Genomic DNA, 140,460 nt, shown 5'->3' with positions numbered 1-140,460 from the left:
ATTTCACAAATGCACTGCCTATTTTCATTAGGACTGTTTCCATAACTTATAGTAAACTCCCTACAGCAAAAAAAAAATTACATGAACATTAAACAAAATCAGTTGCTAAGTTTTATCTGATGTCAGATACTTTTCACAGTTTCTTTCCCTTATTTTGTTAATAAATTATTAAGTTGCATTGTCAGAAAAAAATGACTCTTGACAAAACATTACTATAAATACGAGCCCCTGCTCTAGGTGTGACAACTGTGTGATTTGTTCTACATTTTTGCTCAGTTTAGGTGAGCCTCACTGATAAGGAGCATCCATCCATTCTCCAAGTGCTTCTACAGGATTGAGGAGGAGCCAGAGCCTATCCCAGCAAACAACCGGGTAAAGAAAGTGCGCTCTGGACAGGCCATCATAGGGCAGACAGATGCACACACTCACACAAGAGCCAGTTTTCCAAGAATCCAATTAACCTACCAGAGAAAACTGGAGAACCTGGAGGAAACTCACATGAACATGGGGAGAACATACAAAGAGACAGCACTCCAGGAACTGAACCCAACATTCCAGCAATGCGAACCTCTTCACCAACACCCCCCCCCCCCCGGATAAGGACCACTCTCTCCTACTGTATATCCTACAACGGATTTTCACAGCACAAGGAGGTAAATGGGCCAGAGTTCAGATGATCAGATTTTTAAAACTGAAATGTCTTCCAGTTTTCAAATAACTACTGATCTCCCTAGCACAGTGTGGTATTCTAAGCTCATGTACAGTATGAAGACTAATAACCTGAAATTATGGGAGCACTTAATTACAAAATTGCACCAGCAACCTTTTATTAAACTGATATTTAAATTCAATACAAAATGGATCATACAGTACGTACTGTATAGTGACAAGTTGAATTTAATACATTTCAACAAGAACAGTTTTAAACTCCTGTCCTGACTCAGTGTCTCCAAGAAAAAGGATTCATAAATACTTGAGTTATACTGTTTACCTTCACTGTGTGAAATTTTAAGGCTAACCCTTTTTCTTAGGATAAATTCGTACAACAGAACCAAACTATGTTTCTGAAACATTTTATATTCATGTACTATTTTTGGAATATATTTTTAAGACTGGTTTTCCCACAACTAATAACAGTCATTATTCCTGGTTCACTACTTCATAGTGAATTAGTCTACGGACATATATTCCCCTGGTATGAAAAGATGATTCTTCAGTATAGATGGATCTTTTAAATCTGGACAATATGGCCTGAAAGGGAAGGCATTACTGATTTGACCCTGTGCTTTACCATTAGCTACAGTAACTGTGACTGGGTTTCCCAGACACAGCTCAGGGTTTTGTGTCCTTTAGTAAGTTTGAGATCACCTCGATTTGTCAAGAGATTGTAACTCCCTTGACTGTTTGGTTAACTATGAGCTTACAGTGACAGTAGCAAAAGGTTCACCACTCCTTCAGTCACACAGCACTGCACAGCTTGAGAATATCACGTTACATACTGTATCACTGGGCTAACATGTCAGTGGATTGCCTTGTAGTGTACCTCTACAGTACAGGGGAATGATCAGTCTGGGATTTCAAACTGGGTGGGGATAAGGGAATATACATTTCCAATTCCAATATTTAAACAAAAAGTTATTTAATGCTTTTTCAGTTGCCTGAAAATACGTACTCCTGGAATAGAGAATGTTTCTTCCAGACCTCCAAGATAAGCACAGGACCTTTAAAATAAAGTTTCCTGATCTGCATAAGGTTTACAATTGGTCTTTTCTTTCCCTTCACGAAGACATGATCCATCCATAGGACTCGGAATACCTGAAAAGCAGCATTGTTTCCAACATGAGTAATGCATACCTTTACCAACACCACACAAGCTCTGGCAAGATCAACATACTATAGACGGAAAGCAAGGAAAATTACAAGTTGTTTTGGCACAATGAAATGACATGAATTGTCAAAAAAACAGTTTCGACCAGGGTTGATCCTATTCTGATCCAGAAGGGCCGGCTTTCAAATGCACAGATGTCTGCTATGGCCAGGGTACTTTAAAGCACCTACTGTAGACTACCATTTGAACACCTTCAACAACCCTCTCCCTCCACACCTGTTTCAATAGATCTGACAAATAAGACACCAGTAGGTGGGGTTTGTCATGTTCTTCCTTTCCTCTTAACAAGGAAACAACTGGAAAATAAACAGCCACTGTATACCATGAAAACAGTGTGTTGTGCACAGTGCAAGCCCAGATCTCTTTGAGAATTGTCTTCCATGCTGATCTAAAAAAACTGAACTAAAAATAAAAAAGGCAGGTTTTTTTTAATCAACCACCTGCCCCTTTCCCCCCGCCAAAAGGAACAAAAGATTTATAGACATAGCAAAAAAACAAGCTGCAGGTGTGGTGTCTTCACTTTTTAATGTTAAAAGACAGTATAAATTCATCTAGATTTGTTTGCTAACCTTCTAAAGTTAGAAATAGTTGTCAATTTTTTTTTTACTCAAAGAAACCCTACTATACATTCCTGTGGTTACCATTTCTTATGTCCACCCAGTGTAAAAACAGTATCAGATATTTCAATATTTAACTAACATTTACTACCTTTTGCATACTGTATGAAGGTGCTAAAATGAGTACCATTGTTTTTATTTCTAAAGAAATCGAATCTCCCCCATGAGGGACACGTCTGGACTAATACTTACAGTACTAATAGTTTTTCATCTTGCACCAAATTGTTAACGTCTCAAACTTAATGCCACACCAAGTGACTCTTAAAATAACCCACACTAAAAATGATATTCACTTTGAACTGAAACACAGATGAATTTGCATGAGAAATATTAGACTTCACATTTTTTAGTAGAATTACAATGTGACATGCGAGTTTGTTTCAATTAACAGAAATGTTTTAAGGTCTGCTCCGGTGTTAGATTGATCTACACAAAGTTCCTGATCAACACGTTTTAAAAATGATCTTTTCAAATTAAGCTGCACTCCCCAGTCCAAAGGACAATTTGAAAACTACTGGTCTGGACTACAGGTTTAGGGAAGATGGAGACCAAGCCACTCGGCAGAGTGCAGAACAGGAGTAAAGTTCCATAATATTTGAGAAAAAAAACAATTCAGATAATGCACTACTGTAGTTAATAGTGTTACACTTAACAAGAGTACTGTATGTACAGTAGCAAGGGTCTAAACCCATTTTAAGGAGAGGCACTGTATACATCTAATTAAATATTTAGTGAGCCAATATTTTACAAGTTATATGCTGCTATCTCAAATGTATTAAAATGTATGAAAATGACACCAAGTTTTTTTTTATCCTAATGATTTCAGCCCTCGCCCATATTGAAACCAAATATCCTTTTCTGAAAGTTCGAAACCTTGGAGTTTTTTTTGAACCAAAAATATGTGAATGGTCAACTTGTGTAGGCGGGAGGGCAGTTTTTTTTATGAACGGTGTTACCCCATGTCATAGGATTGTGCGATAGAAAGAACATTGACGGAGTAGCTAACTTTCCCTCCACCAACCAGCACATCTGAACTCCATTTACTCTTTCCATCCATCCGTATTCTAAACACTTTATTCAGCACAGCCTATTCTGGCAAGCTTCACTATTTCCATAACTGCCAAACCTCTAATACTGTAATACACAGCCTTGTATAACACCATGGGTCTGTATAACAAAGTGGTCGATTAAACACGAGTATTCATTTTTCTTTACTTAGCACTCTAATCCCCTAATAATTTCCTGCGATTGTGGTATAAGTGGAATAAACCAGTACTGGCCTTGCAGTTCCCACAAAGTGCTGTACCACTGCCATGACTGTGGAAAACCCAGACTGCTGTACAACATATGATGGGAACAGTACGACCAGCAATGCTTTACACATACAGTATACAGGACATACTGTACAAACTGATAACGTTTCCTTTGCCTATTATTTATCACCGTACTAATATTTTAATTTTAAAGCGAGCAAGCCATCATAAATTGGAGAAAACGTCTACAACAATCGAGACATCGAGGGGGAAAAACCCCCAACTTAATGAATTTTGGTTTTATTGACTTTAAGGCAATTAACATAATTACATGGTATGAACAAGAACAAAGCAATAACGATATTAATACGGAACTTGCTATACAATTAAAACACAAAAAGGACTTACCCAAAATAGAAAATTGAACAGGAACAGAGAATACTTGATGAACTTGTTGACTGCCATTTTTTTATTTAAAGATATAACACCGTAAAACCTACAAACTTTTCAGACGCAGTTTGTTCGGCTGTCGGGTCACGTAAGAAAACCGTGTGATGCTGAGCACAACTGCTTTGTAGCTTGAATGCAAGAGGGTGTGGGGCAATGCGGAGTATTTAAACTACTTCCTGGAAAGGTGAAGCGCAGACAGGTGTTCCCGAGAGGTGCGCAGTAATGAAATAATGAAATAATGACAATAATCGAATGCTGCTTTTCGGAGACCATTTTAAAAATCCCTTTAACTTTGCTAACCATTCTTAAAAAAAAAGAATCTTTTAAATAAGGTGACATTTAATTGTAATCTAGGCGTGCAAATTCCAATTATTTTTAGCAAGTTGAAGAACATTTTAAAACAGGCATTAAATGCGATTGTACGACTCACAAGGTATAGTCATGAGAATCCGTAGACTTTTCAAATTAAAATAAATAAGCCCTTTTATTTTTTTAGTTCCAGGCATTTTTTGCTTGTAAAAATTACTTTTACTGACAATGTGCATCGTACATCTTGCTGTAGTTAGAATAGTAACATTTTAAGCAACTTACAGTAAAATAAATACAATAAAAAATACATACTATTTTAGCTATAATATATATTTCCTATAAATGGGAAAAGGGTCTTCAAGCCCTGGGTATTTCGCTTGTATAAAGCACTATCAATATAATCTCAGTAATTGTAGCATGCTTAATAATTGAACAGAAATATTTAATCAAACTTCTAATTCCGCATTAATTTTATCACCTCATTGTTATTTCGTTAAGTCTCCTAAAAAGGCTCCCGCAACAGAAGTGGTCGATTTTCTTTTTTCAACAACATGAGAATGTCTAGAAGCGAGAAGAGGCCATTCAGCATTGACGGAAGCGAACAGACTCAAAGATTCCATTGAAAAACAAAGCGGGATAGTAAGAAAATAATACAAACAGAATCTTAGGATACATTTAAAGATTGTAAATAGAATGATTTTAAGAATAAAAACAAAAAAAAATGTGGAACCAGCTATAGTTCTAGACTAAAAGGAATATCCAAGACCAACAGGTGAAAAGAACGTAATCTTTTTTAGTCTTTGAACGGAAATTGCTATAAGGCAAACTCATTCATTTATTCACAATAATCTCCTAAAAACCTGGCCTTCCTTTAAACCATCATATTAAGCGTTGTAGATTTTTTCAGTCTCCGTTTATTAAAAAAAAAACAATACAACAACACCGTGCACACCTTTTTATACCACACCAATTAGCCGTCATGTAAGTTTGCAATTTCCATTCAATCAGTCATCTAACGATACAATAACTGCCACCTTAGTGAGTCTGTTTATAGAAATCCGAGACCCTTAAGCACGCTCTAGTGGCAGTTAGGCTGTTATTGCAGTTCCTTCTTAGGGACAGTATACTCGTATCCTTTCGGTTTACAAAAGCAGGTAATGCGAAGTATAAACATTTCTCCAGAAATGCTGTGTGTAGTAACTTTACCATGGGGTGCATTCTTAAATGCACACTTTATTGTATCATTTTAATAGATGGAAGGTTGCCTGGGGTTAGAGCTTGATGACCAGGATGAGGAAACACTCCACCACCCTGCAGCCTGTATATACTGTACTATACACATCTGTAAGTGTTGAAGGGGTCCAGGGTAAAGAGCTCATCCAGGGTGCTTGCAACCAAGTGACCAAAATGCACTAAGTGGATCTCACTCCTGCAACCTGATGGATAGGATATTTACCTTTTTGTCACATGTATTATTATTATAATAATATATGTGGACTTCCCTATCTTTCTTACACCGGAAGAAGGCTCCACAGCTGAAACGTTGTGTTTTCTTTCTTCTCTTCTCAGCATGGAATAAACCTCTTGTTGTTGTTGTTGTTGTTGTTGTTGTTGTTGTTGTTGTTGTTGTTGTTGTTGTTGTTGTTGTTGTTGTTGTTAATAATAATAATAATAAATGCCTTTACAAAAACACAAAAATATGGTCCATCATTGACATTATTTACATGTACAGTATGTAACTAGACCTAGCCTCCCCAATAAAAGTATTGCAAAAGCAACTAAAAGAGACAAATTCAACATAAGGAAGGAAATGCAGTGCTTATACAATAAAACACACAATGCAGGACACAACTGCTCTCCATGCTGTTACTAAACTGGAGCAGCCCTACACTAAATGCATCAAAACACCACAGAATGGTTTCTTTTGCCTGGTGTATACCACAAAAAGGAAATAAGTATTTCCAAATTTAAACTCAGTCTCTATGGACATCAATTACTGGTGCATTTTTGTCTTTCAAGGAGACAAAACGTTGGTGGTCTGGCCTGAAAGAGCTAGCAGCCACACACTGAGATGCTGAGGTAGAAAAAGCTATGATGGCCAAATCTCTGATATACTGAGCTAGTCCCTGGCCTAGATCAATCATTTGCCTCTTAGACTGCAATTTCATTACTGTATGAGAGCATCTTTCATACAAGAATTTACTTATTTGTACCACCGACTCAAACAAGCACTTGGGTTTTGTTAATGTGGGTTACTACTGTATATCACCACATCACAGCTCTGCGCTGTATTAAACTGAATTGTGATCAGAAAGTTCAGAATCCATACAATAAACAAAATCTTCCTCAGTAACCCCCTGGCAGATGATCATTTTCAGTGCCTTACTTTGCATAATTTGTAAAGCACTTTGAATTTTAAAGTTGTAGATTATTTGCAGGCTGCAGTCATTTTAAGATGTTAAATGTTTTGTTAATGTTTACACTTAAGTAAAGAAGACAGAGGAACTGCCATATGGTACTACTATAATGTATAAAACACGCCTTCATGCAGAAATATGGTACAGTTCAGATGCATAACCTAGCTTTTGTGTATGTTTCAATTTGGAAAGACTATGGGTCTTTTCCTCTAAGATTAAAAATAATCTCAAAATGACTCAGTATGATCACACACTGTCACAACTTATATATCAATCAGGGCAACAGATGAATAAAAATGGAAATTCTCTTGTCTGATTTTCATACTACCACCAAGCACTCTGCAGGCTATTAAGCTATTATTTTACACCATAAGTGAATCAAGGTAGAGGGAAAAAGCAAACTACTGTAATACTTAGGAGCTGAAATAAACAGAAGGCTAAATTCAGCAACAAGGACAGTCCCATGCAGGTTCAGTAGACCAAATAAATCAATTATAAAGTTCTAAAATGGTTGAATTATTTTTTCTGCAGACAGAGTTCAATCTTTTAATGGTTTGCTGTTAGTATCATGACAATTTTTCCAGCAGAAAACACTAATACATCATAGCTACTGTAACTAATTGCTGTCAACATTATATGTATTTTTATGTATCACATCTCTTTTCTATTAAAAATATAAAGTGTTAAGGTTTGTCTACGCAATAAGCAAAGGAAACAACCACAGTTAGGGCCACTGATGTCTAGTGATTTGAACAGTCAAGGCATCAGGTAGGGTGGCACAATAGCACAGTAGTTAACATTGCTGTCCTGCAGTGCTGAGGCCATGGGCTCAGTTCCTGCTATCTGCATGGAGTTTATGTCTGCCCTTGATTGTGTGAGTTACCTCCAGGTGGTCCTGTTGCCTCCCACAGACCAAAGATGCACTGGTAGGTTAATTGGGTTGTCTTAACTGGCCCTGGTGTGAGTGTGTGTCTGTTTTTATGTGTGCCCTGTGAGGGATATAAAGTGTGTATCCCAACATGCACCCGTTGCATGCCAGGATGGGCTATGGCACACCCTGCTATCCTGTACTGGATAAAGCAGTAAGAAAATGGATGGATAGGAGGTACCAATTGGAACAAACGTCTCTCAAGTGCTTGAGGAAGAGCTGTCCAAAGGTGAAGCAAGGCCTACAAAAGCTCTGGTGTGTGCTTGAGCACACTGCTATCAAACATCATGACTCAACTTGTCCCACAACTTGTCTAGTTGCACTAACATGGGAAGAACAGGTTACAAGATGTTGTCCACATAGTGTTGAATGTCATTACCCTGCACATCAAGTTCTAAACAGCAATGAGCATTAATCTCACTTCTCCTCTAACAGTGCAATCAAGATTAACAACATTTTCAAAGCTTAATTTTCCATCATTTTCAATTAGTTAGTCTCTTTGGCACTGAAACATCAGAGAGAGTGTGAGGTTGTAGTCATGACAAGACCAACAACACTGTAAACATCAGTCCTGTTTCCAGTCCCAAAAATGGTTATGAAGCAACTGTCTTGTTTTGGTGACACGTACCAAGATGTGGACAATCAGTAGCACTGCCAGGTATCCTAACATGGCTCTAACTAAAGAGAAATTGTTGTTGGGTGATATTTAAAAAACATACAATCAGTTACTGTTGTGGCTTTCCAGCATTCAACATTAAAATGCCCTTTTTCTCTGAACAATTGTCTGTTGTGGCATCTTGCAGATGTGTGGTAGACGTCAATGGTGTATTGTTTTTATAAGGATGTGGAATGTACAGTCACAATTGTGATTATGTATTGTGACATCCTCTCACCAAATGACAGTTCATGCACTCTTGGCATTTGTTAAACACCTTGGAGAAGGGAGGGTGGAACAACGAAGAATTGGTCAACCAATGAAGAACTGACTTCACGGGGCGTGGTGTCAATGTGATGAAGGACAAAGAGCAGACTCAGTGGTCCCACAGCAGACCAGGGCCAACAAGCTCTCTTCTCCACACAAGGAGCAAAAAGTAAATTAATCCGCCCCTGGTTTGTCGTTATTCAGGCCGAAATAAGGAATCTACCAAGGAAAAAAACAGAAAAATTCCTTAATTCATCAAGAAGCACGGCTCTGGAGACCTCAAACCTCCTGTCTAGACGCAAGAATGTCATTTGGCAGTATGGCCTCCAGGAACTAGAAAATAGAAATAGAAAATAGTAGAAAAATTTGGATCTCGCAGATTTGAATGTACTGTAGATGACCTGAAACCTGTTTACACAACTCTGACAAAATCATTTTCCAAACACCAAAACATACTCTAAGCATTTTTTTGTCATTCAGACTGGCAACAAAAAAAAAACCTGAATGAAAGGCTTTTTTTGAATGACTTCCCTCAGGAAGATGTGATTGTTTTTTTTTCTTACTGTATACAGTATGTAGTAAAAGAGCTAATGTCTATTTTAGAGAAAACTGACATCGGTATCTATTCATGCAATCTAGTTTCACAGCATTTTCCAGTTTGCATTTTCCGATGCAAATCAGTTAGTCTCTTTGGCACTGATTCATCAGAGAAAATGTGAGGTTCAATTTTCTTATTGAACAAATATGTAGGTTCAATATTCTTCATTCTTCCTTTTGCTGAGAGAAAGTTAAAAATAGGAATGGGAAACATGTTGGCCCAATAACAAGGTTATTGCTGCTCTTGGGCATTAAACAAAAAACTGAATGCAGTAATGTTAGATCCCAGAAATCATCATGTTCTTCATGAGCCAGATTTTGTATGTGAACCTGGAAATCTGGAAGATATTGATATCCAAGATCTGCTGAGCTGACAATTGACCGAGAGCATGACTCAGTTGCTAATATCAGTGCTGGCTGAGCAAAGCATGTATTGTACAAGGGGTTCTTGTCACACTGTCAGACGCAGAAGGTGCCAGATTGCAATAAGATGACAACCCTGTCAAGCCAATGTGGAAAGTGCATATCCTGTGTGTGGTGCCGAAATTTCTGTGGAGTGAAATTTCTTTTCGCTTTTATCATTGAGCAATGTTGCTTGCAAAACTATCCTCTCCACTATAACATGGATTAAAACCAGATTGCGTTCCTTGTTGATGGATGACCATACTGAGCAAACTGAAAAAGAGTTTCAGATGTCATATGATGAAGTTATCAAACATCAGTGTGTTTCCACTCCCCCGCTCTGCCCTGTACTGAACTGAATGTCACTCAGCAATCTATAAATCTGCGTGGAAGAGGAAGCAGCTGCAAGTCAAATCCCAGACATTACATTGGCGGAAATCCTCAGGTGGGTAATTGTTACCGAAATTAATTTTTGGTTATTCACATTGTGCCCTGTTTCAAGACAATGTTTCCCTAAAGATTACAATCTTTAGCGTACTCTAGCATTTCCCCATAAACACTGTCCATTATGATTTAGTCCTATTATTTCTTATCTGTTCCCTGTATGGTGATTGGTGGAAGAGCCACGCTAAAATGAAAAGAAACTGGGATTCAGTGATTTTTTCATAATGCAGTCTTTCTGTCTTGTGGCTGTCCTTCACTTTCTGCCTGCAGTCTGACATGGGAATTCACACTCTGGCAGATGTCATAACAGATAAGTATTATTGCACATTCCAGGGTCTGCAACTACACTATGAATTACCACAAACTTCTCTCTTATTTTTAATTTACATTTCAGTTTCGACAATGGGGTTCCGATGGGGTTTCCTTAGGGCATAGGGCTTTTATTTTCTCCCTTGCAGAGAACATTGAATGGAAGGACCAGAACAGGAGGACAAACCTCTTCACTTTACATTACTTTCTGAGATTTTCATGCAAAGCACTGGGAATCAGTGCTCACTGGAATAGAGACATGCCTACAGTAAATAGGACACCTCCTGCGATGCTGTATACTCTGGAATAATCTGATTTGATTATATATTTTAATTTGGAACAACATCAAACTGATCTTCAAAAGCCTGCACCTCCAGTTGATGAAAATGAGGGTTAGCATTTGATGAGGGCTTTGGGGATTAGGGTACAGGGTCCTGGGAGAAAATGGGGTCACTTTTTATGTTGTTGTGTATTTGATTGCAAAATGATTCCTATATTTTCCCTGGGAAAATTCATGGGAAATGAAATGCTTACTTTTGCTTAGGTTTAGATTGTGCATCTGATGTGAAATTTAATGTCCATGAAATATTGCATGTTGATATTTCCACGTGTTTCATGTGTTACATCACAGGACTGCATTTCAATACCATACACTTACTGTATCACGTGGATCAGATGAAACCAGGAGGAAATTGTGTGGGTTCTCTTCCTAGCATTCAGCGGGTGAGGAGTACCAGGCAGTTAATTACAGTGAAACTTTTAAAACCATCAACTACTTTGATAAATAAGTACAAAGACAAATAATAATAACAATTCCTTACACTTATATAGAACTTTTCTGGACACTTAACACAGAGAGCTTTACAGATAATGGGGACTCCCCTCCACCACTTCCAATGTGTAGCCCCACCTGGATGATGTGACGGCAGCCATAGTGTGCCAGTATGCTCATTACACACCAGCTATCAGTGGGGAGGAGAACAGAGTGATTAAGCCAGTTGTTAGATGGAGATTTTTATGAGGTCATTAGTGGTAAAGGCCATGGAGAAATTTGGCCAGGGCAAAGGGTAACTCTCCTGCTCTTTGTGAGAAGTGGCCTGGGATTTTTAATGACCATGAAGAGTTAGAACCTCAGTTTTACATCTCATCAAAGGATGGCGCCAATATGCTGTATTTTTTTACAATATTGTGTTCCCCATCACTATACTGGGATTATTAGGACCCACACAGACCACAGGGTGAGCGCCCCCCTACTGGTCCCACTAACACCTCTTCCAGCATCAACCTTAGTTTTTCCAGGAGGTCTCAGATCCAGGTGCTGGACAGACTCATACCTGCTGAGGTTCAGTGGGTTGCCAGTTATGAGTTGCAGGGTTATATAGCTGCTGGTGATATGATCCAGTAGAATCAGGAAATATCAGGTCTGATGGTGATGGTAAAACTTTGCTCTTACCAGTAAGATGACAGTTCTATTGTCTACATCGCTCTGAATTTAAACTCAATGTATCTGTCTTTGTAAAGATTTTGGAAGACATCAATCCCAGCATCATGATTGAAAACAGGCAGCCCAGAATCAAAGTGGTTTCACATTTATTGCAGATTTCTAGATCACATGGTCTTACCCAGAGTACATTCCTGAGTACGTTTCCAGTCTGACTGTGTTTAAGTAGCCTTGCCAGCTGCACTGACTCTCACAGATTGTTCACACATTTGTAAGCTACTTTATAGCAATTGATTCCACATCTGGGTTTGGAATCAGGCCAGTTCAATTCTTTCCATATTTTTCAGTGTCACTTTGAAAAAACACATTTTTATTATGTTTTCTTTTGCCTTTCATTCCTGTGCATCACATACCAGCTGGAGAAATTACAGATGTAACATAATCATTCCCAAACGGGTTTTACAACTTGGTGGCAAAGCGGTTAGTATTAGGCTGGGGTCCCGGGTTCAATTCCAGAGCCTGGGTGCTATCTGTATGGAGTTTGTATGTTCGCTCTGTGTTCACATGGGCTCTCTCCTGGTGTTTCAGTTTCCTCCCACAGACAAGAGACATACTGGTACTTTAACTGGCCTCTGGGAAAACTGGTCCTGGTGTGAGTGTGTACGTGTCTGTAGTGGTGTCCATGTGTGCTGTGTGATGGATGTATCAGGATGTATCCTGTCTTGCGCTCATTACTTGCTGGGACAGGCCCTGGCTCTCCCATGACAGTGAATGGGATGAAGCAGTTAGAAAGTGGATGGATGGATGGATGCGTGGCTTTTCAGAAGAATACGTGTTGAAGCATGATTCATCCAGTCTGGGATCACTGGAGTAATAATACATGTATAGTAGTTGAGGGAGGTTTGTAAAAACACTCCATGCTGAATAGAAAAGTGAACACATCATGAAGAACTTTGAACAAGAAATTGCCACTGGCACTGCAGCAGACAGAATACAGTTAAATAGAAAGTGTGGATTTTAGGAAGTAAACACTGAATCAAAATCTATGGAAATAATACTGAGGTTTAGAAGGCTAGCCTAGACAGAGGCTTAGAAGTCTAGTGCAGGCACCTCCAGAACGTTCTACAGAAGCTGTTGTTTTCTCCTCCTAGTCTGCATGTCAGTGTCATTTGTCTTAATTGTCCACCACTGGAACAAGTCAACCTTTTGCTCTGAATCTTTTCTTAATGCAGGTCAGTTTCACAGTGACTCAACTGCAAATGAAACATGCAATGATTTCTCAACATCTGGAACAAATCGGTTCCCCTTTAAAGGCCTGTTTCCTTTGTGAAAGATAATATTGTGGAAGGGTTTATCTAAATAACATAAATATGTGCAACATGTTCCCAGATCAAAAAGACCATACTGACATGTATTTAATCTTGACAGACATTCTTCTCATTCAAGTTTCATTAAGCCAATAAAAAACAACACATTCAATCATCATTAGACATATATTTACGACAACCAGAGCAAATCCAAGATGGCTTATAGACATATTACTTTACATAGAAATTGCTGTTTCGAATAAGGGTTTCCTCTGGAAAGAAATGCAACTGTGCATGTAGTAGCGATTGTTGATGCCTGTGATTAGGTAAGCTTGTAAAATGTGGTTTTAGAGCTTACTGCATAGGCATACAAAGATGTTAACCTAATAGTTCCTCAGACTGGTTTATTACATAATAATAATTGCATACATTGGTATGCTGCTTTTCATTCTAAAGGACTTTAAATATAGTACAGGAAAGTATTGTACAGTATGTAAGTACAACACCTACAGTACCTGAGAGCTGTGCAGCAGCCCCTCTATGCAGAAGGTTAAGTAAAGAAGGGAAAAATTGCTTGTCATGGGATCTTTAATTAAATAGTCAGGAGTGTTCCAGGTCACTATACTGGGGTATTTGGTTGGAAATTGTGTCACCAGAGAAGAGGGAGCCTCCTACAGGTCCACCGGAATCTTTTCCAGCACAACCCTGTTTTCCTTGAAAATCTCCCATTCCAATACAAACCAGACCTGTTAAAGGGTAGAAGAGACTTTTGAGAACACCAAATTCCCAGACATAAATAAGAACTGTTAAAGACAAAAATCCCAAGTAGTTCATTTATTTTTTTGTACCTACACATCAAATAATCCATCATCATCATTTTACACTCCCTGTTTTGAAAGCATGGGATTTAGGATTAAAATTTGTTATCTTATTTAGGAATAAACTATTGTGTAAATATTCCCTGGTTCAACTTCTTTTAATTCAGCTCCAACTTTATATACTGTGTATTGTATTAAGTATTAAGATCATTTCTTTCCATTTTTGGAAATTACAAAATGAAAAAAATGTCTTCCTCTTTTCTAACTTAATATTGAAGACTACTAAGGATAATATCTGTTGCTGTAAATTCTACTACAAAACTAAAGACAAGTAAATGAAATATTTTGATTGTATAAGTGGAAGTACCCTTGGCAGCAATTACTGCCAAAAGTCTTTTGGGGTAAGTCTCCTTGCAACTTTGCACACCAGTTTGCCCATTATTTGGCAGATTAGCTCAAACTCTCACATGCTGTCTGGGGATCTCTTGTGGATGGCAGTTCTTAAGTCTTTCTAGGGATCCCTAATAGGATTCAAGTCAGTATATTGACAGGGTCACTCGGGGGCATTCATTTTCCTTTTCTTATGTCACTCCAGTGTAGCTTTGGCCTTGTGCTTTGGGTCACTGTGCTGAAGAAAGATGAATTTTTTATACGTTTTAAGTCTGAAGCAGGTTTCCTCTAATACTTGACAGTTCCTTGCTCCCTCAGTTCCCATCAGTTCCCATCAGTCTTGACAAGCTTCCCATTCCCTGTTGAGGAGAAGCAGAACTATGACATAATGCTGCCACCACCATGCTTGACAGTGGGGGCGGTTTTGATTGAGTGATGCCCTATGTTGTGTTTGTGTCGGATGTAATTAATTCTATTTAGACCACAGAGTTCCTCATTATTGTCTTGTCTGACCTCAAAACCCTTTTTACCATGTTTGCAGTATCACATACAGGTCGGTGCATGAGTTTGGATGATTTTTCAGTTCCATACAAGCCCCCAACGTGCAAAGTGACCTGGATGGACATTGTTGACCCATGGACATTTTGTCCCATCTCTGCCATTGAACTGTGGCATCCCTAACCAGTTTCCTCCTTGCCAGACTCAATGGGATGGAGTACACACCAAGAAATGATAATGTTGTGTTTAGTCACTCACGTAGAACGTCCAGATCTTTTTGGAGTATTTTTCACAACTTGAGGAATGACATTTTATCAAAGCTGTGGTCTGGATTTTTTCTCTTGAAAGTAATTAAGGTAATGTCCATTTTATGTAATGTCCAAGTAGTTAAAGTAATGTCCATTTTAAACATTTTTGGATGTTTTCTGTGTAAAAATATCTACTGTACATACAAAAGAAGGTATAAATGTCTGCTGCATGATATTGCATGATATTCTACATAAGAGGTTCAGCCAAAAGATAAACTCAGTCAGTTGTATACACATCCGTTTTGCAGGACTGCGGTAAACCCAAGTCTAAGCCACAGCAGTGAAAGACAGGATACATCCTGGACAGGGTGCCAGCTATTGCTGGGCAAATACAGTATGCACACAAATGACAACACCTTAGAGACACCAGTTAACCTAGGCAGCATGTCCTTGGGACTGTATAGGAGGAAACAGGAGCACCCCTGAGTGAAAATCGGTACTTCTGCTTGATAAATTTTCTAAATGAAATTCAGGTTCCCACTCCCAATTTTGGGGACCCATACTTTTCATTGCAGCTGAGGTCTTTACTGAAACTAATGCTTAACTTAACTAACAAGTTACCTGGTTAGAAGAACCCTCGCAATGTATTTTTTCTGTTGAAAGTTTAGAGGGGTCTTGATTAAGTAAGTCATACTTCAGAAACTCAGTTAGCCACAGTTAAAAGCCACCCTCTTATGTTTAGGAACTGAAAACAATTAAAGTGTCCAAACTAAACCAATTATTTTATCTACTGTACTAAAGGTTAACTTGTTTAACAGGGTGTTCAGGTGGAAAAATAACCAGCAGGTACTGTATGTGGGACACCTGGACGAGGATTGGGGACCCCTTATTTATTCCTTGATGAGGTTATATAAGGCATATTTTCCAGGTTTACATTTTCTTTGCTTCTTTTGGTAGTTTAACAGTTTTTGTCATGTTTCACATACATCCTGATTTATCTGTGTTATACTATCCTCTGTTTTTACCGTAGTATACCACATTGGAAAAGAGTGGTTTTGATGCATCTGGTTCTGCCTACACTGTGAACCATTTGCATGCTAGAGAGCCTGGTTTAGTTTATAAACAACAGACAGCTCTTTGGTTTGACAGCTTTAACAGTTCACGAAATATGAAAAGATCTTTGATCAGCCTCTGCAAAAAACTATTTTCAGAAGTTCAATGCTCTGGAAGGAAATACTGAAACATCATGGGAAATGTCCAAATCTGTTTTTAGGGCTGCAAGAGGGAGTGAAGAGGAGAGAATTTAAAAATAACTTCCACTGGAGCTGCACCTCTCTCTCACAGGGTAGATATACAGTATTTTGCGATCACCATGAAGAAACGTTCTGTGGCCATTCTGTCTTAACCAGATACTTCCTTTCACTCACATTGTTCCTGAGAATTTGCAATAAACTAGATTTTATGAATGAGTAGTAGAAGACATAATAACCTTAAAGCTGATTGGAAGACTTTCTAACTACTGTACCCTTTATTTAAAACTACCGTAGATAGTGTTGGCATTTCTGAGATGTACAGTATCAACGGTAAAAAGCACATAGCAACATTACACAATTACTGTATGAAACAGAAACTTTGGGGTTTGGATCAGTGATTTGTTCCAGCTAACTGTCACGGACGTCCAAAGAGACTAACCGTGGGGAGCAGGAGAGCGGAAAAAGACCCATATGCGTAGCGGCGAGATGGGAAAAAGGCCCGGGCTCATAGTGCAAAGAGTTCAGGAATGCCGTATAGAAACCTATGCCCTCAGGGAGCGGACGTGGGGCGCCCTGGTGGTAGGCGGGTCTCAGAACGTCCGAACCTCAATGCTGAGCCAGGACAGAGTGCAAGACCCGGAAATATATAGCCCAAGGGAAAGAGAGGGACAGGAAGGACAGCAGACCGGAAACTAGGGACAGGACAGAGAAGGAGCGCCCTCTGGCTGCCAAGGGCGTGACACTAACATATGTAAATGTCATCATTTAGAATTCTTGTTTTGACAGGAAGGAAGTCCTACTAACTTTTCTATGGCACCATGCCTCCCCTCAATATCTGAGATAACAGGAGATGACACTGTTATAATCTAAAGTTCTTCATTTAAATTCTTAGCAATTTAAACTTCTTTTCTTTGGATCGCCCCAGCTAAAGAAATTGTAAAACCCTCTTAAAGATTAAGCTAGTTTCACAATGTGAAACTGTGGTGTGCTTGCACAAATATGTACTGTATGAAATTAAATGTTTCTATTTAACTGCATCCTGCATAGATCAGTGCTAATCAGACAAATTATATAGATATTTCCCAGAACCAAACAAAGTTGCATTCCTCAGATTGTTTTCTGTTTGGAAATCATGTTGTTTGCTTGTTTTAAAAAGAACAGATTCCAGGATTTCCTCAGCCTTTGTTTTTAATCAGAATTCTAAATAATAAATGGAGGCCATTTTAAAACACTCTCTGAACATTAAAACACTATAATGTGATCACTGACTCATGAATTTAAAGTGTTAGAGATTACAATTTGCAATGTAAATGGAAACATAGACTAAACACATCTAACTAATACAGTCCCAGTATTATAATAGGGGTTTTACAGCATTGCAGGTTCTAATTGTTCGATTTGTTTGTAATTTATAATCTAATACTAAAAAAGAAATGTATGTCATGGTCACATACTGTATGAATCCTGTTTTGTGAGTTATCCACTGGAAACAAATGATAGCAGAGGTAGTTGCAAAACCTTGACATTGAGGTATGAAACATTTGAACAAAGCATGGTCTCTGTTACTGTCACAGTTTAAGCTTAATCACTGAATCACATTAAGCAAAAGATAATTACATCAGACCCTCAATTACAATAGACCTGGGGGAAAAAAATGTAAATCCAAAGGTCAACTCTCTGAAATGTATTAATTTGTTTCTGAAGTTGTGTATTAATCTTTTTTCGTGTTTCAAAATACTGTGCGTACATAATCTGATTTTGTCATATTTGTACCAGAAGGTGGCAGCACCTCACAACAAGCAGAAAGAAAATAGTGCACAGATGAATGATGATTTATTTAAAGTATATGAAGTGTTATATTATTGCATTCCCAAAGCTAGGATTTTGCATGCAAGATGTTAAAACCTATTAATTAAACAGGTCAATTATCTTTTTTAATTTTAAGACGAATCGGTACTGTAGTATATCACATGTACACAATAATAATAATTTCTTACACTTACTGTATATAGCACTTTTCTGGACACTCCACTCAATGTGCTTTACAGGTAATGGGGACTCCCCTCCACCACCACCAATGTGCAGCTCCACCTGGATGATGCAACGGTAGCCAAAGTGCGCTAGTACACTTATCACAATTTTGATTATGATATACTGTATTAAAGACGTTTGCCACATCCTTGTCATAACTGATTAAACTTTTATTACATGCAAGACATGCGTAAGACCTGATACATACCATGTACCAGCTAAAAAACAAGGTTTTCAGTCTTCTACTATATCATTTTGGATTTGTGCAAGCTGAGTTTTGCTTGCGAGAGAAGAAGCGTCTCAGCAGAAGCATCCAGGTCTTTTGGTTGCATCCAGTTAAAAGAAAAAAAAAACACATCTTAGAGGTCATCAATCAGCATCATTTATGATTCAGAATAAATGACCTGTTTTCCCAAAAACACAGTGCAAACAAACAAACCCTCTCTGTCCAGAGAACTGATCTTATCAAGATTCCTTTTTGAGATAATGCTAAACAGGGCACACATCCTGAATGAAAATCAGCAACCAGTGGAAGAGAGCTGTTAAATGCTTCCAGATTTTTTAGAAAAAAAAAAGCCTATTATAGGTTTATAGTATAGCGTGGGACTATTAATGATTCAACAAATACTAAATCTATTCACTAATTTCTTAAACACCAAAATCAATCAAAGATGTATCTTTAGCTGGCCAAGAATCTAACAGGAATTCCTGGAAGACAATTAGTTAAATAGAAGCAACATCTCTGAACAAGTCCCTAGAAAGAACTCAGCTGTCAGAAGCACCTTTTTATAAATATACTACATTGGCAGTGGTGGGATTCAAACCCACGCCTCCAAAGAGACTGGAGCCTAAATCAAGCGCTTTAGACCACTCGGCAAAACTACCTCTCAACTATACCTTTACTTGTTCCTTTGCAGCCTACACACGCTGACACAGCTACCTACTTGAACTTCTTTATAAAGGATGTAGGGACTGCTCAGAATGGCCAGTTGACTAATTCATTGGCCAATGAGAATGCAGTCTCCCAAGCAGATAGCTCAGACCACGCACTCATGTAAAGTATTAATGAGGTGGAGATTTACCCTGCAGTAAACTTCATTAACTTCTTCCATCCATCAATCCATTTTCTAACTACTTCTTTCAATCCAGGGTCACAGGGGAGCCAAAGTCTATCCCAGCAAGCAACAGGCACAAGGCAGGATAGACCCAGGACAGGGCACCAGCCCATCACAGGGCAGACAGACACAAACACATACACAGTCAAAGCAGGGCTAATTTCCCAGAAGCCACTTAACCTATAGCCATACTGTATGTGGAAACCTCCCCAAAAACGGGGAGAACTTACAAACTCCACACAGATAGCACCCCAAGAATCGAACCCTAGGCCGCACTACTGCAAGGCAGCAAGGCTAACCAGTTTGCCACTATGTCCTCTGTTTGTCTTTTTAATTTCTTAAGAATAGAAAATAATGAAATCATACCAGTAACAACACTTTTCTTTATTTAAATCAACCACTTTGTGTAGTAATTCAACACTTTAATTTTGCAGTTGTTTGGACTTGTTGTCTGAATGAGAATACTGATATACATAAATATCTGATAATCGCAATATACTGTAGTACCATCAACCAGTAATACAAGCTTCCATACAATGATTTCTATACTCTGTTGCACAAAACTATGACTAAAATATAAGACTTTACTGCAAATTAATCATTCAAAACTGCGCCCGAGGCCTTTTCCTCTCTTAAAACATCCATACATTTCCTGATGACTGTGGCCTGTCGGATCTTATTGTCATTTGACTCCGATTAGAGTAAAATCCCTCTAGCACTGCCCATGTGCTGTCAAGATTTATACTAAGCCTATCAGCATTAAACATCATTCTATATAGGCATCATTTAAGTTGTCAGGACATGAGTCATGTACTGTAACTAATATTAGCAGTGAACCCCTAAATGTCAAGATCAGCCAGATCATCATGAGGAAGGATCCAGAGTTTAAAATTTACTATTAAATCTCGGTCCAATAATTACTTTGGCTACTGAGAATCTAAAAAACCACCTGGAACGTTTTGCTGTTGAATCACACTTTTGTCATGGTTTGGTAATACAGTATGCTAATTTAATATTGCTTAATATGTTAATTAAATATGTGTATTTAATGTTATTTTTGGTTTGTTTGCCAGCCTAGGAATAAGAATTTGGAGCCCGATGCAAAAGAATATGAAGAACATCAATTAAAAGTATTTAAGCTAATATACAGTACTTTTTAAAATTATGATTATTATAATTATTTAAATATGTAAAGAGGAAACAAAAATATTATAAACACACACACAAGAAAATTAATTCACAAATATCATCTGCTATTTCCTGTTCACCAGGACTTCCAGAGATAACTTTGTCCGAGCAAGTCCTTAAAGTTCATAAGAAAAGTTTTATTCTGATTTAATTTAATATAACTTGTTATAATCTTTTGCTATTCATTCCACTTGGCCATGTTATAAATTGCAGCCTATTTTATGTAAAAGACAAATATCAAGTTTCCAGATCTTGACAGGAGGGATTGGCTTTTTATGCCATAGTTTCATAAGGTTGAAAAAGTTCATGAATAAATTACAGACAAGCTTCCCCAGCACTGCTGTACAACTTACAGTATATCATGTCATTTGAGAAAACACAAGCCTTTGACACAAAACATATAAACAAACCTTATCAGAAAGCTATTTACCCTGAACTTCCATTCGAATGAAACTTGCAAAGAAAGAATTATTATAAAATTAAATCCTTTTATCCATGTTCAGGATGATGGAAACTTAATACTTCACTTCTTTTTGAAGTGTGCAATACCTAAGGCTCTTTTAAACTTAAGGAGGGGTGATAATGATTAGTTTAAAACCTCAGATTGTAACAGTCATTACAATTAAACTGATTTAAAGAATAAGTAATAAATCAAGATAACTACCCTGGACTGATTATAAAATTAAACCCCAGATTATTAGTGAGAGACGCATTTTCCAGTTGTGTTGACAGATTTGTCAGGGGGATGAATCTAAAACTCCTGCTTACCTGTGAATGATCTGCAAGTATATCCTACTGCTTTTTTCTTTGTGCTTTAGAAACACTCAGCGGCTAATAAACTGAATCCATACACCAGCAATTATCTGCTCATTTTTGTGTAAGCATGTTGCTCTTCACATTTGGCAAATCCTGGCACCAAAAATAATTAACTGAAATAATAAGAGTTGTATGTGATTCTAAAACAAACAGGTGTTCTTTACATGTTATTTAAAATACTGTTGAGAGGCACTAAAAACAGATAGTATTGGAAGATTCCTCTCAGTATATTTACTTGAGTCTCTTCCTTTCAGAATATAAACATACAGTAGAAACAAAAGTACTGTAGCGTTTCATTTCTCACATGGTTTTGAGCACCATACATCAAATTTATTCTGAAAAACTTAAAGATACAGACACAGAGTATGTTTCTTTTAGTGCAAAAAGTGACAGACTGAAAAGATGAAAGGCATCTCCTGTTTTCACTGTCTGCTATACCTAAAGTTTGGATTGGCACAGCTCTTACACTCTCAAGGCAAATTAACCTTAACAATACAAGTGGTGGCTGGAGCCAGTAATGTCTGTTCTGATGGTTTCTGAGTCTCAACTCCCACCCATTCATTAAAAAGTTTCAGAAACTGGCTATCCTACAATTCACTTAACCCACTAGAGACTTTGTTTCATTTTAAATCAGGGGATTCCTTGAAGGGCCTAGTTTCTTGCTTATTGTTACAACTTGAGCAGTCGTTTCAAAACGGAACCTTAGTATTTCCTTAGTTCGACTTACAGTATTTACATTTTTTTTAACTTTATTTATATCTTCTGTTGTTGAATACTCAGAACAATTCACTTCATTAAACTTAGGTAGATAGAAAAAGGGAAAACACTAGACTCTCCAGAAATTCTGTTCGAGACCCTTGATTTAAATGTAGTTGATGTTTCAACTTAATATTATGTGAGAAAAGGAAGAAAAGCAACAGCTCAGTAATAAAAAAGAATTACAGCAAATAAGAGTGAGAAAGATGCCTTGGGACATATACTGCTAATGTTTCAAATGTATAAAGAGGCTAGTCAGATACAAGTAGACACAATGTCACTTACTGTAAGTTTTTAATTTTCTTGGTATTATCTGTAAAGTACTGTATCACGTTTCAGAGGAAACTTAAGCTTGGAGAAACGTTTGAGGGAATCTAGGTGTTAGTTTTTTTTGTTAGTCATGTCACAATCAGGCACAATGAAAAAAACATGGCAAACTTATTATTGTAAACTTGCTCAACGTTTGGCATTTCACCCAGTTTTTTCATCGTGTGCCTTCTTTTATTGCTCCCTGCTTGTCTCTTGATACTTTACCATCATTTCATTACCATTTTTTTCTATTGTTTTTCCAAGAAACCTGTTGTACCCACTTAAAGAAACTTTCTTAGGACAAGTAAATCAGCGATTTGGTGAATAGGAGTTTGGGGTCGCAGGGGGGGAGCCAGACCCCATCCCAGCAGACGGTAGACACACGGCGGGGTACTGTACATCCTAGATGGGAAGGGAAGATGTTCGTTGCAGGGCAGACACAGGCATGCACACATGCTCACAACTAGGCCAATTTTCCCAGAAGACAATTAACCTACCAGTATGTCTTTGAACTGCGGGAGGAAACCGGAGCACCCGGAGAAAACCCATAGGAACACAGGGAGAACATACAAACTCCACACAGATAGCACCCCAGGTCCAGATCTGAACTCGGGGCCCTGATGCTGCCAACCAGTGTGTCACCATGCCACCCTTTATATATACAGTATATTATAAATGCATATATGTGGATCAAGCAGAAGCTTCAAATCCTGGTCCCAGAGACTCCTGTGCCTTGCTGGCTTTCGTTGCAGCTGAACCAACAGGCTGTTTGATTAGGCCTTTTGCAAGTTTTGTTTGCCAATCAAAGGGTGGAGATTTTAAGTGACTTAAGAAAAGCATTTTAAATAGGCAACGTCCTATGTGTTAAGGGACTAAAAGCAATTATGGAGTCCAAATTAAGCCCATTATTATGTCTAATGAGATTTCAACTATGTAACCAAGTGCCAAAGTGGAATAAAACACAGCAGGTGTGGGTCCCTGGGTACAAGAGTAAGTACTGATCTAACGTATTCCCACAGTGTAAAAATGGGAAGATGTACATACTTAGACATTGTTATCTACAGCGAAGAAAAATGAGCAACAGCACTCTCTGCCATAAACATTCAGAAGAAGGTGTTTTTATATCTTTGAAAAAATATTAATGGCATTCTGATCCTGTGACATTTTCGTTTAAAAATAATTAGTAAATCATGAATAGATGATATTCTAAGAGTTTATAAAGTCAGTCGAAAGCAATAAATCTGTTGAAATGAAAAAAACTTACTAAGGATGATCTAATCATAATAAAAGTATGATGCTATTTTTAAAGGCAAGAAATTGTCCTTGACAATCATCAGCTATTCATCAGGTAAAAACCATACAGTACTAGACTAATTGTTGATAAAATGTGAAATATCTACAGTGAATTCTGATTTATACAGTTTTACACATTTAAACACATTTGAGTTTTGTGGGAAAAGCAATAAAGTTTTTTCTATCTTTTCAATGTTGGAAACCCAGTTTCCATTTACTTCAATGTCAATGCAATTCTGACATGACAACACAAGTTTCAAATAAAAGCAAGATTCCATTACTGCATGTCTTCTGTTTTTTCTCAGCAAACATAATCATAACCAGAGCAATTTCCACCTGTCCAGGTACCTGGTCATCAAGGATGGCTATGACGTTAGACAGTGTGAAACTGAGGTTTTCCAAATTTCTGAAAGAGCAGGTGCCAATTTATTCTCCTGTTTATATACAGTAACATATCTCCACCACACACAGTACACCTGAATCAACATTTGCTGCATTAGTTAGCATGTTAAAAAAGCTACAGTAACAATAATGTATGAAAGTATGTGCACTTTCATAATTTCAGCTGTATAATATTCTATTGTGCTTTTAATAGAATACTGCTGTGCACTTTTTGTATATTTTGTGATGGCTCCGGGTGGATATCTGATTGTTATCCTTATGTCTCTCTTCTGCTGAAATATGAGTATATCTGAGTCTTGTTTTAGGACTGTACAGCTATGCTGTCATACCACACTAGAAGTCTCACCAGGCCGAGCAGGAATAACTCAGAAAATAATACAATTTAGAGCTACATGTGTTGATCAGGTGTTGGTGTGTGGCACTGAAAGAATACAAAGTAATGTATAGAAGGGGTTAAAATAGATAAAACTTAATTAGTCAACCATTTACTTATTCATAGACAAGAGGCTTTGTCTGGTCAAATTTCATTGTTGTTAATTATAAACTAAGTGTGGATAAGAGAAATATTCAATCATACAACCATTTTTGGAGGGAATGCAAGCATGATGGTGACCAATACTGAGTTTTTTTATAATATATATTGTTCTGGTGTATTATACAATTGTAGTTACAGTTTATAAAACATGCCACTTCTAATTTACAAATAAGAAAGCAATGGTAATTAAATGTATAACTGGAAAGCATTGCAATAACTGAGAACATAATGAAATTATATGTCCTGGCACTACTCATTACTTTTAATGCATTAGGCATTTCCTGCATTATTCTTTTTAAATGAAATTAAGATCAGACAACATGAGACTTAAAACACCTTTTGTAACTGGCCATAAAAGAGTTTGTAAAGTGCCCATAACTGATAAGAATTGTTTAACTAGCTAAGTCTAACATTGCCTTCTACTGTTATCAATAGTGTCCTGTACAAATTAAAATAAAATGAGGACAGTCACACACGCTTTGTTGTTATGTAAAACACACAAAATAAAAACAACAGTGCACATTTGTCATACCTAAGAATATCTCAGTCAAACCTGCATACCTCAGACAAAACATTTAGTAAAGTAACCATTGCTTTAATTTGATTGTGAATTTCTTCAGATCATATCCTTATGTATAAAATATGATTAGTGAAGTGTGTGCTGACTGAGGGTTCTGCTGCTCCCAGTCTTATTGCATGGTGCATGGTGCTTCTGTCATAGATGTCTGATTCTTGTTCAAGGGCCCATTGGAAAGATTCTTGGTACCTCTGAAGGTAGAGAGTGGGAGAGTGGGGCAAAATGTTGTATTATACATTTCTGTTCTAGCAGTTTTGAGAATTCAAAACTACTAAAAACTTTTTTCACACAGTGCAATAACCAGACTTTAAGCTTCATTATTTCATCTTTACGTTTTTGAAATAAATGTCAAATATTTTCTAGTGACAGAAACAATTAATCACTTGACTGCTTTTTTGTTTTGTCTGTATTTACAGTATTTTCAAATCAAGCATGGTCGAATAATTGTGTCTTCGTCATTTGACGTTATCAATGCCTGAAACTGGCAGAGATACAGTATGACTAATGATGTGACTAATGGCTTTTACAGAGTTTTCAGATGAACTGAGTTTTACAGAGTTTTCAGTCAACGGTTCATTATTTTTAAATAACATTATTTAACTTGAGGGCAAGAGTGTTTAACAGAACCAATCAAAATGACAAAAGTGCGAGATGTACTCTTTTTTGATGTGACGTAGATGTTTTTCATAATTATAGCCTGAGGATGAGCCTCAATACTGAGACATAAGATAAACACCAACAGAGACTGAAGCGTTAAATATTTTTTGTTCACTGAATGGTGATATACCACAAACTGAAGTTAAATTGTACAGTTCAGTAGTTTCCATTGACAATCAAGCATTTTTAAATCTATCTCGCTTGCAACAAAGTGTAAACTATGGACTTGATTCCTATAAAAATGTTAAAAACTGTACGGTGACAAATGTGATAAATACTCTAGTCTCTTTCTCTCTTTTTCAATTTTAATAATAATACTAATAATAATAATAATTAATAATTGCTTATACTTATATAGCGCTTTTCTGGACACTCCACTCAAAGCGCTTTACAGGTAATGGGGACTCCCCTCCACCACCACCAATGTGCAGCATCCACCTGGATGATGTGACGGCAGCCATAGTGCACCAGAACGCTCACCACACATCAGCTATCAGTGGAGAGGAGAGCAGAGTAATGAAGCCAGTTCATATATGGGAATTATTAGGAGGCCATGATTGGTAAGGGCCAATGGGAAATTTGGCCAGGAATTGGCCAGAATTTTAATGTTTAAAGAATCCACCGAAACGTCTTACCATTATACTCTTTGTACTTTAGGCCCAGTGTCAAGGACTGAAATTACAATTAAATTTTCATAACATTTCTATAGTTAAGATCTTCTAAAGCATCATGACGAATACTAGTTCAATGTCTAAAAGCTACCTCATGGCCCATAAATACAATCCCAAAACAAATAGCTGCCAGTGTCATAAAAGCTGCTCTCCTTTACCTTTCCAACCTAATTGAATGCACTGTCTTAATGTAATTATTTCAGTGGGATAGTCACATGAAGGTTATTGAACACTGTCCCTACAAAAAGCATTGTGATGATACCAGAATTTCCAGTGGGTTTTCAGGATGGATTGAGCTAGCAGTGCCTTTGTGGGCTTTTGACACAGCGTGAAATAGAAATAAAACAAAGAAACTGAGGTAACAGTCAGAGCGAGAGAGCACTTCAACAGCAGAGCACAGCGACAAACTTCCACCATTTGCTCTGCCCTCAGCAACACTCCCTCAGTATTGTCTGAAATAGCAAGAGAATATGTCAGACAACTTCATAAGTAAATACAGTAAGTAAGCTTGCGTTATTAAGTAGGGCTAGGTTATTAACATAATGTGATTAGAAAAAGTAGAGGCTACGCAGCCCATTTAGATCATTTGGTTATTAGAAACTAAAGGATGTGAGATCATCTTCCAATCACTTCTTGACACATTACAGGTAAGTGAATTCACCAATATGTCTAGGTACCTTGATTCATAATCCTATAGCCTTGTATATAAAGTGCTTCCAGGTTTTAGCTTTGAATGCACATTACACACATTGTGTTCTTTAGCTTAAATTTTACTGTAGATTCTGAAAAGCCCTGGGTTGACTTTGTCAATGCTCTTGAGGATAGTAAACTGTTGAATAAGGTTCCCTCATACTCTCCTCCATTGAAGACTAAAAAGATTAAGTTTTTACTCTATCAGTGTAAGATTATTCCTGTGTGCTTGGGAATGTATCAGGTCACTCTACTCTGAACTAATTCTAGAGTAAAAATACCCTTTTTGTGAGGTGATGACTAAAATTGTGTACAGTATTCAAACTGAGGTCTTACTAGCTCATTATCCATCCATTTTCTCACCACTTTATCCTAAACAGGGACACCAGTCCATCACAGGGCAGACTGACACTTACACCAGGGCCAGCTTTTCCAGATGGCAATGAACCTACTGTACCAGGGAGGAAACTGGAACCCATATTGATAAAAACATAAGCTATGTTTTTATTGATATGTCCCAACATTATTTACTTTTTTTTTGCTTTCCCACATTGTCTAGGACAACTGGAAATGATATGTCAACATAACAGCTAAATCTTTCTCATAAGTATGTTTGTTTAATAAGAAAGATTATTTAAGCTGTTTATCTCCCATGTTATATTTAGTTTGCTTATATGAACTGTTTGCAAAACCCTTCACATTAAACTTCATCTGTTCTGACTAAATGTTGTACAATCCTTTTAATTTCCTTGATTGCTTTTATGTTTATGCTAATCTTTTTCTATGTTGCTACGTTCTACGAACACCTACTGTAACTTCCTTACTACCAGAAAATAGATCATTGACATAAATTAGAAAGAGTGGTGGTCATAATACAGATCTCTCTGGTACTCCACCATGCCTTCAGAATGTCCATCCATTTTCTAACTGCTTCATCCAATTGAGTGTCACAGGGGAGCCAGAGGCTATCCTGGCAAGCAACGGGCACAAGGCAGGATACACCCTGGATGGGATGACTTGACGTGACTAACAGTAGAAAGGCGTAACTGTTGTTAGTCAAGTTCCCTGAAGTTGTTCCCTCTGCAAACAGTACATACAATGAAACCCATCACATTTGTTTTTGCCAGTTTGTGCCATTGAAGTGAACATTTGTGTTGTGTTAATTTCTGAGATATACAGTAGCTGCTTCTTCTTTCCAGGGATTTACTTCAGCTCATTACATGGCTCAGGAGAATCAAACTGGACTAATTTGTTTGTGCTACATTTGTGCTATTGAAAGTAGTGTTTGTGCTACTTTCCGTCTCGAGTTATGGCACATTTTTTGGGGGGGTGACGGCCTTCCTACAATGGCCCTGGAGAACCAAAGAGGCATCCTTTGTTCTTGCAATGTTTGTGGTGTTAAAAATAGCATTTGTTCTGCTTTTATTTCCAGGGTACAAAAATACACATTTCATTAGTACACAGCAAAAATGATCAATTTCACTTTACTGTCCCAATACTAATACTTTTCATTGTACAGTATATCCATCAGTACTTGAAGCATCAATGCTATTGCGATCCTTCTGGTTTTTTCATGTTCTTCTCCTCATTCCACGTATTTGGGGAGTATGGAGCATCTCCATCTAGTTTTTTTTTCTTTGGTGTAGCAGGCAGAATTCCCCATTCCCCAGTCAGGATTGGTCATCATTTAGAGATGCATTATCTATTCCCTCTTCTTAAACACCTGGGGCAGTGCGGTGGCTCTGTGGCTAAGGATCTGCACCTGTGGCTAGAAGGTTGCTGGATAGTATCCCGTGGCCAGCAGAGGAATCCTACTCCATTGGGCCCCTGAGCAAGGCCCTTACCCCCACCCCCCCTTACTGCTCCAGGGGCACTGTATACAGTAAATGGCTGACCCTGCGTTTTGACCCCACGCCTCTCTCCCTGTCTGTGTGTATGTTGGGGTTGGGGTATGTGAAAACACAAATTCCTAATACAAGAAATTGTAAATTGCCAATAAAGTGATCTTATTTACTTCTTATTTAAACCCCTCTGTGGGGAAGATCCACACTCTTGTAAGTAGCTCTTAAGGATAACCTCAAAAGTGAATTTAAAGTAACCTGACTGGTTTAAGGAAGTTAGACCAATGTCAGTGCTGGCCAAATCAATGAATATGAATGTCTCTCTGAAGATGGTCAGTAGTTGCACATGCATAGGGAGCTGGCATGGCAAAACCCTACCAAATATCGAGGTTATTTCTGTCACTTAGGGTGATACAGCCCCCATATTGATGATGAGGAATCATAGCATGAAATTGTTACCATTTACTACACATCACCACACTTTACTGCAGGCATTTCAGCCATCTAGCATGAATCTGACTCAAGTGAGAGCATTTCATCTGACCAGATTCCATGTCATCAACAGCCATGTAACCATGCTAGGTGTTGCAAGGCAGTCACAGAGAGCACAGCAGCTGATCAAACAGAGCACCTGTTCTGGCAAAACTCCACCAGAACAACAGAATAACAAACACTACACATAAGGAGCCCCAGCCCCGCATTAAAACTCAGAAGCAACAAGCAGGGAGGCACCAACACACCACCGTGTCGATCATTGTGAAAAACACTACGCCATAATCACACATCCTCAAAGTAATGAGAGTCCCTTCTACTTTATTACCTTTAAATATCACAATTGCAATTTAGACTGCTGAACCATTAAAGATTTAGAAACAAGGAGAGGCAGGTGTTCAGTTACAAATAAACAGAAATATAATATACGTACAACCCTTTGAAAAATCATCTATTTTTCCACAAAAACTCTCCAATTATAATGCATCACCTTTGTGCCACAAGCAGTTTACAAGTGTACTTAACATGCACACAGAAAGATCTGTAAAGAAAAAATAGAAATGCCCTACTAATCAGAGATACACAGTTGATAATTTGAAAAAAAAACCAGCCATCAGATTAAAACGGAGACCAACACCTGTTGCTTTAGCTTCTATAATTATATACTGTCCAGCTCTAGTTTTTCACACTAAGGCTGGGAGTTGCCCATTACTGTCACCTGGAGTTCTGCTTAAATTACTCTAGTTAAATGATGAAAAGCACAAGACAAAAGAACGTCTGTATCCACTGAAAGGTTAAGCTTTTCTTAATCTGTGACAGCAGTCTTTTTTATGGATTTTGCTGCTTCATGTAGAGTGCAACAAATGATTTCCTTATAAACCCTCATAAAGGTGAGATAAAAATCTCACCTTAAAGTGATTTGATTTTACAATCAATACAGTTGTGTCACTTGTGTAGTATAATGATATACTGTATGCTACTGTTCAATGTACAATATACATACTGTATTATGCATAGCATTTCCTACAAACACTTGGAAAGGCACATCAATACCGTGACAAAAGACGTAAGGGAAAGAGAAGGGAGAGTGTGGGTGATACTACTGCATTGATGTCCTTCCAAATGCAGTTTAATTGACTATGAAAATACTTCCTGGGAGCCTAAACAGACAAACACGAAGCCTATAAAAACCTGGATTTCAAAAACAGTTGACAGTCGTCCAAAACTACGTTGATCAAATTTCTCTAGTGTATTAGTGCTAGGAATAATTTCGACCATATCCTATCACATGCCAAAATGTTTAGAATAATGCATTTATGTAATATTTGACTCCTATTAAGAAAACAGAACACCATACAAGATATTGTATATGTTTGTATGTTAGACACGTCTACCACACTGTGCATGTACAGTACAGTATACTATGCAGTACGTGTATACATTGAAAGGACGAATGAATCTCTTATAAGAATAAACGATGCGTTATTATTTCAAATGTTTTGACACGTGTTTCAAAACCTTAACACAGTTTGAGTCTTACAAGAACTGGGGAAAGCATTGCTCTCTGGTTCTCGTAAACCGTTTTAAAGGATTGAATCTTCCTGCTGTGTTCTTAAGACGATACAAACCTCTCGGTACATAGTGGGTGATTAATATATTTTCATAAATCAAAACCAGCCTTAGCTTTTGGGTTATCACTATTCAAGAAAAACCCATAATGAAGTTTAAAATGAAGTACAATCCAGTAAAATGAGAGCGCAGAAAACGGCGATGTACTAGTTTAAGGCAGAGCTACACAACAGAAGAGCTGACAGTTCTGAAATATTTGTAGTTCCAATATGCAAAAGACGTGTTGACGCTAAGTTAATATTTTCCGTACAGAGACAGCATTGGGAAGGGAGGTAAATCAGAACAGCTGTAACCCTTAGGTTCTCTCCAGCACATTGCACTGACTCAAACTTGCAACTGATCAGCGCGCTCTTTCTCCCCTAACACACAACTTGGATGGGTTTTGAATGGCAGTGAGTGACGTCACCAAGAGCGGTGTTCAGGCAAGACTGTTTAAAGCTGTGAGACTTGGAATTTTACACACATAGTCACAAGAGACACTGCCCTAGCTGCCCAGGTTTTCCGCAGGAATGACTGCTTCCAAATACTAAGATTTGCACGGTTGTACCGAGAACATTTAAAGAGACGCGCTAGCTTAGTCAGGTTGGTGGAGAGGATACTTGACAGTTCTCGAAAACTGCAGAGATGTTGCATCCTTGCACAGTTCTGGTCATTGTAAAGCTGCTGCTGTTGGTGGCAGATTGTGGAGGGACAGCGCAGACCGGGGCTCGACACAGCGACTGCCCGTCCCGTTGTCACTGCGAGGAGGATGGCATGCTACTGCGGGTCGACTGCTCGGACCTCGGGCTCACGGCTCTACCGGCTAACCTTAGCGTCTTCACTTCGTACCTGTAAGTTTGACTGAGTAATGCACATGGCGCTCTCCGAAAATCGTCTCCCTTTCTGCCTTGACCGAACTGTGTCTGTGCCGTGTGTCGGAATTCAGCAAGTCTTTTTCAAGTTCCTAAAAAGTTTTATTGCTCATTTAAAATCGCTTGATGATCAGCCTGTAAAAATCCATTTGACCGTAATTTTTGTACCTTCTATATTTTATTTCTTGTATTTTATAGTTCTTTAGTTATAGTTCTTATCAATTAGCAAATGACGGGCATTGATAAGACTTATAATTATTATTATTTATTTAATCATACGTTTTCTTAGTTTCCTTTAAGGGAACAAGAACAAGTGGCTCAAATGTCATGTAATTGCAGAAGATCACAATCCATGTTGCAATTGAATGTATTTTAGTATCTGTTGTTTTAACGTAAATATGTCATAATTCCACTGAAATAAGAGAATGCGGCAATGATTGATATGTTGCAGGTTAACAGCGAGCAGATCATATAATATCATAGTTTCAAGAAGAAAGCGCAGTCTGGTGTGAATTATGAAGACCAATTTATAAAGTATACAGATTTTCTTAATAGTTAAGTGCAGAGAGCTTAATTTCTGACTGAATTAGGGCGAATTAAAAACAACACAACTTTTGGCATTATTTCATAATAGTATTTGTTGTAGCAAATGTAGTCCATTCTAAAGCTTAAGTGAAAGAAATATTGTACAGTAATATACTGAATTACAGTATGTACAGTAGTATTGCAATAGGAAATGACTTGGTCATAGGAAATGTGCAGAAGTGCGTGTTTCCTATGTAATTTCCTATTGTGATTTTTAAAATAATCATAACTTTGATTTAGAGATCAAAAACTCCAAAATCCTGAGTACTGTGGGCTACTGCTGAAACTGTAAGGATTTATTTGCTGGTGAGATGGGTGAGAGGATATTGAGAACAATGCAGTAAAGCAGTGACAGTTGATCATTTTTCATAAGTAGCCTTGTTTTGAAAAAAAAAGGGAATAACTTTAATTTCTTATTTTTTTCTTTGTTGAATTAAACAAAGGAAAAAGCAGTGTTTTGAATCTCAATACAAACATTTACTACCAAAGTAGATACAGTGTAGAGTCAATAAACAAACACTTGGCTAAATACTGTACTACTCAGTTCACAGTATCACCCCTTTCATCTAGGGAAATTCAACACGGTGCATAAAAATTTAGCAACAAACCAAAAATAGAAAGGTTGATTGCTCCAGAAGCTAAACTTGGCAATAGATAAACCAGCTAGCACAAGAGTAACACAGTTTAACCCACTTTTAAATAGCCATATCCTTGGGATTTCTTATGAAACACTCACAGGATTAAATCCCTCACCCTCGTCCTTAATATTCAGTACAAGAGAAGCAAGGTACCAGTCTGAAAGACATATGTTTGTGCAGGGTGGAAGAACAACTTTTGGAAAGTGTTGAGACATGTGTCATCAGCTGCTTGAAGCGCTTAATGTGTAAGATGTTTTGGATAAATAAAATGTCTGTGAAATTAGCTAAGACAAAAGTCAATGGTGTACCATACTGTGCAATGCACTGTCTGGTTTCAGAGTGTTGAATTTTAGCTAATCATTGCACATGTGTGGATTTAAACGTGTGTGCATTTAAAGCAACCAGAAAAAATCAGAAAATGCTTAATAAAAGTGATTGCAGACTAATATAGTGCCATTGTTTCTAATGATTTATATATTTATATAAAGATAATCTGTCAATTATATTGGACTTTGTTTAAATCCATCAATGGATTTGTTCATTGTAATTTAATCCATACTGACGCAGGGCCAGCCACAGGTGCCGACTTTCAGAATTACAGTGCTGATAAGGAATGAATTGGGTGTTTTAGATAACTTCATATTTCTAGAATGTAATATGATCCTTAATGTTATTCTCAAAGTTCAATTAGAAACAGTGCTGTGAATAAAAAAATAGAGCCATTAAAATGAGTTTAAAAATAGGGTTTGCCATTATAGGACTGATCAGGGGTTTTAGGAGATGTCCAAGAATCTCCTTTGTTCCTTTATTCAGTGGTGTACAGCTAACTGTCGTTGTAGTCTGTTCTCTTCGTTTCTAACAGTGGAATACACGGGGGTCTCATCAATGCAGTTAACCTTTCCATTACGTTTTCGAGTAAACAATATATAAAGTGATCATCAAAAGCAAACAATCTGTCAAACATGATTATTTTGAGTGGACTGGAACTCTTGATGAAAACCGTGTTATATTTATGAGAAGCTCAATTTTCAGGCAGCGTGTGCAAACTGAGAGCAGAAATAAAATGTTTCTACTGTACATGTGGTTTAGTTGACAGAAAGATGTGAAACAGTGGTCTAATGTTTACCCTGTGTCATCTTTCCATAAAACACTGAAATATTTTAATATATTTTTTACAAAAGTATAACAATTCTTCCTTAGAAAGTTATCATAAATTTAAAATGTACAATGGCACACAGTCAAACAATTAAATTATAGACCAATTAACTCTTATTTTATTAGTTTTTGTTAATTTACATAGAATTATAATTTCTTTGTTGTTCCTTGAAAAAGAGTTTTTGACATACATACCTCCACTAGCAGCAATACCGTTTTAATCTTTACTGAAATACAATGTTAGAAATATAAAAAATAATGCAATAAAGCATAAGCTTTTAAATTTTCATATGCCATTTATAATCACTTTTAAAAAAGTGTTGTCTCTCAGATTGAGTCAAACTTCACAACCGGTAGGTTTCTTTGATGTTTTTAGTCACAAGGTTGTAAACAGAAAACTGCAGTTTTTTTTAAAATGTCATCTAGTCTTATTCATATTAGCTGTTTTTCATAAGAATGGACATTAATAAAATTAATATGGTAATTGATGTTTTGTACAAAGTTTCCTCTGTCTGTTTGACAGACAGATTGACAGTGAAACCATAAGGCCCATGTGTGGAGCCACTATAGAAAGAGATCGTAGGTCCAGGACATGTACAATCTGGCTCATTATTCGGCAAACGGAGGACAATTGCTTTGCCCAAATCAGTCAGCATCCAACAGAGAACGCGTGCATGAATTGAACAGAGAACTTTGGAAGCCAGCTGTGATCACTGGTTCAAAACTGTGTCTGCTTCATGTTTAGTCCCATTCATGTCACTTCTAGACTGGACTTAGTAAGCGGTAGTTTTTCTTGTAGTGCAAATTTTTCTTATTTCTTGTCACATGAGATTTTTAATTGGTACAGTATTTACCTGAATGTGATAAAGAATGTTAATGTTTCATCACAAACATTTCACATTTGCATCCCATACTTTGTTGTTTTTTTTTAACTTGTGTGATATGAAAAAATGTAGTTCAGCAGTCTTTATATTTTTCCCCATTGAAAAATTCAGTTTTTCAGCTATTAGGCGCTTGAATTCCTTTGCATTCTTTAAAAAGAGGGATAGAGGTAAGTAGTTTATAATTGGCAGAAAGCAAAGCAGACTGTTATTTTAGCGAGGTTTCATCTCAAATCAGCACTACTTGTTTGTTCTGATGTAGGGAGTGTCTTATGTTGTCAGGGAGGAAAAACAGTATTTTCACAATTCTGAGACAAAGAAAAAGGATACGTGTCTTAGCCCATCTGCCAACAAAGCAAACTGCCTTTGGCAAATGCAGGATTATTATCAAAGAAGTAAAAATATTTCATTATATGCACAGCATAAAAGATGTAATGACCAGAGGTATATGGATCCAGAGACAACTGAGTTGTGCTTCAGAATTACAAACTTCACAACTGAAAAGTGTGGCTTTTTTAGCTGTTTTCAAAAGAAAGAAAAGTGCAAATCAGTACCTTCACTGGTAGATGTGAACATATATTGGCTGGGGAGACTTAATTTTTGATTACTTTTTCTCACATGGCAGGGTACAACCTATACTGGAAGCCAATCCATTGCAACATATGGCAGTATTAAATATCAAATTCATTTGATGTTGTTGTGAAGCTCTAAGGTACCCTACACCTAATCAGAAACGTTATGGTAGAGTATGATGAGCACAGTGTATATGAAAATGAAAGAACTGTTATGTGGTTTGTCTGCAGACCTGACATCAACATCACTATAAAGCATTACTAAGATCACAAGAGTCAATAACAGTCAGGTCTTGAAGGTTTGGAGCCCATTTTATACAGCTTCCAGCTTGAAGTCCATTTTGAAGATTCTTGGTAATTTTTACAGCAGCATTAGCACCCTATAGTCCGATCTCATCAGATTTCTGAGGTTACGAAAGGCAGGGCCACATCAGAAATGTGTTGGAAGACCTCTAGGGAAAATCAAGTTGCTGTTGAAGTGGTGTTGGTAGACCAGTGATTCGATTAGATTAATTCAATTAATTTCCAAACTTGTCTTCTACTCCCAGAGAATATTAGAGTACTTCCAAGAATAGTTTTGAGCGATTTTGTTTCAGTTTAGGTAGAGAGATTTTCCTTTACTGTTGGATTGCAGTAGTTCCAGCTAGATTGTGTGAAAAACAGTACCAGGTAAGAAACTGGTGTTTACTTGTTAGTTTTTTGTTTACGCAATAGGAGAAAAAGACGGGAGAGTGATAATTAAAAAGAAAGCTCTTTAATACACATACTGTATCATGTGAACATGTGGATTTCCCAACTAAAGGATCAGCCTGACCCCTGTTTTATCATAGATAAAAATAAACTGAAGGATAGTAAGTAAGTTCTTTGTATTACTCTTATATCAGAATACACTTTATAACTAAATTATTTTAATTTATTTTTTTAATATATTCATTATATACTGTTACAGAACAAGTAAGGTTTATTCCATGCTGAAAAGAGAAAAAAGAAAACTTAACGTTTCAGCTGTGGAGCCCTCTTCAGGTGTGAGAAAGACCCTATGTTATACTACAGTATGTTAATAATAAAATTAGTAATGCTTTAACAGAGTTCACCTCGTGAGATGTCTCTTTTCCAAAGGTGACAATCTCTTTGGTCCTGAAGGCTGTATAAGCACCCACAATGTGCTGTAGGTGGCCAGTTTTTGGGGGGTCATAAAACTTGGTGTAACTTAAATTTATTTGCTGGCTAAACCTACAGTACAAAAGGCAGGTTTAAGCCAACCTGATGTAGCTGTCTGTGCCCTCTCAAACTGCCTCTCAGAAATCAACCAGAATTGTTTACATCTTAAATAACAATGATACAGGGCATCCTGCGTGGCTCAAAGCACTGGCCCAAGCGCATGATGAGGATGAGCTCAGTGGTAATGGGTTCGACCCTGTATCATATCACTAACCTCCTGTGACAGGGGTTCCCCGGCTGATGAAGCACAGCTGGCTGAGAGACATTCATGCAGGATGGGAGTAGCTGACCATCACTCTCTTGGCTCTTGGACTCCCAAGTGTTTGTAGGCACTCAGTCCTGTCCTGAGAAACTCAACACCCTTCCAATCAGTGCTGAAGCCCCAGTTTGCCGGTGTGCTGTCTGTGGGTGACTTGAAGATAAGTGGGTTGCAAGTCTGCACACAGGGCCTCATTCTCCCCCGTGTGCGGCCACAGGGTTTATAGCTGCAGGCTGTGAGATGAGTTGAAACTTCCAAAGTGAGTGGGTGTTTTAAAATGTATAAAAATTATTGGAGATCCAGATTTTAGGGAAAAAAAGATAATATAGAGGTGATTTTTGAAAAAACAAAGACATAATTATTGATGAGTTGCAGATTAGATCAATCTCTCAGTTGAAAAATCTTGGTGATTTCTTTAAAGTTAGTTTAGCTTTTCAAAGTTGCAGTATGTGCAATATAGACTTTGATCCATCCAATTCTTGTCTTATTTTTTATGTTTTTTAAGACTGATTGTTGTTGCGTTTTGGTTGCTGAGGTTTCTAAGTGTATTCTTGACAAAGGTCGGTATCATAGAAGCAGGGTATCTTGAATTTTAACCATATCTGAATCCTGTTTTGGAGCCTAGATTAGATTGTATTTTTTCTTTTAATTGGATCTCATTTTTCATTTTGCTTTATGTCATCTTGTTTGACATTTATTTTGGTGTGCAGCACTTTGCCATATTTCTGCCATGAAAGAAACTACAGTATATCATGTTATAACTGTACAGTATAATGTTACTGTTGTTGTTACTTCAGCTGTGTGAATTAGATATTTGGAGCCCTTGTAACGTCAGTGCAAGGGGCCCACCACCATATACTACATTATAAGTTATCAAAACAGAGATACTAACTTAAAAACATATTATTATGCTTAACATTTGGTTAAAGCTCCAACAAGCAATAAGCAGATTGCTTAGTTTCTGCTTATTGAGTGATGATGCTGAATTTTCTGCTATTCCATGGCTTGTTTTCTGCATTATAAACTGTAAATGAATTTTGACTGCAGTCTTATCACCTTATTTGGACTCAACTGTATATGTATGTTACTGGGGGTTTGTGTTATTCTGGTATATGGACTTGTAGAGTTCCTGACATTTTTTCCGACCATGAAATTCAGAGTTTGCCTGACAACATTGATGAAACTCTTTGTTCCCTTCCTCTTTCTGTCCCATAGTATCAGATGTCAATGTCTTGTTGATACAAGACTTTCTCACTTCCAAACTGAAGACAAACTGAACTGTGGTGACAAGTGCACGTAGTGATAAATGCACTGTATATCAGAAACACATTAGTCATCCCAGCAGCTGAAATTAACAAATCTGAGTGGGATGGTGATTTCTAAATGAAATTCCGGTGTTTTCTAATTCATTTGAAGTCTTGTATTCTGCTTCTCCCCCCTTCATGGGAAAAAAGCAAAATATTAATGGATTTCGCAACTTGTTACTGTCACTAATTTCAAAATCAAGAACACTTCCTGCAAGGTTAAGGGAACCCCAGGAGGAAAGAAGTAAAATTCAGAGTAGTTTAACTTGTTTTTTTAATCCCGTATAAATAACTAAAAGGCACCATCATTCATTTTTTCTGGATACTTATGGCATGATACTTATTTCCATGATTTCAGAGGCTTGATGCCTTTAAGAGCCATCCACCTGGGCTCTTCCTTGTCTTCTTTAAGTTGTCTTAGAAAGTAAACTTGAAAGATTGCAGGTGACTTTGTTCTTTCCACTAGCTGTCCTACCAAATCCATTAACAGTATTTACTTAATGGCTCTGAGCAGTAGAGAGAGTGACTTCATTTGTTTTACAGTTTTGAAGTCTCTGCGGGTTGTCTTAGAAGTCTATTCAATTAATTAACACTGAAGCAACAATCGGAGCTTCTTTCTGCCTTCCTTTGGCAGGATTAATGGATTCTGGCATGATTTGTACATCCAACAGCAAAACCTCTTGCTGGGAAAGCCGGCAACCTTGACTAATTCCCAGCAGTCCAAACTTCACGACTTTATTTTGAGCTTTTAAGTTTGACTGGAGATTAAAGGTAATGCCTTCGTGCAGCTGGCCTCTATAACTGTGACATTTTTTCCCTTTCACTCTTTTTCATCATTAGATAAAACCATTTTATTGAATCCGTGTCTATGAATCTTTACCAGCAGATAGCAAACAGTTTCAAACAAGTTCTAATTATATATGAAATGGCTCTTTAACAATCACATGTATTTCTTGATTTCCCCACAGTTCAAACTTCAGCGTTATTATATTTCTATTATAATTTGTTATGAACCTAATTTTCCCTAGATTTAAGACTTGCGCATAGTTTTTTGGCTTGGTTTTGGTATTCTTTCTTTTTTGATAAAACACAGTGGCGAAAATATTGGGGGTAATTTGGCAAATGTGTTGTACTGTATGTGTGCCCTCATTAGTCACCAATCTTCTGGAAAAACCTTGAAAAAAACAATTTTGGAAAACCTTTTAGCACACAGGATAAAATATTTTTGGGGAGGGCTTGTCGCACGTTGCCCTGTTACCACAGACTGGGGACATTTAGACTTCATGCATACATTGGCCCTGCTAAACAGCAGTGTGACAAACAAGATTTTTTTGTCTTTTTATTAGATTTATTTTGTTGTCGGAGCTTCAATGCATAATTAGTGAAAAGAAAGCTGGCAGGGTGGCGTTCACGAATGTCTAATTAACAGCTTAGGTCTTACAAGGAAGGCTTAGAGAAACGGCATGAAATGCTGCAGCTTCATTGTCATTCCACTCGATTGGTTTGTTAAAAGTCAGCTGGGCTTTGGCAGCGTTCATAAAGGGAGGGCTCAATAGATGTTTTGTATTGCCCACTAAAGTGAGAGAAGGCAACCATTTCATTTTCAAATGGGCAGCTGCAATTCAGTGCTTTAAAGAAAGCTATGCTTTCCTGGTAATATGTCATAATTGATTGTAAATAAAGGTAGTCCAAACCCAGTTTTCATTTTTATGGGGAACATTAAGGATTTTAAAATTTCTTCAGCGATTTTATAGATGTCTTCATCAATTGCTTGCTTCGATGTAACAATTCAGATCATTTAGCTGAGAATTTAAGTGACTTGGGAAGCCCTTCCTTTGAAATGCGTAATAACTAAGATCATAGGTGTAGAGTAAAGCATAGAGTCCATTTTTGAGGAATAAGGGAAAATGCAATAACAAGATCTGACTCAATCCTAATGTCAAGGAAATGACAGTATCATTAAAGGAAACCTCATCCACACCGATGAGACGGTGAGACGTTTGATAATGATATATCAAATGGTTAGTATTTGATACACATAATGGAGATATTTACTGTGGTAGAGTACCAGTAATTGTGAATGGATATGTTGCTCTGGCACTTTATATATGTAAATTGTTGTTTCTAGAAAATCCTACATTTATTTGATCAAATGCTGATATTTGTACCAAAGTACTATGCAGAATTTCATACACAGATAGTAATATCAACATTATAACTGGATTAAACTACGGCAACCAATAAGAATCGCTGGTTTACCCAAACATCGTTTGTAGGAACATCTTAAGTCACAGGCTTATAAAGCCCAAAACACAAAATTATTTTAACTCTTTACATTCAAACAGAAACCTGTCAAAGGTCACGTAGAGAATTAAATTGCCCTTTGTGGTCCGAAATGTCTAAACACGAAATTAATTAGGAGAGGGAATTGGCACATTAAAGCATGAACGACAGAGGTGACAAATCTGTGGCTCAGTAGCCCTTCTCACCCCCATCACCTTGGTAAATATTCCAGTGAGGCTGAGATGGTAATAAACTGGTCCCTGCAAGGGCTTTTTCCTTCTTTACAGCATCTTTCATCTGGTCGCTGTGGATCAGCCTGCTTGGCCCCTGGTGACAGAATAAAGGAGGCATTTAACTTTGGTCAGATAAAACTTGCTTGCATTCAAAAAATGCAATTAGGGAAATATGTAAATCTAGATGTTTCATCAAATGTTAGCTGAGAGGTTAGCAGTCCTTTTCGTGCACAATGGCTGAACTAAAGAACTTTGGTGGCTGTATAAGAACCATTGTCCTTGCGGCAGCGTCTGTTGGAAACAAAGTGTGGAGCCGCCGTGGGAAATACCTACATATTTGACACAGGCCCTATTTCTTACAGAAAAGGGGGCTGAATAGAAAGTATGGTGATTTTACTGTTGCATTCTAATCAGCCACGGCCTGCCTAATTTGCTTTGATGTGGAAGATAAACTAATTTTCCTATAGGCTGGACAAAAGTAATTAACAACCTCATGCTTTCATGTGGCCTAAATAGGCTATAGAAAAGGAACACAGGCATTACAAGTAAAAAGTGAACTTTGAAAAACTTTAGCGCAGTCGAACAATTGTTGGTTTCCATTCTGATCATGATGGGGGGGGGGGGGGGGGACACTTTCAAGATTTAAAGAAAAAAGATGAGGTTCTTTTCTCAGAACTGAAATTAGTGTTGTAAAGAGTTGTAACAGTGGCGCTGATTTCAAAGACCATCTGTGACTGCTATGACTGTAAAAATATTTAAAAACAGAAGGTGTTCCTGTTAGAGGCAATGTTTCATAAATAAAAAAAACAAGTTGTGCAACTACAGTATATAATATTATATGTATTTAGAGTATGTACTGTAACTGAATTATAATTTCACTCAAAAAATATTCAGTGACCTTTTAAATGACCCACAGTATTATACACGGAATACCAAAGGTAGTATTAATTAGCAGCTGTGGTTACTTTGTAGTTTGTCAAGCAGTGTATAATTTTAAGCAAAGACAAAAGGATACTTTGATAAGTTATTTTGGGGAAAATGGTGTACAGATGTATTGTAACTGATTAGGAACAATGTTTTGGTACTTTGTTTTGGTGGAATGTATCAGTGTCCTATGTTCTGAATATATACATACTGTATTTCCTATACATATCACTCACTGTATATGAAAAACTATAAAATAATGCTACAAACTTTAACCAGGTTATTGTATAACCTTGGCAAAGATGCAGATGCACATAACAAGCTGTTATACCCAGAGGATATGATTTTCTAGTGTACCACACAGCACTTTCAAAATAATCTAAATATTAATAAGCTTAATAGTAATCAACTAATGTGATTTAAGGTTTGAGTTCAGATTTATTGCCTTTCTTTAAGCAAGAGCTGCCACATGCCAAGAAGGAAGAACAAAACAGTCTGCAGGCAATAAAAATAAGTACAGGCCAATCGATAACTTGTCAGTAGTAAATAAGATTTTGCATTAATGCTTCTTTTTGCATACATAGCTTTATCATCCAGTTAATTAAATCCCAGTCTCTTTGATATTCTGGTCTTCATTATTCAACACATATGCGGTTTGTAAAATGTTATGACCCTATTTGGATATCTTAATAAATGACAGTGCAGTGGAGCAAAACGTTCAGGAAGAAAAGCTTTAACTCTTTTCCACCTCAGACCGTTGAGTAAAATCCGTAGGATTTCCAAAGGAAATAGTAGGGATTCCTGAAATTCATGCAAAGCAAATGGTTAAATAGTGAAGAGGTTTGAGGTCTGAAGCAAAGCGGATCTTTTGCGATGGCCAGTCAGATCCTCCCTGAACGATCCTTTGGAAACTCGACCGTGCAGATTCAGAAACAACAGGAACTAGGCCATATTTTCACAGCCTTATGGCTCCTGTTGCCTTCTGTCAATGAGAAAAATTATAGTTGCAGCAAAACTAAGCATTGTGTCAACAGTTAACCATCCAGTAAATGCCCCACTGCTTTAAACTGATAGTTATATATTAATGCATTTTTCCTATGTGTTAAGAGGCTTTATAAAAGGCATCCACTACATATTCATGTTCTAAGAAATGTTTCTTTGATGTCATTTGATGGTTACATTTCAGCATACTCCTTTGTAAAAAGAGATACAGTAAGTAAAAAAAAAGATGTGTAAATGTATAAAAGATTTTGCCAGACACGGGAGATTTTTGTATACTTATGGTCACCTTTTCTGAATAGCAAAGTAGGTTTCAATCAGCCAGAGCACACATCTTTTATGTTTTTGATTGAGATCAGTTATAATAATATGTATTTTATGTAGCCCATTTCATGATGCCTCATCACAAGGCGCTCCTTAAAAAACAAGAGTTATGTCTTTAATACCGCAAATTAATAAAGGAAGTTAAACAGAATTATATGCCAGAGCATAAATGTGAGTTTTAAAATAGAAATTATTACTGACTGACTTGTGAGGTTTGACACAGGCTGAGAGATTATTCCCAGCACTAGAGCAAAAATTTAAATGTAGAATGACTGGGTTTAGACTTTAAGCAGCAAGGTTTTTATTTGATTTTAAATCTAACCTATATTCTTATTGATACATTTCTGAATATATACTGAACATTTTCCATTTCAATACACAATGCTACAAGAACACTGTATATTCTCATTTGAAAGTGGATCTAATCCACAAACACAAGAGTGTATTTAATGTGTCTGCTGTATCTGTATTTTTATCACTTTCCACTTAAGTTCTCACAGTCATAAACTGATCTTATTATTTTTTTGATTGTCTAATTTTACTTGCTATTGTACTGTCATTCCCGAATCATCTAACACTTCCTTAAACTAAGATATGTCCTTTTTATTCCTTTTTTTAATCTCTTTTACTAGATTATATAAAGCTTTGCTTATTTTAACATGACACTTTTTGTATTAATGACTTGAACATTTTTGTGAATGATTTACATTTTGCAGTTTTTGCCTATGTCAACAATAAGTTACACCCTTAAATTCTCCTCTGGACCTTTGTTCATAGAATGCTGTAAGTCCAAATTCCTCATGTAAAAATCTAAAATACTATATAGAAAATACTGACTGACTTACAGTATAATAACAATATTTTCTTGACACGAAACCTTTAGAGTACCCCGATTAAGACTAGATCTCCACTCTCAGAAGTCGAAAACAAAGTAAAGGGTTTAGTTCCAGATTTTGACCTTTCTAATATTTACTTTTTTTTAGCTTCGTTACTCCAATCATGTTTTAAACATTAATGTCTTAGCCTACTTCCTGACTTCCATTTCAAATATTAATTTGAATACCGCATTCATGTCCGGAATAAATTAGGTTAATAAGAAGTCTTGCCAAGTTGCCAAAATAGGAAATCTGTTGTGTACATTATGTGTTAGTTTTCTCCTTTCATTCCTGGGTAGAAGCAATTAAAACATTTCTGCACTGATTCTTCCTTAACTTTACCCCTTAATTATAGAAAGCCATTCATCAGTTAACACAGTTAACTCTATGTGTTAAATTGCTACAGAACGTCAACATTGAAACTGTAACTATTTCTAATATAACCATTAATAGTAGTGATAATGGATGTGGCATTTTTTGTTTCGAAACACGCTCCTTTTTAATGGAAGTGCTTGTTTTTTTACTTCCACATTATACAGAGCTCGTAAACTGGGACTTATTACAAGGAGTGTGCACATGTCCCAGGTGTCACAATAGGTCCATTTCGATGTTTCACAGAATACTTTTGTTTCTAAGTTTCCTGTTTAACTGACGTTACAATGATCAACTCCAATAAAACATGCTGAGAGTGAACCAGAGTTGACTTTCAAGTGGTAATAGTTTTGTGCTTCAGGGCATTTTCAGTTGACCTTGGATAAGCATACAGTATCTGTTTTCCTGTTAAAAAATCAGGTAGAGGAGGTTGCTTTTTAAATGATAAAATATAGTTACCGTGCTCTTTTGTTTTGATCCCCATGTGTGTCTTTAACTATTACAATCTACAAAACAAGGTACACATCATCTGAGACTGACTGAACATCTCTTAAGAAACTCCAAAATACACCTGAACACCTATAAGGAATCATTTGTTTCTTGTCATAATTCACCAGTACACATTAACATTACACCATAGCAATATAGCAGTAAGGCACAGAAACTTTTGTGACTGTTGGGCTGTTGAAGTCATTGAGTCTCATGCGCGCCTCTAGTTATTACCAAAAAGTTTTATACAGTGCTTGTATAAGGAACAGACTGGTGAAAGGGAATCATGACTCATTTGAAAACATTGTGTTGCTCCCACTTTTGCGAATTACAGAGACTTTATTCAGAAAAAAGTAATAAACATGTTATTTTAGCATTTACTGGTAGTGCTCCTACACATGAATGTGTGATTTTGTTCGATAATGAATTAACCAATGTAAGACTGATGAAAGCCTGTTCTATTCACAAATTAATGATGCGGAATTCATTTGTCTCTCCAGTCCATTGCAAAACATTCTTCCTCCTAATGAAACCAGTTCCTACACAGGAAGGAACTGGAAGAGTCCCAAACCACTGCTTCAGCTCTTTGAAGGAAAAAAAAAACGGCATGCTTTTTAATCTTTTGTTTGACTTCAGGGACTTATTTGAGTGAGTGGTGTCAGAGATGGATTTCAGACACATCATTCCACCAGAAGACAAAATTGCCTTTTTATTCCTCATTCACTTCCCTCAAAAGGCTTACAATTTCATAGCCTGATGAAAACTTAACAATGAATCTTTGCAGAATGCAGAAAATAATTTCTTGAATTGATCAGTTCTGTTTCAAATCCTTTGAAAGACTGACGTTTGTTTAACTGGAAGTTTGAATCTTAGTAGAGCAAATCTCTTTGGCTTCCTTGTTTTAACATGATTTTCAAAGCATTGCGAAAACGTCCATAATGTTTTATACCTAGCTGCGTAATAAGAGTTTTGTGTGAATTTTCACATTTTGATTTGATTGTAGTTTTCTTTCACCTTGATCTTCCTACAGTTTGTCCATATATTACTCCTTTGGACTTAATATTTCTGTTCCTTAAAGTTTCACTGAAAACAAATAAAAAACAAAAAAACAAAAGCAAGGTAGTGTCTATTGCACTGAAAAAAACATTGTGTAAACAATACACTATCATTAAGTTCACATAAATAATTTTTATGCTTGCTCTCGCAGCAGGGTACATGAATCATCAATGCAATGACAAGAGGATAACATCCTTATAAGTATAGGTGGTTCGGTACTGTACAAAGCTAAAAACAAATGAGTGCGCGCCAGGCTATGTCAGGCTTAACTCCTAGCTTGGCTGTAGTCTGCGTAAATGACCTTTACCATGTCAAGACACCTCATATTTGCCAGTCTCCGCCAGTTCAGAGAGAGAACAGCAGCAGACTGTTGGTTAACAGGCTTTTTCATCATATCACAACACTTTCAATAACTGCTTATACAATTCAGGGTCAGGATGACCTGGAGCCTATCCCGGGAAACAATGGACACAAGGCGGAGTACCTTGTTGGAACCAAGTCATACCACAACAGCAAAAGGAAGGGAAACCATACTTTTTTTTTTCTTTTTGTGTATGTATGTTGAGGCTATTTTCCCAATCACTTCATATCCTTTTAATTGATTTTTTATTTTTTTAAATTAGACTGACATTCCTGTTTAGCAAAGAGCCCAAGACTTCAAAAACCCGTCCTAGTGATACAGTATTACATTTTGTCTTGTCTGAATGACGTACACTAGTAGATTTCAATAGTGTCTGCTAAACAAATCAACATTCAGGAAAGAGCTAAGCTCTGTGTGAATCTCATGCAACACATAGCTCCAGTGGAGATGCAAAATGCCCCAGATTTCTTTGGGACTCATCATGAATTCTTCGTGTAATTTGAGTGCTTTGTTTGGAATTTACTTAAATATGAGTACCATCTTGAAGTGTAATTTAAAAAGAAAATCAACTGTATTATAAACAAATGATGATGCTGGAAAGTGCAAAAAGAGGCTGGCTCATCATTTGTTGGCGGCAGTAGAAAACCTTGAAGTATATACTAATTTATAACACATAAATATTCTCTCATAAATGTTGAGATATTGCTCTTGTTACTTGTTTTAAAACTACAGACTATGCAAGTTAGATTGCAGAAAGTTCATACATCATATCAGATGTTTGTGAGACGTCTGTAAACATAAGAAGGGTTACAAAGGAGAGGAGGCCATTCAGTCCATATGGTTTGCTTGGTTGCTAGTAGCTAATTGATAAAAGGATCCTGCTCAACTATTTCTTAAAAGAAGTCAGGGTATTGGTTTTAACAACAAGGTTGTGTAACTTGTTCCACACCTCCACACCCCCATGTGTAAAGAAGTGCCCCCTCTTTGTACCCTTCTACATACTTCCTGCTTGGCGCACTTTGTTTCACTGCTGATTCTGAAGAAGCCCATGTACAGTAGTTACATTTGTTAGTGCTTTTGAGGATTGTGAATACTTGAAGACTATGATTTCCCCTTTTTGTATTCTATGCTAAAATGTTCTCTGTTCTTCTCTGTCTGGGAAACTTTAATTGAGGTGTGTTCTTTACAGTTTTCTGTGTAAAAGTTAATAATCTGCACTTCGAAACATTCTTCTGAAGTGGAGGAGATCAGTTATCAGCAACACAGTGAGGTTATGTAAGTGAAATAATCCATTTTAAAATGCAGGATTACATCACAATTTTAAGCTTTTAAAGGTATAAATGTAAAAAAACAAATTATATGACTGTGAATATCATATATCAATACAAAGTCTATAAAAAATAATCACCTTATACGGTAAGCTTAATTCTCCAGAGCTTTCTGATCAGGTGGTAGTTTCATAAAGCCACTGGAAAGGAGCTTCTGGAATTCACATCTTGAGTGCGTATTAAAGTAGGCCGCACACAGAGGAAGAGCAGGCAGGAACCATTTTTAATCATGGAGAAAGTCAGAATTGTCCAAAGATCTCAGCAAAGGGTTATCAACCTCCTCAACTAAAGTGACAGCAATGAAAAAAGGACAGTGAAAATCCTAACAGGGAGTACTCTTATGTTTCACATTCAAGGCTGCTCTGCTAGGATGAGGATGCAAGAAGATTTAATCCAGATGTGTGGTCAGGAAAGCACTGTACTACTGAGAATATTCTGGAAACTCGTCATAGCATCAGTTCTACACAAGACAACATGAAAGGAAGTAACGAAATGTATACCTGATAGCAACTAATTGACTCTCAGATTGAACTATGGGACTGGAAAGAGACTTTGGGACATAGCTGGATGAAACACAAACATAGCTTCTGGATATCGCCTCACCAGAGGTGTGTTGAACAAAGAAAGTTTCTGCTCGTATTGAGAAGAATGTCAGCCTCTTCCGAGAAGCAATGAGACAGATCTCTCCTGCTTTGGGGTTGTTTTGCATTCTCTGGTTCCAGTGCCCTTTTCAGATAATCCCAGAGGGATGGGTGGGTATTTCAGACAACACCCTGGTGCCTTTGTTTTCTCTTTACTTACAAGGGTTCCCCTTTGCTTTCAAATGTACCTTTTGATATATTGTATGATACCACTGTCAGGCTCACAGGATATTTCCTGTATTTTAATCAAGATGATGTATTACAATTAAACAATTTCTAAACAACAATTGCAATTGTCAAGCTGTCTTTGTTTTTGGCCATTTAAATACCACTTAAAGGTGGTATTCATATCTTAAGTATCAAATCTATCTCCCAGGAAAGTTCTACTCAGCATTTTTGTTCTGTCCTAAAGTGTTTTGGATCTTTTTTGTGACAGTGTCCCATTCAGGATCTGACCCCACAACCTTTCAGAATGTTATAAATGTAGAGTCCTAACCATTACTCCACAACGCTGCCTATTGGATGTCTCAAAATCTCAACACTTTCAGAACAGGGAGTCAGCTTTGGTGGCATTATTAGTACTAGAGTAATAGGTTTACTGTACATACAGTAGCAATTTGATATTATTAAAATCTGTGACTCACTTGGTATAATCCACAAATATGTGGTTACTTGTTATTAATACAGGTTATAAAAAGCTGCATTATGGTTCTTTTTTATATGGTTTTTATTTGTATAGTTTTTTTTTACTATCTTTTTATAGTCAGTGTCACAATATGCAAAACCAATCTTATTGTCAACTGAAGAGAAGTTTTACAAGCTGTCTCTAGAAAGCTGAAATGGAGGGACGTCTCTTTACTTCTTACTGATATACGGTATCATTTCTTAACATGATCCACAAAGTACAGGCATATTTTACTGCAGATCATTTCACTACACATTCTCACCAAGAGAGCCATGTACAGTATTGTACTCATCTTTCAACAGGCTATACAGAAACCTTGCAAAATAGATAAGAAGAAAGTACAACCTAGGGAAGAGAACATTTCAAAAATGTTTTATCCTAATACGTTATGGATAATGGTCTTTGGAGCTGTGTTCACTAGAAAGAGTCCAGCTTCTGGTATTGGCCTAAAGAAAGTCCTTGAGCACTTACCATGCATCTATAAAGCATAAAGTCAACAACAAAGCCTTCTGGATAATTCTTTACACAAATCTGGATCTCATCTGACTCTCCCAAACATAGGAGTGGAAGAAAAGGTTGAATCGCACTCCCTGATGGAAGATTATAGATACCCCAAACCAGAATCTTGTAGCCCATCATAAAGCTTTTGAGAGCATATTGAGGTTTGTGTGCTTGATGTTGTGAAAAAGTGATAGGAGAAAGGAGAGGCATTGCCACAGTTCATTGCTAATCATCACTGAATTAGTCATCACTGGATCTCTCCTAATGAGAGATTATTTTGAGGGTTTCAGTGTTTGTTATAATGGATCCCAGATCTTACTATGTGCTGAGGTATACAGGTATAAATGTAGAGAACATATACAGTAGTATAATGAATTGAGAACCTACAAACAGCTGACAGAGGTATTTGTGGAGGATGAGTTAAATAAAAAGATATAAGCCATTTTTATACATAAAAGAAATTTCATAAATTGCTATAGGTGAGTGGAGAGGACAGAAGATTATACGTGTGAAAAATTTAGAAATTATGCAGTACACTCTGACCACACCTGATTCTTGGCTTTGCTTTCCTCAGGCTACCACTTTGATTCTGAATCATGCTGCCATGTGTTTGCTGCTCCTGATGTCTGTCCTTTTCTTACCCAATTCTACACATTCTGGCAAGTGCCAGAACTACAAATGGCTCCATACAGCCCGTTTAAAAACTCCATTGGTTGTGGGTGCTGCCTGAAGCAAAGCATAGGCCATACAAGAATATATTTTTTGCCCTTCCAAATCACTGACAATAAATTTGTGTGACAAAAGCAGAGGAACATTTTGTTGTTGTTAGTGTCAAGTAATGTGGGGGCTCTGCCATTTCATTTTTCACATGCTACAGAAACAGGTTAATACTGTAGAAGCACAGAAAAGAAAATCTCAGTTTTCTACTGGCGCATTAAGCTGTTCAGTTTTTGAATCACAGATTTTGCAGCCATTACATGAAGTCCTGTATATGACATAATGAGATTTAAATTGACGCTGATTTTCAACTTCCACAGTGCAAAGTGACCCATAACAATGCCATTCAAACTTTCCCTGTAAGATCTATCCTATTAATTAGATGACAATTCTTTTTGAGGTACCACACCTCCTTCCAGACAAAGAGTTATGATAGTATTTGCTCCTTTCCTAAACACATTATGTTTTGAGGAGACATTTTCAGTAAATGCAATATGCACTTCTATTTTGTTGAAATTTATTTTATTAGATTTTTTTCACTGAGTTTATGTATGATACTAATTAAAAACATTCTTAATATTGTTTCATCTGTGCTGTACAAAGATTACATTGTGGAGACAAACAATATTATAGGTAAAGCAACATGAATAATGAAGTTTTTGTGTTTTCAGAATTAGGAAAATCAGAAAAGTATGTGGTGTGTTTCTTTACAACCTTTTAATGACCTCAGTTTAACCCCTTTATGAACCATCTGGGAATCCTGACCTGCTGCTTGGGAAACGTTTGTTTGATATACATCCTCCAAAAAGATAAGGATCTCAGTGGTCCTTCTTGCTGCATATTTCTGAAAAGTATTTAGAAATTCAAATCCACTGTCTTGAGAGGTAGTGTAGTTATTTTGAAGGTTAAGGTCCCATATGTCCAAATACATCAATATACAGAGCTTGAACCTTGTTAAACAAATCACATCACTAGTTTTACATACTGTTTATACTGTAGATTTGTATATACAGTGCAAATTAAGTTGTTCAGGGTTTTCTCTGAAAGGGTAAACAATTGGAACAAATCCCTAGTCATTCTGCACCTACAGGTATGTGCAGAATTTTCTAAATATTTATTGTTGTAGAGAGGGCCCAACAGAGGTATGAAGACATGTTTCTGAAAAGCTGTGGAAAGAGCTGTAACATCTGTTTTGATTAGAGGTATTATTATTTCTTAATAATAAACCTTGCTTCACTCTTCATGTCTTCTACTTTGTACTTATTGTCACCTGCGCAAACATTCTGGCTCTTTGCATTCTTCAGTGCATCTCACTTAAAATGGTGTTTTAAAATGACAACCTGTTGGAGATGAAAGAAATTTTATCCCCATTGAATCAGAAGTTAGGAACCTTGCCCAATTTTAAGCACTTCCACCATGGCAATGTAATGACAGGCCATTTGTAGGCATTAGGATCTGTATGTGAACCAAGCGATCATTTGACAGGCATCAGGATACACGATCAGTTGTCAGTGCAAACATTTGGAGCTTCCAGTCTCAGTTGTTTGTTCTTTCGCCAAGCCTTTAATTGGGAGAAGCAAAATGTACCTTTTTTGTTTTCTTTTGCCTTTTAAGTTGGTTACAGAAATTGTGAAGACGTCAATGCAAGCACCTCATTTAGAAGATTGCATTGGATGGAAACAGCAAGGCATGACAAATAGAGGGGCCAGGTTTCAGTAATTCACTGGAGAATGTCTCTGCCAAGTCTTTGTGGCAACTTGTCTTGTTTGGAGCACAAATGCAAGAGCTGAAATAACAGACCATGAATACTGCTGGTGAAATGGCTGTGTACACAAGGTGAATGCTAAAGCTTTCCCCACTGAATGGTCCTTTTAATCCAGTCATTATCTACAGTCTGAAGGAAAAAAAAAAACTTCAGCAGCCATACGTGCAGATTAATGGGAAACACCAAGGCTTGGACTCAGAGCTATTTGCTGAAACAGTTTTAAAGATTTACTGGTGGTTGACAAATGTCATTTAATCTTTCAAAAGGCTTCAATATGCCATTGAAAGGGATTTCAAGGGAAATCCTCTGCACAATGGCTGGAGAGAAGTTTGAAAGATCGCTGCGGTAGCCCCTGTTTTTCATTTTTTTTCTCCCCCTGTCTTTCGCTGGTCTCCTCAGAACGGGGAATTGTGAAGCGCGTGGCTATAGAAAAAGGCTGGGGAAGGCCCCCTCTTTTTTCTGGAAGCTTGGATGCTGCAGAATGTGCCAATCTGCTTTTGTTCCACAGCGATGAGAGCTGAATACAAGTGTTTCAAGAAGAAATGCTCTGCTCACAGGTAGCCTGTCTGTGGCTTTGTCCTAATAGATGTTAAATGTGTGAACTAGAAAAAGACGTGCTTTTTTGTGCGTGCTTTGTCCTTTTGTTAGTTGGAGTAAAATTGGTCCGAGAATTTTTATCTCGTTCCATTACCCCCGGACCTTTTAAGTGAATTCAAAAGAGGGTTAAAAAAAAATTAAGGGTATCCATTGTTAGAAAAACAAACCTCACTTTAATTACGAAATTCCTTAGGAAGAGTTAATTAAATTGTGTTTTTACAGCTGCTACAAAATTGTCAGCAGCTTTTTCTTCGGTAAAAAAAAAAATCTCTCAAAAGATTCGGTAGCGTAACCCTTTGAGGCCTTTGAATGGTGTGGGGCGGTGGGTTTATTGAACACGCGCATCCTCATTCGTTAAGGGTTCCTCAGGTAGCAGCTTTTGAATGGCAGATGCTAGACAGGCTCTACACAATCATGTCAGGAGGGCTTGGGTGATGGCACTGCAAGTAAGGACTCTGATGGAAAACTGTGTCCCCCTCCAGTAGCTAAGCCTTGCTTTCTTTATTTTTAGCTCATGTTTATTTAAAGAAAAGTTTCCAAATGCTTTTGTGCAAGGTTTTCTGGATTACACATTTCATGTTTGGGTAGGCTAAACTCACACACCTATTTTACAGCACACTTTATGTACAGTATATACTGTACAGTATATAAGTACTGTATACTGAGAGGAATTAAAAATGCTCCAAAGAGTATTTAGACCAATAGCATTTGCTGTATTTTCTAATGCCTCTCATTAATTGTTATCAATGCAATTCCCTGCCTTCTTTGTGGATGAGGAAGAACAAAGGAAAAATAATAAATAATTTCAAAAAGGCTGTGAAAATCCAACTCTGTGTTTTTTCTACACTGCAATTTCAGCACTGCAGGATTTCATCAGAGTGCTTTACAGTGATCTAAAGAGTTGTGACTCCCTTAAAAGAAGGTTTTGAACATGTTTATTGGATTATGTGGCTGTTATTTTATTGGGCTTTTTTCTAAAGTTTTGTTTTTCTGTGGTACCACTTTAAGGGTGTTTCTTTTTTTTATCTGCTCGCATGCTCAGCAAAGGGGAGTCTGTGCATTCCGTTCCCTTCTGTGTGTCATAGACTATTTTGGTGCAATCACAGTGGTTAACAAAAACTGTAAAATAAGCTTTGATCTAATTATCACTTATGCTGGAATGCAGGCAAGGGGGAGGGCCCTAACCAGTGACTCATTGGTGGTACATCTCTGTAGAAGGCTTGATAGCATCTTATCAGCCATCTGGTCTCAGTACCTTGATGCTTTCATAATTTCCTTGGTCCCTCACCTATAGAAATGTGCAGGAAATAAAAGACACAATGAATCTGCTTGAATCTTTAACTACAGAATCGTTGAGAGACTTCTGAAGTGGTATTTTGTCTTACATTCCATCATAAATTTAGTTCCATGAGCAGTTTTTGTTTAAATTCGAATGTCCCCCCGCCATTCTTAGACAAATTTACTTGTGACAATGGTCCTTTCAATCAGACCCGTTGGATCGAAGGAGGGAAGAGAGATGATGTGCCGCTGATCTGCACAGAAGCAGGAGTCAAGAGACAGACACTTTCACATTTATTTCTTAACAGATATTACATTTATTTCAGCATATAGCCCTGTCTGACAGGATGATCTAATTTCTCTCACATCATGAAAAGCATTTTACGTACTCCCAAGTCACTTCACATGGAGAACATATCCTGCTAATTCAATAAATCCCTAAGAAATAATTACAGTGGATATGTTGGAAAAATGTGAGAAAAAATTAAGATAATTCTGTATGTGGTCTTGATATTGGGTTATAGATGGGTTTTAAAGAGAGACAGCTTTCTGTTTGCAATTACTTAATTACTGTATTCAGAGGCTGTCTTTTTTATATATAAAATGAATTGTATATTGTGCAAAATGTGTTTCTTTTACATGGAACTTTTTACTTTTGAGGAAGTCCAGTATGATTCACACCGTATTAGCTTATTGAACTAGCTTTCATTTGAAATTATCTGTATACTGTTTCTAGACTGATAGTAGTTGGACACCAGCATAATCAAGACAGTAATTGTGCTCTGCTTTACCCCCCCTTTTTTAATTTTTTGAAACAGTTCTGATTGCTTTATATTTCATAGTTTTTTTAAATCATCGTGTTTTTCTTATTTTCTGTCAAGAATTCAGCAAATATAAGTATATCCTTCAGCAAGAATATAACAGCAAAAGACTTTATGTTCAAGCCCTGTGATAAATCCATAATCTCCACATTAGTAGACCAGTAGGTAGCTACTCTTCCATTCTAACTTGGTAAATTTCTTTGATAAAATCACATTCAACAGACTGATTAGTTGATTCAGCCATAACAAAACAGGACTATTTATGGAGCAAAAAATAACATTTTATGAAATGCGTCTTTAATGATTTTAAAGGAAAAAATAATAGATTTTGATATTTTGCCATAATTTTTATTATCTGTCTACAACATCTTGGATATAACAAGGTCCGTGGGTATGACATCTTGTTCAAGTTCTGTTACAGAAACTTTACTGTCTTTGTATTTTTGGCCCACTTTTTAAAAATAATATATGCGCATTGCCCTCTGCATTTCCCTTAGCCAAAGTACTCTACAGTATATCATTTGATCTAGTTTGCCCAACCATGTCTGATCAAAAATATTTTTTCTTCTCGAAACACTCTTATCTATAGAGACAAAAACAACAACAAATGCTCATCGAGAAGAATGTGCTTGGTAAAAATAGAACTCATACAGGAGGGGAAAAAAGCTTTATAACAGATTTATGTTAATGCTTTAATGTTGGCATTGAAAGATTAGTTGCCTCTGGGGCTTTCACATGCTGAAGATTTGGTTGGTGTTCATTTTTAAAGTAAAGACAGATGATCTTCAGAAATAAAGCAAGAAAGTTTGCGCATTTCTATATTATATCTATGCTTAAGATGAAGGGTGCAGAAAAAAAACAAGTAATGCTTCAAAATTGACAATTTCTAGTGTTTGATCTTTTATATAAGACAAGCATATGTTGATGCACGAGTTACTGTTTTGATTTTCATTTCAATATATGTTATGGCAGCAGTAATAATTGAATCAAAAGGCTTTTATTTCTAAAAAGACGGTGCTGCATGAACGTCTTTTAACAGTCCACGAATGGGATGCTAGAGGAGCCTTTTATTATGCCCTGGCTGAAACTATTTCATCCCATTCAATAAACTTTTATATATGTTTTCCTAATGTGCTCAGGCTTGAACATTATGTCCTGCCATCCAAAACATTTGTCTACTTAGTGTTCTTTTAGGAGTGTTTTTTTTCCTCCTTTTCGTAGTAATTGCTCATTTAATTTGCCTTTTTTAAAGCAAAATTTCAAGGAAAGCAAACAAAGAGAACAGGCCTGAAATGACAGGCCAAAAAATTATCTTTCCGAAAACTCTTTTGTAATCTCATTTTTACTAAATCTATTTGATGAGGATAAGAGGTTGCTGGATCCATAAATGTAGCAATACTAATGACAGTAGGTGTATTATGTCCTCTGGTATAGTATTATATATAGGATTCTCATACAATGTCTTCCAGCAAAACACTGATTTAATCTTGTAGTGTTCATTTTTAGAGAACATCACATTTATTTTTAACCAGTAGTGATTTTTTGATGAACTTTTCACAACATTATTGAAAAGTGAAGATAATTGTAAATGGGGCAGCACAGAGGTGAAGTAGTTGGCATTCCAGCCTTGCTGCACTGGGGCTCTGGGTTCTGTTCCTTCACTGCTCTCTGTGTGGAGTTTGTGTTTATCCCATGTTTGGGGTTTCCTCTGGGTGCTCCAGTTTCCTCCAACGGTCCAAAGACATACTACTGTGAGTGTGCGTGTTTGCCCTACGATGGACTGGCATCCCTTCCAGGGTGTATCCTGCCTTGCGCCTGTTGCTTGCTTAATGGGATAGACTCCCATGTGACCCTGTATTGGATAAAGTGTAAGGATGCGTTGGTCAGGACCCTATGCAGACGGTATAATCCGGAAGGGAGTGAAACGGACATGGGGAGGAGACGACAAGGAACTCAGCAGGTTAACCGGGGGGGTGGGGGGGGCGTGTTCCAGGCGAAGAAGTCCAAGGGGGTTCAAAGGGAAATCCAGGGTAACGTCCAAAATTCCAGAGCCGGCTAATCCAAACGAGACAAAGACAAAACAAGCTTTAAAAAACGGAATGGGGTCCAGTGTAGGGATGGGGAATAAAAGTGGGCTAACGAGGCCAGGTGCTCCAAGCCCCAGACTGAGATGGTCAGGACACTGTGCTGAAGCCTATGCTGTTGGGTCACTCCTGGACCCACTGGTAGGCGGGCTTCCAGGCATCCATCTTCCAAAGCTGAGCCCAGAATAGTGTGAGTGTCTGGCTTATATAAGGGGGGCTGGATAGGAGGCAGGTGCACAAAATCAACAACAAAGTGGAAAAGCCGGAGTGCCCTTAAGAGGGGGGTCTACGATCGTGACATAAAGCGGGTCAGAAAATTAATGATTGGTATGCTTAATGTAATCATACCACACTAGCATGAAGATGAATCTTTACTTATCACTAGCAACCAAATCACCCTAGAACTCACAGCTGGCAACCCACTGAAGCTCAGCAGGTGTAAGCCTGGTCAGTACCTGGATGGATGGGAGACCTCCTGGGAAACACTAAGGTTGCTGCTGGAAGAGGTGTTAGTGGGGCCAGCAGGGGGTGCTCACCCTGCGGTCTGTGTGGGTCTTAATGCCCCAGTATAGTGATGGAGACACTATACTGTAAAAAGGCCCTGTCCTTCAGATGAGACGTGAAACCAAGGTTGTGAAATTCTGTGGTCATTAAACACCCCAGGGCATCTCTCAAAAAGAGTAGGGGTGTTACTCCAGCGTCCTGGCCAAATTTCCCACTGGCTTTTACCAATCATGGCCTCCTAATAATCCCCATCTATGAATTGGCTTCATTGGCGTCATCACTCTGTTCTCCCCATTGATAGCTGATGTGTGGTGAGCGTTCTGGTGGACTATAGCTGCCATTGCATCATCAATGTGGGGCTGCACATTGGTGGTGGTGGAGGGGAGTCCCCATTACCTGTAAAGCACTTTTAGTGGAGTGTCCAGAAAAGTGCTGTATACGTGTAAGGAAATATTATTATTAGTAGTAGTATTCTGTGACCTACTAAAGGTTCTCTGTTTTGTGTTTTAGTAAGGTTTCAAAGGCTATTTTCTATATACAGTAATAGGACTGGACTATTGATTAACTGGGGGAAAGGTTGTTTGCTCTTTTGTTTCCTTGGCTTCCTCTTTATGTTATTGTTTATAATCTAGCTAGTGGTGATTATAAATATGTGTATTAATTTACCCAAAGTATTGGTGCATAAGAATAAGTTACTGATGGTTAACAAATCAAGGAATCAAGATTTCTTTAGCATTTTCCTTTGATGTTTTAAATTGTGATGAAATAAGAATGGCAGATTCTTGTGTGGTTCTGCATTCCTGTTATTTTATGTTCTGTTATTTCTGAGAATCTCTTATGATTCTGGAGCAATGGTTTAATAAAAAGGAAGCATTCTGAGAAAAACATGCAAAAGATTTTGATTCCTATACACAAGTGATTAAAGCAAGTATCTTTAATTGCCCTGACAGCCCTGGTTACAGTGTTATCGAGTGCGAGGAACTTTAAACATTCTGGCCCACCTATATAAACAATTCTTTCACATGTGACCTTAGCCAAGTTCAGAGGTGCGCTTTGCCACTGGGCAGCAATGCACAGGTAGCAGTACATGAGTCCATTTGTTATAGATTAATGTCAGCAGATCAACGGCTTGACACCTAAATGATTTGTTGTTTTTTCTTTGAACTTCAAAAAAATGAAGGAATTGAATTCATGTCTGTTACATCGGTCAACAGCCCCATTATTTTCAGGAGCGAAGAAATTTACAACCATCAGAATTTCAATGATTCTGCTGACAATAAAAAAAGATACAGATTTCTTTCTTGCTGGCCTGCTTTGGCACTATGCCTCCTCTTTGTGTTTCATCTGATCTTTGATCTTTTATTTCTCACCCCTAATTGTTTGTCCTACTCCCTCTGCTGGAGTCTGGACTAAACCGAATGCCAAAATTGTTTCCTGAAGAGATCAGCCATCCATGCACAGCTTACCAGCTCTGCAAGCTTCCTGTGATTGGATATACAATTTGCTTGGAATTTCTGCCCACACTTTCTGAATTACTAATGATCAGACATTATTGACAGGATATGAATAATTACATAAATACGTGCATTTGCGCACACTGTGTATAACACGATATAATATAAAGTTCATACCATCACGGTGCCCCAGTTCTATGCTCATATCTAGGCAACTAAGGGGAAAAAAAGTACATTTAATGTCTTATTTCCTCACAGTTCTCATGAATAAAACATTTATATTTAAAACTGTAGAAACATTTTCTTCACAGATATGTTTTCTGTTGTAAGAAGGAAGTGTGAAGAGCAATATAAAATGTTCTTATTGTATTTATTTCCTTATCTGCTGTACAAACATAAGTTTACAGCTCTTGAAAGAAATAAACTTAAGGTGCCCTTGGACAGTTAACTGATAAACTCTTTATAGTGGGGTTATTGATCTACTCCTTTCTGTGACTTTGTTAATGTACCAGATAATTAAGCGATTCTAAGTAAAGAATACAAACGTGTACAGCATACAGTATGTACTTTTATAAACATCGTCTACTAAAACATTCAAAATTAGAAAAATATTACTAAACTTTACGTATCCTTTTTTTCTTGGAAGTTGTTCATGATGTCAAAGGGAAATAGCTCACTGAACTAGTGACTTTGTTCTCAGTAAAGTTAATATTTTTAGCCCGTTTTAACCAGCTTTGTATAGTTGAAGTATGAACTAAAAATACCTTTGCAGTGTCTGCATCTTATAAGCATCTTCGTTTTCTCTGCTATCTTCTAAGTACAAGCATCCTTCCTCTCGTTTCATACATGGAATTTCAGAGTTGTGGCTTTTATTTTGTTTCATTTGCAAACAACTGTGGGGTTATAACATCAACTTGTACTCAAAGAGATTTCTTCGCTCATGAAATTATACTGCATTCATCCCAAAAAGCAATTTATTCTCCAAATCAACAAACTGAAGTTTTGGCCCAAGACAGCCTTATGACTTAACATCTTTTTTGATGTTATTCTGTCAGTCGAATCTTACATGGGTCACAGCGACCAACAAAACAGCTTTCAGGGCAAAGAGCTCAATCCCTTTAACGTTTGCAGGCTGTAGAAAACCCGAGCAAAATGTGTGCAAATCTGTTCAGAGCATTTCTAGAGTAAAAACAGCCGTTCAGATAAGGTCTTTTCAGATCTGAGGAACAAAGACCCGCAAGGCTTATCCATAGGGGTGAGTTTAAAATCTGGTCTTTCTGTCCCCTGGGAGTCTATTTGAAGTAGTTTGATATCTTTATTTCTGAGGTTTAAACATTTACTTTCTCTTTCTTGGTGCCCTCACACAAGGCTACCTGCAGCTTCTTAACCAAACATTTAACAAGATTCCCGTAAATGTAGCATATAAAGAAGACAGAACGCTTTTATGTTTCGTTGATCACGCATTCTTGGTTTTTTTTTTATCCCTTCTGTCAGTATTCAAGAGGTTTTAGCCATTATCATTTCTATTCCAGCTTTTAGGACAGAGCACAAAAGATGTGGGGAGCGCATGTTCTCTGGGGACACCATCAGCAGCGTCTTTCTCGAAGAAAGAAAAATCTTTTTGTTTTAGAAAATAACCAGAAAACACCATGAGTTATATTTAAAACTGCACCAGGATATTTTTAGGAATCCCCCCCATTTCTCGCCTGGTTGTCCAGAGTACTATTCATGGCACTTTTCTAAACTTTCCCTGTGATAAAAACAAGACTTGGGCCTATATTGGAAAGCAACTGTAGTTTACTCTTGTATCCAGAGAGCACTGTTAAGATGGTTTGGTTTGCATTGCCAGGATGGCTGTGTTTAATTGTACTAACGAATGAACAAGGGGAATGCTCTTAGTCTAATGACTGTTCCTGCCTAATGATACATAGTGATACTGTGTTTATATTCAATCTGTTATAGTCAGTCTTTGGCCCGAGGCCTACTTGAGTTGTAAAGGCTCTCATGAAAGCAGTCATTAACACATCCTCTGATTCTGAGCTCCAAGAAGCAAGCAAAATGTTTGAAAAATGGTTGGGCATCACAAAGGGAAAGAATGAGAGAAAGACTTCAGCTGCTGCTCACCGATTCACAAACAAACACACAAAAGGGAGTATTCTGCCAAATAAGAAAAGTAATGCTCATTTCCAGATTTCTGGGGCTTAACAAGCACTTCAGTCTTTGGAGTGACTTTATTATTTCTTTATATTTCATAGAGCTACAGAGGGGTTAAGCAATAATGGATATGACATTGCAGTTAAGAAAAAAATAATATTGATTAACACCCTGAAGAAGAGTTTTATTTTTGATTTTTCTCATAGTGTATCCATGAAAAGTAAGGAAGTTTGTTTAAATAAATCATGCATTTCTACAAGTATTGCTCCCTCTTTAGAGAGCACTGCTGTGAAAACAGTAAAATCCGTCAGCACGGTTGTAGTTGCAAAAGACAAATGACAGACTTGCTTCTATAGTTTAAGTCGAATAGAGAATGCTAAATGTTTTACCAGATGTGTACTGTTTTGGGGGCTTCTTTGGAGGTGACATAAAAACAAGAGCTTTGTTTTTAGTCTTGGATGGTTCTGCCTCAACAGAATCAGCAGTTTTAAACAAACACCCTTATACCTGAGTACTCTGTGGAAAAAATACTGAGTCTAGTGGATGTGAGAGTAATAATCTAAGGATCTGTTATACAGTAAATTAATAAAAACTGTCATCTGTAAACATTGTATTGATTGTGTGAAAATTATCTGATTAAACAAGAGATTTGCAAATATTTTCTTTTTCATTTAAAATTATGATTAATTTTCTATCATAGTAATGGTTATAGATTTGTAAGTAATTTGTAAGACATTTGTAAGTAATAAATAGAAAACTGCAGATGTGGGCCACTGATAGCTACTTTGATAAAAATGACACAAAGTCCCTGTGGATATTTCTTCTTCCAGAGAAACTGAAGAAAACTAGTTTAACATACTGTAGTTACAGCTTCACAGTGGGAAGGTACAGTATTTGCCTGATTCAGTTTAAATGGAAAGAAACAGAGTTCCATCATGCCCCCCAGCCCTTGGTGAAACCCAATATACTCTCAATGCCTACTAACAGTTTAATTTAAGCAAATAGAAACCAATTTAAAATGATTTGTTGCTTAAAGCGTCTTTTTAATGGACGTTTTTCTCAATCAAAATCCAATTACTTGCTGATCATTTTATTTATTGTTCTTGTGGTTACATAATATGGACTAGTAACACCCTTTCACATGTGAAAACCTAATGGTGATGTATACTTCTTTCTTAACAAAAGAGACCTTAGTATGTAAATATTTTAATTGACATGAATCACTTGTACAAAGCAAAATAAAATACATATTTGAGACTGAGTTTTTCTTAATGTGACAATTTAATACAGTTTTAATGAAAGAGAACGTCTTGTTCATCTGATTCTAGGATATAGATACAAGCAGCTGTATCACCCTGCATCTTACAACTGACAACCCACTGAAGCACAGCAAATGTGAGCCTGGCCAGTACCTCCTGGGAGACCTCCTGGGATGGGAGACCTCCTGGGAAAGCTAAGGTTTCTGCTGGAAGAGGTGTTAGTGGGACCAGTAGGGAGTGCTCACTGTCCTAATGACCCAGTATAGTGATATATGGAGGAGAAATAAAAGTCCCGTGGTGCATTAAAAATCCCAGGGTGTTTCTCAAAAAGAGTAGGGGTGTTACCCTGGTGTCCTGGCCAAATGTCTTTTTTACCTTCACCAATCATGGCCTCCTTATAATCCCCATCTCTGAATTGACATGATCACTCTGTTCTCCTGCTCACTGAGAGCTGATGAGTGTTGAGGGAGTGTACTGGTGCACCTTGGCTGCTGTTGCATCATCCACATGGAAGCTACACATTGGTGGGGGAGGGGTGTCCCCAAGCGCTTTGATTGGTGTGTCCAAAAAAACACTCTATAAGGTTTAAGGATTATTATTATTAGATAGGAACTACTAGGTCTCTGTTTCCCAGACTTCTTCTTGCTGACACCTCTTTGCAGTTTTCAGCTCAGTTACCAATACAGCAAACTCTTGCTTCAGGTCCTATCCTCCTTGTCCCAGACGTCTGTCCTACAAACTAAGCAAGTTAAAGCCAAAATATTAGGAAAGATTGTTCTTCAAATGCATTACTTGATTTTATCTGCGTCTTTTGAACCCTTTAAAAAATATATCTAAAAGCTATTACAGATGTGGTTAATCTTATAATTATAGAACATGTAATTATTGCTATGTATTTTACTAAGGCTGTGATAATTTTATATTCTTCTTTGAAACCACTCACTCAATGGAAACTTATTTTGCTTTCTTCTTTATCTCCCAAAGTTTGGTTTTACCCTTCTCTTATTATGTGTCTGGACACAAGCAGACAAAAATATAGATAATTTCTCAACGCGCAGCATAGCCTGTTATTTTCGTTATCAAAATAAGTGCAACGCATTGTTTACTGCAAGCAGTAAGAGCAGTGTTTTGTACAGTAATCATAGTGAAGTATACTTAACGGATGTGATAAAAAAGGAGTTACATCAACAGAAAAAAAATATTTTTCTTATAGCAGAAAAATCCATTTTTATTGAAGAGATATATGTTTAAATTCTTTTTATGAAGAATTTAAAAAAATGGTTGAAATTTGAGAGCCACGGTGGCACAGTGGTTACTATTTCTGCCTTGCAAGGCTGGAGTCTGGGTTAATTCCAGGGAAGCTATCCGCTTGGAGTTTGTATGTTCTCCCCATGAAGATACATTTGTATGTAAATCGCATGTACATGTGGATTTCTTCCCACAAGTCTAAACACCTACTGGTAGCTTACTGGTAGCTGCAATGAACTGGTGTCCCATTCAAGCTGTATTATGCTGTGTGTCTGTTGCTTTCTGGGATAGGATTTGGCTCTGCTGCGAGTCTGAAAATGGACAGATTTTTTTTTAGATTAAAAGATGTTTTATCCAATCTGTTTTGTTTACTCATTAAGAGTAAATTGGTGTAGAATGATGGCATGAGTGTCAGTGTTACACATAGCTCTTTAGTCCTGGCTTTGTGGCCTGAGGTGCCTTCTGTGTGGAGCTTGTGGAGTTTCTGTGTTTGTGTTGGGCTTTCTGTGTGAACTACAGTTTCCTCCTAGAATTCAAAGACATGCTGTATAGCAGTTACTCACCTCCCATGTGAGTGTGTGTACTGGGATGCACTGGTGTGCCACCCAGGGTGTACTCCTGTCTTGCACCCTGACCCTCCTGAGGTCTGGACCCCTGAAGATCAAGTCGTTTCTAAAAATGGATGTGGTATTCAGACAGAAGGAGCTCAAAAGAATAGAAGAAATGTAAATTGTAGTGCTACGTGAATCCCAGATTACCTTTTCCATATACCCTTCATATAGTAAGAAATTGACTATATGAAGGATCAAAACCCAAACCCTTCAGAATAAAAAAGAAATATGGGCCCTATTTGTGTTCTGTTAAATTGTCGAATTGTTTTTGATTCACTCTATTCTGTATTGTATGTCTCACAGTGCATTTTCATGCTGGTGTGGATTCCTCCTTTGATCTGATAAGAAGGCAGACTGTATCTTCAGAGAAGCAGCCTTGAGATCTTGGCTGAACTGCTACTTCTCAGCCAGGACCTGGGCATTTACATCAGATACCAAAAAAAAAAACGCTGTATGTTGCTCGAAAACAAAAACTCATGAGGCAGCTGTGTCCATAATGTTTAATGAATCAGCCTAACTACATTTGTAATTTGTAAAAATGTGTAATCACATTGATGAGCACTGTTTCAGTAATGGTGAAACAGTTTAGTAACTGCAAGTGCTGACTTTGTACAGTATGTGTAAAAGGTGGGTAAAAATGAAACAGTTTTGTCCTTCTCAAAATTGCACAACTGTATGTTAATTCTGAAAATCCATAGACTGCATGCTCTTGACACGATCAAACCTGAAAGGTGTTTGTTGTAAGATGCATACGGTATATTCACTGATCACAGTTAGCTACTGTATGTCATGCTGGTGAATCCTCATAAGAAATGTCTAACATAAGAAAAATCTATGACTGACAATTTTGACTTTATTTACAAAAAAGGTGGAATCAAATGTCCTGAGTGCTGTAAAATACCAAAGGGAATTATTAATATTCTTTTCTGTAATATATATATATTTAGAAACATTCTGTACATAATATTAAATTATTTAGATATTAAATTAAGTCTAACAAATGTTATACTGTGTATTGCATGTTTATTCCTTGATTAATCCTGAGATACATACAATATAAAGTGTATATACAGTATATGCAGTATATATGTTCTTACTCTGTGAAAAACTGCACTGACAAAATATTATTTAAGTAGATTATATGCGAAAGACCTCTATTTTTCCTTCTACTGCCTGCATTGTTCACTGTGTTATTTGCATAATTCCTGTTTATTTTCCTGTCCAGTAATTGAACACATAGATTTTGTCTCCATACAGCAATCTGGTGTAACACTACACTGTTATCTTTCACTGGCATGGAGCCAACAGTGGAGCCATTGAACTACATATCAGTCCAAAGCACCTTTCTCCCTCTTCCAGTTGGGTACAGCCATCAATATAAAATTATTCACCCATATATTACAGTATGTAGGATCTGCCAAAGTTTGCAAAGCTTTATCTAAGATTTTAGTTATTCAAAATACATAAAATACACAAAAAGAACAACGCTGTGTCTAGTGTTTTTTTCAAGCACTTTATTAAAAAATGGATTTGGGAGAGGAAATGTTGCCAAAACTACAATTTTCCAATTTTCCTAATGAGCCTTGATGCTGAATACCAGTAACTTCATCTACTTTTGTTTGATAGTTTTCTGCTTTGCCTTATCGGTGTTGTCATATGGACTGTGTGCTGTGTGCTCATGATACTTACTGTCTGATTAAAGTAAACTGAAGATGAGGAATAATGACATACTGTATTTAATACATGACACTGCCCAGATATTTGGAAAATGCTGTTGCAAATCATATCCTTTGTAGGTTTTATGAAAGTTTTGCACAACTTTGCCTCCCCACAAGTTTTCGCTGTGGATTCGTATGTTTGATTATCATAATGTAATGTTCTTTTTCCGTGGTAAACATCCAATACAAACATTTACTAAGGTCTATGGTAATTTGTGGAGCCACCAAAGTCTCTGTGTAACAAAGCTTGGGGACAGGACTGTAAAGCCAATGGAAAGAATTTTGAAAGTGTGGAAAGATTAATGTGAAATGTGGAGAAAATCTGTGGCAAGAGCAGAACAACCTTGTGGATCCACTGTGGTAAACTTCCACAGACTGCATTTAAATATTCATTCGTCTCTCTGCTACAGTTCCTCGACCAGAGGTTCTGTGTTGTGTCCTTAGAGCCTTAGAGCCACTGGAAGACTTTAAAACTAAAAAAACTTTTTTTTTTAACTATACTATCTATTGTGTCTTTTACAGACATTAAGGCTCCATCCACTCGTAAGCTATTCACAAGACCCCAAAGAAACTAGACAATATTGATACATATCAGTTAAACTTTATCCAGACAGAGAAACAAACCTTTCTTTGTTTTTTTTTTCCCCAAATGGTGGATGATATCTTTTTTAGTATGCCGCTTATGAGATGTGAATGTAGTGATGCCGGTTTCAGTAAAAGGTGTCCCTTTGAAGATATAACTCAGTGTGATGTCCTCTCCCTTCTTGTTACTTTTAATCCAGTTTCCAGAGGAGAAATAGCAGTGATACATTAGACCCTTGGGAACGATATGGAAAGGACTGTGAAATTGCTGCAAACTCCCATTAAATCTAATCACCTAAAATTAAGCCTCATGTAGCATTTGATTAAGTTCCGTCCCGGACAGGGCTTGCTAGCGGTTTCCTGTACGAGGAAATTCATTGGTACCCCACCAGACCATTTACTCTACAGTGGGATTGGGTTACACACTTGGTTTGTGGCTAATTTGTTATATTTAATGCAATTCAGGACACTGATTAGAAAACAAAAACTCCTTTTATTTTTTGGTTCATTCAAGTTCTGTAATGAGAAGGGTTTATCAGCATAATTCGATTATTGTGGACCACAGTATTTTTGGGGGTTTTATGTGCCTTACCTACACTACTGAAAAACTTGTTTCTATTTATTGGCGTTATCCTCTAAACCTGCACCAGCAGAAGAAAATAGGAGGTTCGCTACAGTAGTAGATGCTGTTATCACCCTGCCAGTTAGGAGGTGATTGGCATTTACTTGAGTTTATTATCTGTATATGGTTATTCATGTATATGATTAAGAACATTATGTTTACCTATAAATTTGTCCGCTTGTTATGACTTCCAAAAAATTAAGTACATTTTTTCTTCATAGTTCGATTCCTTAATACACCACTTTAAGTTTTTAAGGTCTTAGTTTTAGAGAAACATGAAAAGAAGCAGGTCAGAGTGACTTGAATTGTTAATAAAATTAATTCAGGAAGAAAAACAATTTAAAATTTAAAAGGAAGCTGCCTGCTTATGCTTTGTTCTTTGAACAAAAATATTTTAAGTACAGTATGTGGCTGAAAAGATCACAGAGAATGAAAGGAAAGTTTATTTTTTATTTTGAGAGCAACTGTAAATATTTTAGTTTGAGAGTCATCGTAACCTTTTTAGTTTGTACATATGGACATCTACTAACTCCGCTGCTTTCTTTATAGACATTTTGCAGCTCTTTTTCTGTGTAATTGTAACATCACTTAAAACCCCATTTCCACTTTCAAATAATTGTTTTTGACCATCTTGAAAACCGCATTTACTAAGGCTAGAAAGATGCTGATAAGGTTTAGACAACAATCCCAGCAGTGCCAGTTCCTATTTGATTAACCTAGCTAGATACTAATTAATCCGACAGAGAGACAAATGTATAAGCGGTTATTTGTTGTGAGAGAACAGCAACCTGACTGAAAGAATGAGTCTGACTAAACTCTGCCTAAACTTTTGCGTGGAATGAGCCAGGGAGCTGCTGCAAGGGTGTCGATGGGGTGGTGGAAATTTGCAGGAGATGTGTGCAAAGAGAAGTTCAGAAGGCAAGGTGTGTATATTAATATAGGAGAGCAGCAATAGCTGAGATTAGGTTCTAACCTTCCTCCCAAACTGTTACGTGCCATTGGAATTAAAGGTGGCCTATACAATAACTAATGGAAGAGAAACCAACAAATGTAATATGCAAGTATTCCATGAGGATATTATCAAGCAACACTTAGACCTTTCACAGTTACACATCTTGTCATTGATAAATTGGCCTACAAGGTATAACACAGGAAATGTTACAGCTACCTGCAGAGATTTGTGAATCTAGCAACTAGAGTGGTGTGAAGAAAACTGGATTAATGATAGAGTAGTGGTAAGGGCTTTTGACATGTAATTAGAAGGTTGTACTGTACTGTAGGTTTAAATCCTATGTGGGGCAGTGATACTTCATTCTCATTGTGCTCATTAATCTTTTCTATAAACTGGTACAAATGTAAGTTGTTTTGGATAAAACTGATAATTAATCAAAAGCACAATCTTTAGTCTTATTTTCATTACATACCCTAATGGTATGCAATTTGTTTTTTTTTAAATCCTTAGTGAAGCCAGAAACATCAACACATTTCTCCACAGCCCTGAACGGTCCTCCATGCTGCCGTCATGAAAGCTGCCCACTGTTCGTTACTGTTTGTTCACCTTCCCTCCGAACTATCCACTGTTATTTTGAATTTAAACACATTGCCTTCCCTTTTAAAGCACTGATGTTCAGTCTTGGTCCTGGAGGGCTGATGTGTCTGCAGGTTTTCTGAGTCTCTTCAAAGCCGCAACAGCACCTGAAGTTCTGGGAAGTTGTTAAATTGTTCCCATTAAGCCAATAATGAGCTGATCTAGGTCGTTAAGATCTGCGCTGAAATGAAAACCTGCTGACACGCTGTCCCTCCAGGACCAGGAGTGCCCATCCCTGCTCCACAATATGTGCCGTTATTTCAGACACATATGGTATCTTTGCCATTTTTAAAGGGTCTGATTTTTTTCTGCGAAATTTGTTCTGTGACTTTTGATGTTTTGTGTGTGTGCGTAATGGAAGAGAGATTTATTTCTCATGTGCAGATGGTTCCCCTACAAAAATAATGATTTTGCGATTCTTTTTTTTTACAGTACATCTATCCTCATCTAAGCTGCTAAATCCTCATAAGGGTTGTGATAACCTCGAGTGCTGCACAAGGCAGAACTGCACTCCATACAGGGCACGAGTCTATCACAGGGCACACAGGGACAACTTAGAGGCACCAGTGAAACTAAGCACCAACCCAACATGTCTTTGGGAGGTGGGAGGAAACTGAAGCACCCAGAGAAAACCCACACTGAACTTGCAGCTGCTTAGCTGAAGCCCTTCATGTGGAGGCCGAAACCTCCCGCTAACATCAGTACTGAAATTTTGTACATTATCTGCATTTAACACCTCCCCCACCACATACAAGCACACAACCCAACACCACCACCACTCCCCTGACCCACCTTCTTTACATGCGCACACTATGGAAATGTATGATTATGCCACATGATTTCTGTCATTCATAACCCCGGGCAAGGGAAAGCTGTTGTTCCTTTTTTTCCCCCTTTACCAGGAAGTATTACTTATCAATCTGTGGAATGAACAGCTGGAAAGCGCAGTTGTGGCATGTCATATTAACACTCTCTTTCTGTTCTCCCATAGCGATCTCAGCATGAACAACATCACCCAGCTCCCTGCTAGTGCCCTTTCAAACCTTCACTTCCTAGAAGAGCTGTAAGTATGACTGCCCTGGGGATGAGGGGGGAACTGGGCAAGAAAGTCAAGGCACATTCCTATTTTTATATCACATACTTGCTGTGGGAACCAGATAAAACAAAAGCAGAAGGCCGTCAGAGCTGGTACTCTTGGCACAAACAAAGCTAGTGACTGAGAATAAACAGTTGCCTTGGAATCCTGATGCAGAACTGAAACAGGGCCTAGGCAGCCTCACAAGATGGGAGTTACAGTATGCTGGACATTTTAAAATTAGACCCCTATTGCCGTTTTCTCTTTTTCTTTATAAAACGACAGGCTGTCATTTGTCTTGTGCTGTCTTTGTAGGAGCTGATCCAAAATGCAGTGGATGTCGAATTCTGAATTGCTAGCTCACATTCCGCTTCAAAGACAAAGTAGATTCAGTATTCAAAACCAAAAAAGTGCAAAAACTACAAGCAAAGAGGCTGCAGCACAGGCTCTCTATGTTATTCATTGAAGACTCCTCCTGTCCCAAAAAAACCCAAAACAAATTAAAATCCATTGTTTATTTCAAACTACTGAGGTCCTTTCAACCTCAGTGGCTTTGAACACACTGCACTTGCTTTGAATTACTGCAAAGCTTGAGCAAACCACGTGTCATCGCCTCAGTCACACCTCCAGCACTGTGCTCAGTGTTGCAGGGGTCAAACAACCACTCTGCTCTGCTGCGAAAGAGAGTTTGGAAGAAATCTGTAACGAACAGTTCTTTCCGGACCCTATGCGGACGACACAGTCCGACGGAGTGGGGAAACACTAGGGAAACGTCATGCAGGAAAACGGGGCTGAAGACAGGGGGGCGTGTCCAAGGTGCGCTGGTGCACGGGGGAGGTGTGGCCGAGGCGAACAATCCAAGAGTAATCCTTAGGGAAAATCCAAAACACACGAGTAAGTCCAAAACCAGGAGATCCATCAGAACAAGAATTAAAAACCACAAAGGCCGGGTCGGAACCGGCGGACGGGGAACAGGAACGGGAACCGAGGCTAAAACCTTAACGGGACCAGGCGCTTCCTGGTCCCGGACTCGCATGATACGGAAATCAGATGCAGAGCCCGGAAGAGCATCAGCGCCTGGCTTTTAAGGTGGGCAGGGAATGGGAAACAGGTGCAGAGAATGAAGTCTTTAGTGAAAGGGCTGGAGCACCCTTAAGGAGGGGGGGACTATAGTCGTGACAAAATCAAAGTAGACTTGGTGCTATAACTGCAGTCAGAGCATTTCAGATACTTTGCCGCCGGAGAATGTGTGCCCTTATCTGCGCTAAAACTGAGGCACTGCCAAACGTGCATACTTCAACACTTTGAAATTACTTCTTTTCAGTGGTTTTGCCACTTTGATGTGTGCATATTGTATCACAAGGTATGGGGAGACCGTGTCTTTTTCGACAGCCCTGTCCTCCCTCAGTGTGGGGTAGCAAGGCCAAGGCAGCCAACCCACCCCCGCCCTACCCCGACTGTGAAAAGGTGAGAATGCAGCTTAGTGAATCTTAGTGTTCAACCCTGCTGAAGCATAGGGCAGGCTCAGGGGCAATTGATGTGATCGATGGAAGAAGTTAGAACAGAATGAAAGAACAGATCTCAAAGCAGTGAATGAAATACATGTTCATTTTGGTTTATGAAATGTGACAGCCCCCGTGGATACCACAGAAAACGAAAAACCTCGGAAGCTCTTGTGTTTTCCTGATTGTGTTCTGCTGGAAACTTCTAGAACGTTTCCGTCCGTTTTTCACAGGCTTTGAGTGAAACAGGATCGATTGAAATAAACAACGTTGCAGAGTTGATGGTTGCCAAGCAGGTGTGAGGAGACAATGGAAAAGGCCTTCTCAGCTCTTCTGAGGTGTGGTGTGTTGTGTTTATTCCTCATACTGTGGAGAACACTGAGGAAAGATATGCTAGGCAGCGGTAGCACACTCTCCAGCTATGAATGGGATACCATGGATTTCCCCTTGCAGTGTGGTAAAGCACCACATAAATAAAATAAGGGACTACAAACAGTTGTAAATCTCCTAAGATTGGCAGTTGTAGATAGAAGAAGACAGTAAACTGCCAAGTCTCTTTTTTCAATTAATTTATATTTTTCTTCTGCTGTGTGTCATATCCGTTTTCCTTTCACCGGGGACAAGCACAGGTTAAAGCACAAAAGCTCAGTGTACTCCGAGCAGGTCTTTTTTAACTTTGTGTTCATTGCTGAGCAAGCAAAGGCAATTCCAATCTGGAATAAAACAGGATACCAACAGCTTTATTCAGCTCTTAATTAGAAGACCATATGAATCCCTTTTGAGACTGTTTCAGATAACACCTGTTCCTGAAAATGAGGTTTTGCAGAAAAAAAAAGAATAAATTCCACTAGTCCAGCTCATGCAGGTGCGACGTAACTGTTACCATTTTCCAAGAAAAAGTTAACCTTTTATAAAAAACAACAACAAATGAAACAAAAAAATATTAACAAGGCCCAGTTCTGGGATTAATTCCAAATATAATTTATGCACTTTTATGTTTATAGAAAAACCATGCTAACGAGAAACAAAAGAGGGGGCCGAATTGGTTGACAATAAATAATTGATCACAGAGATGCTCATTCTTGGTTAAACTTTGCCGAAAGAGCTCTCTATTTAACTGAAACAATATACATTAAATAACATTTTTATAAAAAAATAAGAGGGAGTAGATATGGGAGTAGTTTGCAAGATAACAAGATTTCTAAAATAAGACAATAAAGATATAATTAACATACTTAATGAATATTTCAAACAGGTGTTTACATTAAAAGATGTTTATAACATGCCCCAGGCCCCCATGTTATAGACCAAGCTCCAGGAGTACTGGGTAATTTTAGTCTTACTGAGGTTCTAAAGGGATAGGACAGTGAAAAATGAATAAATCACTGCAGCCTGGTCGTATTTTCCCAGTCCTAGTTAAGGAAACAAGAATGTTATTTGTAGATGCCTAGCCAGAATGTTTTTACCCTCACTTACTGTAGAATGGGAGTAGTACTCACGGGACTGGAAAATTGCAAAAGTAACACCAATCCCAAAACAGGAGGACAGAACTGAACCAGGAAACACCAGACCAGTCAGTTATTGATTGATTGATCAATTGGAAGAATACTTAGAAAACAAAGGAATTTTAAGAAACAGTCATCATGGATTTAGTAAGAAAAGGTCTTGTTTAACTTGCTAGAATTCTTTGAACATTAGATAGGTCTGCATTGTGTATTAGCATAGTCTTTCAGGTACTAGAATCACACAAGTTTAATGAATCCCCTGGGTCCAATTGTACCTTACTAACTGTATTTGAGGAAATGAGATGTGATTCAGCAGTCCTCCGACAGTCGCTCAGGACAAAGTAAGAACCCACAGAGCGGAAAACTGCTAATGTAGCACGCGTCCAGAAGAAGGGTATAACAATCGGACAAAGTCATTACAGACCGATAAGTTCGATTTCTGTTTTATGTAATGTAATGGAAACAATTTTTAGAACTAAGCTAGAGGGCCACGTACTGTATATAGAAAGAGGTGTCAGAATGGAAAGTGAAACACGAACCAGAGGGCACAAGTGGAAGCTAAGTGATAGGAGAACAGGAGACACTTCTTTGCCCAAAAGGTTGTGGTGGTGTAGAAGAAGCCAAGAAGCTTTGTTGTTAATGCAGTATTCAAGCTGAATGAGATCCTTGGATCAATTAGATGCTAACAACCAAATAGGGTCAATGGGGGAAATTAGCTTCTCTTATTTGTAACCTTTCTTGTAACGTGCTTACATATCAGTAGACTATAATGAATAATTTCTAACTTTTTGCCATGAGACCTTTTATATTGTAAAAGGTTTGCAAGTATTATTTCCTCTCATTCAAGTCATTTGTAGGATTTAAATCAGTGTTCTGTCATGATAAGATTCGTCTTAGATTTCTCTTGCACTCGGATGAAATAATCATTATTTTTTGTTTGGTCTCGTTCGATAAATAAGTGATTGCTTATACTAAATGTGAGATGTATCCTATTAATTAACCATTTGTTAATCATCCACACAGTTCTCATCCTCCTCCTCATAATTAGTTATCCGTTTGCATACACAAACTGTACCTCAAAATATATTGGGGTGAGGGACCAGAAAGTCCCGATTAGTTATTAGCTTGCATGTTCCCATTGTACAATTCAGACATGGGAATATACATTGAATGTAATTCTGAAAAAAAAACATTAGAAAACAATAAATAGAAATAGACAGTGTAGCATCACTGCTCCTTAAGAATTGTGGTCTCGTCGAAACCAACACAGCTGCTTCAGGGAAGATTATTTTTCCACACACTAATTACGCATTAAAAGTCAGTGATCAAACCTTGATCCATTGGTCGGATCAGTGACGTACTGTATTGCGTGGTGGTAAGGACTCAATGTTAATGTTGGGCCATAATGATTCATATTGTAAGTCATATGCAACAGCATTGTCTACAAGAAGAATTTTTAAATATTAGATTTTGCTTTTCATAATTTTGTTTTTCATTTCTGGTTCAATCCATGAACCACCTATGCTGCTGGCTTTCGGTGCCTTGAGAAAGGATGTTAATGCGGGGTAGTTGTACGTCATGTTCCTTGATTTATCAGTGTAAGAGCAAAAAGCAACATCCAGCTGGGCGTCCTGGGACCACCTGTATATTCCACACATCTGTTTGTGATGTAGATGTAGGTGCTTGTGTACAGATCTGACATCTCTTCTTTCTGGATACTAACCCCTTAATCTAAGGCCACACTCTGAATCTCTGTTTTATGTTTTGAAATTCAGATCTCATTGTCAGGAATGAAAAGAGAAAAAAAAACGGCTCCAAACTTTTTTTATTTACCACAGGTTTTGAATAATATTCTGGAAACTACAGCTGAAATGTGTGTTGTATTTTTAACTCTCGCTAGAAATATCAAAAGATAGACGTTTTTTGGTTTCAACTTTTTATTTGAATTTTCCTTCCTTAATCGTTGAGATTGAGTTAAAGGTTTCAATTTTGTTGTCTTTTGTTTTTCATAATTTGCATTAAACTGTTTTTTGGCCTTTTGCTTTGTGGGTCACACAGTCAGTGAAAGTCAGCTCTTTCTTTCCTTGTTCAGTAATGTATTGCACCATTCCTCAGGGTATTGCACACCAGGAGGTACCTCATGGTGACCTTGTAATGTGAAAGTATCACATTTTTGGATATCTCTCTTTGTCTTTACTTATTGTACTGATATTTGACACTTGTGTGTCACAGGTTTTCATCCCACTATAGAATATTAACTTGCAAGGTGGGATTTGGAGGCAACGTGGTCTCACTGTTTCTGAGCTCCTGACAATATGAGGAATCTAAATTGTGTGAGGCCCAGAAACCTCTCGTTTGGAAGATTCAAGTTGCATCTGCCTCGATCCTGGTAAACTACTGTACAAAGTAAATGTGGTGCTGAAAGATCTTGGAAGAAGAATGCATTTTTCTGTATTTCCCTTAAGTCCCTAAAGCAGAATATTAAAGTAAATTTAATCATTGTCAGATCTCTGTGATATTGCACTTTCTTCAGTGAGTCCTGTCCCTCATTTTCAGGAGCAAATGAAAGCCATAATGTATAGCAGGACAGAAATAAGTTAAAAAAACAACAAAAAATAAAAACATACTGAACCTTTGCTGTTTAACCTGTTGTGAAATATTTCTGAGATTTGTCAACGTAATGTGTTATGTTTGCATCAAAAACATGTGGCAACGGAAATCTGTTTTGCCTTGTGACAAAATTCGGGAATGTTTTTCTTTCCTGTGCATTCTTCCGTTCACCTCTTGGTTTTCTAACCGCTTGATGCAGTACAAGGTTGTGGTAGATGCCAAAGCTTAATCTGGCAAGCAAGGAGGGATACGCCCTGCATTGGACATCAGTCCATCTCAGAGCACACACTGACACACACACGCACACACCAGTGCGATTTCTTAACAGAAGCCAATTAACCTACCAGTATGTCTTTGGACTGTGGGAGAAAACCCACATGATCAACGGGTGAACATACAAACTCCACCCCAGGAATTGAGCCCCGGACCCAAAGGGCCCCAGTAATGCTAATCACAATACCACTTCACTGCCCTTTTCTGGTGCACAGGGTTCCCACGGTCATGGAGATCCTGGAAAAGTTATGGAAAATGAAATTTCATTTTCCAGACCTGGAAAAGTTTTGAAAAATGATCAAATATTCATTAAGTTTAGGAAAAGTGATGGATTTTTTTTTTGGTATTGACCCCAAATTATCATGGCTGTATCATGTAATTTTGTTCATAACTTAGCAAACTTTTAAAAAGAGGCTGCGGCGTTGCCGTTGCTACCATTACACATTATAGTGTCGCGTCTGACCCTCTCGCGGAAATTTTATAGTGAGCCGTAAGCTAGCCTAGCGTCCATGTCAAAATGCCGGGTATATGTGTTTTCACTGACCTCTGGTTAGCAGATGAAAAATAGAAGTTATGGCTCCAAAAAGATGAAGACCCAGGACGTTCGAGATGGAAATTATGCAGGAAAAGAAGTTATGAAAAAGTCATGGAAAAATTTTGGAATTATGTTGGTAAAAATGAGTATGAACCCTGGGTGCTGATAAACTTAATTTGCATTCTCTAATTCAAGGGTCCCTTGGTTCTGGAGAGCCTCAGTTCAGGTTTTGTAAGTCACCATTAAATCACCAATTATTAAAAGACTTATAACAATTTCTCTGTGATCAATTAAGCAGGTGATCTGTTAAATTCATTTAGGTTCCAACATTTAATTATTTGTCAGTGCTGAATGATCAGAGGTCTCTTAAATGAACACATTGCTCACAATCAATAATGTACAAGTGTTCCATTTAGAAACAGGATACAATAGTTCTAAATATACACAGATATAATAAGTATCTAAATGTCGAGTCACTGTTCTTAATCCACTCAGTCTGTTATCTGTTCTTCAACAGCTTCAAACAAAGTGTGGACACTCAGGGGCTTGAGCCTACAACCCTCTGATAAGGAGCTCCAAAGCATAGCCTGTGCTCCATGCATAAGTGATTCCAAGAAGGACAGAAAGACGTGTAGAGTCCAAAATGTGAAACCTTGGCTCCCTATAGAGGGTCAATAAAGAAAAATGTCTTGAATCTCTAATAATAAAGCAGTTCTATTTTAATAAGAAGGGTCAAGTGTCTTTAGACTACAGAGTCTGCTATAGATATGTTATAAATATAAAGTGAGTCTTTGAGTTGGAATGCAGCTGAATGACAATGAAATGTACAGTAATCAGCTGAAGTTTAAAATTAAATTTTAATTTAACAGGGAATCAATCTGGGGAAGCTTGAAATCAGGAGTTTTATACCTACAGGGATGACCTTTTGTCAATACTGAAGCAGCACAATCCTATATAAAGTGTGCTATATCTATTTATTGTTTTAAGATACAGTTTATTAAGGTGCCATACCATGCAAAAACTAATCAAACCGTTTCAACATTTTGTTTCTTAAAAAAAGTTTGCACTCATGATACTTTGAAGTGGCCAATTATGGTTTAATAATAAAAAACAAAAAGAAGTAAACTGATAATATGGAAGAGGAATGGAAACTTCATGATTGCGTAAGTTTTGAAACCGTTTGGTGTGGAAAATTTAAAGGAATTTCAGAGGACAAAATTACGAGCCACAGGATTAGTTGAGCAGCCTCAGCTGGTGTGCAGTAATAGGGCTTCACATCTGAGTTGCTTTGAAAGTGGTTTCTTTCAGAACAACTCAAGAATAAAGATGTATAACAGCGCAGACCAGGAAAGGGATATAAATATTTTTCAGAGACCTTTAATATCTCATATTAAAGTCATGGTGAAGTCAAACCTTAAGAAGTGGAAATCCCTCAGACACTGCGCAGATCAGGCTGTCCCTTCAAACTATAAAGCAGGGAGTAAACTGGTTAGAGATGCAACTGTGACGCCAATGGCGACTTTGAAAGAGTTAGTTCAGTGGCTAAAATGGCAGAAAATACTTAACAGTATCCCAGACACTTCACAGAGAGAAGTGAAAAAGAACATCTCAAATTCCCATAGGATTTGTAGCAAAGCACCTACAGTATATACTGTAATACTGCAAACGTGAAAAAAGATCTTATGCTCAAACGAGACAAAACTTTGAACTTTTTGGTCAAAATACAAAGCATTATTTGTGGTGCAAACACGACACAGAGCATCACTCACATCCTCTGTCAAGCATGGTGGTGGCAGCATTATGTCATAGTTCTGCTTCTCATCAACAGGGACTGGGAAGTTTGTCAAGACTGATGGGAACATAGATATAGCAAAGTACTGGCAAACCTTAAAGGAAACCCTGCTTCAGACCTTAAACTGGATCAAAAATCACCTCTCAACAGAACAATGATCCAATGGCCAAAGCTAAAGTAGAGTCGCTGAAGAATATGAAAGTGAAAGTCCTTGAGTAGGCCTGACTTAACTTGAATCCTAGAGGAAATCTGTGGAAAAAAATCCCAAGAAACTTGAGTAAATCAGAAAAATGGGCAGTCAGTGTGTGAAGTTGGTAGAGACTTACCGAAAAGGAACTGTGGCTCTAAGTGCTGCTAAAGATGCTTATACCGAATGTTGAGTTCACAAGCCTGAATACTGATTTCTCAACATACAGTATTTGTTTTTTTGCTAACACTTATTAATGTAACTTATCTTACCCATAGAAGTCTTCAGTTCGATCATTCATGTTTTGAATAAAATATTAAGATTAATGATATATGTATCATGCATATATGCATCATTTCACAAAATGGGCCAGGTTTAGGAAGTGTCTGAATTCTTTCAAAGATTTAATGTGGTGTGGTGTGTAGAATTTCAGCAAATACATTTAAATACAACAATAAATTACCTATGAGAACATTATATGCTTAATAACACAAGAACATTTGAGGTTATTCCTCTGTGTTATACATGATTTGGTTCTGAAATTGCATAACTATGACTGATTTCAACTCACAAAATATTCAGTTGTTGCTATTGCTGTCAGCCGGAATACATTATTAACTCCTACAGTAAGTACTATATCTGCAGCTTGGGACTGTGATGCTTAGGATTACTTATAAATGACATCTTTTTTCAGTGCAGGTGCAAATAATGATGTTGCTTTCACGATTTATGTTAAAGAATGAGGTAGTATAATAGATATAAATGCATCCAGAAGATGACACCAAATGTTGCTATTTTTTTATCTAAAATGTTGGTGCACTGGTCCATAGGCATAGGCAGATAGGACTGATCTGGCTTTAGAATGCAAATAACATTTTTAAAATGATGTTGGGATCACCGTGACCCTTTTGAATAATATTAGGGAGTAATTTTGCCTTAATTATTATTCATGCAAATCTAATATATATCATACTATATAACAGATTCAGAAAGCTTTCTGAATCTCCTTATTTCCAACTTACTTCTTACTTCCAAGTCTCCTGGATGGGAAAGTTCCTTAGTTGAACACAGGCTGCTTGCAATACTACACATAAACTGTGAAAGGGCTACTGATGATTTGTTTGTAAAAATGCAAGCAATCAAATCATCATCTTTGTTTTCCTGAAAAGAGAAAAAGATGGTTCATTTTATTCTGTGATTTGCCATGACATTACAGACAACAGTTTTTAACTAATGTATTTTTGCCAGGTGTAAAACCGCACTAAGAGATCTATTAAAAATCAGCAGCTGTCAAATGCTATTAGCAGAAGGTGTTAATAAGTCCATTCTGTTTGTTGACAAGCCACAATAAAAACAGCAAATCAGAAAGCTGCTTTTCTCATGTCAAATAAGTCAATAATTAATCTTGAACTGAAGAATCATAAAATATACTACATAAACACTTTTGAATGCTTCTTGTACTGTACTCAAAAAAGTATTTTGTATTTAACCAGTTTAAAGTCTTTTAACGTATTTATGTAAACAATTTGATTATTGTTTTAAATATTGTTTTCCATTTAATAAACACAAAAACGACAGCTATGCTAGTAAGTATTTTCCCCTTTTAAATTTCCCTTTCCCCCTTTAAAGTATATAGACTCTATAGTTGGTTTAATATGCTGGCACTGTTTTTCCTAAAGAAACTCTGAGAGAGAAAAAGGTTTCAGAGTCCTTACAGCTGTTGGCACCTATTGTTAACTGTATCTGTTTAGCTTTTCTTCTCAGTTAAATTAAATCCACATGACAAAAAATGTATTCCATTTTTTCTTCTTCCCCCTACAGGCGTCTTGCAGGAAATGACTTGATGCACATCCCTAAGGGGGCATTTTCTGGCCTTTTCAATCTTAAAGTGCTGTAAGTAAACCATGCATTGTTTAATACATACAGCATTTCCCATTTACATTGAGAGCCTCGTTGGGGGAAAGCAGGGACATTTCGACTGAGGGATTTTCACGATGAAAAGGTGTTCTTTGGGGGCTGTCAGCTGCCAGAAGCCTTGGACTAAAATCAAGACGTTGTTAAATTGTATCACCACAGCCATTTGTGATGTTATATGTATAGTAATGGCCAGATTTGTGAAAAATATCACTTTCCGAATGTTTTCAATTAGAAAACAAAACTAAACGAGCACCAAAAGGAATGTGCAAGAATATTTTAAATGTACAAATACAGTATACTGAAACTTACTAAAAGGGAGATTCAAAGTAAGCATTAAATGGTATAAAGTTAAGATTTGGTTTCGACATAATTTTGCCATGTGTGAAACAATGGCATTAAACACACCTTCAAATGTCGCATTCCTTACGTGTGCAGTCGAGTTAGACATGTTTGATTTATACGGTGTGCTCACTATCATTACTTTGAACATGAGTTAGAGAGACATTGCACTAAGGTCAAAGGGATGTTCCTGCATTTAACCTGTAAAGTATGTGCCAGGTTATCCATGCTGCCTTGGTGCTGCTCGATTTTGATGTTCTCATCTCTCCATTTCCTCACACAGGCCTCTCATGGGATTCACATGCTGCAGTACAGTAGACCACTCACGTTGATTTTAAGTTAAAGCAAGAAATCACCATTGACACGGACAGTATAGAGCAGATGTCTGCATCCCTGGTCTTGGAGAGCCACAGTCCCACAGCCTTAAGTGGGCAATGAGCATCTAGAAAGCATGCTAATCTCTCCTAATTAGGCAGTTGATTGAGTCATTCAGAGCTCAAGTAGAATGAACAGCAGAAGGCAATGTGGCTCTGCAGTACCAGTGGTACAGTTTCCTGGTTTAACAAGAGCTTATTTGTATTGAATGATTAAGGAGTCAACGCAATGCAATTGTAATGCTTAGCAAATCCCCCCTGAAAAGTCTCCACATATTGTTACTGTATGAGCTTGCAATCATGTCAATTTCAAATAGTATTTAGAATCTTTGTAATCTAAATTTACCACTAACTGATAAAGGCAAAAACACAGGTGTTATGTAAACAAACCAGACTTTCAAATTAATCATTAAAATATAATAAATATTCCACCCCTTTGCTATGAGATCATGTGCAAATTAATAGTTTTATTATTAAAGTTAGTGTAGGGCAGCATTGTGACGTAGTGATTAACACTAAAATTGCAGCACTGGAGCCCTGGGTTCCTGGGGTGGAGTTTACGTGTTTTCTCTCAGACCCCTCCAGGTACTCTGGTGTACTCCCACAGTTCAAAGACATACTGGTAGGTTGTTTGGCTTTTAGGAAAATTGGGCCTGGTGTGAGTGTGTGCCTGTCTGTGTGTATGTGTGCTTTGTGATGGACTGGTGTCCTGTACAGGGTGTATACTGCCTTGCTCCCATTGCTTGCTGGGATTGATTAAGTGGCTAGAAAATGGATGGAAGGAGTAAAAGCAGTTGTCTCTATGACTTCCTCAGATGAATATTGAATTTCAAGTCAACCAAGACCAAGGAGCATTCAAAATTATTTTGCTTTCATTAATGTTTCCCTATTTTATTTTCCTGCTGCCGCAAACACAATGACATCTCTTTGCTACAGAATGAGTTTTTTCAGATTTCTCCAGCATACACATGCTCTGATAAAATCAGATGAGACATTATAGAAGAACCAATCTTCATTATAAAAAACCTTTTACCAGTATCCAGGGAGTTGTGTTCCAAGCTGATGCACATTCAGTTGTTCAGCCTGGCAATGTTGAGTTATGATGTTAACTTTGCAGGCATGCTGGATACTGGCAGCTCTGAGTCATCCGATGACTGTAATCGGCCTTATGGGTCTTTTGTGAAGCAGGATTGTGTTAGCAGCTGTAGTTGTTTTTTTGTGGAAGTGATCCCTCAGGTGGTCTCTCCTAGGTGATTACACACAGTTCAACTAGTAGGGGTCAGTGAAGGGTGCTCCTGTCAGTCGCTTGCACTGCTGGAGTCTGGTGATGGGATATGAATGAACCCTGAATGTCCGAGCAACTTCATATTGTGATGTTCTTGCTCACAACATTCCCAGAGTGCACGTCTTGTTTCACTAAGCCTTGACAATGTTGCAGTGTCTTGCAACTGCTTGGCGTCAGTATTATAATCAAGACGAAACATAAAAAAAAATTTTTTATTGTGTTAGTATGCATGTGATTAACGCAGATTCTCTTGGTGGTTCAAGGCCCAATATAGGCTTTTTTAAATTAATTTGTTTATTTTTCTTTTAAAGCAAACATTTATACTTCTAAATCAGCTTGATCAGTTTGTTATTATAGTACCATAGTATTGTTTTGTATTAAACATAATGTAAAACAATCACTTTAGTGCACATATTTAACATATTTTGTAAATGCTGTAGATTGCAAAGTAAGTTTTCATTACGAAAGCTTTCTGCCCCGATTTCTGTTGCATGTTTGAGTTGAGTACTATTACCGGTATTTAACACTAAATATTTTGTGAAGCACTCCACAAACTTGATTGTTGAATGCCTCATGCAGTATTTATATTTGTCCTCTACTGGGCTTGTGTCAGGGTTTTCAGATCGTGACTAGGTTTCACTATACTTTATATTCTAAGCAAACTTAACTTTATGTTTTGAAGTGTTAATTGAGTTCCGAATAAATTAAGGAAATTGAAAGGAATCCAGTCTTATGCATAGACCTATACTGTCGTTACCCTCTCTCTGCTAAATGTCTTAGTTATAAATTAATCATGTTTACCTTGCAACTGCAGTTTATAGTAATTTATAATACCGAAGAAGATACATGTGTCTGTGTCTATAAGAGAAGATGATCTAAGACATTCTATACTTGATACGGAAGGCAGGACCTGAGAATGTGCAAACCCTTAACTGACTTAGTCTTAGGACCTTTCTGCACTGTTTGACTGTATTCAGCTCCTACTGTTGGAAACTGCCTTTTACCTATTGTGTAAGTAAAAACATCTTCTGAGTAAATTGCAAAAGTTCCTTTTAAGCAATTTGTCAGTTTAATCTTTAATGAAGCTTGAAATTCCTCGTGCAGTCAACCAACACTTGTTCATGAAGATTGCTTCTGGGGCTGCATCATTTGAATTGCCTGTGGTTCAATGTTCTCACACTTTAAAAATTTGAAGAAGGTATCATACTATTTAATATTTGGATGCCCTGTAGCTTATATGCAGTTAATGTTTTCATTGAGAATGTACTCATGGCATAGTCAGCTGGTGAGGCAGAGTCTCAGACTTCTCCAATAAGGGTGTGACTTCTCTCACAGTTAAGTCTACCTAAGGCGTTTTTATGTGAAAAAAATGAGTGTTTTTTTATAAATTACATGTGCTAAGAAAGGTGTCATAAGCTATAAAAATAATTTAGACCAACAGAAAATGTTAAATGTGTTGTATGAAAGACAAATTTACTACTAATAACCTAATTTTATTTTATTTATTTATTATTTTATTTTATTAAATAAGCAGGTGCTAAGTCTAGAGCTGTGTCCTAGGTGATGGAAATGAAGACAAATTGCGGTCTTAAAACAATAATAAAGTTAAACATTTGTTCCTGCCATAGAGAACGTCTCCTGAGAGATTCAGTACATTACTGCCAGAACTACAAATCTTCAATAATGCTTTTTTTCTTTTTCTTATTTTATGGGTGTACTGTAGCTAACAACATGAGTAAAAGTTTTATATTGCCTTTTAGAATTTATATTCCATTAAGCATGGAATAAAACACAAATGATTACAACTTGCTTAATTACAATAAATTTCCATTGTAAAGCAACAAGTAAAGGTTTATTCCATGCTGAAAAGAGAAGAAAGAAAACACAACGTTTCAGCACCCAAAGAAGGCTCCACAGCCGAAACGTTGTGTTTCTTTTCTTTTGAACATAGAATAAACCTTTACTTCCTTTTCAGCGTACGCATGCTGACGGAGCTACTTACTTGAACAATTTCCATCATAGTCTTCTGTTTCATATTTGAGCATCATACAGTCACTTTTCAAATTGAAGAACATCCATCACCAGCTTAATTAGATACATTAAATTTAAACACTTAAATTCGTGTCTAAATTCCTATAATGGAAATGCTTAATCTAGTGAAAGAATTTACTATCTAGTCAGTGTCATTCATTACTAAAGGCTACTGACATGACATTAATTTTAATCAGAGCTTAATTCTGCTTCGTTCAACAAACAGAAATGTGAACTCACGTTTGTTTTGGAATAATTCATGCATATCATGTTTGATTTTATGTGCCTCTTTGGTTTTCATAGCTTCAGTGGTAGAATTAGTTAACCATGGCTCTCCGTGTGTTTCTGCATTTTCCTTCTTGTTTGCTTGCTCATCATCTGACATTTTACCGTGTGTGCATTGCAGAATGCCGGCTCCTTTTCAGATGTTGTTTTGCTCCATCCCCCTACTTTTTCATCATCTTCTTATCTGATCTGGATTCCCTTTTCATTCTTCGCTAATGCAGTCCACATGTGATGCATGCTCCACTGAGGAAGAAGGGTCAGTCGTCAGTGAATTTCCTCTCTTCGTTTGGTTTTGTGACATTGTCTTTTTGTGCCTTTTCACCCCTTTAGACATGTCGCAGAAAGCACGCTTTCAGGCCGCTTAATGAAACAGAACAGGGCTCTGCCTGGCTCCTATCCAACTCGTGTCACTGGGCCTTACCTGACAGGGATCAGTAAGGCTCTGGTGGCCTGAGTTTTAAGATGACACATAGACAAAACTCCAGCGACTTCCTATAGGTCAAACATGTGCATCAGAATTAAAATCAAGCTCTAAATGCAATTTGTCGACAAAACTTCAGAAGCCCAATTTCCCCCATTAAAGAATAAAATCATTTGTATTTTTTTCAGAAAGATTTTAAAGCAATATTAAAGCCAGAGTAATTATTATTTATAACATTATATAAACTCTTTCGCAAAAACTCCATTGGCATCAATGTGAATTCAAAACAAATGTGGTCTTCCAGCTCCTTTGTCTTTGAAAGGCCACTTGAAGAATCATCATTACTATTTATTTTTCTTGTAAAACTTGCTTCAGAATTGATCTTATAAGTCTTGAGATACCGGCCAGTATTGCACTAATCATTTGTATACAGTATGGCTCTGTACTTCTACCTCCAACCTCTTGTACATATCTTCATTTCTACTGTATATGCATGAGACATTTGTCTTAGTATTTTAATTTTCTTTTAATTAGTGTGTGAATGGCTTTTCATATATTGACAAAACTTCCAATAACAGCAAAGCAAAGAATTCCAGCTGCCTTCAATTACCTTTTGCACACATGATATGGCAATTCAGTTACTTTACCAGTATCTGCATTACTTGTACAAATGTTTTAAGGATAAGGATAAAATCAGAACTGCAATCCACCAATCAGAATTCTCACCCAGAATAGTTTCCACTAGTAGAAAATAGAATCCTTAGGAAATAAAAAGTCACCATTAGTTACAGAACTTTATTTTCTTGTGAATGGTGAGCAGGTCAATATAATTGCGTAAGGTTTAGAATACATTTTAAAAGTCACCCAACAATCGTAACCTGTCAATAACATTTTGTTTGTCCTCTTGCTTCTTTCGGATGGGATCCTATCATCATGAACTAGTGGGATGATTACGTACATGTATGTCAACATGTTCACCAGCAACATTGAGACAGGATAGCATTTCTCATTGTATCCCTATGAAAACAGAGCCATATGGTCACCTTAAGAAGGGTGGTAATTTGCAGTTAGCTGGTGGGCTGATTATTTGATTTAATCCAGGTCTAAATCTGGTTGTCAATTTTAAATCATGTGTGTTTTGGATCAGCTCCCTGGGCTACCTTCAAATACAGCAGTGCTACACCACCTGTTTATTCAGGGCTGCATGAAAATCACACTACATTTCTAAACCAAACTTGCAGGAAGGTACTGTAGGGTAAACTAGAATCAGAGCAGAAACTTGGCACAAGTAAGGTTTTATTAAAGCCTCCTTCAGAATGACCTACTAACATTGTTGAGAACTTTGGTTATTTTAAAAAACTTCTTAAACGGTTTGTCAAGGCGCCTACATGTTTTAATGAAAGAAACCTCTTTCATATCAAGGCTGACATGTAATCAATTACAGTCCTACACTAATATAGTTCAATACGCAAATACACGTGATAAGACTAAAGGCTTGTTTTAATTTATCACCCCTTATAGTGAAACATCTGGAACTCTCATAAAAGTAAATAAAAACCTGTTTGTGACGTACAAAACAAATGTTAAAGAAAGTCTGCTTTATAAAAGTAAATTTCCTGTGAAAGTGGTCTTTTTTTATTGTGACTATGCAGCCACTGGAACGTTGAACAATATTTCAGCACCATGTAATTTTTCTTATGAAGAGAGAGTGTCTGTGGTGTGGTCTGGCACGGCTTCTGTCCACATCCAGGGTTTTTTTCATTACTTTTGACAACTGCAGAGGTCGCTTACCATGGATAAGCTAAAAAAGAACACAGGGGTTAAGCAAAACTTGTCCATTTTGTTCTGTGTGTGATAAAGGATGTGGGGTCTGCCTCATTCATTAATCATGCAACTGCTTTGAAACAAAGCTGTTTTTGAGCAAAACTGTCGTGTTATGTATCAGTAATGCTTTTTATTATTACAGAATGTATAACAAAAATAGCAGCTATTTTACTCCCTCAGAATCAGAAATGTGTTTTTTATAACAACATGGCATTTTTAAGGTCCTACCTGTCACTTCATTGAACTTTGTTTCCTGTCAAACACAATTGGCACCTGGATTGGTTTAGACCAGGAATCTCCAACCCACACAGTTGCAATCCAGTAAGTTTTATTGGGGCCTCTAAATCACTCATGGTTCATAATCAATTAAGCAAGTATGTTGTGCAATTAAGAGAACTCATGTCTGTGAGTGCTGGATATTCTTATTCCAAATGATCTATAATTTTATAACAAATGACAGGAAAGTTATCACAAGTAATATTTTTCCAATCCATTAGAAATGAGTGATATATTAGTTACCTATAAATCTCCACGATCAGTCTTGGGAAAGACTGGATGGATCACACTGATAAGTTCAAAACCTGATATTTTCAGCTCCGTCTGTCTATCAAATTGGGTTAATAAAATGATTGACTAAGTAGAATAGTAATGGCTGAAATAATACAGTTGATTAGAAAAAACTGACTGGGGGCTTGAATCTGTGGGCTGTCCCTGCTACAATGTGGAGTATGACCACATTGCACAACTAACCACCACTGTCACACTCAGGTTATACTGTGCCAGCTATCACAATTAGTTTCATTTGCCCTGTTTTGTTGAGTGTAGTATGCTTAAAGATTAAAATGACACACATCTGGCCGGTCCTGCTTGTACTGAATTTCCCTGTTAAGTGTCTGAAAGAGCAGTGGGTCATTGGCAAGTTGCGCATTTTGGGTACCTAAGCACAGCAGGTGGTCTGTCAATTCTCATTATGACCTCTACTGTAAGGAATGTAACTCTCTGACCTGTAGATTCTCAAGGCCTTACTGATAAACAGCTCATTGGTGTAAGAATGTAACTCAGAAAACTGGAAACATGGAGTATTAGACTCTAGAAAAGTAGCTTTAGTTTTACTAACACAAAGTTGTAGTTTTATATATCACAAATTATTTAAAGATTTTTGCTACACTGATGGTTTGTGTGTTGATGGAATGGCCATTATGACCACAAAAGTATTTTATCTTATTCAGTACAATTTATGTTTAGTAATGCATTTAAGGCACTTTATGAAGAAACATGACAGTTGAACAAAAATTGCTTTTCAGAGGTAACGCATTACTTAATGTATTATTACAAATCTAACTGTACATGCACTTCATAATTTATTTAACTGATGACTTTTGTATACATTTAATTTATTGTTTATGTTGTTTAAAAGCTATTTCTCCTCACTTGCTCCTTTATGGAAGTAATCCTTTACACAGAGATTCCCCAATTCTGATTAGTATATTTCTAATTGATTATTAAGTTTACATGCTATTAATTCTTTTTAACACCCAGTTCTGATTAAATATGAGTTTACGTTTTATTCACAACACTACAATTATCCTCCTTTCATTTATACAATGTTCTTATTTTGTGTCAAATCAGAAAAAAGGGTTAAGGTACTGAAATTGCTTAAAATGTCCTCTTTTGCTGAAAGAAGTATTTTAAAAATATACAGAAGGCATTCTCTTAGGGGGCATGAAATCTTAGCAATCTTTCTGTGTGTTTTTGAAACACCTTTTACTGTAATTCCCGTATAGCTAAATTAGTACCATGCACTTGTACTGAAAAACTGAATAGTTCTCAGGAGTCAATGATATTTTCTTGACTTGGTGTATCAGAAGCATAAAACATCTGGGTTTCCACAGCCAAAATATTTTAGTAACAAGTGGTAATTATTACTATATTACTATGATAAAACTATTCTTGGGATGTCATCGTGCATGGGTGTGGTACAAAAGATGAGGGACTAGAGTGGCATTAGCTCTTTTTAGTGAAGCCTTAAGTATAATGTGAAAAATGCAGAGTGATTAATGTTTTTGAACTCTGCTTAAGAGGAAAAGTTAAGACTTGTGCAGAATTTTTTAAGTACTATCATTTAAAGCAAAACATTTTTATAAGATGTACTTGTAACAATACTGCCAAGAAACTAAAACAGGGATGAGATGCAATGTTAAGGTCATGCTGAGAATGATGAGGTCATATTGAGACTGATGTGAATACATAGAATTCCACTTATATCTTCTTACTTCAATATTTAAGCCTATTTATGTTTAAGGACACCCTGAAATAACATCAACAAACTGACACTTTTGTCAGTTAATATGCTGTTCATACTGAAAAATGAAAAGAACCGAAGTGCTTGTTAGTGGTATCAAACATGCCCTACCTTGTCCTTCTGGCTTAATCTCAGACTTCAACTAGAGAGTCTTAAAACAATAATACTGAATAAACACTGACAGTGAGACAAAATCTTGTGCCAAAAGATCAACATATTCTGACAGGCTGCACACAGTGACAAGAGGAATGAAGTGAATATCTTTTACACAGAAACAAGCGATGGGTTCACTTGTTGCTTAACCCTAGTAATAAAACATTGAGATCTGCTTCTAGCTATACAGTTTTTTAAAGCTCATTATTTCAGGAAAAGTGTTTCGGCAACTTAGAGCCTAGAGTGGAAAGATAGATGCGGAAAAACAGCAAGACAGGCCTCCTCCCGTCCACCTCCAGGTAGGACCCCTGTCCTGTGTGCACACAAGCAATTAAATTAAAGACACCAGTTAAGCGACTGTAACCGACATGTCTTTGGAAGGAGGGAATAAACTGGAACATCTGGCAAAACCTGGAACAAATCCAGGAAGACGTACGCTCACCACACAGAAGGATCCCCATTCTGTAATCAAACCCAGGACCCAGGAGCTACAGGAATACAATGTAAATTAATTTATGTAGATGAAATAGACTAACAATTTTGAACTTAGCCGGAGATGTCTTTCAGGTTGTATATTTTATTTCTCTGAACATTAGGTACTTACATCAGATATTTCATTTATTAATAGTTATTCATTGAAACATTTTTAAAGCAAACAGCAGCATTTAAATACACAGGGCACTGGGACGCAGGTCATCACAATGGTGTTTGCTGTTTATTTAAGTACCTAGCTCCTTTGCGTTTAAAATGTTATGGTGGGAATGATGTCTTAATTTGCAGTTCATGTCTCATCATATTTAATACTCATGCAGGAATTAAAAGGCACAACAAATGCCATTAATTCCAGTGCTCATCTGTAGCGTTTCGGGCAGCACGGTGGCACAGTGGTAAGCAAGGGCCCTGGAGTCAGTTCCAAGGGTGGACTTTTGTATGTTCTCCTCACGTTTAGGTGAGTTTCCTCCAGGTGCTCAGGTTTCTTTCCACAATCCAAAATGATACTGGAAGGTTAACTGGCTTCTGGGGAAACCGGCCCTGGTGTGAGCATGTCCCATGTTTGTGTCTGTGTGCGCAATTCATGGTGTGCCGTCCGGGGTGTACCCAGCCTTGCACCCATTGCTTGCTGAGTGATGTTCAGTAGTATTGTGTCCCAGCAGCAGATCCCACTGCACAGCAGATCAGCAAGAAATTGCTTTACAAACTGAATTAAGGTACAATGTTGAGTAGGCTCTATTTTTCCAGCCCAAGTGGGAACATAGCCAAGGTGCAAACTATGTTCTTATCAAGAACTTATTCTGATTAATAGTGCTGTTGCAGTTTTAACAATCAAGCATTCAGATCACCATACTGGGGCTATTAGTTCAGAAATTTAGGTTCAGAGGGAAGAGTCTCACCTACTGATCCACCAACACCACCTATAGCAACAACAATGTTTCCCTGGAGCTCTTTTATTGCAGTACTGATCAGGCCTAGCCTTGCTTTGTCTTCTGAGACCTGAGAAGATCAGGCTATAAGGTGGTAAGCCTGCTGCCTTCATTTGCTAGAGTGCACATAATACAAAGTTTAAGATTTAAAGCAGTTGTTGGGATCTGAGCTTCAGTTCGGATGGGAGTTAGGGGAAGGCCATCAATTAGGGTAAAACTCTAGGATAAGGGTATAGGTTATTAATACTGATTGGTTATAAAAACATTTATGTTGTTAGAAAATGTTATGCCTCAAGAAGCCTAATTCAAAGGAAGATTTAACCAGTTTCCTTTTTCTCTTTTCATTCTGTGATATCTTAGTCTGGATAGTGAATTAAGAAATACATGGGAAGACAAATGTAGTGCCACCAGCTTTTTTTGTAAAAAAAACAACAATTTTTTTCAGTATTTGCAAAAAGATCCTGAGCATCTCTTTTTGGTCTCTTCTTTCCCCTTTTTGTAGAATGTTGCAGAACAACCAGCTGAGGCAGGTCCCCAGCGAAGCACTTCAGAACCTGCGAAACCTTCAGTCTCTGTGAGTATCGAAGCTGGCACCGTTGAAATCAAAGAAGTGGCCCTTTCAGCTCTCTTCACAATAGGAATGAACAGGCTGACTGTCAGTATCTCATCTTATAAAAGGAATCGCTGAGAACCAGGAGGCTATCAGTCTGGTTTCAGCGCCCATTCTTTGTCATTTACCGGTCGAACTCTGCTAAAAGTGGCTCTGCCTTTTAATTATCATATGAAACGGGGGATAGAGACTGGGGAAAGGGGGAGCTGGAAATGAGTCCAAATGAAGCTTTGCCCAAAAGAAAGCTTACCTTTGATCATTAGAGAAAAGAAGGAGGGAGAGATAAGGAAGCTCAATACAGATTGCCTTTCAGGGTAGTCAAGCTGGAATCCATCCTTTCTTTTTTTTAAACACATACAAAATATCTCAGTAAGATCACATTATTCCATAAGCATTCTGTCCTAAGACAGGTCAAGCAAACAGACTGGCCATTGTTGCGGCCTCAAATTTGGATGCATGTTGTACAGGGTTTCCTCAATAACATGACAGCTTCTCTTCTGGTGCCTTTGTTGCTTAAATGCTACCCTCTGAATAAGGCTGGAGCAGTACAAAGCCCCAGGGTTATGTTGTCAAAGTAAGTGAGTGGTGTTCAGTAACCATTAATATCCCGAGCAACACTGGTCAATAGAGAACTGGGAACAGCTGTACAATGGAAAGACAGGTACAGTGAGGGCTACTGTAAGGATACATAATAGGTGTTGTGAGTCTAAGAGATCCTGCTCATTGTGATCTTCCAAAAGTATTAGATTCCTCTCAAAACAAAATCAGAAGTAAATTTTTTTATAGTTCACTTCTGGTTCCTTTAGCACTGTGGCTCTCTTTGTTGTTTAAAATTATAAAAAACAGTTTGACACAATTACAAATTGCTCTGTTACTTTTTTTTTAAGTCTGCACATAGTGTTTTCCAAAGGAGGTAACAATTGCTGGCACTAACTGTACTGTATGGAGAGGAAAATATTTGTGAAGTTGAACAACATCAGCTGAATGCTAGACTGGAAGTACTATTTTGTAAAAGCTGGCTGGGAAAAATTTGAATGCACATGTAAAGAGATGAAAGCCTGACCAAAGTGACTAGCTGTATCAGCTAGCGCGTCATTGTGCTTTTTTGATGGGATTTCGAAATCATTAAGTTGGTAATAGAGAGTCTTAAATGGGTTTAAGGAATTCCTTTGAGTGAAAGTGGGAACAGTTTTTCAAGATGAGAATTCTTTAGGTGTTATTTTCCATCCCAGCTTTCTCACTGGGTGTGTCTCTGGCCACCAGGTAACTCTTTGTTAGTTAGTGCTGTCAACTGTAATGTGAGAGGAAAAACAATTAGAAAAAAAATGGTTACTAGATTGCTATCATATAGCCAGCAGAGACTGTATATTCTTCTAAAGTAGAGCTGGTTGTATTTACAAATTAGCATTTGATGAAGTATTGTCAAACCCAGAACCACTGATTCTTGACTGTGTATAATTCATCAATTTTTAAAAGGATAAAGTGATTTTTCCACCTAGTTATAATTTACTTAAGTGATTATTTTAAAAATAATTTTGCAGTGATATCACTTTTCATTTCCTTTCTCTGAAATGTGTTGTCAATTTGAAGTTCTTACAATTATTATTTCTAATTTTCTTTATTGTGTTATTTCCCTTTGCGGCTGTGTGAGAGCTTTGTAACATTTATAGGCATAACAAAAAACAAAAACTCTTACGATGTATAGATTTTCCAAAATAAGTCATAATTATTACAAACATGTCACCCAAATGTTCGTCTTAGTGTTAAAAAGACATCATAATCCCATGTCTGACTGTGGTTCATGACTGATAGGGTTGAGCTGACCTACCACACACAGGCAAACCACACACTCTGTCTTTGACTCTTTATTAGGGTCTCGTTGCTTAATTAAGCTTCCTGAAACAAACCCCCAACTCTCCATGTATTTTGTTCATAAATGCTATTTTCTTGTCAGAACTTCAGTCATGGAAATGTTTAATATGTCTGGTGAAGGCATGGCGAATCAATAGTTAGGATAAACAGTGATCATCAATGTTTATATATACCATGCAAAAGTTCACACGTTAGACCGGAGATTTGTGCTCACCAGCAAACAAACTAGATGTCTTTCTGCCAGAAACCTATGTCAGAAAACTATGTCCCTAAAGCAAATGTCAACACAAGAAATTAAGGAAATTACTACCATGCAGCTGAAGAATGCACAGACCTCCCTGCTAGAAGATGTCTCTTCTGGGAAAAAAGAAGGTAGAGAAAACTATATCTGTGCAAAGGAAAATGAGAACTCTCAGTTCAGCTTTTCGTTCTTTTACTCCCAATTGGCAGGTCATTTCAGTAAGCACAGTTCCCTGTTTACCAATTAGTACTGGGCCATATCATTTTCAGAATACAGTAGGTACACACAGTGTATTAAGTCCGCAACCTTACATTCCTCGGGGGAAAGTTTGTGGACAGTTTGTGTTGTGGAAGATAAACTGCTTTGTGAGATTGCAGGGGTCAAACAGTGTATATAGGAAAAGGGCTTACTGGGCCACTTTCAGAAAGATTGGTCAAGGTCAGACCACATGTGTTGAAAGTAGTGTTATGTTGTGTACTTGAACTGAAACTAAGAAAGTGCTAGCATTCTATAATGATGTTTATAAGTGAAACTTTAATAGATATTAAAAACAGTGAAATAAAATATTTGTAGATACTGTAAACAGTAATATTCATACTAACTAAAACTAAGAGTAGAGATGTTACCCCAGTGTCCTGGCCAAATTTCCCCCGGTCTTTACCAATCATGGCCTCCTAATAATCCCCATCTCTGAATTGGCTTCATCACTCTGTTCTCCTCCCCACTGATAGCTGATGTGTGGTGAGCATTCTGGTGCACTATGCCTGCTGTTGCATCATTCAGGTGGATGCTGCACATTGGTGTTGGTGGAGGGGAGTCCCCATTCCCTGTGCTTTGAATGGAATGTTCAGAAAAGCACCATATAAGTGCCAGGAATTATTATTAATTATTCATCCTAACCTAACCTCTTCAGTACTGTATATGTATGGATGCCTCATTGACATTGTATCGAACCTGAAATGGAGTTTGTAATGAACTTTCAGGAGGGATGACAATAACCAAGTTCACTCAGACTCAGCTGTCAGTAATTAGCAATCACTCCTGATGTCATTTCCTCTCCTAAAACACTATAAATACTGTACGTGATCCTCTTCTCTCCCTTGCATACATCTTTTGCATCCCACCTCCACCTGCAGCTGCCCCGTGGTCACTCCTCACTCTGCATGGGGGTCCTGTCCTACTCGTCTATGGTCAGGAGGTCAGCCCTCAGCCAAGAGGGTTAAACAAGATTTTCACTAAACACTCCATAATCCTTTCAGGACACTTTATTCTTGGGTGTTGTTATTCCTGATTAATTAAAAATTAAAAAAATTGGAGACCAATATCATATCTGTTAGACCTCCAGTTATACAACCTAGTATAAAGAGTGACCAAAATAATTGCAGTGAAAGAGGTTTCTGTGAATATCACAGTGCAAAACTGACCTATTTGCTGTACACACAAAAAAGATCAAAAGAGAATAATGCATATTGCAGTTTTAAACCTTGTAGGGAGGTACACTGATGTTGAATGGCCTAGAACTGTATGAGCTCTGGAGGAGTCATCTGTGATAACAGATGCAGAAAAGGGAAACTGAGCAATTCTGGGGTTATAATACAGCTGTGGTGAAAGGCATAGTTGTCCCATTTTTTTTAATATGGAAATATAAAATATATGGAATGCAGTCTGTTTTATTGCTTTATTCTGTCCTGATTTGGAACGGGGGTTATAAATCTTTCAAAGCAGTCCAGGTTATAAGGCAGGACCAATTGGTTAAGACAGTAATTTCAGAAGTTATGTCTCCCAAAGTCTTTCCTAGCTCTTTTTATAGGATCTTTTTATGAAGTGCCCTTTTCACTATATTCTTTGCAAATATTGGTTTTGCATTTCTGTCCACAGAAAAGATTTTATTTTGGCCTTATTCTCTATTATATTTGTTTCCCCCACTACATTCTGATAAGTCTTATCGGATAGTATGTTAATTTATGCATGAATTCCTGGAGATTTCTCTTTTTCGTTGCTTATTCATACCTGTCACATACATTTGCCTTTGTTACTTTCAGTGAAAGACAGATAAGTAATACTTAATCTCCTTATAAAGAGTTAAGCAATATTTTACTACTTTAATTAAAAATCTGTTGTTGCTCCTCTTGGTATCTTGATGTTTTGTTTATTGTGGTCCATGCTTAAGTTTAAAGCTACCTACAGTACACCTAAAGGAAATTTCAACTAATAAACATTATTTATTGAGCTGTCGTTTGGTATTGTTCATAATTTAAAAGCCCATACTGTATCGCTAAAACAAAAAAAACAGATATTAAAAAATGAATACAGCATTCCAGCTAATTAATTCATAGTTCACTTAAAACAACCAAAAACAGCAAATTCCATGAGGCAGGCTTGAAATAAAACTGCACTTTTTTCATTATTATGTTTAGCATGCATGTAACCTTGAGATAGTTTGTCTTAACCATATCCTGTTAAAATAGTTTGTTGAAAGAACCTTGTATTTTTGTGAAGGGAGCAAACAGTTTTAAATCCTTCTTTGTCAGTTCTCTCTTAGCTTGTCATCCTTGAAAGCAGATTAGACAGTGAATTTCAAAATCCTGTTTTTACATTCTAAATGAAGGCAGGTATTAAATCAAAGGGTAAATGGATTTTTGGAGAGAACAAAGCTTGCTGTATCCTACAGTACCATGTTGTTGTTCTGACATTTTATTCTTCCCCTTTATTCTGAGGAATAGTCCTCAGCATTTTATTTACTCATTTTTAAGTCAATGTAAAAAAAGAGTATTTCAGCCATGTGTGCCTTAGTATTATACAAGATTTATTTTGTTCCTGTGTTTCTAATTTAAATTGGAAACCCCAAAATCTTAGTTCGTTTGCATACACTGTATACATTTGCTGGTTATTTTCACCTTTGTGGAAGTATTTGGAAGTCATTCCAATAGTTGAACACTCCTATCAAACTATGAAGTAGAAGTTAAAATGATTAATTGAAGTAAGGTATCTCTGAAATAGGATGTTATTCCAAAATTAACCGAGCTAGTTAGTTAACCAAGCTATACTGTACATTTGTTCCTTCTTCCGTATATATGACTAACTGAAAAAAGGCTATTTGTATTATATTTCCATGTTCATTTCCCAGACGCTTGGACGCTAATCATATCTACAGTGTGCCACACAACTGCTTTGATGGCTTGGTGGGTCTGAGACACCTGTGGCTGGATGACAACTCCCTGACAGAGGTCCCCATAGAGGCTCTGAGCAGCTTATCGACGCTGCAGGCTATGACATTAGCCCTGAATGAAATCACACACATCCCCGACCTTGCATTTGCAAACCTTTCCAGCCTGGTTGTCTTGTAAGTATGAGATTGTTCGTTTTACGGCATTAGCGATTTGTCGTTCTTTAAGATAACTTTAAATGTGAATGGTGTTTAAAAGGTGAGCAAAAGAAAAATCCAAGGAGAAAAAAAACAATCAGATCCTGTTGCATAGCAGTCTTGGATCCATTCCAGGTTTGAAAAGCCATAGGCTTTTCTATAAAACAACTCCAGGTGCTGGATATTATACACTAAGATTGTTATCTCATTACTAGCAAGTTTAAACAGACAGATGCATACACTTAAATAATATTAAGCATATTGCTTTGTGGCTTTTTTTTTTGTACATTTTTTACAAGCACCTGCACCTAGTAAACACTAAAATGGATAAAACACCTAGGCAGTTGGAGCTGGCTTGATCCTGAAATTCAAATGATTCATTATTATTTAATCATCCCCATCTCTTCCATCAAACTATAGATCAGTGCTCCTCCGAAGCCTTGCGTATACCCAAATCTCATGCCCTGCAAACTCCTTCACTGAAGAACTTTGCAGTGGTGCTTTGGGATTCCTTAAATCTTTTTGGGGGGTCCTGTTGGTCTTGACCTCATGGGCAGGCTCATCCTGGTGCCAAATAAACTTTTAATACATTGCATTAATTAGCATTTTATCAATCTACTGAATATGTGTTACACTATGTGTGTTTTTTCCTGATATTTTTATTGTACATAGCAGCTAACAAGTCTGCTTTGGATCATATTTGTGTAGTGTCTACAAAAAAAGTGCATGTGTTTTTAGGCAAGACTCTTTTCATCTACAGTATAAAAGGCCTTAGGTATAAAAATATACTCCTTTAGTTTAACCAGCTTTTACCTAGACAAGATCAGGTAAATAAGTCACAGTTTTAATACAAGGTATGTTCTCCCCTTACAATGACCATCTCATTGATCTGACCAGAGTTCTGATGTAGAGGAATGTCGTGTTCTGATGAGTTTCCAATCAAACAGACAACAAATGGAGTCCTAGAGATGCACAATAGCCTTCAAACTCCTGTAGAAGGCAAACCACTAATCTGTATAATCAAGCTGACATTGTCAAACCTATAAATAATCACCTGAATGAATGTCTGGAGACTTCATCAAATTCTAAGGCAGAATATCCCTGCATTTAATGAACTTAATCAATGTTATCACTCAATCAATGCTTTTTCCACAAAACATTTTTTGTAACTTTGTATTTTTGTGCTTGTAATAACTAAACCATATTCATAACTGAATCACGAAGTTTGATTTAACAGTCACCGTGTAGTTAATTCTGTTCAAATCACAGAAACTGATTGTGAAATGAAACAGCTAATCGTCCTTGTTGGTCATGCACAGCGGTTAGTTATCAGTGTTTATCTTGGCAAATGTGTCATCATTTACACTTGTTACAAGCATGACTATACTCTGTCACAGATGTATGAAGCCTTTAAACATAAATTAGAAAGGATGTTTCTTTTGAATAAAGAGAAATTTTAAATGCCTGTCTCAAAGTGTCCCTGGGAATATGGAGCAATATGCATATCTGAGACAAACTAGCTGTATTTCTATGTTATGCTAGTATTTCAACACTTAGCTCTCGAGATGCTTAAAACACATCTTCAACAACTTCAAAGCAGTGAAAACAAAAAGAAAACAAAAACACTAACACTAGCTCTATATGGGCTACTTAGTGTGTATAGCAAGATGCAGAGGTGTGGTTTCAGTCCAGCACTGTTATGTGAAATCCAGTTTATACAGGTCAGTTTAGCAGGTCAGAGTTTCAGGACACAAACCTTCAACTCACATTGCCCATTGGGACAAGGAGTAAACATCTATGTGATGCTGGACCCATGTTGCTGGAGAAAAGAAGTTACGGGCCGCTGCATGACCTGGGGACTGACACTAGTCCTGCAATGCACATGGAACATTTCTGAGCACTTTATGTGTGGAGACACTTACTGTAGTTCTGACAAAACTGAAAACATCCAGGGTACTGTACGTGTGGTGCCACAACTCATGGCAGTCCCAGTCATTCTCCTAGATCTATATAAGGAGTTGCTCTCTTCACAATGAAAAGGCAAATCAAAGGGCAAAAATAGGCTCAGTGTTGTAAGCAACCCCAAATGACTGAAGAGTGCATAATTAGAAACGCTGAGGTTAGCAGAGAGAGTGATTCATGCTGTCTGAAAATGCTTTATCCAGTTATTCACAAGGCTTCTAACCTGCATATTGGAATTTCAGTACTGACGTGAAAAATACAGCATGCATGTCTTGCTGTTTGATTGCTTTTGCTGGAGATCATCATCTAGCTGTAAATGTATTCCCGTGATGATTTTCCAAGGTCTCGTGACCATGGAGCTGTCAGAGCTGTGCCTTGACCTCTGTTTCTGATTGTTACTTCTTTGTGAGGGAAGTCTGATCTCACCTTGTGTGTTTTGTTATGTAGGGAATTATCATGTCATGTCTGATCCACTGTATGTATAATGTGCGTATATGTATACATTTGTTTATTCATTCTTTTAACTAGAAGTTTATGAGCATATAATGCAGTTGCAAGCCTGTCTTTACTCTGACACAGATACACAGTATATACTGTAAGCCTTGTTCTTGAAAAATGATCCAGTGAGCATTCATTCTTTTGTATAATCATATAATGTAGTAATCCAAAAGTGCTTACTAAGATTTGAAAATAATTGTAAAAGTGGAGTGTACAGGTAGCATAACAAGGCATACAATATGTATATACAAAGAAACAGGTAAAGGTATATTCCATGGTGAAAGGAAAAGAAAAGAAACACTAAGTTTTGGCTGTGAAGATTTGTTCAGGTGTGCACAGAAGAAGGCTCAACAGCTGAAGCTTTGTGTTTCTTTTCTTTTCTGCATGGATTAAACCTTTAGCTGTGCATGTGCAGTCTAAGGATGCTGACGCGGCTACCTGCTTGAACATCTATATGTTATGTTATGTACAGGACTATACTTACATTTTCTTCAGAAAGTATTCATCCCTGATCCAATTTTTTTAGTGAACAAAGCATTCACCCCTGAGCAAATATTGTTGTATTCTGACCAGAATGTTTAATGCATTTGAATGTTTTTTCCCTTCATTTACACAACATAGCTATTAGAAACTGAGTGGCTCTGTATTATTTCCATTTCCTAATGATGACCCTGACTGGGCTCCAAAGAACTTTTAACACACTAGATATAACCTCCTCACAACTCCTATCAGAGTTGTACAGACAGCTCCTTGGTCTGCGTGATAGAATTTCTGCTATGATATGCACTGAGCGACTGAAGGATCTTGTATGAGGGACCTTATGTAGACAGGTGTATTTTTTTCTCAAGTCATTTCAAACAAATTGAACTGACTACAGATGGATTCTATTGAAGTTTAAAAGGTGATCTTACAAGGATATTATATAAGATAAGGATATTATCTTACAAAGATATTAGATGCATCTACTGTAGGCTTAAGTTGGATTGTCATGTCAAATCATTTCAGTTTTTTCAATTGCATTTAAAACATTTCCAAAACTTTCATTCCACTTTGACATTACAGAGTAATTGATGTTAATCACTGGCAAAAAAAATCTCATATAAACGTATTTCCATTTGAGTTTGTAACATAACAAATGGTGAAAAAATCTCAAAGGGGTGAATATTTTCTGAAGACACAGCAGAGTTGGCAAATAGCCTTGCATGCCTTGCATAACCTCTTTCTGTATTTTTCCTAGAAATAAGAAATATATTTTATTGGTATCATTAATTTAAGCAGCACAGTACAATATAAGCAGAAAAATACAATTTTTGTAAAAAATATTTTAAAAGACCTAGTAAAAAAATGTGTTGCATGTTTTTGTTCAAGTGTGTTTCAAAAAGAAAATGAGATTCAAATAAATGCCTTCTGTTAAAACCCTGGGGGATTAATGTACAAGTTTCAACACATATCACATTTAATGAGAGTACAGAATACAAAAATATAATTCCACAAGTTCCATGATAATTGCAGTGTAAGTTTCTGTCTATAAAATGTGTCACAAAGCCACTGAAAGCTTTATAAAAAAGTGAAATAGTGAAAACATGGCTGGTTTTGACAAAATAACGCATTCACCAGTTTAAAACCAAGGAGAAAGTTAGAAAAGTTCATGATAGAAAAGGAATAATTCTTTTTTTTTCTTTACGACAACATCGTATCAACAATGTAGGATAAAATACTGCCTCAGAGAAAATGGGAAACATTGAAGTTGATAAAAGAGAAATGACAGATGTAAAATGGATACTGTACTTCGCTCAGATGTTCAATGAACAAATCAATAACTTGTCTCAGGCTGAAGAAGTTCTCTATTAAATAATGTTAGCATAGAAGAGACAAATGTGTTTCATATGAAAGAAACACTTATAGATAAATACATCATCAAGGCCAGATGGTGTTTTATCAATTGTACTTAAAGAAACAAGAACTATTATTCATAGCCTGATAGCAAAGGTCTTCCTACAGTCTGACAAGTAACTAAAAATAGTCTTCAACAGAGAAGACTACAAGGAAACCTGATTGAAGTATTTAATGTTCTCAAAGGCAATGATAAACTAAACCAATTGAACCTTTTCATAGCGAGCGATAAAACACCAACCAGAAGACACTGGTGGAAACTGTGGGGAAGCACTTTTAAAACAGAACAATGAGAATGAGAATCAGTATCATTCTTTAGGAAACAGCTATATCACAGCTTCCAAGACAACTTGTCTGCTAAAAACCAAATGAGGAAGATGAGCCAAATGGCATCTTGTTTCCAGACTTTCTTATTTCTTATAGGGATTTATACACCTGTTTGAATTAAGATAATTTACCTGGAATCTTCACTGTTTCAAACTAGGATTATTATTTTTTTCAATAAACATTAAAAAGATATTGCTGAAAGATAAATACAACTTAATAAAATAATTGCTCAAGGTGTATAAATGTGTAGTGATTTTACTGTTAATTAAATATGTCACCTTCTTCTTATGTATGTGAATAAGCGATGTTGAAATAAAAAGGAAAGTAACTTTTAATTTGGAAAGTAACAGTTAATTATCAGGTAATTTCAGGAGTAGTGTAGGAGTGAAGCTACAACTTTAGATAGGTAACTTTTTATTGTCTACTGTGTATTTTTTAAGCTGCTAACAGGATGTTCTCATCTCTTAAAAGAGGGGTACTGCCAGAGACAAATGTCTGTTGTTTATTAGAAACATAAGAACACATCTTTCTCATTTGGTTGCTAGTAGAATTTTGATTCAAGGGTTTTGGTCAGAACCAATGATGGACAAGTTATTCCACACTTGCACAACACGAAACCAGAGGATGACAATGGAAAATGTGCAAGTGCATTTAAAGAAGAAGAGGCATTTCTTTTCCCAAGAGAGAGTGGGAATATGGAACAAGCTTTTTCAAGAAACTGGATTGTGTGCTTGGGTCAATTAGCTGCTAACTACTAAATGGGCTAATGGGGCCAAATGAGCTCTTCTTGTTTGTGACCCTTCTTGTGTTTTTATGTTCTAAACAAATTGTATTGAAACGTAAGAAAAGATTAAGTACCTAAATTAAGTCAATCCACTATCTGTAAATAAACATTTGCATTTGAAGAGTAATTATTAAGACAGTTATTGTTCCTGCCATTTTTCTGTTCTTTCTCAACCATATAGCAAGAATTAGACCGTGTGGCATCAGGTCAACAGCTAAACTTGTGCAGCCTGCTTTAGTACTGTTCTACGTGAAGTAACCTGTGGTGGTAATTATAATGTAACACTATAGTTATTTCTTGGGGTGCAGGAAGGAAGTAGCCCAGTTAATTCATCACTTTCAGGAAGATAGAAATGGTAAGTAGGGGAACCAGTTGTTTTAAACGGGCTTCCGCTGCTCTGATACCACAGCAGCCTGAGGGCATCCATTGAAACCTCAACCTCCGGTGGCTTACAGTGCTGGCAATGGCTTTCACCTCTTCAGAGAGAATTAAGAACCAGTTATAAAGAGATGCTCAAAACGAAATCCTCTCAATGCCTGGTTTTAGGACTCTTTATGACGAGCTTTACTATAGTTTCACAGCCCGAAGAGAAAACTTGGCCCAGAAACTTGCAAAGCTTCTGGGATGAATTTTATCTTTTAATGTGTCACTGGTGTGTGTACTGACGTGGCATTGTGAACATAATATAATATAAATGCCGAAAGACAACATGATGCGAAGTGTATTGTGTATGAGTTTAGTTTACATCTTATGTCAGGGAAAAGATAAAGAACCATGCATCTTCAAAATAAAATATTTTAATGCTTTGCTTTCTAAATTGTAAGTGAAACTGTTGATTTTTTTTTCTGAGTAATAAAAAAGTTTTTGTGATGTGGCTGTTGTGATCGCAAGAATGCTGTCAATTAGAAACAGAAGGACCTTGATCCATGGTTCATACAACCATGTAATATTAATTTTCTTGTTTGAGTCAATAATGGCTGAAGTCTGAACTCAAAATCTCTTGGTTCCATCAACGGATCTCCTGGATTCCTTTTGCCAGACTTGTTTATTAGCCTGGCTCAATGTTTGTGTTGAGAGAAGGAACAATCTTGTCCTTTGAAGTCCTGACTGTTGACGTTACATATACAGTTGGCATGACTTGCATGAAATGAGCGTGCCATATATAGTACAAGGCACTTCTTTTTATTATTTTCACACTCAGCCAATGGGAAAAGTTTGCTCAGGCCTGCTGGGTGCATTGTGCTTTTTCTGACTGTGCTTTTAATGTTCCCCTACAGACATCTCCATAACAATAGAATTCACTCCCTGGGAAAGAAATGCTTTGATGGGCTCCACAGCCTCGAGACTTTGTGAGTTGACCTCTGACTTGTTTAAATTTTAAATGTTTTCATTAAAATGCAGAAAGTATGAGCAAAATGGCATAAAATGCAGACAAACACATACAGCATGAGTTTTCTTACTTCCAATAAATCTCCATACAGGTGCCTTATTATTGGCCCACAAGGACCACTCATCTAAATATATTTAGCCAAGATTAACCGTTTTTGGTACAGGAAACCATTTAAGTGCAGATCAGACTTCATCTGATTTTATCTGCTCTGGAAAACTAGACCTATGGTTTATTTCCTTGTAGTCTGCTCAGTACTGTTTTCCATTATTGTAAATCTGTGACGTACTACTGTTGGGATTTTTCAAGCCATACAGTATGTGCAATTAGAGTTTTGAAAACAGATTGTAAAAAGATCAAGTTTAATATTCTAGATTTTGTGGTCCCTTAAACTACCTTGCAAGAACTGCTTGGCAAATCATGAAATTAAGTTTGTCCATCAAAAGGGATTTTGAAAAGCATCTTTTTTAAATAACTTGATGGATGGATAGAACCCTGTACAAATATTTTTGGTTTTCAATACCTGGTTGCATTATTTATTGGATGTGAATTTTCTCAATTGATATATAAAAACCTAATTCATTTAAGTTTATTTTTAATTGTTGGAGTAATACCATGGAGTATAATGCTTATTTTATTTAACTGCAACAAAATGCAACTTGACAAATTCATACACATAAGTGTTGCTGTTATAGCTTGATGCATGACATTTGCAAACCATTTACTACAGAAGTGTCATTGGCTGTTTTTTTATTTAAAGATTGTTTTTCTGTTTTTATTTTTTGATGATATAGTTTTAAATGAATAAAACTGACATCGAAAGCTCGTTTATATTTTAAATAGTGAGTAGATGCTGAGCTCACGTAGTCATGAAGTCAAGTGATTTGATAAAAACAACAACTTGTTTTGTACTTAGGTCGGGTTAAAATGTCCAGAATCAGTTGATTACATATCTGTGTAAATATCAATTCAATTTAATTGTAATTTTGAAAAACACAGGAATAGTATAATATTATAGTATAAGTCAATCCACTAGTATATAATAGTATAATATATGAATTTGAACAATGAAGATATGTCAGTTTCTATCAACATGATTGACTCTGTGGGAAAGAAGATAAGATGTTCTGCTTTGACAATCAGCATATGATTCCAGATAAACCAGGAAATAGATTCTGTGAGGGACAGTCCGCATTCTAGAAGGCAAAGAGTCACCACTTCCAACCAAGACCATCTGATCCATCCACATAATTGATTTTTTAGGGTAGTGGCTACAGCACAATACATTTCTCAGAGATTTAACCTGCACATCAAAAGTATGACTGGATCTCTCCATCTGCCTGCTGAGGCAGGCATCTGCTGAGATGCCGTTCAGTGGTAACATATTGACAGCAACCTAAAATTGCCATCTTCTCTGGACCAGAGAACATCAGAGGTATTAATACAGACTTAATGATCACTAATACAGTATATGTGGCAACATGATGATGATTGGTGACTTTTACTATTACATTAATAATTATAATAATTGCTTACAGCACTTTTCTGGACACTCCACTCAAAGCACTTTACAGGTAATGGGGATCCCCTCCACCACCACTAATGTGCAGCATCCACCTGGATGATGCGACAGCAGCCATAGTGCACCAGAACGCTCACCACACACCAGCTATCAGTGGGGTGGAGAACAGAGTGATGAAGCCAATTTATAGATGGGGATTATTAGGAGACCATGACTGGAAAGGGCCAATGGGAAATTTGGCCAGGACACTGGGGTGACACCCCTACTCTTTTTGAGAAACGCCCTGGGATTTTTAATGACCACAGAGAGTCAGGACCTCCTGAGTTTTACATCTCATCCAAAGGACGGCACCATTTTACAGTATAATGTCCCCGTCAATATACAGGGGCATTAGGATCCACATGGGCCGCAGGGTGAGCGCCCCCTGCTGGTCCCACTAACACCTCTTCCAGCAGCAACCTTAGTTTTTCCCAGGAGGTCTCCAATCCAGGTACTGACCAGGCTCACGCCTGCTTAGATTCAGTGGGTCACCAGTTGTCAGTTGGTCAAGCCAATGTACGATGTACAGTAGATATCGTGCAGATTGAGGACAAAATTACTGCTCATTATTACACTAGCAAAGTCCTTGATTTTTAGGTTCCTGTAAGCCAAGCTGAAAGGCATTGGTTTTCCAGCAGGACAATGTGAGATCGTTGAATTACAATGATGTGACTTCAACAACAAAATGTAAAGGTCATGCTGTGGACAGCTTTAGTTCCTGACCTGAGACCGACAGCAAATCTCTGGGACCAACTTGCCAGTATCATCAATAGGACATGATCATATGCAGCCAACCTGTTCCAGCTGGCTGTGTTTGTAGTGGCAGAAACCTCCACAGCAGTCTGTTCAGAGGCTGATGAGGTCTAACCATGAATGTATTTAAGAGTGTGTTAGTGCTCACGGAAGTCACAATGCATGAAACTTTTAATTCTTTTTCTTTTTGACTGTGTCTTATTTTACACTTGAAACTTAACATGTTTTTTTTAATCTATTTTAATCACATTTTCTGTGATTGTGATTGATAGTGGTACTAATAGGCCTAACTGAAAACGTACTGTAGATAAAATGATTGAGGTACATATTCATTGTATACTTAGAAAATGCTGGTCCTTCTGTTAAAAAACTAATTAACTGACCTCATACAGTATGTAACAATATCTACCCATATTTATTATGCAGTTTGCAATGAAAGTTCAAGATGGATAACAGCAGCCAAGCTTAATTGACCTCAGCTGTCCTAACTCATAATCATTCCTGACGTTACTTCCTCAATTAAAAAAATATAAATACTATATTTCTCTCCTTCGCATTCATTTTTTATATTTCTCCTCCAAACCATCTCTACCTTTGGAGTCCCACTTAGTCACTTCTCACTCTGCAAGCGGGTCCCAGCCTCCTTGTCCAAAGGCCAGAAGGAGGTCCCTCAGCCAAGCAAGTTGAGCCAAATTTACTCTGGAAAAACACTCAACAAATCATTTTTTTAATACACTTAATTATTGGGTGTTGTTATTCCTCATGAATAGTTATTTCATCAATAGTTACTGTATATGAAATTTTCAGCACTCTGAGTTTAAAAACAAAAAGTTCAGGAGACCCTAATCTCTCCCACTTCTCTGAGTATCACATTTCTTACTTTTTTCACATTTTTCTTACACCTCTCCTCCCACCCCATTTTGAAGCAGCTCCCTGGCATATCATTCATTAAACGGGGGGTGGCAATAGCCCAGGAACGTGTTGTCCTTGTCCTTAATCAGGCAATACAAAACAATAAAAGCTCATGAATTTACATCACTCCTCAGCGCCGTTTAAATTAGGGTTAGTATGTACTACTGAAATACTTGTTCAGCGTCAGAGCTGTTGCCTTGCGTTTCTTTAATCATGCCGTATCATGATTAATCATGCTGGGGGCCCTGGATTCAATTCCTGGAGTGCTGTCTGCATGGAGTTTGTATGTTCTCCCTGTGGATTTTCTCCAGGTCCTCCAGTTTCTCACACAGTCAAAAAAAAACATACTCTTTGTTCTACTGATACAAATATAGAGGTGGGTTAATTGACTTCTGGGAAATTTGGGCCTAGGTGTGAGTGTGTGTGTCTGTGTTTGTGTCTGTCTGCCCTGCTAGCATCCTGTCAATGGGTTGCTCTGCCTTGCACCTGTTGCTTACTGGAATAGGCTTCAGCTCCCCCTGCAAGCCTAAATTGGAAGAAGGGATTGGAAAATGGATGTGCTGTATGCCCACAACACCATCCGTTTGATAAAAAATATATTTTATTATGCGAATGATAACATTTACATGATAGAATAAAAAATAGCCCTGAAACAATCACACTGGCTACTGTTACTTAATGCTGAAAGCTAAATCCTTTGTTGTTATCTCTGAATGTGCAGTCACAGCTTTACAGTCATTACTGTCCATGCTAGTGTTAGTATGGTATGTATTTGGAGGCTGTTCTCTCTTCAATACAGGCTGCATGAGTAAGCTAATTTCCTGTGTACATTTAATGCTTATACAGTATTATGAGTGTCTAACCCAAACAGACCTAATAAAATTAATGTAGTATATTTGTTTCCGTATACTCAAATTAAATTTGTGGTTGAGCAAATAATACCTGTTAACGCCCTTTCCGGACAGCTTAATACCACATTGAAATCATTTTAATTTAATAGTATTTTTTATAAGTTCGTTCCACTGTGTTGACGTTGTGGAAGTTTGCATCTGGCCAAGTAGAGGAGTCACCCTAATGCAGTTGTAATGCAGGACCACCTGTGCCCTAGAAAAGGATCACTGCTAGTAATTGAAAGCATGTGAGGACCTAAAGAAAACTTTCTGTTGATGGGAGCAGGAAAAAGTCAATGGAAAGTGTTGCAAAAAATAGACTGCACTTACTCATCACTATACAGGATGTAGCAGGGATTACATAAGTGTATTACTGGAAACGTTTCAAGGAATAAACCACTGTCACAGCCTACATAGGATAACGAGATTGGCACAGCACGTACTACACATGCATACATTCGTGCTCAGAACCAGATAGTTAGCGGCTCAGAGGTGCAAAGATATTGGTACTCCTTGTGTTGTGTCTCCAAGGCTTTAGAAAGATTACAAGACAAAAGTTGGTTCAGAGAAACCAACAAATTTGATACCCTAATTACAGAGATGAAGAAAAACAATGCCGTTCTCTCCCACAGTGTCTCTATACATCTTGTTGTGTTTTTGAATGATATTGTGAATACACATTTAGAATCTTTTAAATACATGTTTTTCAGTTGTTTTCAACAGTAGGATTATGGTCCAGTCCCTTTTGTGGGAAACCAAATGTTTTTTTTTAATCGGTTCAACGGGGACATCAATTACTGGGGGTGTGATGTTCTCACATTTGCTGTTTCAAAGCAGGAAGTGAACCATGATGATCACGTCTGCTGTTAGTGTAATATAAATTGAGTTTGGAGATATCATAACAAAGCCGGAAAGGACATGTCTAGGATGTGAACTAAATCCATATCCTAGTTAATCAAAGGCAGGGAGTTAAGGCCCCTGCTACTTACAAACAGGAAGCCTTTTGTGAGAAACTGTGTTGTTTACCTAGTAGTGAAGGAAAAGTTAGGTAACGCTACAGGAGACTTTCTGCGTACCGCTTAGGTTTATTCCAAAAGTATTTAATAGGAAGCTCCTTTATAACTTCCATACTTTCAGGTGTCTTTCCACTATTTTCTGGACATTGGATGCTGAGAGATTTCTTTTAAATACGTAATGACAAAAGTAGACTTTCTGTGTGTTATTAGTCAAATGAGATTAGTTTTATCTGCTATAAGGTTTGTTGAGGACAAGGTGAAGGTCACATATGTCTAAATTTGTTAAACTATAAAATCCTAAGGGGGTGTACTTACCTTTTTGCCACACAGTACACAGCACAGGATATATACTCTTCTGTGCAGAAATTGAATAATTTCATGTTAATTTTTAACAATGGTTATGCCTTCAAAAGCAGCACTATGGCCATTTAAATTATTCTAGTTGTAATTTACTTTTTTTGAGTTCTTTTTGTTAATATGGGAAATAATCATGTTTTACATCCCCCACAGGGATTTAAATTACAACAATCTGGACGAGTTTCCCGTTGCCATCAAAGCTCTGACGAACCTTAAAGAACTGTAAGTAGATACTGTGTGTTTCTCTCGAATCCACCAATACAAACACTTTAAACCTTGTTTTGTTGACAACAAATAACATGTGTTCTGAAATCTAATTTACAGGGGTTTTCACAGCAACAACATCAGGTCCATTCCAGAGCATGCCTTCATTGGAAACCCTTCTCTCATCACAATGTAGGTTCCCTCAATTTAGACAGACAAACAGATAATTACATTGATTTAAAACTCCTGAGATAAAAGGGTCATTCCACTTTCTGTTTTTCTGGTCTTGTTTATGTGATGACTGTCTGGTATACATTAATTAATTCAAATGTATGATCTTTTTAATGACTAATGCAATCCATCTCTCGCATATTCAGTTTAAATGCATTTGTTTTTTGTTTCATTTGATGTACTTACATCAGCCCTGCTTATGTTTAGTTGGCTTTTATGCAGTCATAATTCAGATATGAAAGTTTTATAAATGCCAAGCTAATTTATGTAGGTAATAAAATGTGATATAAAATTTAACAACAGCCACAGTGTCAGCGGTACAGAACTATATTGTTCTCCAATGTAATTCTTAATTTGTAAAACTTTGTAGTGGAATGTTAGCTAAAAAAACATGATAGCAGTCTACGAAGTGTTCAGTACTCTAAGTACAGTGACTGTATTAGTAGTTGGTTAATTGTTAAATATTTACTTATACAACAAATAAATAAGACAGGCATTTCCTGATTCATCAATTAGTACAAAGCAATATTACTAATCTCATACATTTCCAGTAAATAAAATCTAAAAAATAACAATTCAGAATGTGATTGGATAGTTGTAATATTTTACTTTTTTTTTCTAACTTTTAGATATTTTGGCATCACTGTATTTCAAGGCAATAATACATCATCAGTCATGTCTTTTAAGCCAGCTTTGTTCTTTGCTGGTGGCTTAAGCCTTGCTCCCAACTCTTGCCACATGTTCGACAGTCTTCTCATATTCTGCTGAAGAAACTCCTACACAGCCTAGAACTGTCCTTATGGTCATTACTTTCTTGATTTTTTCAGCCAGTAGCATGCAGCTCCTTACCACACAGGATTCTGCAGTTTTTTTCAATTAACCCATCCCACACTATGTGATGTGTTACTGCCCATTACCAGATATAGCTTAAAGTTTGTGTTCCCATTAGTCATCACTCCACCACTAGACCTCCTTGACAGAGGGTACAGCAAACTGTAAATCCTGTGTTTTTTTACAGATTTTTCTATGACAATCCCATCCAGTTTGTAGGGAAGTCTGCTTTCCAGCACTTGCCTGAATTACGAACACTGTAAGTCAGTTTCTGCATTTACTTTAACAGATACTCTTCAAACATTTTGAGTCTAGTGCAATACATTGCATGCTTTTTTTTGTTTGTTAACAAGCTCTGTCTCTCTCCTGTCTTCTTACCTCCAGGTCACTTAATGGAGCCACAGAAATCACCGAATTTCCAGACCTTACTGGCACCAAAAGCCTGGAAAGTCTGTAAGTTCTTAATTCTGATTGAATAATTTGCATGTCTTATCAAATACAAGTATATGGACTTTTTTCATCAGGCAGTGTTGTACTGTGCCTTGTGTACTTAAACGGATGGATAGAATTAATTTTGAATTTTAATATGAATTAGCTCTCTTCCGATCACAACATTTGTGGATACCCTTTCACTGAACTTACAACCCTTATAATAAAACATTTGGGTGATGCTGACCCATGATTACCTGACATTGCTGGATTTAATATTATCAGTCTGGCTTATTTATGATGAGTAATGTGATGTTGATTTGTGGGTAGAAAGTTGGAAGCGAATGAAGTTCAAGAACCATCTCTAGTCTTAATTATCTTATTTGACTTTGAATTAGGACAATCACCGGAGCTCAGATTACCTCTCTTCCCAGTGCTGTGTGTGAGCAGTTACCAAACCTGCAAGTACTGTAAGTTGCTATGCTAAATAAGATTCTGCCTTAAAAGATCACCCTGGGCTAATACGTTAATGTATTTTTAATAGATCAGTTTGCCAAGAATCATGATTTTGGTTTTTGTTTTTGTGCTTTTTGTTTCTAAAAGGAAATGTTGGCTTTTCCTGCAAACTGGTATCTAGTTTGGAATTAACATTTTGTGTAATGTACAACATCAGCAGTATGTGTACTAATCAAAGTTTTGGTTTTGCCTTTTCAGGGATTTGTCCTACAATTTGATACAGCACTTACCAAGCTTTAATGGATGCAAAAAGATTCAAAGAATGTGAGTCTAAAAAATTACAAATGTTACCACAGCCTTTAAATTTCCAATACTGCAAAACATTATTTTTTTTCAAAAAAGAAGGCATAACTTTGAAATTCTTGCTGCTTTGTTTGTGTTTTCAGTGACCTCCATCACAATGAAATTCATGAGGTTAAAGCCAATACATTTCAGGAGCTCACAGCGCTGAGATCCCTGTGAGTAACTGACCGTTTCTTTTGGCAACAACCTTAAAAGGGTCAGATATTGATATTGGGCAAAAAAAATAATCATCACACAATAATTAAACTTGGCAGGCAGATGTCATGAGTTGATAGGTTGAAAATTGAGCAGTGAAAGATTAATCCCTTCTGCGGTGTTGTGGAGTCTGTTGGACCCCAGGGCTGTTTTTCACTGTGTAAAGTTTTTGTATCACTGAAGGTCATTTTACACTGAGCCCAATCTGTTATTTACTGTCTGTCATCTGAAAAGGCTTGTGTTTCAACTGTTGCACATTGGATGTATTACATTACATCATTATTAAACATAGTTGTTTGCTCCATTTGCAAAAGTATTGCCGAATGCATAATACTAAATGTTAAAAGCTCAAAACAATTTAACACTGAGTCCACTAAAGTCTTAAAATTGCAGCAGATTATCATCATGGGGTGTTACTACAAACCTCAAAATGAGTCATTCTAAATATATTAGGATGTCAGTGTTTCCCTTTATACAATTACTTACCTTCAAGCATTTTAAAGAATGTATCTGAAAGAAACAATCATGGTGGCAGCCTTTTAATAAATAAGATGGTAATTTTTTTTAATTTTATAAATAACTTTAAGTTTCTTGTACTTGTCCTACATCTAAAATACACATACTTTATAGGCATACAGTATACTTGGTAAGTGCAATATGAAATGCACTCACTTGTTAAATTATTAATTTCCAACCATTTCTACAATTGAATGTAGGGTCAGATTTAGTGGCTCTGAGACTTTAGACCGTCTTGTTTATAACCTCAGGTTTCTGAGCTGTCTTTAAATGTACACCACTCCCACCCCGTTTGCTGTCATTTGCATTCAGCATGTGGTAAAGCTACCCATGTAGAGCCCAGCTTCACCACTTCTCAAAAGTTTCCTGAGAAGCTGTAGAACTTTGATATGTGAACTACAGTTGGACTCCTCTGTTATCGTGCTTCTGATCTGAGTACTGCTGTGCCTTCCAGAGTCCTGTAGAATAAAACATCATCCACTTCTCAGTGTGTTTGACAGCTCTGGGGCATCCCCCTGGGTGTTGCTAGCCCCTTCTTTTGCCCTTCATTTACTCCTTGAGGAATGAATGTTTTCAATAATGTGCATTTTGTGTACCTGATAAATTTGTCCTAACAGGAGGTTATTGTCTTTCTGTAGCTCTAGGCTGCTTATCATAGAGCAGGATATCATTTTAAGAAAAATATCAGGGCTTTAAATTATTATTGCTAGAAAAGTACTATTAAATACTTTATTTAGCATTACTTCAATGTGCTCTAAAAAGAAAGTAATTTCAGATTTTGATTCACATGCTCCTTCTACACAAGGATCGAGAGCCAAATAAAGTAATTGTGTTTTGTAAATAAAAGAGTCCTCTAGAAAACTTATAGACACGGATAAATGGCAGACTGAGACAAAGATCAAATTCATACTAGTCCATTACTTTCTGTGAAGTAGTCTTAAGTACTTTGATGAAACTTCTGTTTTGTACACAGAGTGTTAGAAAGAGACTAAATAAGTGCTTTGTGCCGAAAGGAAAACACACCCAAGGTTGCGTAATGGCCCATTCATTATCCCTGATATCCTATATAAGTTTATATAAACATTTAATAGCACTTTGTCTTCCCATCGACTGTCTTGTTCTCATTTAGCACAAGGAAGATTAAAACAGACTCTCTCCTGTTAAAGATTAATGTGTGCTTACTCCACCAACAGCTGCGACATTAAAAACATCAAATAATTTGTTCAGCAGTAAGGAACTTAAATGAATGAAACAGTCTGATATCAGAAGCAGACTCAGGGGAATCTTAAATTCCCCTTTCAGAAGTCTTTTTGTTTAATTCTTTAAAAAAATCCCTGTGCAGAAAAGTAACTTTTCTGAATAAACTTTTCACATCTGAAACAATAGAGTGCTCACAGTCTGCACTTAGAGCTGCAGTGTTTTCTTTTGCCCTTTGTGAATGTGTTCCCCCAAGCCTTGAGCAGCTAATCGTTACAATACACAGGAAGGTAAAACAACTCTTCCCAAGCAAGGCAGCCTACCTCCTCCTGCACACGAATACAAAGCCAACCTCCTCTTTCGATTGAACACCCTTCACCACCTTTATGGAGGTGCTTTTTCTCAAGGGACCCCTGACCTTGCTGGTGGTGTCTGGGGATCTTGCATTCTGCCCAGTGTCAATGCTCCAGGCGTGCGAGCAAATCCGAATCTGTAGAAAAACTGAAAGTCGCTATCTTTTCACAGAAACGCACTTTTTTCATGTTTGACCTGTCTGTCATCTTCATTGTTGGAGAACTCATTACTCAAGGTGTTGGCTACAAAGCTGTTTTTTTATAGTTTTCACACACAAAAAAAACAGGTGACAATGTCAGTCCTTGTCATGTATACTGTAATAGAAGAGTATTCAAACATGCACACATTAGCTATGACTACCAGCCTGAGAGGGAATTCTTTGGAAGAAGTATTTTTTCTGCTATGTCGGGCAAATGTATCACATGTAGGAGAGGCTCACATTCAAAAATACTGTTGGCGCATTCAGCTGCATTGTAAGGTTCCTACTCATTACCTCAAACAAAAATAGACTAAATACTACATACTTGCATACATGTACTGTATACTATTCTTTACCATTGCCCTAATTCTTGCCTAGTATAATATAATTAAGATGTTCAAGTATATTTAATTAACAGGGAAAAAAGGCATATAAGAACAAATAAGTAAAAGTGTGTTGTTAACAATAATTTCACAAGGAATTCACCCAAGAATTACATTTGCATTTAAGGATATTTATTGAGAACTTATGTATAATCAAATTTGGCTCAATGCCCTGGCCATAGGCTAGAAGGTTAGGACGCTCATGCAGACTGACAAGTTAGCCCAGTGGTAGCTACAAAGGTATAGATGGGAAGAGCCAAGAAATTAAAAGTTTCTGAAAATTTAAAGGGATTTGAGTAGTGCATAATATAGCTTTGAGAAATGACATCAGGAATGATTATGATTTAGAACAACAGTGGAATAAAGCTTGGTTGTCATCATCCCTCCTGAATGTCAGTTAAGAACTTCAATTTGAAGATAGAATGAATATATCATAAACAGTATAATGGTCTGAATTCCTTGTTGACAAATTGGGAAAATTGTTTACAAACTTTACATTCAAAGGGGAGAGGCGTTTTTCTCTTTTTTTCTCTTCAGTTGTTTTTACACTCTTTGAAAGTGTTTTTTTTTTTAGTCCTTGTAAAGAATGACTAAGGATAAGTAAAAACCCTGTGTCTTCACCTAATGAAAATGAGAAATTAGCAGAAAGAAAAGAACAGGAATGGGAATATTACCTTACATTGCCACACAAAGTATGAAAACATAAATGTTTGATTTAAAAATGACAGGTATTTAATATAATAGTATAGTATAATAGTTTTTCTAAATGCCTTCAAAAGAATGTTCAGTGAACACATTTGTTCTCTGTCATTATGAAGCGTATACATTTTGTTATACAGTACAATGCAATTCTACATGTACACTGTGAACACAATCATTTTTAGTTTTTTTGCTCCTAAAAATATTCTGCCTATTTTATTTAATCTTTGCAATGTGTTTAATAATTTTACCATCATCCTGTTTGTGGAGTTAGGCTCCAACTTTACTGGACTGCAAGATAATTGCAGATGGATGGAAGAATGGATTTTCCTGTTTCTTTGAGCTTCATGGTCATTGCTCCATGTATCAGTTCTTTCTGTCATGGCCATCAAAGAAAAACAATAGCAGCCAAACTTTCATTCAGCTAAGTAATATGATATTCCCCCGGCTGGTGATGTGGCTTAGAGATGAACTTTAGAACATTTTTTAATTATTTGTTATTAATGAATCTTTGTCTCTTAAAACTTTTGCAGTGTTCTAAAAGTTCATTTGTTATTGTAGTAGAAGAAAAAAAGAGTCACCACAAATTTAGATGTGTATAGATTAGCTGGGTAGGCTGTTGAACAGAAAGGCTGGCAGAGAGAGACTACAGCTCAATGTTTGATTTTTAGTTGCGCAAGGAATGTATTGGTGGATCCTGTGATATGACATTCTGTTCACAACATTTTCCTTTTGACAGCTGCAGGGTACACTTCTCTCAAACAGCGTGCCTACTATAAACAAATATCTCAACTATAAATACAGCTCCGAATAATCCCACTCAGCTCTTGCCTTGGCAGTAAGTGAAGAATGACTGCAATGTGTTCTCACTATGCCAGAATCCGGTTGGGCTGATGTTCACTTAGTGAGCACTCCTGTATAATTTAAGGAGTTACTCAAGCATGCTCCTGTTCTTGGCGGTTTTTCTTAGCTTATTCTCTGGTACGAGAATGTTTTATGATGCCATCAAATGTCTTTCAGATATGTCTTGATGCTGTCTTATGAAAATGAGTTTTCATGGATCAGCAGGAAGAATCAATTTCCTGGAGATAAATGACAATGGTCATCATCATACAGTACATGCTTGATGGATTGTGTCATAAAAGCAGACTTGAAATGATTACTTGTGGCTCCAGTTTGGTATCCAGACGTGCTGAGCTGTTTGACTTTCAATGTGTTGGATCCAATGTGCTATCTTTCAAAACTTCCCACAGTGCCAGTCCTCTGATTCCTTATGATATCTCAGCTTAATGACAATAAAGAGACTGTTAAATGCTAAGAATAACAAGGACCTTTCTCTGGGATAAATAACTGGTTAGGATCCTTCCTTATGTAATTTGACAGCTTTCTTAATAGACTGTGCTGTGTAACTTTGCACATGTCTGCATATTATATCAATAAAAAATTAAAACCATAGTAACAATTTGCTATTTGTCATTTTTACACAATCCTGAACCACTTTTGTTATCACTAATCTAAATCTATTCCTATATATTAATAATTATATGAGTCCATATACAGTATAATTTCAAGATAAATCATATATTTATTGAATTCGTTGAGACCTTTATTTGCTTTGTGAAGCAATAATTTGTAAGCAATATATTCCTCAAATCCTTTATTTTTGCTTAAAATGTCAGATTTTACATTACCATCAAGTAGTCATACATTTTCAGTGCAATTATTCCCTGTTTTACACAGAGAACATGGTGGAGTTTTGTACTTTTATTATTGAAGCTGCAAATGAATAGTTCACCACAGACTTTCAAACACTATTACTGAAAGCCTTAATCATATGTACATTTCAGGAAAAAAAATCTTGACTCGACAGACAATAGCAATATTGTTTGAATCATCAGAAAATGGTTTTTTAATGTTTCATACAGAGAAACAGGCCAGCATATTTAAAACAATTTTCCTCTATTCTGCAGTGACCTTGCCTGGAATAAGTTACATGCAGTTGATCCCAATGCATTCTCCAACCTGCCTTCATTAATTAAACTGTAAGTATTGCAATTTTTTGTAGATGGTCTGGAGAGAACTCAGATTGCGGAATGACTCCTCCCTGGATTCTGCTCATGGTCAGTTCTTGACCACAGTTTTCTTCCTACAGGGATCTGACTTCAAATCTTCTGTCTTCCCTGCCTCTGACTGGGTTGCACAGTCTAACCCATCTGAAACTAGCTGGCAACGAAGGCCTACAGGAGCTGTTATCTGCAGACAACTTTCCAAAACTGAGGTAAAGACATAAGTACTATTCTGCGGGTCACAGTAAAGCTATACCCAAGTGTTTTCATGTCCCCTCCTAATTGAAAGCCCTTGCTCCTGGAGCACATCTGGGGCATACTGTATATGATAATCATACTTTGAGACCTTAAAAAGGTCACTAGGAATAACAACACTCAAGAATTAAATTGCTGAAAGTATTATGGAGTGTTTTAGTCCAAATTTAGATTATCCCACTTGGCTAAGGGCTAACTGCCTGGCCACAGAGCGAGGAGGCTGGGACCCCCATGCACAGTGAGAAGAGACCAAGGGGCAGCTGCAAAGGTGGAGATGAGGTGCAGGTGTGATGCGAAAAGATATGTGTGAAGGAGAAAAGGGGATAACATATAGTATGTATGAATGGTTTTACAGTAGGTGAGGAAATGCCATCAGCAATGTTTACGAATTGCTGACAGCTGCGTCTGATTGAACTTGGCTGTTGTCATCCCTCCCGAACTTTTTGTTAGAAACTTCATAAAAACACAAACAATAAAAATATGAAACTCTAGGGTACTTGTTCTGAGCCAATGACCGCAGTGTAAAAACAGACAAATGAGTCAAATGAAGCACACTCTTTCTATTAAAACTGATGCATTTTTCTGGAAAAAACTGAACAAGTGAAGTAGGATTGGAGCCAATGTTGCGTGCTGTTCTGTGAGATAAATGCAGTACCTGGTAAAGATCAATAGATTTTTGAGTGCAGCATTAAACACATTTTTTCTTTTATTATTGCGTGCGTGTGTCCATGTCGGGTGGCATATTGTCTCAGTGGTTAGCATTGCTGCCTTACAGCGCAGGGACCCTGGGTTCCATTCCAGACCCGAGGTGTGCTGATCTTGGAATTTGTATATTCTGCCAATGTTTGCATAAGTTTCCTTCTAGTGATCCGCAGTCCGAAGACATACTGGTAGATGAAACGGTTTCCCAGAAGCTTGGCCCCTAGGTGCGAGTGTGTGCATGTCTGTGTCTGTGCGTCTGCCCCGCAATGGAGTGGCGTCCTGTCCAGGGGTTACCCCACCTTCTGCACGTGCCCTTAGCCTGCTGGGATAGGCGCTAGCTCCTCCGCAACCGGGAACAGGCTGAGGCAGTTGGGGAATGGATGGGTGGGTGGATGTACTGTATGCAAAGTCTGTTAGACTTGAATTCAAAGGCTAACACAGGTGAATTCTTCTAAAAGAGGGTGGTACATTAAGAATGGAAAAAAGTGTTAGCTGAAGTCTAATCTGAGAAAACAGGCTTTGTCAATTTAACATTGACTTATTATTGCTTCTTTGAGTTGTTTTGCTTTTTTACTGATGAAAAGGATTGTTTCCTGATTGTATGTTCTACAATATTTTTCTTCATTTTTTTCAAGACACTGAAACTGGTACTGAATGTTGTTTTTTTTAAAGATAGTGATAATTTATAGTATCTTACATAATGTCTGCTTCCTACAGAAATGGGTGAAAAGTTCAGACATGTTGCAATTGTGCCTGATACAAACAATAGTTTGCACTATTAAATACTAATTAAGTACTTGTTATTAAATATAGTGTGACAAAATACTTTTTTAGGTGTTATAATATACTCTTCCTGTGTTTTTTTTCCAGAGTCATGGAAATGCCTTATGCTTTCCAGTGCTGTGCCTTTGTGTCCTGCGAAAATCACAATAAGCCTACTAACCTCTGGGACAAGGAGGAGAACAGCAGCAGAGATGAGTTAGGCAAGAAAGAGACAAGCATTATGGGCCACCAAGGTCTGACATTACAAACTCTTGTCAAACATGTTGTGGTACAAAGTGTCTTGCAGTATGAAACTACCGATTCGTATAATAGTCTTCGTGTGCAACAAAAAGCCAAGATGTCAAGATGCGTTCTAAGCTAGTGGGGCAGCCACATGAGCAAAACATACAGACTGCTTACACTGAAAGGATGCTGAGACTAGCTGTCAGTGTCTCCTCAGATCCTTCACACATTCTGCATGAGGAATATAAACCCATGCTTACAAAAAGACATTTCAGAGAGGCACATATAACAAAATTAGGAATTTCTTTATCCCACGTATAATCAAACTACTCAATAAATGAGTTCAAAATAAAGGAGTATTGGTTTGTGGCCAAGTGCAATTTGTGGTTGTGTGCTGCACAAATGAGGGGGTAATCGTATGATGTGTCCAAGATCAGAACCTCTAACTCATGGACCAAAGTTGATTAGCCAAGCTACTGTATATCATTCAATTCAGTGTTTAAAGGACAAGATCAATAGTCATAGAGAACATGCACAATCCCATTCTAAAATCCCCAAACCGTAATTCTGTAGAAAAAGTCACGCTAAGCATCACCATTGTTATATACAGCACACAACACATATAAGGAAAGACAGAAAAGGCCATTGATTCCAATACCGGTTTGTTGTGTTTTAATGCCTTTTATTTTAGACTATAATCAACCTTAGTTTAGATCAATACAGTATATCCCTTCCTTTAAGGGGATATTTTATGGACAAATGGTATCCTACCTCTGTGTGCTAATAGACAATTTTTACTGACCTGCTGGCTGTAAGAGTTACTACTGTACGTACAGAGCCGTTGTTGTAGCTGAGTGGTTAAGGTGATGGACTAGAAATCCCCTGGGGTCTCCCCGCGCAGGTTTGAATCCTACTGACTACGGTGTCCTCCTCACGTCGTTGTGTGCTGGCACAAAAGATTTCAGATTTCATTCTCATGTTCTTTTGTAATAATTAAATCCAATTTTTTACTGTGTTGCCTGTACATTTCAATTATTTTAATGGGGTATGTGTTAGCATGAGTGTCTTTTTGGAACAGATTTTAGCACTGCCTCATTGAAAATTCAGTTAATGCAGTGAAAAACCATGTACAGCACAGATATTCTCTCTGCTTGTGGACAGACAGTGAAAGCACTACTAATTTACATGTTCTATTTCCAGAGGACCAAGACCTGGAGGACTTTCTGCTTGACCTTGAGGAGGACCCAAAAGCTCAACATTCAGTCCAGTGTTCTCCAGCCCCAGGTGAGTGGATCTCTCTATAGATAGAAAACTGGAGAGAACAGGGGACAAACAAATTTGAATGTTCTTTATTACCATGTGTCCATAGAATCGCAAAAGCACAAACAGAAGTTAAAGTACTTTTGTTTAATTGCATAACATGGTCCCTCCTTGCTTGCTGAGATTTAAAGACATCTGTGTATCGCCATGTTTAGTGGATGGTCCTCATCTTGTTCAGTAAAACAATCAAGCAGGCATTCAATGTTCCTCCTCACAAATTATTTCACATTCCACTTTAATTTGGAACATGTTTCAATTTTTTTATTACAATGTGAATTTATATTTTTCTAAAACAAGGAGGAAAGAGGTAGCAGATGGAAAGGAGGAAAACTACAGCAAAACTTGACATTTTGTTTGCTTTATAAGATTGGAAAACGTCTGCCTTCAAAAGAGGTTCTGAGAACAAACATGGTAAAAGATTTTATTGTTTCGTTCTAGGACCCTTTCGGCCTTGTGATCATCTGTTCGGGAGCTGGCTCATTCGTAGTGGCGTTTGGATTATAGTGGTGTTGTCTCTTGTCTGTAATGGACTGGTAGCAGTCATTATATTCTTCTCACCGACCTATGTGTCACCAGCCAAGCATCTGATAGGACTCCTGGCTGTGGTCAATAGCCTAATGGGACTTTCCAGTGGCATCCTTGCAGTGGTTGATGCCTTGACATTTGGCAGATTCGCCAAATACGGGGCATGGTGGGAGAGTGGCATAGGCTGCAAGATTACAGGTTTCATGTCAGTCTTTGCCTCCGAGACATGTATCTTCCTGCTGACCACTGCCGCCCTGGAGCGGGGCGTGTCCATCAAGTGTTCCAAAAGAGTAGAGATAAAGTCCTCCACCAATAACGTCAGGATTGTGTCTGCCTTCTGCTTTGTCCTGGCACTGGCCATTACTGTCCTGCCTCTCCTGCACGTGGGTGAGTATGGCATCTCCTCTCTGTGTCTTCCCCTGCCCTTTGGAGAACCGTCCAGCCTAGGGTTCATGGTGGCCTTAGTGCTGCTGAACTCCCTGTGCTTTTTCGTAATGACCGTCACCTACACTAGACTGTACTGCAACCTGGAGAAGGGAGAACTGGACAACTTCTGGGACTGCTCCATGATTAAACATGTTGCCTGGCTTCTTTTTACCAACTGCATACTCTATTTCCCCGTGGCCTTCCTCTCCTTCTCCTCCTTGCTCAACCTGTCCTTCATCAGCCCAGAAGTGATCAAGTCCATTCTCCTGGTCATCGTCCCACTGCCCGCTTGCTTGAATCCCCTCCTCTACATGCTCTTTAACCCGCATTTTAAAGAAGATCTCAGCCTCCTTTTGAAGAAGACACGATTGTTAAAGAGGTCCAAGCAGGCCAGCTTGGTTTCCCTGAACTCTGAGGATGCTGAGAAACAATCATGTGACTCTACTCAAGCTCTGGTCACCTTCATTAGCTCTGAGAAGCCGGGCAACATATCGGAGAGCAAGTCAATTTCGCCTTCTCACCAGAAAGTTGAAGGTTACCACTCACAGTCTGTGACATTCGTTCCATGCCATTAGGAACAAACAGGAAATGGACTGCATTCTTGGATCATAGACTCCTTGTAGAACCATACAAGACTCAAAGCAGTCTTTATGTACAGTTAGCACACAATGTCACTAGATTAAAAACAGATACTTTTTCTTTATTTGCAGCTGCTCAAGGAAAGTGACACATTTTCTCGGCACATACATCAGCATTAATTAGACCATTGCTTGTTCAGTCAACAGTATGACAAGTAGAAAAGGTTGGGACCAGAGTTATATTTCCTGATATAAATATGCAGTGCATTCCAGAGCACTGGCATTTTTCTGTTTTTTTGACAGATGTCCAGTGCACCTAATGTATCATTATGCCATGTTGTATGATTTATAGCTGAAATGATAATATGATCATATGAGTTCAGAATGAATTAAAAATTAATGTAACTCCCTGGGATGCTAATATACTGCAAAGCTTTGTTATTTCTAGACCTCAAATATTGTGGAATACAGTCTTATGTCTAAAGTTGTTTTTCTTGATCGATGCAAAAGTGAAAACAACCCTCCTGAATGGCATGTTTAAATTTAAACTCACAATGAAAACAGACAGTGTTTTGATATTCATGAAAAGTTAATCTAGTCATTACAATAAATCACGAACATCATATACATTTATTTATTATTGGCTTCCTCAAGCATTTCATGATTTGAAAAAAACTTTTTGCATGGAACCTGATTTATTTATAAGGTGACTCCAGAATTCAGGGTATTTCAGTGAGATAACTACAGTGTATATTACTTCTGTATGCCATTATGATGGTTAGCAAAGACAGGACCGCTTTACATCGTATTATTTAATAATGGTAAATATATATCAGTATTACAGTACTGTTCAATGTCTTGAAACACCATATACAGAGAGGCTGAGTGAGATGAAAATATCATACTTCACTGCAGTCCTTAGATTCACTAATATCTTTGCATCCTGACCAATTAGATCCACTTTAGAATTTACAGTCCAATTTGCAATCCCTTCATAAGGAAAGATTCTGGCTATCTTTGAAGAAGTGTTTGTTGCCTCATATATCAGCATATTAAGACAAGTTAAATATGGTGGGGTTTTTTTTAACGTGCCTTATTTTTTGTAGTTATTTTCCTATTTTTCTTGACCCTTTAAAAAAAAACGCCTAACAAAGGCTTTTTTAAGAGCTAAAATAAAAATCTGGAAGAACAAATAGATTCCCCAGAACAGATTCACATATTTGGGAGTAACTACTATATTTTTTCAGACTGTCTGAAAGCTGGGATCCTACCCAGCTGCTGGGAATAGCACAGGCAGTGTCCAGGAACTAAAGCTCATCAGCCATCATATCAAATAATCTTTTTAAAAGCCATTTGGCTTTGTGTAACTAATTCTCATCCAGTCATTTTTTGAAAGAACAGAGGGTATTGTCTTCAACAGCATGGCTGAGTAGCTTGTTTCATAATGTATGTTAATCCTTTTTCATTATTGGTAGATTTCAAAATCACTTTGTGACAAACAGAGTGGTCTCCTTTTCATTGGCTACTGTTGAGAGAGAGCAACAAAGAGTGGCCACCCCATGATGTCACATCTTGGTGGAGGATGTAGGTACTACCTTCGTGATGTCACATGTGATGTCACATCTTGGTGGAGGATGTAGGCACTACCTTCGTGACATGTGATGTCACATCTTGGTGGAGGATGTAGGCACTACCCCCGTGATGTCACATGTGATGTCACATATTGGTGGAGGATGTGGACACAATAAACAACCCTGGTCTCTCACTACAATAGACTGCCACCACTTTAAATATTTTGGCTCATCTGACTACTGCACACAGATAGGCTCCAATTGCTCACAGACACAGTCCCCTCTGGGACTGCCATTCTTCCCGGTCCCTTTTAATGCTCCCAGTTCCTTCTGGGAGTGTTGCTCACTCTCTGCCCCTTATCGGGATTTATCTGCCAAAACTAGTGTGCCTTCTCTCATGCACTTGTAAGGCAGACACAATCTGCTAGCAGGGCCCACACCAGCAGGGCCTCACACCCCTGCTGTCCTGCTTCAGCCCTGCTCTCTTACAGCCCGAGCCTCTGCTTACAGGAGACCCGTCCTTTCTTTTGTCTGCAGCTAACACAAGACTAAAGGTCTTGTCAGCGTTCCCACAACTGAGACTCATTAGTTCTTAAACTCTGCTCAGTTGTGTTTACCGACGTAACACATTGCTCTCTGTTGAGAGCTACGCCTCCCCATTGAACACAGCCCGTATCTCCACACTGCCGATCACTGAACCAACCTTACTAATATTTCGTCTCATTCCTCTACTGATGGCATCACTGCTTTTCACTGCCACAGACATGCACAGAAGACACTTGGCAAAATATGAACCAATAATACTGACAACTATTTACAAGTCCTTTTGAAAGCTTCGGGGACTCATAACCATTACAAAATTCTGTAGTGGTCTATACTCAGGCAACATTTAAACCTTCCATAATTTCTCCAGCTTTCCTAGAATAGGGAGGGTAAATCTGGGTGTCATTACACTGCCAGCCAACAGTATAGTATAAAGAGACACTTTATCAATTCAGCGATGCAAACATATTAGTTTGCAAACATACATGTAATAAACAATTACAAATTTATAATTGCAATAAAGAAAAGTAAATAATATGGTTCCCCTGTACTTTACAAACATTGTGTTTCCAAACGTTTGAATGGTAGTGTGTATATATGGATATATACAGTATGTGTACTGTGACAATCTCATTTTCCTACAGTATATAGGCTATGCCAGTAATCTATGGAATTGTTTTCTTTCTATCTGTAGATTGTATATTGTCAGTTGATGTGTTTTGTATATGCTTGTTCTGAAGTACCCAATCTTCATTGACCTCCATATTGTTCTCTTATTGTCAAGTCCTGAATACTGTGGTTTCAAATGCTTACGCCAATGTTGATAGTACAACACTTTAATCTCTTAAATTGCTGGAATTCAGTTTTGTTTCTGTTTCTCTATTGCTGAATGTGATTGTGTTCTTATGAAAATGCTTTGTTTTTGGTGTGTATTTTCTTGAATATCAAAATTTGAAATTAGTAGAAACATGAAACTTAAATGATCAGTCTAACAAATGTTTATTTAAGGAACTCAATTTTTGAGAATCATAATTTGATAGGTATTATTCTGGACTTTGATGAAATATCTCTGAGCTGCAAAGAACTTAAAGAACTTCACGCTGTTTTTCTTTTATTAATGACAGCACATCTCTTCTCCACTTGAGATTTAATTAATTTGAGTTGTTAAAAGTCTAACATCAATCACAATGGAATAGGCTTATTTTCCTTAATTCTCTTTGGCTTTTAATTCTTCTCTTCACTTGTGAGGGCACATGGTAGCAGCCAAGGGAAGTTCTTAAATGTGAAATAATTTCCTTAAGTGACATGTCCAACAAAGTTAAAAAACAGTTACAAAATAAAATTCACCCTTAATTGTATGTATTTTTCCAGAATGCAGACAAAGACAAAAAGATAAAGGTTATGTTCTGCTTATGTGTGATCATTTAACAGTAAATATATCCAAGCTATTCATTTGAAAAAAGTACAACTGACTTCAAATGTAGAACACACAATAACATAAAAAAACGAAGTGACCTCTAGATGTTTCATTTACCCAGATATGCAAAATATTAATATAGAACACAACATACCTTTCAGTTACTTGATAACACAGATTTCTAGGGACAAAATTGACTGGATATCGATCTAAATTAGAACGACAATTCGAGGATAGTTACATCAAATTTTATGAGCTACCCCTGCCTTCGCAACTGTTTGTCACAAAATATTTTACAGAACTATTACACAGTTGACAACTTTTTACAGCAATCATTGACCACGTAGGCACACAGAGGAAAACTGACCCCTCCAGTGGGAGAAATAAATACAGTAACTGGGGGTCTCAGGCTCAATGGTTGATCCTCCTCCAGTTAATGTGTTTGTGGTACATTATTTTTGACAGAATATAGACAATCTCTGCAATGTCAAGGTTTGGTATCTGGCTGTAATCAGATTAAGGAATCTTGATAGTGGTCTCAATGTTAAACAGTCACTCTTCTTTGTACTTTGTCTGCAGCCAAGAAGATAAACATTAATTCATTTTAATAACTAGTGTAGACATCATGTAAGGGTGGGCATTACACAAAAAACTGTTTTTTAGCAATTGTCAAAATATATTTTAAAACATTACTGTTTCCCAAGATTTGAGTTTCATGGTTCTAACCTAACGGGGCATTTTTTTTTTCAGATGAATTAAAGTTAGTGGGGTATATGACTTCACAGCTGGGACATTCCAATTAGATAAAAAAAATCTAATGTTGTTTTTTTTTATATTTGCTGTAACACATCTAAGCAATACCTTTTTATACATTTTAACAGTGGTTACTTAGAAGTTTATGTTTCCAAGATTCAGGATTTTCCATTCAAAGGAGACCCACAGGAGTTACACTGCCTTTAGGAATTCCACATTTTTAAATGCAGATGACATCCAAAATAGACTTCCTATGTTATGTTATGTTCCTAAGCCGAGGTGTGTCTAATTATTAAAACCAGAGATAAATATTCTGTCTCAAACAGCTTTGCAAAGACAACTTCATATTCCACCCTGCTGACCTTGTAAACATTCATATTAATTTCACTGCCTTGCAGAAACAGACTTTCCCTTTTTTGATTCATTAAATGTAGCAACCAGGCTGTAAATCAGTGTGTCAGCAGTTCGAAACACTGAATAACAGTATCTGTTACAGAACACACAAACTTTTGCTATGGCTAGGAATAGCCTGTAAATGTAAGGTGTTTATTTTTAATTGCTCATTAGCGAACTTTATTACCTTCATAGGTCAACCAGTTTCACACACAAAAAAGCTGTCTCTGTTTGATACATGTGTTTTGACTTTTAATTGTTAAGCAGTTTCTCAGTTTGGATGAAGAGCTATTTTTGTATGATCTAGAGTTCTTTAAGAAAATAAGGTGTATAAATATAGAGTTGTATTTATGACTAAAAAATTATATGTAAAGAAGGGGACTGGAGTGGAATTTTAGCCTTGGGTGTTCTAAGGATGGTGGGATTTCCCTCACTAGTCTCTCCAATATAAGCACCAGCGTTGTTTGTAAATACTATGTATAAATTCTTAGTAGATGTAAATAGAATGCATATTGGCTTTTTTATTGGAGTGTTAAATATATGTAATTTGTAATAAACAGTTTACCAAAAGGATTAAATCATTTGCTTTCTTCTTTTTTTAGTGGTGTATATATGAAATATATTATTACAGAAAACAGCAGGTCTACATGCAGAACATTTGTGTAGAAAACAGGGACTATTTTTTTCTTCAAAACAAAAGACATTTTAGAATCATAGAGCCACATGGGATGGTGATATGGGCGGCTGCCTCACAGCTTTTGAGTACACGGTTTTCAAACTGGGGCATCTTTGGGCAAAGTTCGCATGTTCTTCCTGGGTCTCTATGGGTTTTTTCCAGGTGCTCTGGTTTGCTCTTACCTCCCAGTCACATGCTAACTAGATTAATCAGCCATTCTGACGTGCCTGTGCGTGCCTCACATGTGTACGAGTTGCCTCCAGTCCTACCATACTCACATGAGGCTTCAGGCTGTAACTACCCTCACCAGGCCTAAGCGACTTTCTGGCAATCAGTGAATGGACAAAGTCACAGACCAAGAGGTGGTGCTCTGTTCTTGCTGGACGCCAACAGGCGTGCAGTGACATCAGAGACGTGCCTCTCCTCCAGTCCTTTATCACTCTCCTGTCAGGTGCTATGGAGCTTGTTAAGTGATGAACGGATCTATCGGTGGGCAAGTCAGAGGAGCAAGTCTGTATGTCACATTTTGTTGGGAGCTTTCAGTGCTGGAAAGGTCCTTAGCAATGAACGATTCCACTTTGGGTGGATTAATAATAAAAAAAAACTAATGGTGCGTCGAGCTATAAAAATAAAGTCAGAGCTGAATAAGGAAATATCAGGCCCACCTTGACAACAGTCAAAGAGGAGATGGTCAGGTATTTGGAAAAAGAGAGCTTAGCCATCCCTTTAATGTTCTTAGAAGAAGCAGCTATTCCAATGGTTCACTGTACAGTTCAAGACATGGTGCATCTACATTTCCAGAAAAGCATGTCAGAACTTCACATCTTGTGTAACCCAGATTAGAAGGAATCGGTTGCAGCAGTTGCAAGTCATGAAAAAGAGCTATGGCATCAAGCCAAATAATTATGTGCAGTATGTTACAAACCTAACTTACTTACTGACTTAGGTGGAAATTAAACAAGTACAAGTTTCAAGACAAAATACAGGAGGCAAACAGAAAGAACTGTAAATCAATACTGGAGATGATGGGAACCCTTTACAAACAGTGTTATCATGTTCTTTGATTTCTACATTGCCAGTAACTCATAATGTATAGATTTAAATATAGCATACTGTATCTTAAATATCCTCTTGTCATACTTTTCAGTTCATACATCACAATGTGGCTCTGTTCTGAGATTTATTTATTTTTAAAGACATGTTTCACAAAGGTCAAGACATAGATATCCATTTTAATTTGATCATCCTTAATTAAATGTTAAGCAGCTGTAAAATATCAACAGGGTGTGGGACCTCTGGTTATGTACTTTACATTTCAATTCTTTACAGCTTTCTCTTTCTTAGAAGACTAAATGAACACATTAATTGATGTTCGAACACAGAAATCCCCGAGGGAAATATTAAAGGGAATGATGACAAAAGGAAATCACTGACGTGTTTTTTAGGTCAACTCCAGCTTAGCATTTATACTATTTTTCATATTATAATAAATATATTTCTTAGTCAATGAATGAGTCATATGTTAATCATACGTGACTCCACTTAGCTTTGAACATGTTGATGTTATTTGAAATATGAACTTAGATTAAATATTGCTCTATTAGCCTGTTAAAGGCTGACTATTCTAAACTCCCCCATAGGAAGATTCACCAATCAACACCCAAATCTAAGTTCAACTCCAGCTGGAGACTAGAAAATAATTATTTTCAAAGTCAGCAGATGTCATCAGAATCCTTTTCCATTTAGAAATATAGATTTAAGTTAGAAGAACTACTGTATATTGTATATAATAATCAATATGCTAACAAAATCTATACTTTGTACTACTTTTTATTTCCTATAACAACCATGTAGCTCAGGGAATAAGGAAAAAATACATCACTTTTACCCCAGTGAATGACATTCAAGGTACTTTTTGGAATGGTCTATAACAAAATATCAAAGATTTTGTAAGGTTATGGAAATTATTAAAACTAGATTAGATGGCAAAATGGTTTTGGAGGCTAGTCATCACTAAAAAAAGGTCTAAGAAAAGATGATGATGTGGTACATTATAGAATTTCTAAAGTCTGCTGAATAAAGGGTCAGATTCTTACTAAAACTTAGTTTAACCAGTGAACAAGAAGAGAAAACTATAAGGAAGTGCATTTAAAAAAAGAGAAAACATTTATGTTATGTAAAACTTGCATAGAGGGTTGCTGGGAAGATGTAACAAGCTACCCAGTCATGTTTTGGAATTTAATACCCTTGCTGCATGAGATCATTGGATTAATTAGCTACAAGAAAGAGTGGTCAAATAGCTTCCTCCCATTTGTAAACGTTTATGTTCTTATTATCCACTAATTAAATTAAACCTAATATTACACCCTACCAGTTCTTTATCAATTGACTGTCTTTCCACCATACCCATAGATATCTGTGTCAGCAGCCCCTGTTTAAAACATGAAAAGCCTGTCTACACATGCTGCACAAAGCCAGGCTAGAAGAAGACACTTTGTTATTGCATTTCCCTATCTATTATAATAGACAACTATTAGGAAAAATAATTGAAATTAAAAAACCTACAACACCCTGGTTGCACAAGATGTTTTGTCAGCTCCTTGCAGACCACATCTATCCCAGCAGGATGCAACCACAAAAGTTTCAAGGAAATCCTACAGGAACAGCTGATTTTTATTGGGGGGTTAATCAGAATCACTTACATTGGTGGCAGGTGTATGCTACTTACCCTTGGACATGATTTTGAATGTGATTGGTTAACTCTAAATACAGCTACAGCCCCCATTATAAAAGGTGTGCACACTTATGCAACGAGGGTGTTGTAGGTTTTTTAATTTCAATTTTTTTTCCCAATAATTATCTTTTTGTTTTACTCTTGAATTTGGTTGGATGCAAGGTCACATTAAAGATGGAAAAATGTCTGACACGATTTATCTTGATTTCTGGCTTTACATCACAAAAACCTGCAATTTCAATCATTTTTATAGCCACTAAATTTCTGAGCTGCATTTCTATATAGCTGCACCCTCTCTTTTTCAGCATGTCCTTTCCGATGAAGTACAGCTTTCTTGAAATGTTTCTGTTGTTTTATTGCGATGTTGCATATGCCACAATCACACTGCCAGTTGGGTGTTGTCATCACTGGAAAGACTTTGATCTCAGAGGCACCAAGGAGGCACAAATCGGATCGAACAAGATCCAGACTGTATGGACAAGCGTGTGTTCCGTTTTATTAACACAGTTGTTCAACCAAACCAAGAAATATTAGAATCTCTCTTTATGCAGCCAGTATAATAGCCCTTTATTGTAAGACCCCACAGCCATCATCGATGGCCAACGTGAAACAGCTACTATGTGGAAGGCAAGCCCCAGACATTATTCTGAAAAACTTACGATGTATTTTACAGGGTGCCACAACAGACCCTGTGATGGCAACAACATGCAGTACTTAGGCTGCTACTCACTACTGCCATCCCTTTGCTGAATATAATTCCAAAACATGTCTAATGCATTTACGATTGTTTTGGTATTTTAATTGACAAGCCCTGAGTTATAAATAAACTTGGGAATAAAGCCCAAGTCCAGTTAAGTCCTGCTTAACAAGTATGAGGAATATGTCATGCATTTGGAATGTGTATCATAAAACATCATCTTAATATTTTACAAAACTATAATACAGCATTGACGTAACATGGACTATAATTTGGGGAATACAAAAAAAACGTAGTATTGTTGTATTAAAGGCATGATATAATATATGTTAAGTATTCTTTAAAAATATGGCTTGAGTTTTGTGTGTTGGCTAATGAGCAACAGGGGAAATTGTGTTTGGTTTGATGTTGGCTTGGTTTCTCAGGTGATTCATGACCTTGGGTATGCAGATTTAATTAAAACAATCATAATTATGTTGGAAATTATATTTTGGAACACATACCACACAGAGGACAGTAAGCAATGTTAAGCATTGTTTCTGGGGTAAAAAAAAACATTTGGTGTTTTGCTTGAAGGCTGCAAGACATTTCTAATACTGGAATTAATTTCTGAAATAAAGGATTTTGAGATGAAAGCAGGATAAAACTACCAAGCGCAGCAGAGAGGATGTGAATAAAACACACTGCATCCTGCATACGTTTCCATAAAGTGTGTATTCAGTATGAAATGACTTGAATTACAGAACGTCATGGAAATACAGTATGTACAACTTATTATATTTAAACAAGTTCAATATCCAACATAAAACTGACAGAAATATTTGTCACGTAATTTCTAAAATCTCCCACATCTGTTTTAATCAGTTAATTCGGAAGATTCACGAAGGCGTGTTTATTCAAGGTACTGTAAATTGTATAATTGGTATATTTTCTCAGCTAATTTCAATGTAAACATGTAGAAAACAAAATAATTGTTTCAGTCTGCTGTAAGAAAATGATAAGCATATTGCTTTAGCTTATCATTGGCAAAAAGAAGAAAAAAACAAGAGGAGGTGATCCCAGCTGACATAGCTGACAACGGGAAGATAACAATTAAAGTGTGCACACCTCTTAACCAACAAGCCAAAACAACCCTTTTAAATTGTACCAGCTGCTCTTGTAAGAACATTCATGCAAATTAACCAGCAAAGTAAATATACTGGCTTCATTTACAAAGTATCCGTCATTAGTCATCTCAGTTCTTCTGGGGCTATAGTTATTAATAGTTGGCTTTATAATATACAATTCATCTGGGTTCAGGCCAGTACCGCAGGAAACCAGAACAAAAGGATGATTCTCTGGAATGTCCAGAAAACCCCCCACAGAGTAAAAATGGAGACCGACTCAATAACTGTGGTTTAAAATTATATCTCTTACATTAATCAACAGCACACATGCTCAATAGCTTGCAATTAGTCTATTGCTGAAGCACGAAATAAACAGACATCTATCAGGAACTATATGAGTGATGTGTTTAGTAAACAGGGCTTTTTTTCCACAGTGGATGGGAATGCATGTGTTTAACTGGGAGTTCAGGTTCAGATAAACGTTGTGGTTCAATTGAAGCTAAAACAGCAATGAAACAAAACAAATCAATTGCAATTTTCCATTTGATTGTGGGGGGAGGGGTGGAAAAGAGTGCTGGATTTTATGTTTTTTTTTATTTTTGTTCTTTTGGATTAAGTAGCATTACAATAAGTAACTCACCTCTTTCTCGTATTATGCTCTGAAACTAAAGGCCTGAAATGACATAATCATCTTTGTATTCTTCTTTGACATTTTGACGTTCTATTACCTATACCTTCCAGAACTATTGTGCAATAATTACTTCCTGTCATTGTGAATGCAATGTCTCAAGTTACTTCTAAGTAGGAAGTATATAATTACTGGTTGGGGAAAGTAGAACAATGATTGGGTTCAGGGCATTTTCCCTTTGTGTGGTCGTATGAAGCCCTAAATGCATAAACATGTCAAATATTCTTTGTTTTTGTTGTTATTCTTTGTATTGATTGGAAGAAAGCACACACAGTTTTTCAGATGTGAGTGAGAATACAAAGTCTGTTTTAGCGGCTCAAATTTCCAGGCTTCCAGGAAAGTTTTTGGAAGAAATATTAGTATATTTTGAAAAGAGCAATCAATGATTAGCACGAAAAATCAAATCAAAGACATGCTTCAGAAAAGCGATGATGTGCTTTAGGCAGTATTACATTTATTGTATGTAAAGAGTCCTGTGATCAATATGGACTTTCTAAGAGCAGCGTCAGTGCCACGGCCTGCTCCAATATTTATTCAGATAAAAGTTTGTCTCTCAGCCCATTCCCACATCGACAAGCAATAAATCTGCATTACAACTATTGGTAGTTTAATATGGAGAATGTAATGAATGTCAGAGTTGTGTGGGCAGCTTTAATTCACCACAGCTCTGCTCTGCTACAGCCCCTGTGATTCTGTGGTTTTGCCCTCTCTGTGAAGTGTGGTAATTTGACTTTTTTTGAAAAACCAAAAGTGGTCAGATCAACAGTTCAGATTTACAGCCAAAATGTCAGACTGGTATGTGACAGATAGAACACCAGCGGCTCTAAGGTAGAAGTGTCATGTATACTGTAGCACATTGCTAGCACAGGCACAGAAACAGCACAACACAGTGGTATTTGTGTTGTGCAATTACTGTACACAAGCAACTTTTCAAAGTTTTCAAATTGTAACAAAAGACATGTTAACAGAAAAATAAAAATTGCAGAAAAAGCCTTATAACTCACATGGTTTATGGTTTTATAACATGTAGAGACAGCTTCTGTGGCAGTAGTTGTCAGATGCCCAGTTTGTGAGTACTAATTCCAATCTCCGCCTGGCATTTAATTTCATTGATAACATAAATATGATATATAAAACCAGAAAACAAGACGTTGCGCATTGTACATTTAAATCCTACATGAAATACCTTAATTTCACAATCCTGAGGCAACAGCTAGTGTCCAAGTGTTATGGAATCCAAGTTACATACAGTGGATTTTGCATGAAGTGTGTTAAAGACTTTTATTGTATCTCCAGGAACTCTACATAGATTCCTCATTTGATGTAATAAAACAGCCGTCTGGATTCAGTTATTCTCTACATTCCTCTTTCTGATTGTTTTCCTGTCCTTTTTATCCTCCTATTGTAGTTTGCCCACTGAGCCAGCTTTGGCATGAACAAAAAAATGTGATTATTAGGAAAATGCAATTTCCAGACTACAGTACAGTAACATATTACTGGGGATAAATTTGGCTCTAGAACAGATGTAGACAAGACAAAAGAAAGGAGTCCCCCCCCTTCCACTCCACACTGATTTAAACACAGTATCGTTGGCTGTAACGTATTACTTTTGAACTTCAATCTGAGAAGTAAAATCAGAATTACTCCTTTTAAACCACAACCCAGACATCTCTAGTTTGAGTCTGGGTCATGTCACTGGTCTGCTGTGCAGCTGTGATCATGATTGACCAAAGTTTGCCCGTTGTGTAGCTGCCAGCTGGAAAGTAATTTCTTGACTTTCAGTGAGAAGACAACTCTACATATTGACTTATAGAAACAACAATGGTTTCCAATTGGCACTATCTCTACCGTAAGGCACTGTAGAGTACTTAGAGAGAGTGTCAAAAGATGAATGGCAATGACAGGTGGGTATGTCAAACAATAGGTGACTCCTAATGGGGAGGTAATATAGGTAGGTAGGTTGCATTAGAGTCATAAAGGCTCATCTGGCCAGATCTTATCCTGGATTCCATGGTATTCAGTAAACAGAGACCAGAACATTCCCCCTCTGGAAGCCAGTCCATCGCAGGACCTATTCCTAGCAACACTGGTTCTCATTTATCCAGCTGGGTGAACTGGATAAGGTACCACCTTGTGGTAGTGCACAACAGTAGTATCTACAGCAGGGACTCGAACCAAATGCCCATTAATAACATGTCCAGAGACTTATCAACCAAACTACACTGCCCCCAGGAGGGTACAAATTAAAAAATATTAAGCAATTCCAAATATTACGAGACTAAATTTCCATCAGTTTCAATCGCTGTCTTATAAATGGGATTACTTATTTATGAATAGATTATAGTTACCATCTGACTACTTAGTGTGTAAGTAACCACTCAACCAGAGGATAATCCATAATAGGTGTCATTCCTTTTGTTTTGGTGTTATTTCTTCCTTTCAGATCGCAGTATTATTTCAAAGCAAAAAAAAAAACTCCTCTTTCAAGCCTATCAGGGAGGTGCCAGAGCTCTTATATTTAAGGTGCATTATCTGCCATCGCTTCAGCCCCAGGGGCCATTAACTGGCTGGGTAACTGTGTATTACACCTTCTCACCTGCATGTCTTTCTCAGTTGCATCCTGACACAAAACATTCAGTTCACATTTCAGAGGAAAATCTCTCATAGAGAGGAAACCCCTGAGGTCATGAAAACAAAGCAATTTTTCACTATCACACTGCAATGGAGCTAAAATGTCTTTTGACATCATTGCAAACAGGGCATGTGAGGCCAGGTGACTCAGTGCTTGAATGCTCATTGTTATCAAAGGAAAACAAAAGAGAAAACTCAAAAGAAAAACATACTTGAAACTGCTGGGAGCAGAGGGAAAGCTTTGTATGGGGTACATTTTGCAGGGTAGTAGATCATACAGTTTCCTGTCCCTAAGAAAAAGCTTGTTTCGAAGCTTCAGCCTGAACCCCAGACTACATATATGAGGGCTCTGAAGATTTTGGCAATATGCTCCTCTTACAGCAAAATTTATATTTCTCAGCCTTTTCCATTCTATAGCACATTTAATGTTCATAAATATTGTTATGGTTATTGGAAGTGGCTATTGAAGTGTCTTCAGAATCTAGAAACAATGGCCTAGTGTTGCCTAGTTTCAACATTCAAAGTTCTTGGGAGCTTCAGGGAGCAAGAAAAGAACTAAGATGTTTACTACTCTGTGCTGGGTGTGAGACAGATTAAAGGATCTGTCTGGTTTACCATGGTAAACTACATTCTGAATGGTTAAGAGTCATCTATAGCTTGGAAACAGAGGATAAACACAGACAGGTAGGCAGTCAGAAGGACATGAGAGAGAAGGAGCAGCGAGAGACAGGAGCACAAGAGAACAGAAGTGACAGTAAAGCTGGGAGATCCTTGTTCCAGTCAGCCTTCAAGACCAAATTCGAGTACCTAGACTTTGTTAAGAGAGCTTGCCATTCTGCCATTCTGTTGTTTTCCCAGTCTGGTCCCATGTGTATAAACATTGGTTACACCACAAAACTAATATATTGTAACGAATATGCCAGAGACCCGAGTTCACACCCATGCAGTGGAAAGACTAAATGGGGCGGGGAGCGGCGAGGGCACAAGCCCTAGAACCTGATGTGTTACAATATAAACAATATATGATTTATTCTTTATTGTTCTACAATATTACATTAGTTAATATACGAAAGCACACCGGGTGAGAAAAGCTGGTCACATGAAATGGTTCATTAAGCAGTGGCATAAGGATTGGAGAACATCAAGAGCAAACATACTGATCATTAAAACAAACCACTTAAAACTGCAATTCACAAATTACTAATAAAAAATGAATTCTTTGCTGAGTCTGGTACTCTAACGCTGTATTGAACAATCATGGCACACTGTAGGTAAACTCACTGATTTCGTTTATTAACATTGGTCATCAACACAGTTAGTGTTCGATACAGGCTGGTAGCATGTGCGCCCACTGTGGGAAGAAATACAAGCTGCACATCTGCAACGCCTGCTTTGCATCAGTGTGTGGATGCTGTTTTGTGGAATTGTGAGCCTGGATAGGCATGTGCCTGCTCACGGGTCTCTGATCCCTTGATGTCATATATCCTGCCTAGTTCACCGCACAGATGTTCACAGGAACACAAGTATAAGGATTAAGGCATCCATCCATTGACCTGACCATCGATATTATTAATTGCTCAATAAATTGCATCATAAGGACGCACGTTTTCCTGCTGGAATGTTGTGAGTTCAGGAAGACTACAGGTACAGCAGCGAGTGAGCACGCAGGACTTGACTAATCTAGCATCAGGCAGTTTGATTAATCGCGACAAGTGGAGTTCTGTAGCAAATGTATTCCCCCACCCAGACCGTCACACTTGGCACTCCCCATCGATCTTGGCAACTTGCTAAGACACATGTTCTCCCGTGTCATGTCAGGCTAGTGATTTCTGGCAGTGGACACCCCAGAAAACAAGCGGCAGTGCACTGGCTTAGCCCAGGCTCCAACATGCCAGAGGCAAAAAGGCACTCTTTTCTTGATAATCGAAGAATACTGGTTCTTAGTTCCTTTGTGTTTTTCTTTCTTGATTTTCAGCAGGCCTGGCTTTTAAATTATTAAATCACCCCATCAACTATGCCAAATCAGCTCTCCCTAATGAGTTAACTTAGGGCTTTGTGCAATAGTCAAATATAATTGAGTGCGTCACAGTCATTAATGAGTAATCATTACAATGAAGCCAAAAACATTAAACCAATATCCAAAATCCATGATGTCTCCTAAAACATACATGCATCAACAGTGATATGTTTGTTTTTATGTTGAGCATGCTTATGACCGATAAGCACGGAAAAGAAAAGAAAACAGAATTTTCTGCAATATTGCTTTTCATCACACCCCATATTTTGTGTTGTTTAAATTGTGCCAATAGCAACCTTGGTGCAGTGTAATTCAACCCCGCTAACAATGAAGAACAGTAACATAAGACTGAAAATGACAAAAAAGTCACACATCTGTGAAATTAAGTAAATAAGCCTGCAGCAAAAAAGAACAGAATCACATGAGTCATAAACATTTTCTAGAGATGAAAATGATCATTCACAGAGAGGTGCTTGTGAATCAGACCAATTAGTGATTCCACAGAGTGATAAAGGGATTACTATGCAATGAGTAGGGCTGCTTTAGTATGCTTAGTCAAACAATAGCTTCAAGTAATAGTAAACAAAAGAGAAGGAGTCTCCATTCCTGGTCCAAGAGTTATAGCATCTTTTCAAGATCTGTAATCTGACTAATAAAAGAGAATGTGATCTTTTCTTACCGATATATGGATAACAAGAAGAACCCAGTTTGAAGGCTCCCTAAAACTGGAATTGGAGCCTCCCATTCTGGTTGTTGGGCTCTGTAGTCCTGTAGGTTTTCAGTGCCTTTTTGCAGAAAGCTAATATAGTCAATTAAAGTGTAACTGGACCACTTTACTCTGCTCCACAGATTAAGATGTTAATGATAGAAGAACCTGATTGTGGGGCCCAGTTATCGTTGCTGGGAATCTACACTCAAGGGAAATAACCCAAACAGAATTCTTATTCTTTGGAACACGTTGAGATCTGCAAAAGTTAATGGCAATGGACTATTTCACTTTTTTAGAGGGAAATTCTCCATTTGAAATGAAAAGGCAAAAAAAAACAAAATTCAAATAATAGATTTAACTAATATCTAAATATATATATATTAGTTATATATCATTTTATCCATAACATATAATGTTTACTTTATGCTCTGTATCTTTACTGTAGCAGAATATGCCTGACATACTGATTCTACTTCTTATTGTCCCTGAGAACATTCCATCCCCAACAAGTCTGTGCCTCAAGCTAGAGACATACTGTATACAGTAAAGTCCACACAAAAGTTTAACATTATGAATATGCAGATCATAATCTTATAAAGAACAGACTCGGAGGTACTATTTACAGGACTATTCTGGAAAACAGTGGTTTTTGAGAAACAGTAATGACACCAGAATGTTCTTCTGATGTTTTGAGTTCATTTTGCATGTGATTGTTTTATGAAGATGCAATTTTAATTTAATTTAAATTCCATCTGCAGCCTCAAGTTTTTTTTTATTGAAATTCATTAAACAAGTCAGAATGTTCTTTGCAAAACAAAATAAATAAATAAAACAATTTCTTCATTTCTGAGTTTAGTTTTATAATCTAAAATAAATTACCTTTTGATTGTTTTGTTGTGCTAATGGAAACATGGCACACATAAAGAAATGATTAAATGATATTAAGCTGTTTTATTTAATAAGTTCTTTGTCTGGAAAGAAATGGTTCCACAATAATATTAGCAGGGCATTAATATTATACCAGTCCTGGTCCAGCAGCACTCAAACAGCTCCCACATCCATCCAGCTCTGGACTTGTTCATATAAGGTTTTTCCTTTGCTAACACCTGTTACATGTTTTGCTACATGTCTTATTTTTCCATAGTATGAGATGTATACAACGTGAATATAAAAAGTTTATTAGAAAATGCTGAGAGCTTGTAAAGTAGAACAGTTCTGATGTGTTTTTGAAATTAGAATGACACTTTTGGTCTTAATTAGGAATGCTCTTTTCAAGGTTTCTAGTGAGGCACTGCTGAACCTTGTTTTACCGACCCTAAAAGCAGCAATTGGCAAAGCTTTACACCACTGACCACATGAACATTCAACATTACCTTAATTAACACACTGATCCCTTATTTACACACTGTTCAGTCCTGATAAATGACTTTGGTGCTCAAGGGGTTGGTTCATGGACCTTTGATTTTTGAAGAATGTTTTCCCGGTCTCAGAGGAGTTCATTTCTGGAAACCGATGGGTCTTGCGACAATTTTTAACAACTCTTACCAGGCCTGTATATGTTTAACAGGTATCAATGATTAAATCTCCTGCATCTTTTAAAACAGCAGTCTCTAAATCTGGTGCTAGAGCTTCAGTGCAGTATAGGGTACCCTGAGCCTCTTGCTTAGAACACCTAGAATTTATTGATCAAGTACATACTTTCTTGAGTTATGGGAACTATGGTCCTGAAGGGCATCGCGATTAGTAAATGACCTTCAAATCTTTTAGATTAAACACCTAACATCTGGTGCGAAGAAAAGCCACAAGACAAAAGAACCCTTGAAGGCCTTTCCTAAACAATCAGATGTTACAGAATTCCATTCTGTTCTCAGGCCCCAGTAGAAATCTGTTCATGCTTCCTAAGTGTTTCTGGAAGTCCATTTGTTGCTCCTTCAGTCTCCTCATGCCGACAAGATGTTTTAACATATTTCTTCAGCTAAGTGCTGGTGATTAAATGTTCTCACTGGTAGGTTCCAAAACATCTTCACCCCTACATGTCCAAAAACCTATCAACTACAGTGATCCCTTCTTGAAAAAGCAATTTCATCTCCTTGCTCTTACCTTCAAACATTTCGTTACATATTCCAGACAAAGCCCGTCCCATATTTGGATAAGAATACTACAATTGTCCCCTGGATGCCAGAATTCAACACTGGTAAGAAAAGAACAGCGAGAGGAGGACAAGGCTAAAATTAAAAGATATTTCACATAACTCCAGTGACTAAGAGGGATTGTACATAAAAAATGTTGCAGCTGAAGTAT

General features: G+C 37.3%; 2 protein-coding genes across 3 annotated transcripts in view; one reads left to right on the top strand and one right to left on the bottom strand.

Moving 5' to 3' along the window:
- The window catches only part of LOC148654699 (tetraspanin-8-like), a 14,581-nt gene extending 10,218 nt beyond the window's left edge, over positions 1–4,363 (bottom strand). Inside the window, exon 1 of the mRNA XM_088644550.1 lies at positions 4,167–4,363. Coding sequence (XP_088500676.1) covers positions 4,167–4,223 — 57 coding nt within the window. The 5' untranslated portion in view covers positions 4,224–4,363. The remainder of the gene's footprint in view (positions 1–4,166) is intronic.
- Positions 4,364–31,862: 27,499 nt separating this feature from the next.
- Positions 31,863–126,694, top strand: LOC148654698 (leucine-rich repeat-containing G protein-coupled receptor 5-like). Of its 2 annotated transcripts, XM_088644548.1 has the most exons (18): positions 31,863–32,323; positions 70,024–70,095; positions 80,333–80,404; positions 91,366–91,437; positions 96,714–96,929; positions 103,692–103,763; positions 109,444–109,512; positions 109,615–109,686; positions 110,744–110,815; positions 110,941–111,009; positions 111,384–111,455; positions 111,700–111,765; positions 111,888–111,959; positions 117,318–117,389; positions 117,500–117,625; positions 119,241–119,386; positions 120,576–120,659; positions 121,134–126,694. In XM_088644548.1, the coding sequence occupies exons 1-18, from the start codon at positions 32,118–32,120 to the stop codon at positions 122,219–122,221; spliced, it is 2,718 nt and encodes a 905-aa protein (XP_088500674.1). In that variant the 5' UTR covers positions 31,863–32,117; the 3' UTR covers positions 122,222–126,694. The 2 variants fall into 2 exon arrangements, with proteins under 2 accessions (XP_088500674.1, XP_088500675.1); XM_088644549.1 differs by lacking the exon at positions 80,333–80,404.
- Positions 126,695–140,460: the final 13,766 nt, after the last annotated feature.

The sequence above is a fragment of the Lepisosteus platostomus genome, chromosome 9 (assembly GCF_059453375.1).
Source record: "Lepisosteus platostomus isolate fLepPlt1 chromosome 9, fLepPlt1.hap1, whole genome shotgun sequence".
Taxonomy (NCBI): Eukaryota; Metazoa; Chordata; class Actinopteri; order Semionotiformes; family Lepisosteidae; genus Lepisosteus; species Lepisosteus platostomus.
Note: the sequence above shows the minus strand (reverse complement) of the source record. Positions and strands in the feature narration are given on the sequence as shown.

What these genes read in the sequence shown, in the direction of transcription:
- LOC148654698 (XM_088644548.1), top strand. Translation starts at nt 32,118, where the DNA reads ATGTTGCATCCTTGCACAGTTCTGGTCATTGTAAAGCTGCTGCTGTTG. An exon ending in CTTCACTTCCTAGAAGAGCT is followed by an intron (nt 70,096 to 80,332) that starts GTAAGTATGACT and finishes TTCCCCCTACAG; the next exon opens with GCGTCTTGCAGGAAATGACT. An exon ending in GACAACTTTCCAAAACTGAG is followed by an intron (nt 117,626 to 119,240) that starts GTAAAGACATAA and finishes TTTTTTTTCCAG; the next exon opens with AGTCATGGAAATGCCTTATG.